The sequence below is a fragment of the Diadema setosum genome, chromosome 3 (assembly GCF_964275005.1).
Source record: "Diadema setosum chromosome 3, eeDiaSeto1, whole genome shotgun sequence".
In the NCBI taxonomy this organism is placed as follows: domain Eukaryota; kingdom Metazoa; phylum Echinodermata; class Echinoidea; order Diadematoida; family Diadematidae; genus Diadema; species Diadema setosum.
In genome coordinates this window covers 45,476,310-45,620,488 of record NC_092687.1, presented here as the reverse complement: position 1 = coordinate 45,620,488, position 144,179 = coordinate 45,476,310, and the positions used below count along the sequence as shown (strand labels likewise).

General features: G+C 39.6%; 9 protein-coding genes and 2 non-coding genes across 11 annotated transcripts in view; 3 read left to right on the top strand and 8 right to left on the bottom strand.

The window, feature by feature from the left end:
* LOC140246929 (di-N-acetylchitobiase-like) overlaps positions 1-4,416 on the top strand; it is a 10,127-nt gene extending 5,711 nt beyond the window's left edge. The window contains exons 6-8 of the mRNA XM_072326249.1: positions 1,118-1,215; positions 1,642-1,803; positions 4,135-4,416. Coding sequence (XP_072182350.1) covers positions 1,118-1,215; positions 1,642-1,803; positions 4,135-4,350 — 476 coding nt within the window. The 3' untranslated portion in view covers positions 4,351-4,416. The remainder of the gene's footprint in view (positions 1-1,117; positions 1,216-1,641; positions 1,804-4,134) is intronic.
* A 10,622-nt stretch (positions 4,417-15,038) lies between these two features.
* On the bottom strand, positions 15,039-19,434 carry LOC140226423 (microtubule-associated protein 1 light chain 3 beta-like). The gene is made up of 4 exons (XM_072306897.1): positions 18,970-19,434; positions 18,126-18,181; positions 17,474-17,580; positions 15,039-16,551 (listed from the first exon to the last, which is right to left on the bottom strand). The coding sequence occupies exons 1-4, from the start codon at positions 19,010-19,012 to the stop codon at positions 16,383-16,385; spliced, it is 375 nt and encodes a 124-aa protein (XP_072162998.1). The 5' UTR covers positions 19,013-19,434; the 3' UTR covers positions 15,039-16,382.
* A 9,535-nt stretch (positions 19,435-28,969) lies between these two features.
* Positions 28,970-33,505, bottom strand: LOC140226421 (proline-rich transmembrane protein 1-like). The gene is made up of 4 exons (XM_072306896.1): positions 33,429-33,505; positions 31,422-31,507; positions 30,001-30,141; positions 28,970-29,538 (listed from the first exon to the last, which is right to left on the bottom strand). Exons 1-4 carry the CDS (start codon positions 33,436-33,438, stop codon positions 29,308-29,310), a joined length of 468 nt encoding a protein of 155 aa, XP_072162997.1. The 5' UTR covers positions 33,439-33,505; the 3' UTR covers positions 28,970-29,307.
* Positions 33,506-34,043: 538 nt separating this feature from the next.
* LOC140226420 (methenyltetrahydrofolate synthase domain-containing protein-like) lies at positions 34,044-39,284 on the top strand. Its single transcript, XM_072306895.1, has 6 exons — positions 34,044-34,158; positions 35,162-35,294; positions 36,398-36,511; positions 37,295-37,408; positions 37,891-37,981; positions 38,317-39,284. Exons 2-6 carry the CDS (start codon positions 35,184-35,186, stop codon positions 39,078-39,080), a joined length of 1,194 nt encoding a protein of 397 aa, XP_072162996.1. The 5' UTR covers positions 34,044-34,158; positions 35,162-35,183; the 3' UTR covers positions 39,081-39,284.
* A 6,112-nt stretch (positions 39,285-45,396) lies between these two features.
* Positions 45,397-86,479, top strand: LOC140246928 (uncharacterized). The gene is made up of 17 exons (XM_072326248.1): positions 45,397-45,473; positions 48,353-48,522; positions 54,265-54,374; positions 55,181-55,385; positions 59,514-59,682; positions 61,003-61,055; positions 62,869-63,092; positions 64,059-64,219; positions 65,567-65,675; positions 66,382-66,519; positions 68,228-68,407; positions 69,865-70,263; positions 71,665-73,284; positions 75,586-75,759; positions 76,323-76,391; positions 76,422-78,287; positions 84,611-86,479. The coding sequence occupies exons 2-17, from the start codon at positions 48,360-48,362 to the stop codon at positions 85,595-85,597; spliced, it is 6,627 nt and encodes a 2,208-aa protein (XP_072182349.1). The 5' UTR covers positions 45,397-45,473; positions 48,353-48,359; the 3' UTR covers positions 85,598-86,479.
* Positions 86,480-96,290: 9,811 nt separating this feature from the next.
* On the bottom strand, positions 96,291-101,186 carry LOC140226419 (small ribosomal subunit protein uS17-like). Its single transcript, XM_072306894.1, has 4 exons — positions 101,148-101,186; positions 98,836-98,958; positions 97,444-97,649; positions 96,291-96,481 (listed from the first exon to the last, which is right to left on the bottom strand). The coding sequence occupies exons 1-4, from the start codon at positions 101,157-101,159 to the stop codon at positions 96,355-96,357; spliced, it is 468 nt and encodes a 155-aa protein (XP_072162995.1). The 5' UTR covers positions 101,160-101,186; the 3' UTR covers positions 96,291-96,354.
* Positions 97,980-98,067, bottom strand: LOC140226720 (small nucleolar RNA SNORD35). Its single transcript, XR_011900996.1, has one exon. It is a non-coding gene; the product is annotated as a small nucleolar RNA SNORD35 (small nucleolar RNA).
* On the bottom strand, positions 99,133-99,224 carry LOC140226719 (small nucleolar RNA SNORD35). Its single transcript, XR_011900995.1, has one exon. It is a non-coding gene; the product is annotated as a small nucleolar RNA SNORD35 (small nucleolar RNA).
* A 1,703-nt stretch (positions 101,187-102,889) lies between the features above and the next one.
* Positions 102,890-110,809, bottom strand: LOC140246927 (uncharacterized). Its single transcript, XM_072326247.1, has 4 exons — positions 109,918-110,809; positions 107,414-107,500; positions 106,256-106,770; positions 102,890-105,433 (listed from the first exon to the last, which is right to left on the bottom strand). Exons 1-4 carry the CDS (start codon positions 110,807-110,809, stop codon positions 104,891-104,893), a joined length of 2,037 nt encoding a protein of 678 aa, XP_072182348.1. The 3' UTR covers positions 102,890-104,890.
* Positions 110,810-113,739: 2,930 nt separating this feature from the next.
* LOC140246925 (uncharacterized) lies at positions 113,740-116,988 on the bottom strand. Its single transcript, XM_072326246.1, has one exon. The coding sequence runs from the start codon at positions 116,986-116,988 to the stop codon at positions 113,740-113,742; it is 3,249 nt and encodes a 1,082-aa protein (XP_072182347.1).
* A 531-nt stretch (positions 116,989-117,519) lies between these two features.
* Positions 117,520-119,196, bottom strand: LOC140246924 (uncharacterized). The gene has a single exon (XM_072326245.1). The coding sequence runs from the start codon at positions 119,194-119,196 to the stop codon at positions 117,520-117,522; it is 1,677 nt and encodes a 558-aa protein (XP_072182346.1).
* Between the last annotated feature and the right edge of the window lie 24,983 nt (positions 119,197-144,179).

The following is a 144,179-nucleotide window of genomic DNA, read 5'->3' as shown; positions in this document are numbered from 1 at the left end:
GGCAATTTGTCAATCAGTTGCAATGGAAACATCTCGACGGAAGAATTTCATGAATTTGAATAATTTTGCACTACCCGCTGCATGCTATCAGGATTAGAACCAACACTTGCTGTCGGGCGGAAGCGCGGTGGTCTAGTGGAGATGACGCCTGTCCAGAGATTAGGAAGTTGTAGGTTCTAATCCTGCTCAAGTATGTACGCCCATGATTTTTATCATTGCTACTACCAAAACACTGATCAATTCAGTGCTTGTTGACGTCGATGTAGGGCAATTTGTCAATCAGTTGCAAAGGTATTTTCTTGTTTCTTAATTTTACTAATGTTTACGCATTGTTCTTAAACGGTACCTCTTATGAAATGGCATAATTTACTCAGGAACAAGTTCCAAATAAAGATGAGAGCTAGTGTATGCTTGTGATTTACTTTGGGGGCCATAACGCAAAAGGTCAAAGGTTAAAGGCCAAATACCGGGATGTCATCCTGCAAGCAGTAGATTCATCCTGCAAGCAGTAGGTTGCGTTTTTCTTTCCTTTTCTTTTTCATGAAGGACAATCCAAACTTCCCTGTGGTACAGCATAAAAACACAAAACACTGCCATCTTTAGTGGTAGTTTTTTTTTTTCTTTTGTTTAGTCATGAAAGTTAACAATAAACAACTGAAATATGATGCAAGAATCATGCAGCAAATTTTATCAAACTCAGTAGAATGATATCATTATGACAGAGTAATTGACTAGTATGAAATATGTACATGCCAACAGGATATCAAATCAAATTTCGAATCTTCGCTACTTAGCCCTTTGCTTGATTTGAGTGCTGATTTTCAGAGAAAACCTCATAGCACTGTACACACTGTTCAAAGTTCTTGGTACAAAATGGGTTAAGTCCTGGTTGATACATTGACTGCTGGATTTCTGCCAAATTTTGTACAGAAAGAAACAATTACAAATCATAATTGCCCTCTGCTTCAGAGAATTCCACACAATTTTCATTCTCTATGGAAAGTACACATTCCATCGACTTGTTACTGACACATATTAGGGTAATATTATTCCCCCTTCTTTCTGAAACATTCATTAATATTCATTTCCCCTCATGCATATTCATACCTGATTCCAGGAATCCAGGCGTATCTAAACCTTGAAATTCCTGCTGAGAAGGTGGTCCTAGGTGTGCCTTGGTACGGCTACAACTATCCCTGTCTCAACCTTTCTGATGTACGTATGGCGCTTGTGATCATTTATGACATGTACTCAAACTCTTCGCAAATTCCTAATGTATCAAAATTTCATATGCATATTCAGAGTATATGCATATAATTGATATCCTTATTTGGAAGTGAATGCATATTGATGCTCTGAAATCTGAGCATCATCATTTACTTTCTTGAAATACTTAAAGATATAAGCTTTGGTATGAATATGTAAATCTAAAGTACATTATATAATATGTATGTTGACCTGATGAAGCGTATTCACAAGAGGTTCAAGTCAATAATAGTTATCACTAACTTTAGGAATGTTGTCCAGTTCTGCACAAAATTTCCTCAGTGTGTTTCCATTGATTAACTGCTTTCATTCATAGTGTTCCAACCTAGACATTAAACTTTGACTCAGCTTTCCCACGTTCAATCTTCACTCCAGACTGATGTTTGTTCAATTAAGAGAGTTCCGTTCCGTGGAGTGAACTGTAGCGATGCGGCGGGGACGCAAAAGGACTACTCAATGATCACCAAACTCTTGGCAGACAATTCGACGGGAAGAAAGTGGAGTAAAGACTATCAAGCTCCTTACTTTGATTACAAGGTGGGTTTGAAAAGTTTATGTCAAAGAAGGTTTACTCAGTGCCTATAGAGGTTGTACTATGTAAAATGTCTGTTCTCACATGCTGATGTACTTTTATAGTATCAATGACAGATTTTGCTCTGCACACACTTGTACACCGTTTATACAATGTAGTGCTAGCAGGTTTCAGAGCCTCCTCAAGGAGGTTCGAAAGCCCTCTCTGAAAAAGCAGCCTCTTGTCTGTTTATACTGCTGGCTAAAAGCACACCCTAGCAGGCCCTACTGGCTCCTTCGCTCTGATACATTGGGCGGGCTTTTGAGTGAAAGTGTGCAAGTTGAAAGGCTTTCTTCAGCGGGGATTGGTCAAGACGGCTGGGTTGTTTATGTATTAAAACAGGCGATGACCTTCAGCAATTACCTCCGGGTCGGCTAAAAAGCAGCTTCTCGAACACCCTAGAGTTTATACTGCAGCAAAGGCTGCTATAGCAGCTTCTGAAACCAGCCCCTGTAGTTGGTTTCAGAACCTGACCTGATCGGATCTCCTTCTCTGAATTCTGTCTGTTTATACTGAGCTGAAAGGCTGCTTGAGGCTGCTATAGGAGGCTTCAGAACCTCCTTTTTTGCTTTGTGTAAACAGGGTGTTTTACAGAATATGTTGTGCAGGGCATACTGCAAGTAAGCACTCTAGTACCTATAAATCTTTTATGCTGTAAAACCAGAGATATACATGGCATAAAATTTTCACTTTCGGCAGCATGTTTGTTTTGTTTTGTCTCACAAAATTTGCAAAAGTTTCATACACATAAAAATTGCTGGTTTTACAGTAACCTCTTTGTGTGATGTGTACTTATAGAAATGACAGCACTTTATTCATAGCACTGTCCTTTAACGAGGGTGTGGTGCTGATTTTTTTTTTTTTTTTTTTTTTTTTTTTTGAGCATGCCTGAATCTGTATACTAACAGCATGGCACAAGCAACTATGTCTTCAGATCACATTTATTAACCCGCTGAGGATGAGTTGATTTTGCTATATCACATGTTTCCCATAGACACCTGCCCGAGTATTCGTGGGACTAGTCTTCAACGGGTTTAATGCATAGTGCTTTATCCTATTTCAAGGCTCTACACTGGTTGTGAGCAGCACAAGACCCTGTCTAAAATCTACTGCCGCACTGGTTCGAAACTTGCAGTAACAGAACTACAGAACTCGTAGGACAGGTGCTATTGTGAATAATAATTGCCCTTCTTTACCCCCGCATTGCAATGTCCACAAGAAAAGGGACGGGTTCGGAATAGACACAAATAAAAGTGGCTGAAAGGGAGCAGAATTCTCTTGAGGAAAATAAATTGCCAAAGCTTTCTGTGACCAACACCATTCTAGTTATGTGTGTCTGCATGTTTTAATAGGGAATAAACCAAGAGTGTGTGTACCTTCATTGGTGTGTATAGTTCTACATGTACTTCACACACAGGACACAGGAGTAGTTGCTGTTAGCTTGCCAGAAAATCACAAGTTTTTTTTTCAAAATATGAAGGTACGGCTTATCCAAATAGAATACAATACAGATATTCAAGCATATAGCACAGTGAGTGAATGAATTACGTACTTGAAGGTTTGAATGGATAGATAGATGGATACATTGATAGATAGATGCAAATGAACTCTTCATGTGCCATGGTGGAAACCCCCTTTGTGCCACATTATTCTGAGACACTAACGGTTTCATGCTTTGAGAAAACATTCTGTTTTTCAAGTTTATGTAGCTTCTTTAGATTTCTGTTGAGCTGGGGTGAATAGTGAGTAAAGATGTAGAGAAAATGCCAAGCTTTGCTTTGATGTATTATTGTATGACAAATCTATGATTGTTTTTCTTTCACATGACCAGTAGCTATATTACTGCAAAGGCATGACTTTTGCACACAAAACAGTGACAGAAACTTAGAAATTACTCTCAAATCCAGTAGAGAACACCTCTTGATAGTCAATCACTACATGAAATGCAAGCTATGTGAGAGGAACGGAAGCGAGAGAAACGCTTTCATTGTACCGCAGCATTTGGCGATTTATCGATCGGAGTAGGCGGATTAGTGCGTTTGAGCAGAATATGCGGAGTTGGCACGCCGTCCACTGAGTCGGACATGCGAAAGTGGCAGATAAAGAGTTAAAGTCAACCTGACTTAAAGTTGACCTCACTGTATTGAGAAATAAAAAAATTGTTAAGTTGGAGAAATAGATATATGGGTTTATTAGTTTAGAAGCAGAAAATAAACACAAAGTCTAAAATCAAAATGATTGATGATATCAATAGAATCTGTTTATCGCTATCCTCCAATCTTTTTTATCAAACACAGAACTCCCAAACAGGTCTCATGACACAGGTGTGGTACGACGATCCCGAAAGCCTTCAGCTACGCTACAACTACGCCAAGAAGTTGGGTCTTCTGGGTGTTGGCCCATGGCACGGCGATGCCCTGGACTACAGAGACAACCCGGTGGCCAAAAACTTGACCCAGGCCATGTGGGCAGCTATGGCCAGCTTCGTGGGTCCAAAGCAACAGTGGCTTTGAAGTGCGTCCTCTCTCGCTCATATCTTGACAAGATCCTTAAAGGGATGATACAGTGTTGGTGAAGATGAGAATTGGGCTTTTAACTTTTTGAGAGATACCAAGAAAACACTTATGACATAGTACAGAACACACTATTCTAAGAGGAATTCAAAGTTTATTTGATGAAAATCGGGTTTGGTATGACGGAAACATCCAAAAACAAAGTAAAACAAAGCGATCGTAAAAAAGTGTGGGTCCCACACTTTATTAGAATTGCTCTACCTTGGATATATCAGCCATTTCAAAACCAATTTTCATCAAATAAACATTGAATTCCTCATGGAATACATGTACTTTTATATTTCATAAGAGGTTTCTCATTATCTCACCGAAAAAATGTTAGAAACCTGAAATTAGGTCTCAACCAAAACTATACCGTCCCTTTAAATCCTGTCTGACTGAGGCAGAACAATTAGAGTTTGAATGCAAAATGGGCTAAGCGCCATCATCTGACATTTTAAAGCAAATCCATCATCAGATAGAGCAAAATAAAACTGTGCAGTGATACTTCACCTTTAACGTTACCAGGAATATTCTTGGAAGTTATTATTGTCCCCGCCGAACGAGTTCGAGCAGGGGACTATGAAACGGGCTCCGTACGTGTGTGTGTCTGTGCGTCCGTGCGTCCGTCCGTCCGTCCGTCCGTGCGTCCGTCCGTGTGTGCGTCCGTGTGTGATCAAAATGTTCAATTTGCTACTTCTCTGTCATTTATGAGCCAATTTTGATTCTGTTTGCTTTATATGATAGCACTACATGGGAGCTTTAAAACTTCTACACAGAATTTCAGTTGTGACCTTTGACCTTGACCTTTGACCTATATTGTACATTTGCTACAAAATGCTACTCCTTCGCCATTTCTAACCCGATTTCGATTCCGTTTGCTTTATGTGATGGCATTAGGTGAGGGCTTCAAAACTTCTACACAGAATTTTGACCTTTGACTTCTTTGACCTTTGACCTTGATTTTTGACCTATATTGTACATTTTGCTACAAAATGCTACTCCTTCGCCATTTCTAACCTGATTTCGATTCCGTTTGCTTTATGTGATGGCACTAGGTGAGGGCTTCAAAACTTCTACACAGAATTTTGACCTTTGACTTCTTTGACCTTTGACCTTGATTTTTGACCTATATTGTACATTGGCTACAAAATGCTACTCCTTCGCCATTTCTAACCCAATTTCGATTCCATTTGCTTTATGTGATGGCACTAGGTGAGGGCTTCAAAACTTCTACACAGAATTTTGACCTTTGACTTCTTTGACCTTTGACCTTGATTTTTTACCTATGTTGCACATTTTGTTACAAAATGCTACTTCCGGCGGGGACATATATTACGCACCGCGTAATTTCTACTTTTCCTTGTTGAAAATTTGCCATAAATTTTCTTAATATTTTCTTTGTTTTGTGGGGTTTTTATGAGCTACTTTAATCGCAATTATCTCCACTCAACAAGAATGGAGTTAAGTCATTTTGGGATCAAACTCTTCATTTGGTCACTAGAATTCTTTTCCCTCATAAAATTCTGATCTGTGCTCGGTGATTTAATAAATGTAATCATATTGAAGCACAACTGACATGGACTATTTGTGAACCAGTTGATAAAAGATTTAGACACACTGCCTCCTTGATTGCTGGGATTGGTAGGTTAAAAAATTCAACTTAAGAAAATTGACAAGCCAAATTCAGCTGTATTTTATGAAATAGCTGAATTATTGCTCTCTATTTGTATTGTTTTGAGAACCTGCTATATTATGTGCAATGCATTCATGGAATTGAATGTAAATGTGTTGATTTTTCATCAAATGAAATGTTTGCGCTCTTTCTGAAATTCCCATTTCTCTGTATATTATGATAAAAGGAAAAAAAAAATAGACAGACTGTGCTATTTAACACCTTAAGGTGGCAATAATCATGACGAATTTCACCAGTTCAGTTTTGATACCAACTCTTTTGATTGCCAGTTGTGCTAATTGCTCATTCACTTTGGCCGTCAATTATTATACTGGCCAACTTTGGTTTAAGTATCTTTACAGAGTGTGCAAAGCTATTTAGCTTTGTGATGTCACAGTAGCTAAAATTGAATATGTATGAAGGGGAGGAGACAACACAGTGTTACTATGGATACAAAATTGGAGACAAAAACAGGCAAACATTTGTTTAACTCATTTACCTCAACATTCTGAAATAACCTTAAACTTTTCACAAGATGGACCAAGTTTCTGGTGGCCATGTATTAATACACAGTAATTCTAATGCATTATGACAATACCTTTGTGTCCCTCATAGTTACGTCCGCCAAGGGAGGAGGTTATTTTTTGCATTACCGTTTGTTTGTTTGTCCGTGCGCAAAATAACTCAAAAAGTTCTAAACGGATTGGAATGAAACTTGCAGGAAAGGTTGAAAATGACAAAGGAAACAGATGATTAAATTTTGGTAGTGATCCTGAAATTTGTATGGATTTTATGAAGGATTTTTGATATTTTGGCAGGTAGGGTCAATGAACGTGGGAGTTCAAGCTGCATATTCTTTAGGTTTTCATATGAGCACTAAAGTGCGTGCTCTAGTTTCTGCTAGGGCGAGGCACGCCGCGCAGCTGAGGGTTTATGATGTAACAAAGGCTTCTATATTGGGAAATCAGGCGAATTTCAGCATGCTTGTGTATTTTATGGATGGAAATCACTGATCTCAATGGAAGAGCAAGATCATTGATGGAAATTAGCTGCTTGGTGGAGGTCTGCGCTCTCAGAGTACTCTCTAGTTATGCTTCTAATATCCAGAGGTCCGGTCATGTCATAAACCCACAATATTGATGTGTATTCTATGGAACGGGTGGGGAAAATTCTGCAGTCTCAGTGGTTGAGGGCTTTGCACTGATTTTTGTTAGCTGCATGTTTGATATAAAAAAATTATTGCATTATCAACCTGTTTGCGACTGAAGATTCTGTACATAATACCCTATGGTTCCCTGGAAGATACAGCAATGTTGCTCTCATTTTGATGTTCTAAATGATATGAAATGGCTCACTGCATGTTTATTTTTGTCTATTATAAGTTATGCTTATTTGAAAGCCTATTAAGACTTCACCAAATAGACTGGTTTGTCACACAGGTAATTCTGACATGTACTTTTGTTGACCTGTGACCTTTTTCAAATTACATACCCTACATACCCTATATTAAAAATAAATAAATAAAAAAAAAGAATGGTAAAGCATGAAACTATAAAAAAACGGACGGTGGTTTCGGGCGTTTCACTGACTAATGGGTTAACCCGTTAATGATGAACTAATTTTCCTATAACAGGCATTTTTTATAGACACCTGCACGAGTATACTCATGATTAGTCTTCAACAGGTTTAGTCTTAGTCACTGTAAACGTGCTACCACCACACACGTGAACGAAGAGTTTGTGCATTTAGCAAGAGACACCTTTTGGCTAGCTGACCATGCATCCAGTAAACTTTCATACTGTGCACATCCAGTGATTATTGGATGCATGGCTGGAAGTACTGGATGCATGGTATGGCCATTTATGCGTCCAGGCAGGCAATAAAATAAAACTTGAGTTCAGTAAATTTGTTATGCACCAGTCAGTATTGAATACATTTGAAAAAATCAAATGGATTTCTGGCAAAAAATTTGTCCACCGTTTTATAAAATGGGTGATGCAATAGTGCTTGTCTTTTCATATGTCAGTAGGAATAGTGTGCATGTGTTTGGAATCCAGGCTAAACCCACTCAGCTGCACCTCCTGGACTGAACAATTCCATATCGTCGTATGCACACTATTTCTACTGGTGCACTCAGTCCTGTGCACCATTTTTTTTTTTGTAATGTATGTGGTTATAAAGCAGGTTTCGCCTGTCAAACATACTGAAGCACTCATTAGTGCAAACCAAATTGTGCATATTTTGTAAAATGGCGAGTTGGGCTAAGTTTCTGTTGTGAGTTTTTCGTGTGTCTGTTCATGTAGATTATATATACTATTTGTGTGTATTTTTGTATGCATGTGTGAGTAGTTGCCATATAATGGCAAGGCACGCGTATTCTTTGTCATATATTTGTACGTTTTATTCAAATCTTTTACAATATATCTTTGTGTCTGCTCAATCATGCACCTTATGCTATTTTTTTTCAAATGCGGGGAAAAAAACAACAACTTAAAACAAGGATGTGTCTACTACCTAAACAGGCCAAATAACCCAGTTCATAATTCCACTTTCTGCATGAGCAAAAAAAGGTCGTTTGCACCGATAGGCATTTGGGTTTGTAAATTCACTGAGATAAGCATCTGTCGTGTGATGATTATTCATGTGACGCTTGAAAATAGTGCTTTCCAGCACATCCACCAGACAGTAAGCCTGGTATTTGGCAGTATTAATAGAAAATAATATAATTAGATCTTCGTAATACATTCAGGGGAAAAAATTGAAATATTTCTCCAGGTGTTAACAGACAGCTCTTTCTGACCACCTGCTCTGCCCAAGTTTATTCTTTGTTTGTACATGAATTCCATCCATTGTTATGTTGGGCAATCTCATGCACTATGCTGCTTTCAGAACAAGTGAAGTGCATATTGAACTGAGAAAAAAGAAAGGTCATTTGTACGAATGTACACATGAGCTAATAAGCCAGTTCGGGGTTAGCTCATGGGCACATGGGTACAAATGACCTACGCTTCTTTCTCAGTTGATTAGGCACTCCGCTAGTTTCAAGCGACAGAAGGCATAAACTTGCCCAACATAACAATTTATGGAATTCATCAGTCATGTTCAAACAAAGGATGAACTTTCATAGACCAGGTGACCAGAATGATCCTTCCATTGGCATTTTGGAAAGCATCCATTTCATTATTTTGCATTGAATGTATTAACAAACTCTTTCTATTGATATTGTCAGACACCGCTTTTGCTGTCAGGTGGATGTGCTGGCAAGCACCACTTACAGGGATCACTTGAATAATCATTACATCACAGATGCTTATCTCAGTGAATTTAAAAACCACCATGCTCTGCTGGTACAGATGACCTTTTTCTGCTCATGCTCAAAGTGGAACCCCGAACTGGCTTATTACGAACTGGCGCATCTATCGAAGCTTCAGGTCATATTGACAAGAAGTCATGTGATTATGTTTTAAATTGTTACCAATGACCTCATTATTCCCAAGATTTTTCTCCCAACTCTGTCTTATATTTTTTCATGCAATTTTACACTGTAAAAAATAATTGTGTCCATGTGATATCTGTAACCCATGAGTTTACTGTATTTCATTTTAGTGCTTTACAATTGGTGAATATGTACAAATTTTGTACCTTTTTGGAATTGATTTGAAATGCACAATAAACTACTAACGAAATAAAATGAATAATACTAGTAATAATGAATGAGGAAATATTAAACACATACAAAGAATTCACATAGATGACTTTACTTTTCCAGAATGAAGTAACATCACAACCAAGATAACTTGATAGCTTTGGTAGTTTAGCTTATTACAGTTTGCTAGATGAGAAAGTGATTAACATACTGTACTTACACCACCTCAGTTCTGTACAAAGGTGTCATTTTTTTAATAGCATGTACTGTTTCAATCAGTCTTAAATTAATACCTCCGCATTTACTTTTTGAATGTCGCACAAATTTTGATGGACTTTTGAACATGACTTGTGCAGGCCAAAACTGCAAGATTTTCATGAGTTCAGAGACAGTGTTTGTTTGTTTGTTTGTTTGTTTGTTTGTATGTTTGTCTGTCTGTCTGTCTGTCTGTCTGTCTACGCATGGCAGGCAGCTTTTCAAGAAAAAGTTGTTACATTGTGTCCGGTTGGTATGTGTGGATGGAATATGGCAGTCGCTAACAGGCTCTGTATAAACATGGCAATAAATGATGTGCACAGAACATCAACTCTTTAAAGGTTTTGCTTCATTAAGGAAGTGTATGTGTGTGATTGTAAGCGTGTGGGTGTGGGTTTTTGTGTGTGTGTGTGTGTGTGTGTGCTGCTGGTTTTTACCATCAGTATATAGATATTGGCCTGCCCTGAGACATACTATAGTGGAACTCTTTTATATCATACATTGTATTACCGTAATCTGTGTTATTCATTTTACTAATTCATAACATGTGAAAGAGATTTATGCAAGGTCCTTTTTGTTCATTTTAACCCGTTGAGGACGAGTCCCGAGTATACTCGGGCAGGTGTCTATGGGAATTGCGTGTTGTAGCAAAATCAAACCACCCTCAACGGGTTAATACTGATAATAAACATTGTTTTAGTAGCACATTTTCAAAAACATTGTAACTACATTTAAATTGCCAATTTGATAGTGTACAATACACTCTGCAGTGATTCTCTCTGGACAATATTGGTTTAAAATATTGAATAACATGACATTGTGGTGATTATTATGAGATAACTGCTGTAAAATTCCAGTAATTATTAAATTCAGTGGAGGCGACTCCTATTCTAACAGTCCTTGGGACCGACAATTTTCTTTCATTTAATTGGAATTTTGTTGCGGCAGATTATATGTAAAATATGTAAAGATTTGTGGATAATAATTTTGGGACCAAAATTTGTACTTTGATGTTTACAACAAATTTCCCTATGTGTCGGGCAGTACACTGTATGCAAACAGCTCAAAAGCTTCACACTAGATTATGGCAATGTAGGTTAGAAGGGAAAATGCATTGCAAACAGATTACTTGCATAAGAAATAGATATATTCATTTTATTAGAGAGCATTCATCTGTGCTTCCAATTGTATCCTGAAATATATATCATGATTCTCTAAACGTGTATGTGCTATCATACAGAAAATTGGACACAACTTCCATAGCAAAAAAGAAGAAAAAAAAAAGATACATACTGAATAGTTGTATTGCATTAAATAAAGCACAAAGCGGTACATCACATGAAAACCAAGTCATGTCAAAATCAAGAGCATGTATTACTTTGTGAAAAAAAATGATAATATTGAAGCTTCTAGGGGCCTTTGTATACACCCAGTGCATGGCATGGCCCGATGAAGTGGGAAAAGTAAAAACACATCTTTTCACCTTATTATCCTCAAATAATTCAGAACCATCAGGGAAATTTTTGATATAATCAAGTAACTCCAAGCAATTCTATAACATATAGACTGGCATTCAGAGTCTTTGCTCTTTGTAACTGCAGTTCATGTACTAAAAAAATACCACATAAAAACCTATGTTGTGTTACAATGCCCAGCTATAGGCCTACTTAGGTACTTGCAACACAGTTCATGACTAGCTCTGGTCTTACCAACAAATTTTGTACAACAGCAAAGATAGTATGCAAACAGTAACTTTCACACAACATTCACAGCTGCCTTGTTATAACAAGTCTTGAAATACTGTGGAATAACTGCTGTAATAACATAATCCTACTGGTATGTACACAGTAAAAATAGGTAGAATAATGCTTGATTTTAAAGGACAAGTTCACCTTCATAAACATAAGGATTGAGAGAATGTAGCAATATTAGTAGAACACATCATTGAAAGTTTGAGGAAAATAGGACAATCCGTTCAAAAGTTATGAATTTTTGAAGTTTTTGTGCAGTAACCGCTGGATGAGAAGATTACTGCAGTGTGTGAATAACTTAGATGTCACATGCGTACAACAATATAAGGAAAATATAAAGAGAATTTCACAAAATTTCATCTTTTGAAAAAAGTACACATTCCATCGAATCGTTACCGACAAATTTTATGGGTAATATTATTCCACCTGCCTTTAGAAAGAGGCAAGTCAAGTGCTCTTTTATTATGCAAAAAAAAAGTGAAAATATGTTGAATTTTCTTTACATTTTCTTTATACTGTTGTACGCATATGACTCATAAGCTGTAGTAGTCTCCTCATCCAGCGGTTCCAACACAAAAATTTTAACAATTCATAACTTTTGCATCGATTGTCCAATTTTCCTCAAACTTTCACTGATGTGTTCCACTAATATTGTTGCATTCTCTCAATCCTTATGTTTATGAAGGTGAACTTGTCCTTTAAACTGGTGTAGACTAACTGTAACAATTAAAGACTGTGTAATCCTTGTTGTCAACAAAACTAAAGACCCTGCTGCTCTGCAAATCCATCATTAACCCACTGAAGACTAATCCCAAGAATACTCAGGCAGGTGTCTATAGGAAACACATGTCATGGCAAAATCAGCACATCATCAATGAGTTAATAAGAGCTACTAAATCTTTGTACATCAACATGCAGCTCAAAGAAGCTGGTTTCCTTTACAATAAAGGAATTTCTGCTATTTTCTGTTATTGTGGAAATTGTTGCTCTTTTCTGTAATTGTGGAAATTGTTGAAAATAAAAGAAGGCACATCGACACATCACAAAGTGGAGAGTATTAGAACAAGGAACAAATGCTTGAAAACAACCAACAAAAAAATGTATTATAATACTAGGACTTCAGGGTATTGACAATTTTTTACACTTTTGGGTTGTTCTATTCTGAAGTGTCATATTACATACACTGTATGACTTCAATATACACCTCTGATCAGACATAAATGAATGAAATAAGATGTACATATGGTAAAGAAGATACGTAACTTATCTGGTCAGCTTTACTTCCGGCAGGTAGAGCACGCCAGAGCTAGATAAAAGATCTACATTTGACTCACTGGACAAGTGTCCTTTTAATGGTTCCGCAGAGCCACGATGACCATGAGTATGTACATGTATAGTCTAATTATTCATTCAATTCATGAAGTGGGCATTTGGTTGTAATCCTATGACTCAGTCTTATAAAAAAAAAAATGATAATAAAAATAATATATTAAATAAATGATAATGACAGTGTTTTATCCAATCTTTTAGATGAATATGAACATTTGCAAATATTACATTATTACACTGACATAATTTATGATCATTAATGAACAATGTGAAATCAAAATACATGGTGCTATACACAATCTTTATATAATTCATGACTGTTACTCTTAATATTCACATAACTAGGCACTTTTATCATCATAGTAGTAAAAATGCTACCACCATATGACAGAAAAAAGCAATAGTACATTTAGAAGTCAAGTAGCAGTAGTAGTAGTAGTAGTAGTAGTAGTAGTAGTAGTAGTAGTAGTAGTAGAAGAGGAGAAGTACAAAAGTGGAAGTGATAGTAGTAGTAGTAGTAGTAGTAGTAGTAGTAGTAGTAGTAGTAGTAGTAGTAGTAGTAGTAGTAGTTGTTGTTGTAGTAGTAGTAGTAGTAGCAGGAGTAGTTACTAGTAGAAGGATTTAGAAGTACCAGAAGGAGCAGAAACAGAGGAAGACAACAATTAAGCAAGCTGCTCACAATGATTTCATTTCACACTGATTTCAATATTCATTTCTACTAAAAACTAAGGACATTTGCCAATCAGTAATGCATCTGCTTGGTTGTGATCAACTGAACACAGGCCACTGATTTCATACACATAATGTCTATTAACTTTGTGTGATTTTGACTTGATATTCTTGCTCATTTTGCATAACAACATGAATATTTATGACAATTAGGCAGCTTTATAAAACCCCTCAACCCTTAGTGGGGTGATTGCTGATGGTACAGTGTACATGTAGTTCCTTTACTGTCAAAAATACAGTGAGCTTTACCTCTAAACTTCAATGGAGCACAATGCTCATAACTTTATCTCCATTATAATCATCTTCGGACCACTAGACTGCAGATACTGTACCATTCATGGCTCGACATTAGCGGTGGCCCAACAAGGCCACAAAGAATTATTGTAGGACCACTGAACTTCAAAAGAGATTCTTCTGGTGGCCAATTGGGCAACTACGATTAAAAATGGATTGCTATGTTTTACATTTATTTCCGGGCACCACATATCTTTTTCAGGCCACCAGAATCTAAAATTGAAAGATTTTAGTGGCCCAAATGGGTCACCAGTGAGGAGAACAACTAGTGCAGAGCCCTGACTATTAGCAGTATGTGCAGTAAAGGTGCCAGTGGTATGGACAAATTTAATAATCATTCATTCATTACCTATTTGTATAACAAAAAAGACTCGCAAGCACCTGCCCTACCAAATAACTTGGCCCCTCAGAAACCTCAACGGACCCGTTCATGAATATACACCTGTCAATCATCATGTAGTACTTTCAGATTTTACGTGGAAATGTACGTACAAGACCTGTAGCTATTTATACTGTACCTTGCCAAGGCTACGTTATTAGCATTCACCTTGATCGGCCCGAAAACTTGACTGAAATGTCTGTGGAACAAACTCTCTTCAGGTTTGACACTGTCACAGTCTGACACAAAGGCAACCATGCCACAACTGTATACAGTGTATTGGGATTTGAAGAATAACAACAGTAATAATAGCACCGGCTACTTGTACAGTATAGCGCACCGGTCCATCTTTCGGTAGTCATGATGAATGATCTACTGTACGAGCTGAAATTTTCGCGATGGTTTTATTTTCGCGAATTTCGCGAATCGCCTTTGAACCGCGAAAATAACAACACGCGAAAATAACAACGTGCGAATAGATAAGTACAGTTAGACCTCGCAACCGCGAAATTAACAACACGTGAAAATGTCCTCCTAGTAGCAATTCGCGAAAATATCTGTACGCGAAAATTTCAGCTCGTACAGTAGTTCCTGTTCACTGACAGTCAATGCAACATACCATGAGCAGGGCTACCACCATTAGTGCATCAAAATCAGGAAAATCCTAAAAAGCAATCATGGAGACACTTGTGCATTGGAAAATACACCTGTTTTGGAGGGCAAATGTAGTTCCTACATCAGAGGGATTTTTGTTATATTTGCTCTTATCTACCCATGAGATATGGAAGTTTTTAGAAAGCCTTCTGCAGAATAAGGGAGACTTGTTAGGTGTGCTATTAATGCCAACCCTCCACGATGGCATTACAAAGGTGTATGCTGTAAGACAGGTGATGCAGACCAAGGATTATTATGGCCAACACACTGTGATTCCAGACACTCATCAATTAACTCATCTCCTCTCACTTTTACGGCATATAATTTTGTGAATGTCTCACTTCTGAATGGATATTAAAAGGCAGATGATAAAACTCTACATAGTCAAGCGCGAGTATAACGACCACTTGAGAGATACATTAAAGTTGACCTTTGTACATGTAGATTGGTGGCCACTACAAACAGACATAAACAGACAGGGCTTCATGTAATTGTAATATCTGTGGCTGCTTTACACACTAAAATACAAAAGATTACCGGCGTACCCCAAGGAGAGGAATACTCAAATAGATGTTATAACAATTATTTCACTATTGAACTTTGGCTAGCATTAAAGAATATCAAAAAACATTAACAATTAAAAGGTAGCATTGTAGGCATAATATATTGTATATCAACATGTACAATAGCCAACAGATACCATCACTGTATGACTTTCTGAAAATAACTATGTAAAATCATGATTTTCAAACTGCACCAAAATTTTCTTGATTGAAAATGAATCGCTATCAAGAGACGTGCTTCATCAGTGACCAGAGGCACCAAGTGCACTCCAGGCTAGTAGTGATTTGGGATATTCACCCGAAAGAAGGCTCGCAGGGCTGCGAGAGTCATCCCTGTTGCCAGGCAACCCAGGCATGGATGCTGCCTAGTTCAACAGCCCGATGATATAATCTACAAATATCAGTGTCATGCGACGAAAGGAGAAACTTGGTGTGGTTCCGAACATCCTTAAAAATTGACTCCACTTTTGAGGAGAGGACCACGATCCATGGCAGGGCAACTAAGGGTTGATGAGGATGCTGCAATCCTTGTCAGTTTCTAAGAAGAGATGGAGATAACGTGAACTTCTCTAGAAAGGTTGAGAGTGGACTGAATAGTATCCCCATATCATCACCTTGAAGGTATTCAAAGTACATTTGGATATTAAAGGATTTACTGTCTCCATTGGAGTTCACGATACTATAGTGCCCGTGAGAAACGGGTCAGAAGGTCGCTCCTTTAATAGTCCGAGCCAAACGTCTCCTGCGCGGCGTAGACGAGGTACAGAAACCCATCTGCATCCTTCTCCGTGTGGTAGACCTCGGCGATCGGCGTGGAAACGCTGACGAGAGACTTTTGGTTGACGAGAAGAAAGAATGCCTGGTTGGGGCTCAGCTGGAGTCGCCTCCTGCAATCATGACATCAAGAACATCCTGGAAGGATTACACTCTGTGGAACATCACAGAGAGAGTTCACTTTAACCCAATCTGTGGGTACTGCAAACTTTGGACAGTGTGTACAATGTTGTGGAGTGTGGAGTTTCCTGCACCAATTGGAACCCAAAGCACACACAGGATTAACCACTACACACAGTCTCACATAAGACAACGCTGAACTCTGACACTGGTCCGATGGTCCCAGACCAGTAAAAATCAATGTTGGACCAGTGACTTTTCAGGAATAGCTTAATTTACTGGTACGACATGACAGATAAAATAAACAAAAATAACACCGACAGTCATTGCCGAGGCCAGTTGAAAAAAAAAAAAAAAAAATACAGGACCAGTAAACTTGAGGTTCAGACCAGTAGGAAAAATGGGTTAGTGTGCAGCCCTGCATATAACTTGTCATAAACTAGCAGGATATGTCAGAAAGTGAGGAAAACATTATAGCAATACAGACTCTCTCATCTGCAGATGAGAGCCCTGTAATACAGAGGGGTTCTTGATATGGTTTCTCTTTTGTTTTCTTATTCTTGTCTAGTAATTTTAGAATTTAGGTTTAGCACCTGGCACATAAAGGGTTACAGCCAAAACATAGTTCTTGTATCTGCAGACGAACTGTCAATTTTTGCTCCAAAATATACATTTACACGCATAAGAAATGTATGGAATAACGATGTTTTAACACGATTAAACTTTAGTAATGACAAAAATACATGTACCGTACAAAATATTCCCCACAGACAGTAGTAAGAATAATGTTGGAACCTGAACTTTTACTACTGTTGAAGTCTGTTGAAGTCTAATGCTGCTGAACTTTTACTACTGTTGAAGTCTAATGTTCGTTGAAATGGTAGGACCCTGCAGAAGTTTTCTTGCCATTCCTACCTGACAATCTTGACAAGCTCGCCCATGGTCACATGATCAGGAACGAGGAACTTGGACTTGTCCAGCAGTGGCAGAGTCTTTTCGCTCTCAAACCTTTCGATGATGACCTGTGGATAAAGGAAGTCAAAGGAAACAAAATCATGAGATGGGTTAGTCCGAGGAATCAGTGATTGGACAAATATAATCATCATTTACGGAGGGACCACTTGAAATATTCTACTGTGGAGAACATCTCGTGTAAACAAATGGTGATCACAGAAAGCAGCGTACAGTGCGTTCCCTTCATAACCAACGAGGTCATAGTGAATTTTTTCTTACAACAAAGTAAAAATTCAGGTCCCAAATTACTATCTGCATCATCCTTAACATTAACAATAAACTTCATTTGTTTGGCTTTAACAAAATTTAGATATAACATTCATACACTATAAACCTGAGGACGAGCTAACTCTACTACAACACGCATTTCCCATAGACTCTTTCCCGATTATAATCGGGACTCGTCCTCAACAGGTTAACAAAGAATGGCAGATTGCAGCAAGAAAAATACAACTTTATATGGGGGGGGGGGAATCATTATTTGAAAGGAACTCTTTCTCAATCAATAAATTTTGCAATGGTTGAGTAGACCGCTACAGCGACTGATACTTACCGGAATCTTGGAGGGATGCTTGATGCGGATGTCCTCCACATCTTTCCTTCTTTGCTCTACATAAAAATATTAAAAGCAATGAAGAGAAGAAGTAAAATGAAAGTTTTCCTGCTGATACACCTCCACAGTTATCTTAACGGAAATCCCCTTTCACAAGAAATGTAATGTAAACTTTGTAGGGGGAGCAGGCTGACACATCATGACATTTCTAGACCACCGATGTTCAATGAAAGTGGTGGCATGAAGGCTGATGAATCCAGGCATTTAATTATTTTCCATCCTTCTTTTTACGGGAGCCAAAAGTGTGTGGACTGTGTGTGTGTGTGTGTGTGTGCACGTGTCAGTGTCGGCAAGCAAGCAAAACTACACCAAAATAAACATTTTTTTTTTTTTTCAATGTACAAATGTACAATAATTTAGAATTTAAATCTAACAGTGTTCTTGTGTTTGCATTAGGGGAAACTTCTATGTATGTGTACGTTACTGTTCTGGTCAGTAATTTGATCATCATAGATTGTCATAGTAGACTAACAGGCTACTTGTACTATGACATTGACAATCTATGATGATCAAATTACTGACCAGAATCGGTACTACATTGTAGAAACTACTGATTATTTATAGCCAAACTGGCATTTTGCCTTTTTGGACAGCATTGATTGGATGGATGCACACAGCAGCACAGAAATGATTGCCCAACTTCCTTCCCCTGGGCATTCCATTGACTACGGTTAGCAGTCTGCCGAGTCATGCTACGAATGATAGACCCTATTATGTCACAAGAAACAAACCTTTAAAATGACGGTGAACAAAGAGAAAATGGAAAGGCAAACCGTGTGCTCACCGAAACTCCTCCTCTGTTTGAACGTCTTCATTTCTTCAGTCATTCACAATTATATGGGTCACAATCTCACTGCGCATCTGTCGTGCCAGTGCAGTGCAGTATTGTAGAAACTCTGACGTTACGTCCACTAGCTACACGCTCTTTACCCAAAAGGTTGGGACTTGTTACTCAGTATTTGACGTGTATTTCGATCGTTTCGATCGAGTAGACGTGGAACGAGGGTAATCCTGTTCGGTAGTTTTACGTACAACTTAGAACAGTAGGCGAAAGTAGGCAGCCATTAGCGCAACGTCATGCTAAAAATAAAAGCCTACCGCTAATCGTTGGCTGTTGTAATCAAAGAGAATACAATGTAATGTTTACTGTGTGTGTATGTGATGTATCGCGTCTCTCGCGGACCAACACGATCTGTGTACGAGCGAGCGGAGTTTGGGAAATTTCCCCGCTGTTCGTGGCGGCCGTGGCCGTACGTGCAGCGTAAAAATAATACACACACAGGGCCTAGCCTAGGGTGTTGCGGTAGCGGAGGCGCAACACGTACGATACGGTACATAAACCAAACAAAACATGCAAGAGCGTCGAGGCGAGGCGTCAGGCGAGCCCACTGTTTATGGACGAGCTACGAGCTCAATGTTTACAGCATGGTCCAAAATTAACCATGATGACGTCATAATAAGCAGTCTTAGCACAATACGTACAAGCTTTGGTCTGCTATACTTTGTGGAGTTGTCAATATCACAGGGATAACGAAATAAAATGTTGTACACGTGTATTAATTATAGATTGGGTCTGTGTGTGTGTAAGTGGCGTGTGTTATTATTTCCATTGTGTGTACCAGCATGCAAGGGTGAGTTGTGGATCGCCAAATGCAGATAACATGAGACAAACCATTATGATGATGGTGGTGGTGGTGACCGATGATGGTGATGGTGGTGGTGGTGATGGTGATGGTGGTGGTGGTGATGGTGATGGTGGTGGTGGTGGTGGTGGTGATGGTGGTGGTGGTGGTGGAAGTGCAGGGCTGCCAACTCTCACTCATTGAGAGTGAGACTCGCTCATTTTGGTCCTTTCTCGATCACTCTAAAACTTTATTTCATTTGCATGCATTTCTATTGATCTCACTCATTTTGACTCCTAAATTATAGCATTGGCCTATCGAGCTAGTCTCACTCTCAACTAGTTTCCAATGTTGGCAGTGCTGGAAGTGATCATGATGATAGTGATGATGATAGTGCTGTATGATGACGATGGTGGTGGTGGTGATGGTGATGATGATGATGATGACAGTGATTATAACAATAGGCATAGTGATGTAATAAATTCAAGCAGCATCTACGCTAAGTGTAACCCCTCTTTTCCATGTAGCAAACATTGAGCCTGACTCAATAGCTTACCCTTTATTCAGAGCAAAAGACCTTTGATCCCCTTTGGAGATCGATCTAGAAAAGAATGGATATTATATGTTTATTTCTATTCATTTGTAATGCGTATCAAACTCATAAGATACTCCACTATAGGTCTACTTTCCAGAGACGTATAGCTGACATTATAGTCATCTTTAATATTGGATATTGTATTCAGCTAACATTATAGTTATTGCGTATGCAGTAGCAGAAGGGGGCACACCAGGCGTGCGTTCCCTCTTTATTTTTTGTTAAAACAAAAGAAATAAATGTCTTCTCTGCACATATATCTCACAGTCTCTAGTAATGCCAGGGTGCGTGCACATGTGCTTCTTATAATGACATCACAAAAGAAGTTTGCTAACGCTGTCATTCCCCTCAGTCGAATCATGAGCCGAACTGTGATCCGACCACTGACTACAGTGGATCGGACTCCTTCGGACTCAGGGAAGTGGGCCACAGCATAAGCGCCAAAGAGGAGTTGATAACATAGGTCTCTATAGGAAACTTGCGCCGTGCGCCCGCGTACGCATTTGACTAAAACACCAGGACCATGTACCTGTAAAATCTGCGTTACATTGAAAACCTCTTGGACTCAGCACAAACATGACTACACCTACAGTCATGAAAAAAAAAATTAAAAAAAAATTGCATATCCAATTTACTTTTTATTACCTCTATCATGACCAGAACATTAGCTCTTTCACACCACACAGTAAGAACAAATACAAGTAAAAGTACAGTGTATGTGGCAAGCCTTCTGCTAAACATTTAATTGCAAACACATGGCAATAAATATGAAAATACATCTCTTACTCTAGAAACCACAAAATTCACAATACCTGCTTGAATACTAAATATACATACAACAGGCTTTTTCAAGGTTCTCACTATATGCATTTACTATACTTAGAAATAATAGCAAAAAGACAAAGCAACAAATGATCACGCACAGTGATAATTAATGTACACAAACAACCATTAAACATAATTAATATCAACAAAAAAGCATAAATGACAATTTCTATGCACCAATGATTACATCTACATCAAGAGAAATCATTCAAAATAGTTTTGCGCTGGATCGGCTGAAGATACGAGAAGGAATTTGTGGGAAGAAAGGAGCAAACCTGAAGAGATCATCCGCATAGAGTACCACAGGGATGACGTCATAGTCTTTTGTTATAGGTTGGGTTGGATCCAGCTGTGTGCATAAACACTCGGACCAGGTGAGGTTGTTAAGAACCTGTTTCCATGGCAATGAATAGCTATGACATCACACTTTGGTGCTCTATGCTGTACACTCACTCACATGGTTTGACATCGTAAAGACTGTTTCTCAGTATATATCTCTACAGTTGACATACACATTGTCAGACTTTTGAAGAAATCACATGGAAATGAATACAGTATACCAGAAATGAGAATGCAATCAGTGTGGAAGAAAAAAAAAAGTGAAATCCAGTCCATGTTTCCTTGATAAAGAGAGTGACATTATTCATATTTATAATACAATGAATGTCAAAATAAATTAACATGAGACAAGTTCAAGACTACAACTGAATACCCGGATCAAAATTGGATTCCTAAAGTACTGATACCTGCCACAGGTACATGAATACAGTATGTCCCAAAAAAATTACAATCGGATATTTGCATTGATAACACCCAATATGATTAAACCGTCTAAATGCTACTTCAGGGTCTTAAAATATAACGTCTTAGGTCTATTTTGCAGAAAACCCCATTTAATTTGTAATAAGTGGTCACAGAGAAATGTGGATTGTTGTAAAGCATGTCCTGAGTCTGATTCTTCCAAGTTTAGCACTTGGATGCTCTTGTGTGTGAACACAATAGACAGAACTTGGAGGGAAGGGATTTCTTACATGCTCTACAAAAATCCTAATTTCTCTTTGACCACTGAAGCAAATTGAATGGGGTTTTCTGTAAGATGTGGGCAATGAGTTATAGTTTCATACCCCAAAACTGTCTTTGGATTGATTCACTATTTTAAAAGTTATCGCTGCGGAGGGTAGGCCTACCGTTGTAATTTTCTTGGGGACATACAGTATAGTGCAAACAAGCTGAAATGAAAGTGACACGGCCTCACAAATTCCCCGCTTCCTCACACACAAATCTCAACTATTGATAATCTTCTTGACATGGATTCAAGGAGATATTTCCTGAACATCAAATTGTTCGAGACGCTCAATAATTTAGAAAGAACTTCATAGAAACAGAGATTTTATATGATGCCTCCTTAATGAAGTGAATAATTTTACGAACAATTTCAGGCACCAACCAATGAGAGAGCTGTGAGGCAATGACATCACTGCCCTGCCTAATTTGCATACATGAATGTAACCAATGCCAATGTGTCCTTTACACCAAAGTAAACATACTTATCTTCAATATCACATTACATTTTCACATTTTGTTTGATAAGTTTTCATTATATTTCTATAGTTCTTTCACATCACAGGTTGACTTAAACACGGAGAGATTTCACTTCAAATAAAACAACAGCATTGGGTGAAAATAAAAAGGAATAGAAGGGAAGGTAGAAGGAAGACATTTCTTCAAGAGACAGCAGACTGAATTTGAGAAGAAAAGAGCATATTTCAGATATCTTCTACTTTGGTAACAACTATTTTCAATCACAATGAATTAATTGCCAAAACTAGATCGTCCAGCAGGGCAGAAACTGTCCCCTGCACAATTTGTCATTCCTATTATAGTACACGAAACCAGTTCAATCAAATATAAAGTGTTTAATGTACATGCAGTATCTCATCATCTACTTGTTCTTGTCTATTCAGTTCTCTCATAATTTCATCAAATGAAGACAAATTGCAAATGGTATGAGAAGAGAAAATCCTCATTCAAATATGATAGTAGTCATCCTACTGTTGGCGATTTCAACTAACAATTACACACACAGCGTACACAAAGAATTACAGGTTTATCAATTTTGATTCTTGCGCCTTTAGTGCTTCATGGTGTAGATGCAGTGTAAATGTGGTGTAGCCATGGTGTAGATACAGTACATATACCCTCAGTAATGATTGCATTTCATCTACGAATACACGGTGCTGAGAATCAAGAACTTTATACACTAATGGCAGTGGCTAAAGTGTGAAGACTATCTGTAAAGCACTCAATCTACTATTTCAAATATTTACATACATAGTCTGTGCCCAGCATTATAACACCTTGCCTGACACTGAATATCAAATACATCTCTTTATATCAAAATATGGATGACTCCTGTTACAGTCAGTTTTCTTTCCTTATTTTTAAATTTCATTACAGCCTTAATATACACGCAATAATCTTGGGACCTGAATTCTTACTTCATTTTAACATTATGTAACGTAAGCGTGTCTGTTGCAATAGGAGCGCCCTAGTACGACATAATAATAGATGATATCTGAGATAATAGAGTCACTACAGCCTATCACATTCAATTGTATCCGAAGTAGCCAGATTCATTTTCCATCAATCACTGCAAGTTGCATGCTGATTTTTCCTATATTAAGCTGTTCAATTACAGCACATTAGCTTCTGATATTCAAATAGTGTTAACATCTACCATTGAAGTTGAAAGCCACCTAATTTCTTTTACCAAAATAAATGTGCCGATATGCCTTCAGTCATTTTTTGCAGGACATAACATCATCCCCCCTTTGATTTTTCTTTAAACAAAGGAAATAAAAAGAAAAAAAATGATGGGGCGTTTGCGACCCTCCCCCCCCCCCCCTTTTTTTTTTTGGCTTGTCAGCTAATCAAACTCGGAAGTGTCATCAGAAATATCTTTTGTGCCTCCCCCCCCCCCCCCCCCCCCCCCCCCCACTTCACTGAATGCCAGGATTCGCCCCTGAGTACTGAGTAGAATTTTATCATAATAAGGTCAAGTGTAGCGAGATAGCTGGTATAACAAGGTAATTTTTCAAGTCCCCTCTCTTTCACATTCTTTTGTTTCTATCCTTGATACAAGAAGATTCCTGATATAACAAGGAAATTTTAGTTGCCTAAAGCAGCTTGTTATAAGAAGATGTCTTCTGTACAGTTTGTTGATCAATGCCACAGAAAGGTTTAAATGCCATGGTAAGTGTTGTGTTTACAGATATTCAGATTTACAGTACGCATATTCATAAAGTGTCTAGACACCCTGACATTCATTATGTAACCTCATTAATAGCACAGTTATATTAATATTATATATTATCATATTAATAACACATTAATAGCACAGTTTCAAGGAAGAAATCTTGGAATCCCATAGATAACATCCTATTAAACACAAGAAAGAGATTGCAGGCAAGAAAATATTTTACAATGTGTCCTAAATCAATAAATACATAAAAACACACAAGAACCGAAATGCTTGCCATTAAACAGCACATCTTCACTTTTACTACAATCCATCATTTCCCTTCTTCATTTTTTTTTCCCCTGGGGTGGGGGGGGGGGGGTAAATGCAGGAAGAAAGTTGGTGTGATTAAATTTGATCGAATCATTCAATCAAATTGATCGAATGAAAGTAACATACCGGTAACAACTTTAGCTAGAGGGACTGCAAACATAATATCATATCAAAGACATTACTGCCTAGTTGGCATACAATGTATGACAGCTATTATCAACATCAGTTCATATTAGCTTCCACCGATATCGGCCACAGTAATGACAACACTTCAGAACTCTTAACATGTGTGCACTTGAAAAGACTGGAAGGCAATTATTCTGTCACTTGCATGTCTGGGAAGAATGGGTGATATAAAGCGAACTCTCTGCACAAGAACACTGATAAAACAAGATCTTGTTACAAAAAATAAAAGGTCCTTGAATAAAATTTCAAGGTTGGTTGGTTGTTGTTGTTTTTTTTGTTTTTTTTTTTGCATCTTATGGTTTTTACATACTGTTTATCAAATCTGGACAAAACAGGCCTCTTTAGGACAATGAATGTGTTTAAAACAAGCAGGCTGGATATGGTATGGCCATACAGCTAGGCGAGGAGACAAGACAAATGGAAAGTGATGTCTCGTCTACATATTGCAATTTGTGAGTGTAGCAGTGTTTTTCAATGTTCATTAACCTTTCGACCTTTGACCTTGTCAGACTGCACCAATATTCGAACTAGACCAGCACTTTAAAATTATTTACCTTCGGTGTGAGTTTGGTGGTCAAACCTCAAAACTGGAAAGTTAATGAAAGAACACCAAATTGTTGACAATGCATCGGCATTGTCAACGATGACAGACAAGAGATGCCTATGTCTCACTTCTGCTATGCAGGCGAGACAAAAACAACTGGCTCCACAAAGCGATCAATTTGATAGCAGCCAGCAAAAAATCTAATGGAAACCCTACAAAACATGGGAGAAGACTGTTGATGGAGACATTAAAACACCTGGCGTCATCAACAAAGATCCAACTGACAGGAAGATTCGGAGAATGGCCATCAGGGTAATGAACTGCCTAAATCTATTATGTGTAAAAATTAACTTTAAATGTAGGCAGTGACGATGACAAAGTTCCGATATTCTTTAAAAGTGATTTCCCTTTGTTAAGACTCCACTGTGCAAAGATGTCCTTCCCACATCTTAGATATCGTCATTGAGACACCTCATCTTTCTAGATCATGTGTCATCATAGTGACACGGCAAAACAAGTGTCGCACAAACAGCAGCGCAATCACATGATCCACAAACCTCTGTGTCCCATGTTCACCTGATCAAGATATTTTCCTGAGAACTTCAAAATTCCTCTCAAATTTTCACTAAGCAATAACCTTCACTTACACAATATTCAAAAATTAAAGTTTCTCCTTTGAAATTCAGTCCCTATAATTCTTTCAGGTTCATGTCTACTTGCTTTGAAAAATCTCATATTGATCAAGCTGACACAAAATACTTACAAACACATATGTGTGTTGTTGGTGTTTTTTTAGCTTAAAAAAACAAATAGAAATACAGTTCGACCTCGATTATCCGGCCTCCTTTTATCCGGAAATCTCTATTATCCGGACGCGTTCAGGCAGTGAAGGACTTCTTTTTTTTTTTCATCCAAAAATTGAGAAAAAACAGTGACTTTAAACTCAATAAAACTTCTAAAAAACTCAGACGATTTACCTACAATATTCCCGACAGAACTAACATGAATTCACACCACATTATCATCGCAAAAGTAAGAGACTACAATTTTGCATAGGCTAGCATAAATTACACCACCGTTGCGGGGGTGTACGCTACCTGCCTAGCTGCCAGTGCACTGGGACGGCAGCTTGGACGGCAGCTATATACATTAACATTGTGTCTCCCACATCCGGCCAATTCGCTTATCCGGATAAGCGCCGGTCCCGACATGGCCGGATAATCGAGGTCGAACTGTAACACAGAATCACCTATTACTACTGGATATCATCCTCCTATCCCGGTCAACATACTCAAACAGTGTGACACTTCAATCAATTTATCATGAACAATAAACATAGCACCTGGAGGCAATATCACTGGAAACATTTCATAAAGATTTTTAGTCACGACTGTCTTCTTGTCCATCCAGAGGAACATTTCATCAAGTGTTTGGTCAGGGACTTTCACTGACAAATTGGCTCTCAGCCAATCAAATGCAAGAATTTCAGTAGCTTGCAACATTTGCCAGTGACTGACAAGTTTCATGAAACACCACCCAGGAACTGATCTTTTCTTCAAAATATTCAGCTGCACCTGCACCTAAAAGCTCTTGCTCCTCGTCCACCGAGTTGTAATTCACATGGCTAAAATCATGACTTCATTAATACTGCTACATGTACATATGATAACAACAATCAAAATCAAAACAATAACAAATCATTAATATCAGATGTAAATCTTATGAACACTTTTATGGCAAGAACTACACCGAATGAGATATTTCTCACAGGGGAAGTTTCAACTTGCCATCCAGGATGCAAGGGTTGAGAAAAGGAATTGTACTCCATGTTTTTTCTTGATAACCTTACAAGATCAGTGACTGAATGACAAAATATGGAAAGTAGAAAGAATATGAAAGAAGACATTCAATAATATAAAGTCATTAACTAAGCAAACCAAATACAAAGGAGCCATAACAAAAACAAAATAAGTGCTGGAATGTCTCATAATGCAGCCGAGATATCACAAGCGAAGTTGAGTTTGTACTACTATGACGGGAAGAAACTGAGCAAATCTATCATTTGTAAATACTACTGTCTGAGGATTTCTTTCTTTTTTTTTTTTTAAGAATGATTTTGTCCATTTTCTTACGGTGGAAAAGAAAAGCACTTTCTAAACAAACACAATAAAGATGCATTACAGGAACCTAAGACAAAGGAGTTGTGCCCCCATCCCCTGTATGCAAGTACTATTTCTGTAAAGTGGTGATTATCATAAACATTCTTAAACACTTGATTGACTTCTTTCCATTTTCCTTCAAGCGATATCTGATGTATCTTCTCAAATCTTCCAAATTATATCATGCCCTCATAAATCTCCCATCGAGTTTGTTCATGAAAAAAAAAAAAAGCAAACATGAAATTATTTCTTACTTCATCAAAGATTTCTCTAGTCTTAACAACCTTTACCATATACAGTTAACAATAAATTGTATGAAGTGAGGGCTTGAATTTCTCCTTCTGAGATCGTTTTGAGCACAGAACGTACAACAAAGTCTGCATATTTTCTTCTTGTCAATCCAATGTTCATGGTATTATTCTTTTTTTGGTACGATCTATCATTAATTAGAGCAAAATGAACCTTTGATGGGAGAACATCAAAAAGGAACACCTAAACAGTACCACACTGAAATAACATCTTCAATTAATTCACCGACATGATTTTAAAAATGTCTAAATTTCTTAAAATAGCCAACACAGTGGTCATGTGTTAAGCCATTGAAATTACATTTAACCATTAGCTCATCAGCTAACCCAGAATATCTACAATCTCCGAGCTTCACTTGGTATTTCATATTGTACCTTGAGTCCCCCTACTCTTTATGAAAACACTGTGGTCAACTACAAAATGAAAAGAACTCCATGTTCATTCCAGATGTTGAGTAGCAGAATATTGCTTTACCTCAAATCTACAAAACTTGGTCAATTTACCACAGTATATTGCAAAGATCGTGAAAGGGAGATATCTCCCTTTCACAATTGCTAGACTAACATATTTCACCTCAATCCTCTGAATATGTTTACTTACTTACACTTTTACACTTTAAATGTATTTTTACTCCAATCTGACCAAAGTGACCATTGAACCAAAGATCAAAAGTGACTTCCAAAGCTTTGTATCACTACTGTGAATACCTCATATCATAATCTCTACTACTTGAAAGAGGCTGCTTTAATAGCAAAGGTCTGATAGGCCCTATGGAAGATTTCTGTAGGCCAAAGGGACACATAACCCAGAGGTTGCACAGAGATCACTTTACTGACGGGGTTGGGTTGAACTGCAGAGGGAATAGCTCTGCAAAGGTCAAAAGATGTCTAAACTGATTTAAAACTGAAATGACCTTTGACCCTGAGGTCACAGGTTCCTACCCAAAGCATGAATCACCAAGCTGTGTAAAACAGTGGCTTAGATGGAGATCAGCCTGGCTGTTTGGGAAATATTCTTGCGTCTTTATAACTGACATGACCTTTGACCCAAAGGTCAACATTAATTTCCCACTTAAATACTGACACTGAAGATCTTATAGTGGAACTGCTATAGAGGTGACTTGCAAACGATGGTTGAAGGTCTGGAAGAATTGATTGATCTGAAATGACCTTTGACATAAAAGGTCACGGTTAACTTCTCCAGCTGAGTCGTGACAGAGAAGGTCTCGCAGTGGGGCTGCTGGAGAGACAGCCTGGTGAAGATCTTTTATTTTCTACAACTTGAAGCGACCTTTGACACAGAGGTAAAAGGTTACTTTCCCAACTGAATCATGGCGGTGAAGGTCTCGTAGTAGATCTGCTGGGCTGGCGGTGGGTCAGCGAAGGTCAAGTTGGTGGTCTGAGAGAAGATGATCATGGCGGTGGTGAGGAAGGCCAGCCAGAGAAAGAAGCCCACGGCGAGACCAACGTAGCAGAGACGACGGGCCGTACCCGATGCCCGCTGGGCTCCAATGATGTCACCGACAGATGCTCGGTCACGAACCTAAGTGAAGAAACATGGGAGACATTCCAAGTCAGGACAAGCCACACAAAAAAAAAAAAAACCCTCAACTCCAAGTTGTCAAATATGCACTTCTTATATCTAAATTTACATTGTTGTTTTACAGTCAAACCTGACTTAGCAGCCACCTGTCTGTAGCGGCCCCCTGCTGTATACAACTACTGAAAACAATTCCCTCTTACGTGAAAAGAGAAAAAGCATGTGAAAGACCCTGCCTGTCTATAGCAGCCACCTGTCTACAACAACCACTGTTTTCAACTCCCTTGGGTAGCCGCTCTAGACAGGTTTGACTGTAGTTTGTTACTCATTGGGATAAACAAAGTGCATGTAATATTGATACTATTACAAATTATCTTAATTTGGTCTGCAAGCTGCCATGGTAATTGTTTTTTTAAATGAAAATAAATAAACAAATATTTGAATAAATAAATGAATCCCACATACCTGTCTGGACTTGAGGATGGCAAAGAGACCGATTGGAGGAAAGAAGACCAATAAGAAGACCGAGAGACCGAGGTAGTCCCTACAGGGAGGACCGTTGTACTGGACGCCAATCACTGAGATGTTGGACACAACTGGTCTGACCTGCAAAGCAATAACAGAGTCAGTCACAATAATCATACATTTACCTGTACAGAATGATCCTGTTGCAACTTCATCTAACACAGTTCAGTTCAAGGAATACTTTTCCTGGTATCGCATCGCAATTTGCTATGCATTTTTACACCACTGCTACACAAACTAATTTTTGTATAGCAGTTTTCTTCCATAGAAGTGTACAGGATACCATTAGAAATATTGTTCATCAGCTGAAATTGCTAATCAAATTTGAGTTGGAAAATTATTCCCTGCAGTTACAAATGTAATTTCAACAAAGTAAAATTCAGATGCCAAAATCATATTATCATTACTAACAGAGTCCCGTTATTCTTGTGTACAGACATTTTCGCAAACGAGGTCACAGACATTTTTGCGAGATGTTATTTTTCACAATTTGACACTAGTTTTTCCTGAAGTTTGCAAAAATTAAATCGTTGCAAAGTATACCAGCTATTTTTCAGTATCAAAAAGTCTATGATGCAAATTCCCTTCAGTAATAACAAAAATGTCATATAATGAGAAATAAAAACTGCCAGTCCCAAGGACTTTGTTATGATAGGAGTCGCCAGTACTCTGATAAAACTGTCTGCCTTCCAATGTCAGCCGATCACTTCAGAAACTTTCAGAAAATTTAACTCTTCACATAAATTATATGCCATATGGTGTAGAGCCCTTGTGTGCCATATTATTGTGAGATGGCAATGCAATGCTTGGGAAAATGTTTTCTTTTTCAAATCTATGCAACTTTTATAGAATGTTGTAACCCTGGACATGTTAAACAAGCAAAGTTGTAGAGAAAATGTCAAGCTGTGCTCTGATGTAAATTGTACGACAAATCTAGGATTGCCTTTCTATCAAATGACCAGGAGATTGTCAAGGTATCATTTTTGTACACAAAAGAGAGGAAGAAACTCAAAATTTACTCGCAAATCCAGAAGAAAACCAATTGATAGTCAATCACCACATAAAATGCAAGCAACCGTACATGTGACAGGAATGGACTCACGAGAAACGCTATGGATACTTCGGTATTTGACGATTCGTCGATCGTTTTTGGCAGGTTTGCGTGTCTGAGCAGAATATATGCGAAGTTGGCACTCCATCGACTGAGTCGGGCGTGTGAACGAGGCACAAAAAGAGTTAAAGCAAATTCTGTCAGGAAATGTCTATAACAGAAGAATTCAGAGTCAAATTTGACTCTGCTTTTCAACAGTTCGCTCAGGGGAGACTTGAACATACTACAGGGATTCAACGTTTATACTCACAGCCTGTGTGTAGACCCCTGGGTAAGTGGCATACGGAGATCTCTGCATCCCATGCTGGAAATTAGTATCCTGAAGTCTCGTGTAAGCTGCAAAGTTTGAGACAGGAGATATTAAGTACAGTTGAACCTCTCTTATCCGGCCTCCCTTTATCCGGATCTCTCTATTATACGGACGCAATCTCGCTGTGATTTTTATTTTTTTTTTTAATAATTACGGGAGGAAAGGGGGATTCCCAACTCCTTGAGAACTCCTACACAAACACACATGAATTACATATTACTTCCAACATTAACATACACCTCTATTTTGGGGTCTGTTACTGAGTATAACAATGAAAAGGTTGCAGTATACACATTACTACATGTGGGACTACAATGGGCTACATCAGTACATGTGTATGTATATGTACATGTATAAAGCATCGAGTCTCCCGTATCCGGCCAAATCCCTTATCCGGATGAGCCCCGGTCCCGACTTGTCCGGATATGAGAGGTTCAACTGTAAATCAGAACAGTGTCACTGAACAATTGTTTTGTAACCCTTTTCAATAGTGCACTATAGTCACCAAGTAGCATGCATGCTGGAGTGTTTTCTCAGCGAATTGGCTCAGATGTCCAGAAATCAACTGTCAGTGCAGTGATTAGGGATCTAATCTTCTTAATTCCCTTTTGTGTTACCATTGCCTCCATGTTGCACATTTCTACACCTGAGTGGGGTTGCTAAAGTTTACAACATTTAAGATAAGTTTGGATCTAGATTTATATGAATTCTGATCCAAAAAAAAAAAAAAGAGGTTAGTTTAGCTAAGTACATGACACAAGTTTAATAAAGTCACAAGCCTGGCACTCCAAAATCATTATCATCATTAGATTTAAAATCATCATTTCTAGCACAGCATCATTATTAATCAATATTATTTTGGTCATGCATACAGTCATAAAAAAAGTGCAACATTTCGAACATATTTGACAAAACTGAGAAAAATGATTTGACACATGCATGGCCAGGTTGGGGAAACTTGTATCTGACATCCAATTCCAAAAGCTGACATCAAAGCTCTAGAATACTTAGTACCCCCTTGATTTTACTGTAATATAGTGTACTGTAGCCCACCACACACTGTAAGTGTGAACAGCCCGAATGCATTGGAGCGCGTCGTAATGAGGCGCACCCCGGGGTTAATCACACCCATTAAGGCGCTATGACCCATAATAAATTATGTTCTACTTCAAAGAAATCAACAAAGCCAAACTTTTTGACTAAATTATATTCTAAATCCATTATACTTTCAACGTCTCGCACCTTTCGACCATTCATTAATAAAAATTAAACACAAACGCACACTTTCTTTCAATCTCAACAGTCAACTCTCCACCAGAAATTGCCCTGCCATGAATTAACAGCATTCATACACAGTGACTGCAGATGGCATTCCTTTGCCTGGACCAGTCCAAATTAGTGTTTATTTTGTACCGAATCTCTTGTGTAAGTTGTAATGACTGCTGCGACTACCGACGGTTGGGAAGCTCCCGTAACATTTGAAACGTGGCATCGACATCAGCATACAGTGTACTATTATACTAATTACTATTAGGGCATTTTTTAGGCTATATATCTTCGATATTGTCAAAGACAATCTAAAAATTTTAGAAGGGCGTGAACATATAATCATAAACAAAACAAGGTGATGCCCTGTGCAGTGCCAGTGGACCGTGAGCTGTGCAGCAGCGCTGTGAAATGGTTGTACAATGCAATGTACTCAGTGAAATCCAATCCAACAGTAACAGTACGCTACAGAAGTACTGCCTGGATGACATGCGTAGCGATGATGCGGCATCGCTGTGAGATGCCCAATCACTGTAATGAGCTTTGAGAGAAGCTAGTGAACAACAAACATATCATGACTGACATAGATTCGTACAGTAGCCAAATACTGTTTTATTGTCAGATCACTGATAAACTCCGACACTGTCCAACTTAAAATGGTGAATAATAATCAATACTTACGTGCAGACATTTTGAGCAGGTTTTCGTGATAATTTCAGCAAGATGGATGCAGCTCCACAAGATCCATTGGTTTGTTTCCGGCAGAAATAAATAATATCGGGATCGTTCATTACGATAAGGGGGGAACTCCACCATTAATCTATTCCAATTTCAATCTGTTATGATAATTCTTCGAATAGAATCACCAATTGGAAACTTACTCTGTCTAGTCTAAGGTTTTTAATCGTAGAAATGATTTTTGATTGTTTTTGCTTCAATATGATGGAGTATTGAATCAAGAACGATTATTATGTCCCCTTTGTGGAATAGACGCTACTACAGATGATGTCATTTCTCTCTCCTCGATCCGATCATCCTCCCGAGCTAGCTGAACCTCGCGCGCGCGCGGTGGACGCAACATCCATCCGGAGTAGATTGGATTCAGCAGATGGATGGATGGATGTGGGGAAAGCTCCCATCAACTACAACCCTATGTACGCCGAATATGCTCAGTGTGTGTGTGTGTGTGTCGTGTACATCTGTACTCAATACGCGTACTGTGCGTGTGTATCGTTCATGTGTACATGTGTGTACGAGTACAACATTGTAAGTGCGAGTCATTACGTAATGGCTACCCTTGATACTCCCCTTGGTGTTTGTTGTGTGAATATTGCAGTCGTGGACTTGGAGAATCGAAATTTGCTCAGGTTTTTAGTGTACAGACTCAATAACAGTTGTCGAAGGATTGAGGGTGAGTCTATAGTAATCTGGTGTCGTCGGGTATTCAGGGTCTACCGCGTTGTTCACAAAATACCGGACTCTGTCGAGGGATCGAGTTCTAGTTCCACAACTTTAGTTACTTAGTCCCATGTGTATAAAATCACGTTTTGTTTGTAAATGATTTTTAGATTCTCCGTGACATTTAAAACATCGAAAGAACACTGCCACTAATCGAGGGCCGAGTTTCGAAAATCATCATTGTGTTCATATCCTTCTGGTTTTGCTGTATAGGGATCTTAAATGTCTTGAAACTTCAAATCTTAGTAATATTTACCAGACATCATTGGGCATTGTCATTGGAGTAGAAAAGGGTCATCATGGTCATTATTGACATTGCCTAAAATTTGATTTATTTTTAGTATTTTAGAAATTAAGCATGTAGCAAGTAGCATTGAGCAATCACAGCATTGCTTGCCGTGACTAGACATTTCTAGACAACTATAGATTATCTTAACTTAAATTCAAGGTTCAAACGTGAAGTATAGCCTTCTTCAAACATGTTGTTACTAATACTAGAGTTCTAAATGTGAGTTAGAATTCATAAAAATGGTGAATTGACTGACTCGAGTGAGGAGAGAAAAGGGCGAAGTGGAGAGTTTTCACTAGACCCCTGTAATTTCCAGCTTCCCGGGTAGACCTCCATTCTACCAGGTAAAAGCTTGCTGTTTGCTCTCTTCTTTGATACGCAGGTTTTCCATTTCTTCAGCCACAGCCATAGGTCTAGTTCTTCATCTTACTAAACAACTGGACACCTTTAGAAATGTTTGATCATACAATTTTTAACTTACAGATTAAATTGAACAAAATGGAAGAAGTTTAATATATTTTATTAGTAGGCCTAAATGTACATTTAAAGGATCCCCACACTAACAGGGAAGCTAGAATACAGTAAGTAATACAGCGTACTGTACTGTTTGCTTGTTCATCATTGTTTTTTGCTGATATTTCTCTCTTTTTTTCCCTTTAAATGCCAGAGACAAGATTATAAGACGCAGTATGGACTTCAACAGCAAGGAAAGTATACGACAGAAAATATGGAACTATCTTGAAGAAAATGACATCGCTGCTTTCCCACGGCCAGTTCACCATCGCATACCAAACTTCAAGGTGGGAATCTTGTATCTAAACCTCTTCCAGGGGTTACTATATATTCCCAGATGTCAAGTGTCCAACGAAGATAGCTCTAGGATCTTTGCCGTATTTTTTTTTTTTTTCCAAAGGGGGGTGAGGACGGATAGTGCATTATGTTATAATTAGAGATATTCTTGACTGTGAAACAGAGGTCCAGAGGTTGAATCCTGCTGAGTGCTTACGTCCTTGGACAAGATGTTTTACCCATCATATGTCCCTCTTGCTTCGGGTGTAAGAATAGGAGCCCGGCATTGATTGGTTGGGTAATGAAATGGCATGGTGCTGTGGAAGAACGGTTATTACTAAAGAGGCTTCCTTTTGTAAAAATAAGACCATTATTGAGTTATCATAATTATGATTCTATAAGATATGAAGTTTCTACTCTACATTACAGCTTCAAAGGTAGCAAACATGCATCTCACTTTTTAGCTTCACCCATACTGTACTCTCTACCATACTTTGCAAGTGCTCATATTGTAGAGTCAATGAAAATAATAAGGCTGCATTGGGCCTATGATATATGGAGAATGCAGATGTAACAACACATGTGAATCGAAAATATGTTTGTTTGATATTTTTGGATTCTTTCCCTTAGAAGATGAATTCTGTTGTGCTCTGAGTAAATGAAAAACAAGTGAGAAGTATAATGGAGGTCTCCAACTTAGAGACCTTACAAGCTCTAATGAGAGAGAAGGATTGAGTTTTATGTTACATCTGACGTATTCTACAATGATTGCACTTATTCTAGAAAGTCAGGAGAGAGAGACTATGTATCATGATACTTTTATCCAGGTAAAAAGTTGAATGCACCATAGATAAGGAAATGCTGTTGGATTTTAATGAGTTTCATGAAAAGAGCTAGTTGGAGAGGTCAACAGAGTGTTAGCTACCATGGAAGATATAACAGTCTTTATATAAAATATTGATTAGGAAACCTACTGAATTGAGAAGGTAAATAAACACAGAATCTATGTAAGTCTATGCTAAGCCAGGTAAATTTTATTCATATATATTCCTTCCCCCTTCAATTCCCGTCCCATCCCCCCCCCCCTCCCCCCACCACTGCCTTCCCTACCCAGGGGGCAGCAGCTGCCTGCGATCGTCTCCAGTCCATGGAAATCTTCCGTAAGGCGAGAACTGTCAAGGTGAATCCAGACAAGCCCCAACAACAAGCTCGCTTTATGGCGCTCGAGGTGAGACCATGAATTCTAGCATTTCTTTTTACCTGTACAGTAAAGAGGCAAGACTTCCTTTTGATTTTTCAGGCACCATCTCTTTTATATTCTTTGATTTTGTACCATGACATAGCAAGAAACCTATAATGCCAATGGTAATTGTCACGGTTAAAAGGTTGTTGTTAGAGTGAGGTTTCCCCATAGATACATGTATCATGTGTATCCTCAATTGTTGTGTTTTTATATTGGAGTGTCAATGTTTCATATGCTTGTACATGTGTGAATATTGACGTAAAAAAAAAAAAAAAAACATTAACAGAGACCTGTGCATTTTCAAAGAATGACAGCTTGCTTACACATTTCTTTTGTTTTTATTTCATCTGTAGATTTGGATATTATTTTATTTGTTACTTTATTTTGCCACTTTTCTGTGTCTTTTTCTTTCTCTTACCAGTGCTCAAATTCCAACCTCTCTATTATTTCAGCCTATTTTTCTGATGTATAGCAGTAGTTGTGACATTAGACAAGGAAAGCGATGGCTATGATTGTTACAAATGACAAGAGCACAGCTTTGATAACCTGGATGATGAAACAAATTGTTAAAATGAAAAACTACTTCATGTTCAGTGATAATTCAACTATTCTTTCAACTGATAGTCACATCAGATATCATTAGCCAGATACACAGACACAAAGAATGAACAAAATGTGATTTACCGGGTATTAAAGGTAGATGAATTTCAAACTTGTTACAGCAAATAACTTTTTCTAGCTTTCTGAAATCTTATGACATATTCACAGGCCAGGAAAACGCTCCTGGTCCCGACCCCTCGCCTCAAATCGGGTCTCTTCAACAGGATTGATCCACCTCCTGGAGCTAACAAGAACATGCTCAGAACATGCTCCTCCTCTCAGGTAACTAATATTTCTGGTGCCACTTCCTGGTTTCGTTTCATTTTTTTCTTTTTCTTTTTTCTTTTTAACGATAAATAAGAGGGGGGCATGTGCCTCTTGCGCCCCCCACCCCCCCCCCCCCCTGGATCCGCCACTGTATTGTCTACACTATACACATTGAATGTTTAATAGAGGCAACTTGTGGAAATGTCATGCCATGAAAGAGGCCGTCGGCTCCAATTCGCGAAGATTTCATACTGCAAAAATATTGTGTTTTACAGTCATCACTTTGTTACTTTCTTCCATCTGCAATGTACATCCATACCTACTTTTGTTTTCAAGAGCACTATTGTAAACATTCCCTGTAGTTATTTTCGCTATCTTAATTGTCAGTGTACTTGCTGTAAGTGTCCTTCATTATTATGATCATTGTTACTTCTTCATCTGCTGTTGCCATCTTATAATCATCTTTCTTTTGATACTGAACAATTTATTCCCTGCAGGGTGTCAGGCAGTACAGTACACCCATTGGTCTCAAGGCAGAGGTCAAAGTTGACGTGGTCATCATTGGGTCAGTCGCTGTCTCTCCAACAGGTCAGTCTGGGTGTCAAGAGGTTAAAGTCTTTGAGTGCTTTCGTGCTGATTGATACAGAAAATCTCATTGCATTGTACACACTGTCCAAAGACCCTGGCACAGAAAGGGTTACCAAATGCAAAATTTTCACCTTTACCAAAAGATGAATAATGCGCCTCATGGCAGATAACTATATACAGAATAAGATCATGTAATGTATCAGTCAACCAAAGATTCTGATGTGATATTTGAGGAGTTTTGCATAACTTTCCCTGCAAAAAGATTTCCAGATGCAGCTCTGTTGTTGTTTATGCACATGACCTTTAACCCTTCCATACTATTTCCTGTTCTCTAGGCCTTCGAATCGGTAAAGGTGAAGGTTATGCCGACATGGAGTTTGCCATGATGTCTTCCATGGGAGCTGTGACCCAGGAAACGGTTGTCGTGACGACGGTACACGACTGCCAAGTGTTGGACGACATGCCTGAACACCTGTTTGGTGAGCATGACCTCAGCGTGGACTATATTCTGACCCCAACGCAGACCATTCAGTGTGACAACCAGCGGGTCAAGCCAAAGGGCATAGCCTGGCATCTCCTGTCAAAGGAGAAATTCTCTGAGATACCGATCCTCCGAATCTTGAGAAAGGAAGAGGCCGAACGGGGTGTGGATGTCAGGCTGAAGGAAGAAGTGCAACATGTTCAAAAAGGAGGGGCTGTAGACTCTAGCCAAGCATTTTGTGCAGATAACCCACATGACCTGTCCACTACCAAGGAGAAAACTTCCTCACGAACAGCTGGAAGAGAGTCTAGTGAACCAAGGGATCGGTCTGAAAGATTTAAAAGTTCCCATCAACAGTACAGTCTTGAATCCAGACAGGAAGAGAAGCAAAGGGGGCTGAAATCATATCACAGCAGTGACCGTGTCACTGACCATGATGATTCAGGAAGAAGTGTCCGCAATGGGGATGGTGAAGACCGAGGAGGTCATAATAGTATAGACTGGTCAGGTCAAAAGTCAAAGGGCTCAAAGCCTGCCAGTGGACGGAGACGTGACTTGGGTGGGATGTTTGCATGGAATCAGCCAGGAGGGGACAGCCAGGGAGGGGGATGGAGATGAGGATGGCATCCTCAAAAAGAGATTATGTTATCTACACCAAAGGGGGATGAGTTTATCCTCTCAAAGGGAGGTGAGGTTGCCTTCTTCAAACAAATGGAGATAAATTTATCCTCTTCAAAAAGAGATGAGTTTCCCTTTCAAAGGGAAATGAGGTTGGGCCCCTTAACCCGTTGAGGACGTTGATTTTGCTACAACACGCATTTCCCATAGACGCTTGCCCGAGTATACTCGGGACTCGTCCTCGACGGGTTAATATAAGTTAACCTTTGTCAGATGAAGCTGACTTTTTCTCCCCAATGGATACAAGTTGCCTCCGTCAAAGGGAGATGACTTTATCCTTCTCAAAGGGAGGAGAGGTTGACTTCTTCAAACAAAAGGAGATAAGTTTACCCTCCTCAAAAAGCAATGAATTACCCTTTCAAAGGGAAATGAGGTTGGCCCACTGAAAGGGAGATGAGTTTTAATACCCTCCTCAAATGAAGCTGAATTTTTCCTCCTCAAATGAGTTTACCTTAATTAAAGGGAGCTGAGGTTGGCCCTTTCAAAGGGAGAGTAACAGTAGTTTACCCACCTCACTGCTAAATTATCCATGGAAGTCAGGTACCTTGGTAGTTTAACCCTAACCCTAACAAAGCCTGTCTATGTATGTAGGTTATAGCCACCCACCCCCTTCCAGATCACGATTAAAAGTCGGTACACCCATTGCCTGCAGCACAAACTACAAAAATTTGTTGTTGACACTGTTTTGAGCATCAAAATATATTACCAATATATTTGATAAATAAAAATTCAAATAAGCATGCTTTTATCAAATTTGATATAAAACACAACTTGCATAATTGCAATTGTGCATGAATTCACATTTCTGAGCAATTTGGGGTTCACCAGGCACGCCTCCTCTTTATTTTTGGTTAAAACAAAAGAAAGAAAAGGAAAAAATGGGGTGCGTGCACCCCCCCCCTTTAATTTTGCAAAGCGCCTCCCTTTACGAGTTCCAGGATCCACCCCTGATAATGGGCATGTGGGCAATTTGGTACAACATGCTGCTAAACATTGAGTATATCGAGCAGTTCCAGCCTTTTTGCAGGCCTTCTTACTTTATATGAGACTACCACTGTAGGGTACTAACATGGCAGAGAGCGCATTGGTGTGCACCGGAGTCCAAATCTATCACTGTGTCAACCCTTTTCTCACTGTTAGTCTTGAATAAAATGTGAAAGTGCAATATAAACCCATGTGGCCTTTTCTTCAAGGCTAGTCAGTTCTTGGTTATTTTATCAGTATGACAATCCTCACAGTGTTAACACAATCAGTTTGAACACACTCGGGTCATAGTTTGCCTGCAGAAGGAGACAGGTCATATAATTTACTCCAAGTGTTTATTTGATTCAAATAATTGAAAAGCTTGTTTCAAGAACTTGCGACGTTGTAACAAAGAAAAGTTTATAGATTAGTCATTAAAATTCATTGGCAGAAATACAAAAGTTGACCACGATAATTTTGTGTTTGTGCGTGTTTCTTTTGGATGTGCATGAATGTTCATCTATGGGAATTTGATGCATGTGAGAGGTGGTAATATTGAACATGAATTCACTAAGTAAAAGCTAGGGATACTGTTAGGGAGGCACACTTGCACCAATAATTAATTTTATCAAGAGGGTCATACAGTATATCGACTGAAAGAAAAATGATTGTTAAAAATCTTTATCACCGACCAAGAAGAGTGCCAAAGAGAGGAAATTGCACTTTATCCAATTAACTTTAAATGTGATTGCGTGAAAATGAGACACATAGTTCACCCGATTGACATATATACCATGATATATAAGAGGAGTTTCTTCACAAAAACCGATAAGTCCCTTTTTGAAGATTTTGAAGTACGGTCTCTGTCATAAAGTACAAATAGTACCTTTTAAATGGTATGTTGGTCACTACATATAAAGGTACATTTTTGAAGTTATGGTCAAAAGAAGCAAAAATTTCTTATTATTCTCTTTATTTTTCTTGGCCTTTAATCTGCAAATATTTCCATGTGGCAAATATGGACTTACCGGTTTTGCGAACATATGAAGAGTTTGTTTGCAAAAACCGATAAGTCCATATTTGCCAAATAGAAAATAATGAGAATGATAAGAAAATTTGTGCTTCTTTTGACCATAACTTCAAAAATGTACCTTTATATGTAGTGACAAATATATCATTTAAAAGGTATTATTTTGTACTTTATGACAGAGACCGTACTTCAAAATCTTCAAAAATGGACTTATCGGTTTTTGCAAACAAACTCTTCATATATATATATATATTTTTTTTTTGGGGGGGGGGGGGGGGAGGGTGTAGGAGTGATAGATTATGCCAAATAAATTCAAGCAACAACATAGCAACAATCATCATGTCATACACTGTATCTGTTTTGAAAACAACAAATTTCATTGTCTTCAACTTGTCTTGCTCTGACTTTATCATATAATAATGATAATAATAATAATAATAATAATGGAAATAATGTATCCAGTTACCAGGGTAATAATAGTCTGTAAAGCACATTGAGAAAATTAACAAGTGTGAAACACGCTGTATAAAAACCAGCTTTTAACTTTATTATTACTGTTATTATTATAGTAATATCAATATTATTTTATCATTATTGTTATAACTTTTATTATTATTGTTGTTATAATTATTATCATTATTATCATACAAGTCAGTCATGATATTAATAATAATGATAATAATAATAAGAAGAATTGCATTTGTATGGGGCTTGATACAGGTGTTTCTAAGTGCACTTGTAATATTTATACCAACAAAAAAAAAAGACCAAAAAAATAGATATAGGACAAACGGAAGTGGGATATATTTTTTTCCAATGTAAGAAAGCTAGGAGATCTGAAAATTGCATTTCGTAGTTCAGCTATTACAGATTATCATTATTGTACATGTATAATATCTCATGTATATGTAATACATAGTACAATAAAACATCTACCCTTTCTTTCTTTCTTCCTTCCTTTGTTTTTAAGTATAGCTATAATGCTGAATGAATGTCGAAGCAGTATCAATAATTTAAGGGTCAGCTTGCTGCCTCAAAAAGTGTTTGCAGACATTGTATTTTAAAGGGACGATACAGTATTGGTGGAGATGAAAATTGGGCTTTTAACTTTTTGCGAGATACCAAGAAAACACTTATGATATACTCTACAGAGCATACCATTTTAAGAGGAATTCAAAGTTTATTTGATGAAAATCGGGTTTGGAATGACTGAAACATCAAAAAACAAAGCAAAACAAAGCGATCGTACTAAAGTGTGGGTCCCACACTTTATTAGAATCGCTCTTTTTTGGATATCTCAGCCATTTCAAAACCAATTTTCATCAAATGAATGTTGAATTCCTCATAGAATTACATGCTCTTTCATATTTCGTAAAAGATTTCTCATTATCTCTGAGTCACTAAAAAAAATGTTAGAAACCTGAAATTAGGTCTCAACCAATACTGTACGATCCCTTTAATAAGTTTTGAAATGGCTCTTTATAGTGAGATTGTAGGTTGAGAGAAACCAAAGCTGATACGGGAAGAGAAGAGAAATCCCATTCAAAACAAAAAGGAAAAACAGAAGAAACCGCTTGATAAAAGCAATATGGGTGTGTATGGTACTACGGTGTGATTTTTTTTTTCTTCTTAATTTGAAGTATTTTTGTTCATTAATTTGTATAATATATTCCTTTCTGGCTCTATTTTTCTCTTCTCCTTTCAATCCCCCGATATCTGTTCCTTCGTTTATACCGACGACGACAATTTGAACCAGTACTGTGCGCGGACAAAGGACACACAATCTCAGGCCAGGGCAGATTGTTTAAAGAAACTATTCAAACCTGAAAGTAACGAAATAATGCAATACATCGACAATCGACACCGAATTAAACAGTAGTAATAGCCATGATTTCAGAAATCATGGGTATAGGCCTATACAGTCATATTGAGGGTTCATCTGGGATTCGAACCTGATGCGGGGGTTGGGGTTGCCCATTATGAACCCCCTATAAATCTGCCCTCAATATATAGATGATCTATCAATCATTCAATATCCTAGTCCATTAGAACAAACCAAGGAGGTTTAAGAGATGGAGTTCCAACTGGCTGTAATAATTATTCAAACAGTTGTCACTTTTCTATTGATGTACAAAAGAATTCCATAGGTGCATCTGTGCCTTTCGTGGCGGGGTTTGATGCCGCCGTCTTGCTGAGAAATCTGAAGATTCATTTTGAACGTTAACTTAATGTTGGCTATATTTTGCTTGTTTATCTATTAAATGAAACGAAATCTCACTTAATGATAAAGCTCATTAAACAAAGGTCAATCCCTTCAAGAAATATGTGCAAAAGTATAAATCAGAGCTGTATCATGTGAAAGTGTTTAAAACTGTACCCTCCTGGAAAGCCGGTTTTATCGCTTTTCCACTTGATTCCTCCAAATGAAACTGATATGGAATAATCTTCGAGTATAATTATATATTAATAGATATATCAGATTAGTGGCCGGGCACGGCCAGTCGAGTAATTTTCATTTTCATTTCATCATTTTTTGCGCAATTTCTATTCGCGCATCCCTGTGTCTTTACCATTATATACCATCTATCTTTTATAAGTAGGGATGGCGAAAAGTAATTACCATCACAAAGACATATTTTCGTTAGAAAGTGGCTGATGATTATGCAATGAGACATGAGTCAATTGTCTTCCTATCTGCGCGGCAGATCCAGTATGCCACATGCTTCAAATACTTTCGAGTGGCGGCATCAAACGTGACTTCAAAGGAAATACGACAGTTGTGACTCCATTCTCTTGAACCTCCTTGAGCAAACACTTTTTTAGAAAGTAACCACGAAAAAACAAACCCGTATAACAGTCCACTCGACTAATTGCTGATTGTAGGCCCCAGTATCAGACTCAGCTGGCGCCGCTTGTGACATCAAGTTCCTGTTTTGTTTTGTTTTTGTTTTTTCAGATATTTTAAACTAATTTTATCCATATATTCTATACTATTTTTTTCTTCTATTTTATACTATTTTTTCTTCTATTTTATACTATTTTTTTTCTTTTATCTTTCTTCCGATTACTTGGATACGCCCACAAAAAAAAAACAACTTTCCAAACCAATATTCCTGTTGTGACCTCATTGTATTCTGTCAATCATTGCTAAAGTACTGACATGTTTAGCAAAGGACATTTTAATGCACCTTCCCTTCGATTCGGCACAATACTTGCATGTTTCTGTGATATTAATGTGACTAACAAAAGTTATGCTGAGTCGAGGGTAAGGTGCATTCCAATGTATTTTGTTAAACATATCAGCACTTAAGTAATGATTGACAGATGAGGTCACAACAGGAATATTGGTTTGGAAAGATTTTTTTTTTCTTTTTTTTTTAATCTGAGTAAAAAAGACAAGACAAACTAATTGAAAATAATATGGAATGTTTCTAGATAGTCGTTTCACCACAAACATGATGTTGAGGGCATCATAAACCAAAACAAATCAACATGCATTTGTATATCGGAGAACCTTTAAAATGACTTCACCGGTGATTATACGTTTTACAGAAACACAACATGAAAGAAAAAAAAAACAACAACTAAATAATGATAAGTAACTAAATGAGAGAAAATGCACATTTAACTAAATATTGTGCGTCTGCATTCTCTTCGTTCCTAAAATTCCTCCTTTTTTCGTACAGCTTTTAGTCGAGTACTTTTTTTCTCCCCTTTTCATCTCTTCTTTTTCTTTATTTTTTGCCTCCCTTTTCTTTTCTTCTTCTTCTTCTTCTTCTTCCTCTTACTTTCCTTCTCTCTTTGTCCCCTTTTTATTTTCTTCTTCTCTATATTCTTCTTCTCCGTGTATGCTTTCTTCTTGATCATTCTCACCATAGTCACGGTATCATCAGTCTCCTCACTTATTCCTCCAACCTCCGTTTATCGACTCCTCAGTCCTCTTGACATCCTGCTGCAAAGCAAAGTTTGAGGGCAGCATTTATGAAATTAATCCCAATAATATACCACAGTAGTGGTGCGCTACTATCTCCTATGCACAGCGATCCCTCACCACGCACCGACTACAGAAGACACGCGCGCTCTGTGTGCGTATGTACAGTAATACGTTTGTAAAACGCTCCCTACTTACAGCTAGCAGCTGCAGTCATCATCGAATCGAGTCGACTCGCACTTAGTACAGTAAATGCGTATGAGGTACAATTTACGCACGTGTACGAATCATGTACGCACGGACGTAAAATCGGAGATTTAGTCGGTGGCTGGTCGGTGATCGTCGAAGTCGAGACCTGAGGTTGTCTTGTGGCCAGCTTTTTCTCTGCTATCGGTATATTGAGAGTAAGGTAAATATTTTTCATGACAAGTGTTATCATCATGAAGAATGGTGAAAATTTTCTGCAATCTACATCAACTGCCTTCTTCGTTATTTCAACAAAAAGGAATCGAAATTTTGCCGGTATTGCGCCGAATGTGTGTATGTGCGCGCGTGTCTTTTCATTGAAAACTTGGATGTGATGTGTATTGTCTATGGCGGGTTAGAAAGTTGAGTGGAAAGAGCTCAGAGCTGAGGAGGTTGTTGCTCTCTTGATTTCGGCCGGGTGTAGCGGGCTAATCATCCTTTGCACCGGTCATGTCAAAAGTGTGAGTCCCAAAGTTAGTGACCGCGCGATTTTCGAAGAGCACCATCTAGTCTGTAGCTTCTTATATGCTTCTTAACGTTTCTCGCTAGAGACTCTTCTGCCATTCACTAGACAAGAAAACTTCTTGTGCATCTGTGCATGTATGGCGATTTCTATGCGGTTTAGTTTTAGGAAGTTTTGGCTGTCTACCCTATTAAACGTTAACTGTTTAAAAACTGTTTACAAGCATGCCATGATTAAAGTATTGTTTGGGGTAGTCCACTAGTTACTTAGAAGGTTTACAACGACATCACAGCTGACCCAGCTGAAATTGACAACTGAATCATTTGAATGTTGTGGAAAACTGAGCTTTTTGTAAATTTTGTGGCTACATTCAAATCTAGTCCAGCGAGTAGCAGTACGGCAGTAGCTCTGTTAGCCCGACCAGACGCTGTTACGCTATGCGAAAACAGCGTCTGACGAGCGCGGCATGCAGCCTCAAAGTGAGGAACCTCAACACAACTAGCACTACAAAACTTAGGAAAATGTTAGCCCGACCAGACGCTGTTAATACGCTACGCGAATACAGCGTCTGACCAGCGAGCGGGCACCTTCAAAGTGGGGAACCACAACACAACTACAAAACTTATGAAAATTTATACGTTCTTTATAAACAGTGTACACGTTACCAAACGTTACTCACCTCAAGTGCATGTTTGTATTAGAGAAGGTTCGTAAGTCCATTGAGAGCCCTCGTGATAAGTCCGTGGAACCAAAAAATGATACTTTCTGGCGGATTCCCTAACACCGTCGGGGTTCATCGTTGCAGAATTCAAAATGGCGCCTTGATCTCTGCGGAAATCTTTTGCGTGCGTGCGATGCGCTGCTTGAGTGTTGGTGTAGCAGCACCGTCGACAGCGCGACCTTTTGAAAGGGCATTCAGATCATGTGACCTCCCGGATATTGGAAATGGCCTGGCGTGAAAGACGATGTACCGTTCGTGAACCGTTCACACATGCTGCATATAACCATCATTTTAGGTAAGTTATTAAATCTAAATTTCAATATTCATAGCATAGATATGAAGTCTCATTATCACTTTGTTCGTCGGATGAGTTTGAAGTGACAAAAAAATGATCTAAAGTATCAAAATTCAATCCGATCGCATGCAATCGTTGGACCCTCTTCGTGTTTGGAGCTTCGTTGGTACAGCCCTGTCGCGCTACGTATGTACAGCGGCGACTGGGCTGTGTATAGTTAGGAAAATGTATACTTTTCTCCTTTAAACAGAATACTTTACTCACGTTAAATGCATGTTTCTATTACAGAAGAATAGTTCGCCACACTGGGTCCATGGAGACCACTTGCGATAAGTCCGTGGAACAAATAAATGACACTTTCTGGCGCAATTCCTGACCGTCGGTACGTCGCGACGTACCATGTACAGCGACTGGGCTGTGTATAGTTAGGCCTGGCGTGAAAGATTGTGTACCGTGTGGACATGCTGGATATGATGATCAATTTCGGTAAGTTTCATTGCGTACATTTGAATACTGATAGCATCAGATGTAGAGTAAATATTGAAAAGTATACTCGTTGAGTTTGAGGTGACAAAAATGATGTTAAGTATCAAAATTCAAAGCTATCGTAATACGATTACGTCGCTCTCCTAGTGGTTGGTGGTCGCGCGCGTACAGCCCTGACGCGACGTACCATGTACAGCGACTGGGCTGTGTATAGTTATAGCTCTGTATGATTAACAGGGTATAGAAAATCTGCCTGGAAAAGTATGGGTTTTAGATAAGGGAGGCGGTCTATCTGTTTCCATATTAATTCTTAAACGTTAGACTTTAGTAATTTAGGCCGTAATTTATACAACTACGCTGTGTGTAGCTACTACATGCGTAATGTTACAGCAGCATGATGCAGGATCATTTTCGTGAAACATTATCAAACTCGATACTGGTAGTCTCTATTGGTAGAATTATGGGGCATGGTGTTTGTCAAATTTATAGAACCTAGACACTACCACTACTCAGAGCACAGTTTTAGTTGTCCTGCAATACTTGTGACATTAGATGCTTAAAGAAAAAAAAGAAAAAAAAAGATTAAAATTGGTTTGGACAAGCTTTGGAGGAGTGAACTCATCAAGTTTGATGCCATTCCACTCCAGGTGACAATGGGGCCATGACGAGAACCCAGCCAACTTAGAGTTGAATTACGGCCAGATGTTGGCATGATAATAGTGATATCTTCTTTGATACACAGTATGTCTTTTCGCTTCTTTTCTTGCAAGGATAGTTCCTTTTTCATTGTTTTTTCCCCCGGTGACAGCAAAACTCCAAATTTCAGCGCAGTTTGCATCTCCAATTTTGTGGGTTGATGCTAAGAGAGCTGCCAACATACTCTATGTTGTGTCTTGTCAACAAATGACTTGATGTTTATGAGAATTCAGAATTAGAGACTTCCATTGCTTGGCATCGGTGATGCTGGCATATTTAAATGCTCAGAAATTACAGGTAGCTGTTTTTTGTTTTTTTTGTTTTGTTTTTTTTTGTCATTTTGTCATTCATTTGCTGTTGTTTTTTTCCATCAACTGTTAGGACTACAATGGACCAGTCTGACCAGGCTATGGACTCGACGAGTGAAGCTGATGAGATGGAGTCAGATTCTGTTTCCATGGAGACCGACGAGGATGATGATGAGGATGACAGTTCCTCCATGGATCAGGATCAGCCTGAGCAATCTGAGAGTACAGCCCAAAAATCAGGTGGTAGGTAGAGCATGGAGACCTGTAGGCAGATGCCATGGTAGAATATCGGAAAATACTTCCTTATGTCCCCCTCCCCCCCCCCCTCCTAATATCAAATACAGATTTTGCCACACCACTCTACACTACCCTAACCTTCCTAGCTTAAAGGGATGGTATAGTATTGGTGGAGATAAGGATTGGGCTTATAACTTTTTGTAAGATACCAAGAAACCACTTATGAAAAATACAGAACATACCATTCTATTAACCCTATTTTAACTGGGGGGGGGTCAAATTGACCTCCCCTCGACATTTCACGCCACGATTCCGCAACGCGCAAAGATTTTGCCACGTCGTTTCATGACTTTTTTTCATTGAAGTCTCCCGCATATTTTGAGACCAAATTTGCGACGTCCGGGCACACCGTTCTGAAGTTACTACGCAATGTTTTGCATATATGCATCTCAAACCCAAAAACAGCTCAAATTCATGATATCGTGTGCAAATCCAATGCAAATTGTGTTTTTTGGTTTAATTGATATAAATTAGATTATTTCAACTTTTAACCATTGAAATTAATCAATTCTAATGGAGATAAGCTTGAAAAAGTGCCTGCAACAAATTTTGGAAAAAAAAACAATAGAACACAAAAGGTCGAAAAAAACAATAAAATACATAAGAAATTAACAAAACAATAAAAAACAAAAGAAATTGATTTTGATTGTGCTGTTTTTTACAACAAAGTTGTTTGATGTGTCGTGAGGAACTCGGACACAAAAATTTAGCAATCCTTCCGTCTTTTTAATGGAGTTATAGGTGAAAAATATGATTCCATGCATAAATTTGCATAATTAATTTATTAAAAATAGAAAGCCAATATTTTTATATCGTATGACCATGTACAGCTGTAATCTTGTAGTTGACATCCGGCTCTATCTTCAGGCAAAATTTTGCAGCGATCACGCGATCGGCGGCCGAGATCTGAAGGGGGGGGGGGTCTAAATTGACCCCCCCCCCCCCCCCCCAGTAAAAACTTGGTCTCAAATAGCCCAGTTAAAATAGGGTTAAAGTGGAATTCAAAGTTTATTCTCTATGAAAACTGGTTTTGGAGTGACTGAGATATAAAAAAAAAAACAAAAACAAAGTAAAACAAAGCTTTCCTAATAAAAGGTGGGTCCCACCTTTTATCCTGATTGCTCTACATGTATTTTGGATATATCTTGTCCATTTCAAAACCAATTGTCATCAAATAAAAGTTAAATCCCTCTTGGAGTTACATGCATTGCTCTTTCATAATTCAAAAGAGGTTTGTCATTATCTCACCAAAACATGTTAGAAATCTGAAGTTAGGTCAAACCAAAAACTAAACGATCCCTACCACAAATGTTGTGGATCTCTGGATCTGGATTGATTAAACAAAAATTCTAGAGTCAGCACTGTGGTGTGATGTGCAGCTAATTACAAGGGAGGTGACACTAGAACACATCTTTGAGTAAGAATTAGAATTTTGAACCTGCAGGGATGCAGACACATTAAATTGGTAAGTGGTGGCAATATTGTGCACCTGTGCATAAAGTAGCAAGGGTAGGGTAGTGAAGTGTTATGGCAAAATTAGTGGGAGGAGCATAAGGAAGTATTTCCAAATTTTGTGTGGAGACTGTAGTAACCTTCTGTCAATCACCGAAGACAAACCTCTCCAATTTCTATTAGTCTATATATGAATTCTGGAATTGCTGATAGTGATAGAGAACCTTTGTTTACAATTCATGACAGAACGTTGAGACAGTATGGCAAGAGAGGACTCGGGGTCTCAAAATACCGAGTGTGACAGTCCAGTTTTGGGGTCTGCAAAAACCGATTTTTTATGCCTCCGCCACGAAGTGGTGCCGGAGGCATTATGTTTTCGGGTTGTCCGTCCGTCCGTCCGTCCGTCCGTCCGTCCTTCCTTCCGTCCGTCCGTCCATCCATCCTTCCGTCCGTCCGTAATGAATTTTGTGGACAAGGTAACTATTGAAACCTGTTGAGGTATCCTAATGAAACTTGGCATGTATGTGTATTAGGGGGTGAAGTTGTGCCTATCAACTTTTGGGGGCACATGCTCAAGGTCAAAGGTCAAAAGGTCAAGGTCAAATACATAAAATTTCCCTATTTCCACCATATCTATTGAATGCCTGAAGATATTTTCTTGAAACTTAGTGTATACATGTATTACCCAATTAAGATTCTCTGGTGAAAGTTTGGGTCATGAGGTCAAAGGTCAAAGGTCAAAAGGTCAGGGTCAAATACATAAAATTTCACTATTTCCACCATATCTATTGAATGCCTAAAGAGATTTTCTTGAAACTTAGTGTATACATGTATTACCCAATTAAGATTCTCTGGTGAAAGTTTGGGTCATGAGGTCAAAGGTCAAAGGTCAAATGGTCAGGGTCAAATACATAAAATTTCACTATTTCCACCATATCTATTGAATGCCTGAAGATATTTTCTTGAAACGTAGTGTATACATGTATTACCCAATTAAGATTCTCTGGTGAAAGTTTGGGTCATGAGGTCAAAGGTCAAAGGTCAAAGGTCAAAAGGTCAAGTAAAAATATTAAAACTTCTTTTTTTTCTCTGTACAGATAGTGTACCTTGGAAAATTGTTCAAGGTATCTTCATGGAACATAGTATGTACATCTGCCCCCCCACGGAAAAACGCAGTAACTGACATTTTTATGGATGTTTACTTTTTTGCAAAAATGAATAGTTTACCCAATGCTCTCCAATGTTAACAGGTCAGTTTTGCACAAAAAAAAATGAAAGTGACCAAAAATGCAATTTTTCACTTTTGCAAAAAGCAGTAACTGCATCCAGTTGATTCAACTTTGCAAGTTTCCCCACGGAAGAAAGCAGTAACTAACAAAGCCCACGGAAGAAAGCAGTAACTAACAATTTAGTCTAATCATTCAGACTCTGTATAGTCCTTCCTGTAGATTTTTTTCCCTAATACCATTTATTTTTTCTACTAATTTTTTTTTTAACAATGTAAACAGCAGTTTCTTCCATAATTTAGGGGAGTAGATATAAAAAAGAGTGTTTCACCAGTAACTTGACTCTGCCCGCAGGGAATCATATGACAAGTTGTAGAAAAAGCTTCTTTCTGGAGACTAGCAAACCTGGCAGACTCAGCGCGCTCAGAGTGTAGAATACGCGTGCAGCTAGCTTCATGCGCGTAAATTCTGCAGCATACTGCACAGTAACTAGCTAAACACTGCATCACATCACAGTCATCACTTGCACAGTATTGCAGGTCTGGTACAGTCTGAGTGATCTTGCCAGTGCTAACCATGCTGTCACACAGTTTCTGCGGTCCAGGCATGCCTGTAAATCTATCATGAATTGCAGAGGAAAAGTCATGGTAGCCATGGCTTTGGCCAGAACAAGAAAATCTAGGTGAGCTGAAAATATATTGAAGGGAGATGAGCACTAGTATTAATACACTAACGTTAGATGTAGGCCCTATAGGTCTACCGCGTACCAGATCTAACGTTACAGAGTAGATCTATTGTTAACTGTTTAGTGTTAGACAAAATGTCAGTAGGCCTAATCTAACGTAATAGATCTAACGTTGTTAGGTCTAGCACTAACATTGGGCATAGATCTGTAGTCTAGCTTAAGTGTAATGTCAGAGTTCGACTAGGATCTAAGACGAAGAGACTTGATATTTTATTGTCTAGTCCAGGGTCATGTGTCAGGGGCAAGCTAGCCGGGCACTTCAAAGTTCAATTAGGGTAGGCCTACATGTACCTTATTTTTACACAGAATGCCATTCAATTGACAAGACCTAGTCTAGGTCTAGCGTTAGGTCCTAGATCTTATAGATCTAGACTAACCAGAAAGTAGAAGAACTTTATAACCTGGTGGTGGTAACAATTCTCCTCCTATGGTCATGTGACATGTGCAGTTACTGCTTTTTTCCATGGGGAAAACAGCAGACTCCTGGCCGTCTGCAGTTACTGCTTTTTTCCGTGGGGAAACTACCCAGAATCAAGGGTGAGCCACCGCAGTAACTGCATTTTCCTAAATAACATTTAAAAAATAATGGAAACATATTTTTTTCCTAGGTATTGTTAGACAACTAGGTATGGTGCATAATCATACCACAAAATTATTTTTGAATGTTTCTGTGTTTTTAAAGAATCTGCAAAAAACACAAAATCGCATTTATCTCAGCTCAGCAGTTATGCAGTTACTGCTTTCTTCCGTGGGGGGGCAGACATGTACTGACTGGAAGTGATTATCTAGAGAATGTCGGGTTCATGGGGTCAAAGGTCAGGAGTCAAAGGTCAAGTGCAAGACTTCAAAATTTTACTATTACCCTGATATTTATGCAATGCCAGCAGGGTTATTTTTTTACACTTGGTGTATGCGTGTGTAACCTAATAGAAATTCTCTGGAAAGTTTTTTTTTTTTCTCTTTTTGCCTCAAAGGTCAAAAGGTCAAAGATCAAGTGAAAGTGCTGGACTAACTTTTTCCTCCATATCTCGGAAGTGGCTCAAGTTACCTTGAAACTTAGTACATATTATGCATGTTCTACCTGAAAGTAATTATCTTATGAATTTTAGGGTCAAGGGTCAGATGAAAATGGTAACAATTTACTATTCAATTCAGAAATTGCACTTTTTCTCCACACCTGTACCTTGAAAATTACTCAATGCCTAAATGTATGAATGGGTCAAAGTCAAGTTAAAGTCCTTAAATCCCTAGATACATGCTCTCCTATTCATCCAATTAAACCTACGTCAAGGAAGGTGAACATTCAACACATTTGTGACAAACTTGTCATTCCAATATTTTGCCAATTTTGTGAAAATGTAATCACACAGTGTCCACATGTACTATCTAGACCTATTGGGAAAATCATGCATTATGGCGGAGGCATACCAGTCGCCAAAGTGACATTTCTCGTTAGTATTGGCAATCTCCTAGCCTGAAGTTGTTGTTTCTTTTGAACAGGTTTTTTTTCCTCTGTTTTGTTTTTGTTTGATTGTTCACCTCATCATTCTCTTTTTTTTTTCTCTCCCCGTCGAACTTATTCATTATTATAATTGTAACTATTATTATTATTATTATTATTATTATTATTACTGTTATTATTATCATTATTATTATTATTATTAGTATTATTATTATTATTATCATTATCATCATCATTATTATTATTATTATTATTATTATTATTATTATTATTATTATTATTATTATTATTAATTATTTACTTATTTTTCAAGGAGAGGTCCTGTGGCATAGCGGATAGACAAACTTTTGAATGAGAGATCTTTGCCTGAAAGGTACATCTTTCTACAATATGTTTTATCCACACTGCTCCTCTTTGTCCATGTATTGAAATAAGACCTTGCTATGTTTTTGTATAAAAAAAAAGAAAAGAAAAGAAAAAAACAAACTAATGAACTAACCAACTAACAAATCAACAGGCAAAGAGTAATCGTCATGATAAGAATGGTAATGATAGAAGGACCCTTAGGGAAAGCAGTATTGAAAAAGTAGATGTTGCCTTTGACAATGCTGCACACTGGCACTGGTCTGACGGTCCCTGACCAGTATTTTTGTCGGGAAAGGACCAGTAAAATAATGGAAAAACTGGGTACCTATTGGTCCGACAGACGGGTCGGACCAGTAGAAAAAAAAAAAGGGTTAGTGTGCAGCCCTGCCTTTGATACATTTTATGAGACCAAGTTATCCTCAATTTGTGTTCCACAGGTGCCCAGTTCCATCAGAAGCCCGTACATTTGAAAATCACATACCACAATGATGAAGAGGACAGCTGTAGCAGCTCGCAGACTACGGAAACGGAGAAACCACAGAAAAAGGTAAGTACTACTGTAATTGCTTGCTACTTGCCATGTACTTGTAGCAAAAGATAAGACTGTTTTCTCCAGTACAGTGGACCCCTGTTACAACCGACGAAGTCCTTGGGATTGACAATTCTCTTTCGATGTATTAAAATTTTGTTAGATCCGAACAAATAAACAAAAAAACGTAAAAAAGCACAGAGTGGATAACATTGCGGCCCGAATTTGTACTTCGTTGTAACCGCAATTTCATTATAACCGTGTTCATCATAATGGGAGTACACTGTACCAGTATTGTTTTGAGATATTGCTAGTAAAAGTGTTAATGTGTCTGATGCACTGTTCTTCATTTATTTGATATGAATATGAAAACATAGTTTTCATCATAAAGGGATTGTGTGAACCCATGTAGACCTAGCAAAGGGCAAGCAGCGTGCCGGTGGGGCAGGTTGAAATGTACATTTGTAGGGCAATTGCCTATTTGTGTGGAAAGCAGGCAAACCCTTTCTTTCATGTTGATTTCATTCATACACTGTAAGGGTTCAGAAAGTATTTATTGTCCCTTTTTTCTGCTCGTTTTGCTTTTTGTTTATATGAAATGTACCTATAGTCACTCCTGTTGCATTTTGGAATGTTTAATGTCATGTTAGCACGAAGACACATCACATCCAGTTGACAAAAAAGAAAATTAAGCATAAAGTGAGTACAAAGGGAAGGAAGTTTATGTACAAATATGGGAAAGTAGCAAAAATCTAAGAAGAAGTTTTGCTTCAGTTGAAGATAGCTACATGTATGGATGATCTATTTCAAATATTGTGTTACAGCGGACATCGGGGGATGACCCCACAGCTCTGGCCATCCTTCGTCGTCAGCCGCTGGATCTGCAGCACGGTTACCGCATCCTGCTTGACCTAATGAGTGACCGCTGCTACTCGTTTGCCTGGCCGTTCATCGAGGCGGTTGACCCGGTCAAGCTCAACCTCCCAGACTACCACGATAGGATCAAGAAGCCAATGTGGCTGGGAAAGAGTGAGTTTTATCAATGATCTCATCTTCCTCAGTACATCGGTAGTCTAGTGGATATGATGCCTGTCTAGTAATCAGGAGGTCGTGGGTTTGAATCCCACAAAGAATGTACCTGTATGTTGTTGATTTTATCATGGTTATTGTTATTCTCAAACACTAATTGGTCGGTGTTTATCATTGATGGAGAGCAATTTGTCGATCACTTGCAATATTAACTAGACTTGGAATTTGTCAACACTATTTGGAAATCAACGATTCAAATCCTGATCCCAATAGGCATGGCCATAAATGTTTCATCTGCGTTTAGGGGATATTTGCCGTGTGATGTTTGGATTCTCATTTAGAAAAGGGAGTCAGATCGATTTGAGTCGGATCGATTTGAAACTTGGTAGAAATATTCCTTGACATTTCAGAAATCCGATCTGTGTGAAAAAACGGGAAATTTCTATTGCATATGAGCTGTGCGTGCGTATATGTGCGTGCGCGTACGCGTCCGTCCGATTTTTTCAATTTTTCAAAAAATGCTCTAAATGGTCTGAAACGTGTGCAAAAATATTTTGAGCTCGATTGGAGCATACAAATACTTCAACGCGCGCGTACGCGCACGGTTTAAGGGTACAGATGAATTTTGAGAAGATGAGTAGAATCAGCTTGATTTGAACTATACGTGACTTAAATTTCATTGAAAAATTCCATTCCATTAATTAGATATTAGTGAGAATGTGTTTTCATATAATGACGTCATAGTGACGTCATGGTCGACTGATCACTATGATTTTATTAGATTTGTCGTCTTTGGGACATGATACATATATGGTATAAATTTGGCATTGATAGGATGAGGACTTTCTGAGCTAACCTCTACACAACATTTGAGGAGAAAGAATTTTTTGTGACAACGGGAAGTTTAACACTAGACTCGGAATTTGTCAAGACTGACAAATTAGGTGATCCGATTTTTTTTTTTTTCATCAATGATTCGAGTCCTGATCGCAATAGGCATGACCATATAGGTTTCATCTGTGTTTAGAGAGTTTGGCCGTGTGATATTTGGATTCTCATTAAGAAAAGAGAGTCAGGTCTACCATCTTTGGTACCAAATTCGGTATACACTATAACGAAGATACAGAATGGAGTATATATGACAATTGACCCAACTTTGCACAGCCAAGATGGCATCTGAGCAAAAAGTAGTTATTTTGTAAAATGATTCTTGTAACATGGTCTTTGCGTGTGCAAAATATTGGAAAGATAGGACATGTATTCGCCAAGATACAGGTTGAAACATTTATGACCTTTGACCCTAATTTACATACCCAAGATGGTGTCTGATCAAGTAGTTGTTATCTTATGAAATAATGTACGTGACATGAACTAAACATGTGCAAAATATGGGGATGATAGGGGCTGTTTTTCTTGAGTTATTGCAGAGAACGTTGCAGATAGAAAGAAATATCTCAATACATCGAAGATAAGTTTGATTTCAACCAAGTTTTTTGATGTGATCTCGGCGTTATATGAAAAAAAATAAAGAAACTGACGACAGCTCAAAGTCTCAGCTACAATATATTAAAATCTGGGAGAAATTCACAGAAGAGTAAGTGAGCTAGTGCTCGATAAAGACCGTCATGTCAATTTTCATTTCCAGAAAAATTCCCTCCCATAGAGATAACACGTAAACTGCTTAAATTTGACAAGATTACATAATATCCATTTTCACGAGGTGAAGACATCATCCGATTAAAACTTTGATTAACAAAATTTAAAGAGTATTAAATTGGCTACAACATACTAAAATCTGGAAGAAATTCACCCAAGGGTAAGTGAGCTAAACGTCGATAAAGACAATCATGTCAATTTTCACATCTAGAAGAATTTCCTCCCATAGAGATAACACGTCATAACGAAGATACAGGAAGAAGTACATATGACTTTTGACCCCATTTTGCACAGACAAGATGGCATCTGAGCAAAAAGTGGTTATTTTGTGAAATGATCCTTGTAACATGGTCTTTACGTGTGCAAAATATGGTAAAGATAAGACATGTATTCACCAAGATACAGGATAAAACATTTATGACCTTTGACCCTAATTTACATACCCAAGATGGTGTCTGATCAAGTAGTTGTTATTTTGTGAAATAATGTACGTGACATGAACTAAACACGTGCAAAATATGGTGGTGATAGGATATGTTTTTCTTGAGTTATTGCAAAGAAAGTTGCAGAAAGGAAGAAATATTTCAATACATCGAAGATAAGCTTTAATTTCAACCAAGTTTTTGGATGTGATGCCGACTCCGTATGAAAAAACGAAGGGCACACTTACGATAGCCCAAAGTCTCAGCTACAACATACTAAAATATGGGAGAAATTCACCGAAGCATAAGTGAGCTAGTGCTCGATAAAGATAGTCATGTCAGTTTTCATTTCCAGAAAAACTGCACTCCCATAGAGATAACACGTAAACTGGTCAAATTTGACAATGTTACTTTTAATCCATTTTTACGAGGTGATGCCGTCATCCAATCAAAATGTTGTTATTATATGACTGAAAGACCATTTAATAAGCTACAACATATTGAAATTTGGACGAAAATCAACAAAATAATAAGTGAGATACGCTTGAGTGAACTTAAAATTTGATAACGTCATTTTGAAAATTTGCTTTTTTTACTTTATTAAGAAATTTGATATCTTTTCATCATTTTTCCAGCATCGCCAACCCATGAAATGATATGTACAACTCATCAGCTTTCAGAATATGTAAAGAAAATGGGGGGTCACCGTCCATCCTGACGAGTAAAATCGGATTTAAAATTGGCAGTTTTTTGGCATTGTTGCACTGTATATCGCCATTGACGCGCGCGCGGAATTTCAACTTTGACGGGCCCGTATGACGTCATATTGAGTCGGATTGACTTGAAACTTGGTAGACATATTCCCTGACATTTCAGGCAGGCGATAAATGTGAAAAAACGGGAAATTTCCATTGCATATGAGCTGTGCGTGCGTATATGCGCGCGCGCGTACGCGTCCGTAAATTTTTTTCAATTTTTCGAAAAATGCTTCAAATGGTCTGAAACGTGTGCAAAAAAAATTTGAGCTCGATTTGAGCATACAAATATTTCAACACGCGCGTACGCGCACGTTTTAAGGTATAGATGAATTTTGAGAATATGAGTAGAATGCGCTTGACTTGAAATATATGTGACGTAAATTTCATTGAAAAATTCAATTCCATTAATGAGATATGATTGAGAATGTGTTTTCATATAATGACGTCATAGTGACGTCACGGTCGACTGATCACTTTGATTTTAGTTCGATTGCCGTCTTTCGGAGACGATACATATATGGTATAAGTTTGAAATTGATAGGAAGAGGACTTTCGGAGCTAATCGATGCACAACTTTTGGGGAGAAATAAGAAGAAAAAGAAGAAGAAGAAGAAGAAGAAGAAAGAATCCGTACTAAAACAGAAGGTGATCCGAGAGGATACTCGGATCACCTAACTAGAAAAGTACTCACGAGATCACAGACCTCCGCCATGCCAACAACTCATTTCCACCCAATGGGCATCAAATTTACCAACATAAAAGCCTGTTGTTACGCCATCAGCATCCAGCTTTGTAGTGCCTTTGCCAGAGCAGAGCAAACGTTTCTGGTGGAGGTAACAACTCAGTGCAAAAATCATTACTTTGAATGCAGTAGCTGCTGCTATAAAGGAATCAGAACCACCTTTTGCTATCCATTAGAAGCTTCGTGTTCGAGTGGACATGATCCCTGTCTAGCTATCAGGAGGTCATGGGTTTAAATCTCATCAGTGTGTGTGCCCATGATTTTCATCATAGCTACCGCTCAAACACAAAATAATCGGTGTTTATTTACATTGATGAAGGGTAATTTGTCCATCAGTTCTAATCTTTTTTGTTCAACACAATCAAACTTACTAGAACACAACATACACCATGTACTTTGCAAGGACACACTAGCCTCACCCTTAGCTTGAACACAGTGCTCAGATGATGAACTTTCCGATGATGTCATAATAGCTTGCATTGGTAGAGGAATGTGGTAGAAGTCTTTATATTCAATTTTTTCTTTTCCGTCCTTTTGACCTCGTTCTCAGTTGAGGAAAAGTTTGAGGAGTGCGCCTACCCCTCTATCGCCGAGTTCGTGGCTGACGTGCGTCTGATCCTTGAGAATTGCTACCGCTACAACGGCCTCAGTCACCCGGTCTCCCGGCAGGCTGAGACGCTGGAGGCACATTTTGAGCGCAAGCTGGGTCTTCTCTCAAGGTAGCGCTCACTCGTCGCCGCAAGGGCCTCATTCATTTGATTGTGATGCAATATTCTATAGTCAACATAGAAGCCAGTGTATACTGTAAAAGAGAAATTTTTTACTGCGTAGAAATTTTTTACACAATAAGAAACTGGTGCAAGAATAAAAACATGCGAACTTGTAGACGTGTTATAATGTTACTTATGTTACATTGTATGTTTTGATCGTGCGGAATTAAAAACACGCAATATTCATTTTACCAGACTGAGCGTGAAAATCTATGCTTTTACACTTATTTTGAGCAAGTTATCCACAGTTAGTCTGTAATAATTGCCTTCAAACAGACTTGGTAGTAGACTGCTTCTGTAATGTATTTAAATTCTATTCATGCTTTCTTCACAAACGATTAACAACCACATAGCTTGCCCAACCTAGCTAGCAACTAATGGTGAACACTTAAAGGGAACATAAACCCAAAGAGCAATTTGGGTTGAGTGAAAGCAGTAACATTAGTAAAACACATCAGTGAAAGTTTGAGGAAAATCGGGCAATCAATGCAAAAGTTACGAATTTTTAAAGTTTTGGTGTTGGAACTGCTGGGTAAGGAGACTACTAGAGGTTATGACGTATGAGTGGACTATAATATAAAGAAAATATAAGGGAATTTAATAAAAATTCATTTTTCATGAAAATTACACATTCCATCAACTTGATACTGACATATGTTAGGGGTATAGCAATTATTCTCCCTGCTTTCTGGAAGCGGTTTGTCAAGTACTCTTTCATTTTGCTAGAAAAGTAAATTTTTGTGGAATTCCTTTTATATTTTCTTTATATTGTTGTCCACTCATACGTCATAGCCTCTAGTAGTCTCCTCATCCAGCGGTTCCAACACCAAAATTTGAAAAATTCATAACTTTTGCATCGATCGTCCGATTTTCCTCGAACTTTCACTGATGTGTTCTACTAATTTTAATGCTTTTACTCAATCCACATTACTCTTTGGGTTTGCGTTCCCTTTAAGTGAATTCTTGCTGAAGAAACTAAATAGGAGGGAACAGGTGAATAAAGAGGTTCGTTTCTGGACTTCAGTCGCTTCAAGCAACAAACTTTGATGCTTACCACCAAGTATGTACATTATTTAACACTGCCCGATTAGCAGTATGTGTGGTGGAGTGTTTGCATTTTGAACTGTTGCTGTTGATAATTTTATCCATTCTTTCTTTGTATTTAACACTGCCCGATTAGCAGTAAGTGTGGTGGAGTGTTTGCATTTTGAACTGTTGCTGTGGATAATTTTATCCATTCTTTCTTTGTTTTCTTTTCTTTTGATGCAGGCACATCAGAGAGAAAACTTACATGTTTTCATCATCCGACTCCTCTTCGTCAGGTAGGTCCCAAGGTAGTTTATGCTATGATTTGTGACTGTGCATCACAAAACCAACAAAAAGTTGCATGCATTGATTTTGTGTGGGGACTGAAAATTCGTAAAATGGGTCAACCTAGCCAATCTTGAGTTTTTCATATTTTCTGAAAGAGCAAGTTTTCTTCTACATTATGCTAAAGTTTGGGATCATGAAACGAACAAGAAATTGTATTTTTAGCAGTTTTCCTCAAACACTTTTTTTTTGTAGAATAAGGTGATTAGGTACATCTTTATTGAGTCCCCTATCCATTTCTTAAAAACCCTGTAAACACTCTTCAATTTTAACTCTAGCAACTTTAGAAGAGATGATGCTTCTGCTTTGAAAGTTGGCATTTATAATGACAGAATGTGTTAATAATGCTTGTTTAATTTCAGCTTAATCTGATAATCCCTTCATTGTTGTTGCTTCAGTGGTTTACATCCTGTGTTTTGTCCTTTTCATCGCACAGGTAGCATGGCTTGGTATAGATTAAACGCCTGAATAGACCCTGTACTTCAGAGCCTCTTTTCTCAGTTCACACTTTTCCAGAGTGTGTGCTTTCTTTCCAGTATTTAGGTAGGTTAGGGGAGTCCATTTGAAATGAGTTAAACATCATTTCAAAGCCGACAGTCTGCTCTTTCAGAATCTGCTCTTAACTGAATATCCATGTCTGGCGACTTTTTGTTGGTTTTTATGATGCAGGATCACATTTGTTTTACCAGTGTACTCAGTGTCCTGATAGAGTCTTCCAGACGACTGTAAACCTATTCATATTGCTAAAAAATTCGAAATGTAACTTTGGTGCAAACCTTGAAAATTTTATATTTTAACAAAATTCTGTCTGAACTTAAAAAATCGGAGAAAAGAAGAGGAAAATCAGGCAATTTTTGTACATTTTTGAAAAATTTTGACAAAACTCCTTGAACTTGAGGGGTAGTTTTCTATTAAAACTGAACATTGATTCTAAATTTCAAATTGATACAATCATTTTGATAGCAACACTTCTCTTTTAAAAGGAGCATGGAGTCGATTTCAATAAATGTAAGCAAGAAGAGGACCTGAGATGTTTTCAGATAGTAACTATTTAACGCATTGAATACCAGTCCTGAGTATACTTCGGCAGGTGTCTATGGAAAATGTGTCCTAAAACAAAACCAGCTTGTTGTTAATGGGTTAGCCTCTTTTTCTCATCCTCTCTGACTCTTGCTTCGTCAGGGAGGAGGCGTTTCAGTCAGAGGATTTTAGACAGCAACGCCGCATGAGATGTTTTCAAACTATATAACGCATTGAATACTAGTCCTGAGTATACATCGAGAGGTGTCTACGGGAAATGTGTACTATAGCAAAATCAGTTTGTCCTCAATGGGTTAGCCTCTTTTTCTCATCCTCTGTGACTCTTGCTTCGTCAGGGAGGAGGCGTTTCAGCCAGAGGATTTTAGACAGCCACGCCGCATGCGATGTTTTCAAACTATATAACGCATTGAATACTAGTCCTGAGTATACATCGAGAGGTGTCTACGGGAAATGTGTACTATAGCAAAATCAGTTTGTCCTCAATGGGTTAGCCTCTATTTCTCATCCTCTGTGACTCTTGCTTCGTCAGGGAGGAGGCGTTTCAGCCAGAGGATTTTAGACGGCAACGCTGCATGAGATGTTTTCAAACTAAATAACGCATTGAATACTAGTCCTGAGTATACATCGAGAGGTGTCTACAGGAAATGTGTACTATAGCAAAATCAGTTTGTCCTCAATGGGTTAGCCTCTATTTCTCATCCTCTGTGGCTGTTGCTCTGACAGGGAGGAGGCGTTTTAGCCAGAGGATTTTAGACAGCAACGCCGCGTCGACGCCCGTCGCCAACATGGTGCGTCGGGACCTGGAGGACGAAGAGGAGAGGCTGCGCAAGCAGAAGATCATCGAGAAAAGGGAGGAGCTGGAGCGACTGAACAAGAGAACGGAGGAGTGGGAGAAGGAGGAGCTCCTCAAGGAACCCTACAGGACCCAGCTGAGGGCCATGTGGGAGGTGAGGTGGGGGGCGGGGTCACATGAAATTGGATGTACATTGTAGATACGTCGTTTTGCCATCTCAAGGCCGATAAGAGGTTTCAGGGGCTGGCCTTGTAAATAGGCATTCAGACCTTGGGAGATGAATGTTCAACAGCCATCATCCTACAGGACCCAGCTGAGGGCCATGTGGGAGGTGAGGCGGGGGGGCGGGGTCACATGAATATATATGTAGACTTTGGTTGATGAATATTCAGCAGCAAACAGCGGGAGATTTAAAATATTGTAGTCAGGATGGGGCGAACCTCATGAACATGTATTCAGACCTTGGTTGATGAATTTCAGGAGCAGTCAGCGAGGGGTTTAAAGAAATTATTATCAATCAGGGGCAGGCCTCGTGAATATGCATTCAGACCTTGGTTCATGAATATTCAACAGGAATAGATGGGAGGACACTCGTGTGACTGTGGGCCTTGTAAATTTGCATTCAGACCTGGGTTGATGAATATTCAACAGTAATCGATGGGAAGTTAGTCAGGGGGAGGGGGGGGGGGAGGCTTGTAAATATGCATTCACACCTTGGGAGATGAATGTTCAGCAGCCATCAGTGGCCGTGCAGTTAGGGGAGGGCTTCATGAATTATGTATTCAGACCAAATCAACATGCAGTTTTTGTTCATGTCCATTTTTGTAGCATCGTGATGAAATAGCCCTTCTTCCAAAATTTTCCCTCTTATCTCTTTTGGAAAAGAAAGAAGGAAATCATTCTTTCAAAACTGAAGTTCACTACACATGCTTGTGCATACCCTTACATGGTTTGTTTAACAGATTTAATCTTTCACATTCATTGAACTCAACTTCATTACACACCACATTGACTATCCATGAACCTACTATTTACTATTCTACTTCACCTTTCTCTCTTGTTGTTGTTTTTGCATCTGTCCACTCATGTTTGTTGTTGTTGTTGTCATGTCTTTATCTAGATCCCAGCCATAGGCCAGTTCCTCAAGCTCTGTGGACCAACGCTGCTGCTGCCAGAGTTCTCTCTCTGTGAACTAGAGAGGGCATTCTTCCTCCCACAATCCAGCCAGCTGCTTGCTTACATCTTCACCCACATGCTGACAACCAGATTTTACAGGCCTAGGTGAGCAGTCTCGTATGGTGATCCCAGTTTGATTGACGTTCGCAGTATTGCGTTACATTTATCATGCAATATTAAACAAATATTGAATGGTCGAGAGCAAGGGCGGATCCAGGAATTCTGTAAGGGGGTGGGGGACTAATATTTCTGATGCCACCTCCGTGTTTCATTTCATTTTCATCTTTTTATTATACCCCCGCCAAACGAAGTTTGAAGGGGGTATATAGGAATCAGCGGGCGGTCGGGCGGCCGGGTGGGCGGTCGGGCGGTCGGTCCGTTGCAAATCTTGCGTCGCGAACTACTTCCTCAGTTTTCAACCGATTCCCATAAAACTTGGCACAGATGTGTTCCTTGGGTTGTAGATGTGCAAGACGTATTTTTTGACAGTACCCAAAAGTACGTTGCCATGGTAACGGCAGATTATGGGCAAAAATGGGTACAAATCTTGCGTCGCGAACTCCTCCCACAGTTTTTGATCAATTTTTATGAAATTAGGTACAGATGTTCATCTGAATATGTTAATGTGCAAGACACATATTTCTGCAGTGGCAAAAAGTGCGTTGCCATGGTAACGGCATGTTATTGGTAAAATATAGGGCAAAATGGTTCATGGCAAAACTGCTTCATCAGTGTTCTTCCAATTCTCATGGAATTCATATTGAATGTTTGTCTTAGGATATAGGTCAGCATGACACATTTCTTGACAGTGACAAAAAGTATGTTGCCATGGTAACAGCTCACATATTATGAGCCAAAAAGATCTTGGGGATTTAACTACTTCCTCAGTTTTTTGACCAAAGCTTATGAAATGTTGTTTTGACCAAAGCTTATGAAATGTTGTTTGGCGGGGGTATAACCAGTCGCTGTAGCAACATTTCTAGTTTCTTTTGTTTTAAAACAAAAATAAAAGGGGGGGGGGGACGTGCGCCGGTTGCGCCCCCCTCTGGATCCTCCACTGAAGAGTGTGATATTTCGTTTTGTTTTGTTCTTTGTTCAGATGTAACAAATGAAAACTTCTATCCTTTGCACCAAATTGTTCTTCTAAATCAGCTAAACATGTTGCCCAGTTGGGAGAAGAGTTTGCATTTGATGGTTCATCTTCCAAAATCAAAATGTTTATCTATCTAATATCGTTGCATACACACCCGCAGGATGTGATGACATCTGATCGCCCGAGTTATGTGTGTAGTTCCAGTCAAATTGGTAGAATTATATTTATATTTAGGCCAATTTTTAATGAAATTTCTGCAATTCTGCTTGTGTGAATTTACTTTCTTTGTCAAATTCCAAGTGAACACAGAGTTGAATTGCATTTGAAGTTTGAACTTTTAGCGACTTTTGTTCCAACAGGATTGCTGGCAAGCAGCCGATGCCGTACCCACTCTGGCAGGAGAGACTCAGGAAAAAGTTTGATGTCTGGTTTGCCCATTTCAAGGAAGAGGGCGCCACAACACAGACGGTAAGCTGCTTACTCACATTCTTCAATACTGCATTGATTGTGCACCTGTCTTTGGTTTAATTGCACGGAAACAAGCCACCAAATTTAGGAAAACTTTCAAACATACCAAAATATTTGCTTTTGTACCATAGATGCAACGAGTATTGTTTCGAAGACTGGAGATCTTTGGATTTTATTGTTTCACAGAAATACATGTACTTTTTCCCTTTCCACTGGTATCATTCATGATCGCAGTTTAACCATTTGTTAGAATGTGAAAAATGAGGTAAAATCTTCAGTCCCGGTGATGTGGTTATAGCAGGGTTGCCCAGTATTACTGTATGACCCTTTCCATTTCTGTACCTAAGCACTGAACTGTACCCATGTAAACACCCATTACTCACAAGGGCCATATTCCGTCAAATGTTATGAGACCCACACCCTCATTCAGGAATTAATCCTCTGAGTGTTTTGAAAGCCAATTGGCACAGAAAACCCCATAGCATTGTGCACACTGTCCAAAGTCCATGGTACAAAAAGGGTTATGAGCTCTATCCACTTTAGCACAATACTCCCATTGATGAGCCAGGTCCAACATGCTTGTTCTTTATTAGATTAATAATTATCACGTTATTTGATTTTTGTAAAAAAGACCAAAAGAAGTTACTCTAGATTGCTCATTTTGTGTTTGTTGTCCTACGCTCTGCTTCTCTCATCACACCAACAGGTTGCCCGGCAAATCTACATTCCAGTGCGGTTCTTTGAGGTGCTGGGCGAGACCAACCCCCTGGTCGGCCGTGAGTTCCACGACCTGTCGGTCTACGAGAGAGTCTGGGTGACCAAAGGCCTCTGTGACCACTTCTTTGTGAGTTTGCCTTTGCCAAATCTTAGCTCAGCAAAGCAGGAATGTTTTAGGTAGTCTTATTTAAATTCATGATTCTTTCACGGAGTCCCATGTGAGTCTGTATGTCCAAGGGTTTTTTATCATTGCTGTTTCTCAAACACGGAGTACTGTAAAGCAAGATATATGTGACCCTGCATCACAAAACCAACAAAATGTCGCCAGACATGGATTTTTAGTTAAGAACAGATTCTGAAAGAGCAGACTCTAAGCTTTAAAATGATGAATAACTCATTCAAATGGACTCTCCTAGCCTATCTAAATATTGGAAAGAAAGGCCACACTCTGGAAAGTGTGAACTGAGAAAACAGGCTCTGAAGCACATGGTGTATTCAAGCACTTGATCTTTACCAAGCCATGCTAGCTGTGGGATGAATGGAACAAAAAACAGGATGTTGACTACCAGAGCAACAACAAATTAAGGGATTATCAGATTAAATTGAAATTGGGCTTCATTAACACATTCTGTAGATGATTAATGCCAAATTTCAGTGTAGTAGCGTTATTCTTTCCAAAGTTATAAGAGTTGAAAGTGAAGAGTGTGGACAGGGTTTTTAAGAAATGAGAAGATGGTTCTATGAGAAACACCTAGTCACACTATTCTACCAAAAAGTGTTCGAGAAAAAACTTCTGAAAACACAAGTTTCTGTTTGATTTATGATCCCAAATTTTGATATAATATAGAAAAAGACCTGCTCTTTCAGAAAATACGAAAAACTCAAGATTGGTTTGGTTGACCCATCTCACCTATTTTCAGTCCTCACACGAAATCACTGCATGCGACTTTTTGTTCGTTTTGTGATGCACGGTCACATATTGGCGGCATGAACCTTCGCGACTTGCCAATGGTATTCAAAGTATATCGTGTAGACAAGAGCTTTTGCTTGCATTTTAATTCAACAAATCTTGACTCTTGCGAAATTCGCAAAATTGAAATGCCCGTGAATATTCCTCTTTTTACACAACCAGTAATCAGTGATTATTGATGTTGGTGAAGGAAAATTTATCAATAGTTGCATTAAAATAAACATGACACAGGAATCATTAATTAGAAATCATATGTACAGTACCCACTGCCAATATAAATAAGAATCATCACTGGTTATCAGTTAATGGTTTTAACTTCAGTGGCAATCGAACCATCCCTAACTGCGAAGTGGTGTATATTTAGGGAATCTGTGAAGGTTGTGCATGGTTTGGTGCAGATGATAATATCTGCATGGAAAATGAGGATGGGGAGAGCTTTTTTTACCAGGTTTACTGGAAAATACTGTAAAACGAGGAATGTTCGCGCGCATTTTAATTTTGCGAATTTCACGCTCGGCAACATAGCGAAATCAAAATGCACGCGAACGTTCTTGCCCACACAGTATGCATTGGACGCCAGTGGAAGGTCGCGAAAATTTCATGCTGCGAGAAAGACCATCAGCTCCAATTCGCAAAATTTTCATGCCATGAATATATCGTGTTTTACAGTATAGACATCGTGCCTGAATTTGAATAAAGAAGTCAACCGACCCAATCTGGTGCATGTTGAGATTTCAGAATGCCATGGAAGACACGTTGCTTTGAATCCATTCGTTACCTGCCCTTTTTTTTCATTACCTTTTTTTTCATTACCTTTTTTTCCTCATTTTATTTATTTATTATTTTTTTTTTTGCTGCTCTCCAGGAGACAGACCTAGATGCATACTCCGGCATAGTTGAAGAGACATTCCCAGAGGACCAGCGTCCCAAGGTGCTAGGACAGGACGCAGATAAGTGGACGTTCCTTTGTTTCCCCCACTTCATGGATACGGACCTGAGGATCTACAGACAGGCTCGCTTCAAGGAGGACAAACATAAAGACAAGGTAAGGGTGTGGGAAGAGGTCACTGAGGTCATAGGTCTTCACAATCAGAGGTCATTTTGAAGCAATCACTGTCACTCTTTTGTAGTATTATCAAAGATCCTACACTCCATGAGATGATCAACTCTCCCAATTTTACTCGGCCGCTGGTGAAACGGAAGTGGCTGCCGTCCGCTAGCGTTGAGCGGGTATAGATCAAACAAGCGTTAGCCTTTAGCTATGGCAGCTTGCAATAATTTGTGGACGTGCACAGTCACAGTGAGTGTAGCGACCTGCGAGCGGAGATGAGCGAGCTGAGTGCGAGTCTACCACTCGCTGTGACCAGGGAGATGAGACGAAAACTTACTGTGCACAGTCTTTTGGAAATTGAAATAATGATAAACCCGCCCATGGGTTGGTGTAGCTATTGATGCAGTTTAATGCAATGCACCAATTCTTGGGTTTACTCATGATTCTTTACAGAAAATTCCTTCTTCTTTGTCTTCCTTGTCTTGGTCCTACACAAAGATATCGAGAAATGGAAACTTCACCCACTCAACGCTAGTTAGCGCACTTCTTAAAAATCCCACAAATCCACTGAGAGTTGACCATCTTAGTGTAGGAACTTTGGCATTGTCAGCATTACCAGTATTATAATGATTGTTTCAGTATTGGTATCATTATTCTTATCATTGTCAGTATCATTATCATTACAGTTATCATTATCATTATCAGAGTCATGGACATAATTGGTAGGCAGGGGCTACTAAAACTTGATGTCTGGCCACCAATTTTGTGAACAGTTTATCTTTTGTTAGCCCAATCAGCCAACTAAGATTCAAAGTGGACTGTTAAATGTTTCTTTTTATTTCAGGCTAATACATTACCCTTCGTGCTAGTAATATTTCAAACGTAAATATTTTCATTGGTAACTTGAAAGGGCCACCAGAGAGAGAGAGAGAGAGAGAGAGAAAAAAAAGCATACAAAACTCAGTAGCAAACACAATGGCAGGATTATTGGATAAAGCTGCAATTTTTTCACTCATTTAAAACATTCTATTCATGACAACTTCAAAATTTAGATGCAATGGCATTGTCCTTTCTTAAATTACGTAGAGTTGAAGATGAAGAGTGTTGACAGGATTTTAAGAAAAAAAAAATGGACTTCCAAGTATAATAACACTTTTCAAGAAAAAGATGTTCCAGAAAATCGGCAAAAAATTACAATTTCCCATTTGTTTTGTGATCCCAAACTTATGGAATGTGTAGAGGATAAATTACTCTTTCAAAAAGAAAATCAAAAAAGTAAAATTATCTAGGTTGACCCTTTTCAAATATTTTGAGTCCTCACATAAATATGGGTTTTGCGATTTTGTGATTTGCGGTCACATATGTCTTGCATTTCTCTGACACTTGTGATGTGCTAAGCATCAGTTGTCAGGACTGTACAATGTCATGGCCTTGTGTTTGTCTTGATGCAGAAGGCAAAAGATAAGAAGAAACCGAAAGAGGAAGAGCAGGATGCAAAACCTTCTCCCGCCAAGAGAGGGCGCAAGCCAAAGGCGGCTACTCCACAGACTGGTCCCACAGCAGAAGGTACTCCTGGTCCAAGACCAAGGGGTAGGCCACGTAAAGATGGCTCCACTCCATTGCAGGCCGTCACTCCAAAACCTGGTGACACATCTCAGGGAACTCCAGGTCCTAGACCAAGGGGTAGGCCCCGAAAAGATGGTTCCACTCCATTGCAAGCAGCCACTCCAAAACCTGGTCCCGCATCTCAGGGGGCTAGTGGTCCTACATCTCAGGGGACTACTGGGCCCAGACCAAGGGGCAGGCCAAGGAAAGATGGTTCCACTCCATTGCAAGCAGCCTGGAAGAAGGTATGACGTGTAAATCTCTTTAGGCGCGGTCAGACTGGCAAAAAATCGGGAAGATTAAGTTCGCGATCTTTAACCTGTGGAGGACGTGTCCCGAATATACTCGGGCAGGTGTCTATGGGAAATGTGTGCAAAATCAGTCCGTCCTCAACGGGTAAAGACCTCGAAGTTTTGCCAGTGTGACAGCAAACTTCATGCAAAACTTCTCGCAAAACTTCCCACTCCAACTAGGGCTATTTCCCTCACCCGCGCCAAACTTCTTGATCTATTTGTGAGCGGTGTCTCTAATGAGCACTGCTGTTGTCATGTGCAGATGTGCATTTTTATGTCAATCACTGTCAATTGGATCAGACGGAGTGCTCTTTCTTCTTTCTTGCTCGCGCGCACCAATGACCCGAACTTCTGGATCAAGAAGTTTGGCTGCCAGCGTGACCGCATGACAAAAAATTGGGAAGACTTTGTGATCAGTTGTTCCTGCTGCATCGTTCTTGTGTATACCAGTTTGAATAACATGCCTTGGGCCAAGAGTTTTTTTGCAATCTGCCCATTAACGAGATGAGCACACACTCGCCCAAATCATATGACGACCTCTTCATCCTGTGTATTAGCCTACGTATATCTCATACTATAGCTTACATAGGAGCACTGTATTCTTTCAAATTATTTTTCTAATGCATTGAGTGTTTAAAGGGATATTCCAGACGATTTTCATAATTTCACATCATGTAGTACATAAATCTACAACTCCATGTATAGATTTGTGGAATTTACTGTGGTTCTTGAGCAGAGAAACAATACTTTGAAAAACCTTAAACAAATTACACTGAACAAGGATGATGACATAGGAGGTTCACATATTTCAGAAATGTAGCAGTGTAATTCCATTACAACACTGCTTGCTTGCGAGTTCACCTGTGTATAATCTATGCATGCCTTCTTCTTTTGTTCTGCTTCCTTTAGCCCCAACTCATGCATTCTTATGGTGACTCTGCCATGTCATCATCCTTGTTCATTGCAATTTGTTCTAAATTTTGAAACTATTCTCATTTTTCATCCCAATCATCACAAATTCTGAAACTCTGTCCTCTGTATAACTAATTTATAGTTGTTCAAATGTAAAAATCTGAAAATTATCGGGAGGTCTCCTTTAATGGGGAGGCACTGGCTTCAATAAAATCTCACAACTTAGTTCCCCTTTACTGCAAGAGTTCCCCTGTATGCATTATTGTTCAATTAAAGATATCAGCAAGAACATTGATAGCACACTTAACTACATGCATTGTCTACCTCTATCTCTTAGCAGCTTGTGGAGGATATTTTCATCCAATCTATGCAGGGTACTATATTATCACTGATACAACCATGCTGATTACCATAGATTCGCTCTTTCTCGTTTAAACCCAGGCTACAGCCAAGCCCACTGCCATCGTCACACCAGTGCGGCGTTCCAGCCGTATGGCAGCGAGAGCAGAGAGGGCCCAGAGTGAGGCTGAGGAAACAAAGATGGACTGCACTCCACCAGGCGATGAGGAGAGCATGGATGTGGGCAAGGAGGAGGGGGACAGTTGTTCAGGACAGACAGAATCAGAGGATGCAAGTGCTGACAAGGGTGTATGTGAGACAGATGAGGGCAGGGTGGAAAATGAAGGGGGAGCACAATCTCATCAAACAATAGCAGATGCTAGTTGTGACAGTGGTAAGACACTGAAAGATGCAGACTCGGAAGTAGTTGCAGACGACAGTATACATAGTCGAGGGGAATCCCTCAAAGCAGCTGGAGGGGAATCCCCAAAAACAGCTGTTGGGGAATCCCCAAAACCAGCCATTGAGGAGTCCCCCAAAGCAGCCATTGAGCAGTCCCCCAAAGCAGGCATTGAGGAGTCCCCCAAAGCAGGCATTGAGGAGGCTCCCAAAGCAGACATTGAGGAGTCCCCCAAAGCAGCCATTGAGGAGTCCCCCAAAGCAGACATTGAGGAGTCCCCCAAAGCAGACATTGAGGAGGCTCCCAAAGCAGACATTGAGGAGTCCCCCAAAGCAGCCATTGAGGAGTCCCCCAAAGCAGACATTGAGGAGTCTCCCAAAACAGCCATTGAGGAGTCCCCCAAAGCAGACATTGAGGAGTCTCCCAAAACAGCCATTGAGGAGTCCCCCAAAGCAGACATTGAGGAGTCCCCCAAAGCAGCTACTGGGGAGTCCCCCAAAGCAGCTGTTGGGGAATTCCCAGAAGGAACTCCGGGAGAATCCCTTTCTGAACCTAACCCATTGTGTAATGGTGTCATGGAAGACCCAAAGAAAACTGATACACATTCCAGGATGGAGATTGATTTGCAGAAAAATCATGATGTTTCAGATGAACCTAGAGATGATAAGCCACAAGAAATGGACCATGATAGTAGAGAAACAAATGGACTAAAGGAGGGAGAATCGATTCTTGATAAGACAGAGGCAAATATGAATGGCTCGTTGGAATGTCCTAACAAGAATCAGTCAAACAACGTGGAGAATCCAGGGTTTGAAGTTGAAAAGTCGCGTGTGCTAAACGGGAAAGCAGAAGAAGGCGGGAAAGCAAAAGAGGCTGTGAATGGCTCCTGGGATGAGAGTAAACCAGTGCAGCCCCCTCCTTTAGATGGAGAAGCGACGAGAGATGGTGTGTCGAAGGAAGAAGGATCACCGTGCAAGAAATCTGATGGCACTGAGGAAACCACACACCAGATTCTTCCCAAGGAAGCCGTCCCCGAAGGATTGGATGCGGAGGACAATGACAATGTCTCCAATGAGTCAGACGCCACCACGCGGTATGGAGACCCACAACAACTGGGGGACTCCGGCAGCACCGGCAAGGATTCGGGGTCAGACAAACCAATCCCAAAGGAACTGCTTCCACCCCCTCCCCCACCACCCACCCCTGGGCTGTCCCCTCCCCTGGATGAGTTTGAGTTAGTCTGTGACAGTGTGGAGTCCCTCAGGGCACTGGTGGAGAAGTTCAACCAAACTGAGGAAACGATCACCAAGGGCAGGAAAACGGTGAGATAACAGGAATGGTACATTGTGTTGTATGAGCCTTATATGTCTGGTGTTTAGAAGCACCAAGAATGGTGCACTGTAAGGTATGAACCATGTGTTTGCAGTGTTCAGAAGCATCCAAAATAATCCATAGTTTTTAAACTTTTCTTTCATGGCATTAGTCACCTTTAACCCTAACTAGGCCGCGCGATGTATTGTAATCGCGAAAAGCAATCGCCGCAACGTTTCATGACTTTTTTCTTCTGAGTTTCCCCGCATCTTTTGACACCAAATTTGCGATGCCCGGCCGCGCGGGTCTGAAGTTGCGCATAAATATGTACGTGCAGGTCAGACCAAAAATTGCTCAAAAACATGAATTCGTGTACAATTTCAATGCAAACTGTGTTTACAGGCAAATTTCATGAAAGCATGTTTATTTTGGATTTTTATGCCTCCGCCAACGAAGTGGCATTATGTTTTCGGGTCGTCCGTCTGTCCGTCCGTCCGTACGTCCCGTTTTGTTTTTGTCGATATCTCAAGAACCGTGAGGTGGTTTTGCATCAAACTTGGTATGAGGGTATACCCTGGAGGGATAATACTTTGTTTGGATTTTAGGGTCACGGGGTCAAAGGTCAAAGGTCACAGGTTATTTTGTGAAAAAAAAGTTGAAATTTCATGTTTTTCTCCATATCTCGCAAATGGTTCAAGGTATCTTCATGGAACTTAGTATATATGCATGTACCGATGGGCAGTGATTATCTAGGGAAGTTGGGGGTCATGGGTCAAAGGTCAAGGTCAACTCCTCAAAATATCACTACTTTCCTTATATTTATGCAGTGCCTGAAGGATTTTTTTTTCAACTTGATGTATGCATGTATAACCCAATATATATTCTGTAGGAAGTTTCTTTCCAAAAGGTCAAAGGTCAAGTGTAAGTGCTAAATTTCACTTCTTCCTCCATATCTCAAAATTAACTCAAGGTATTATCATGAAATTTACACATTTATGCATGTTCTACCTAACAGTGATTCTCTTTGGAACTGTGGAGTCAAAGGTCAAAGGCCAGGTTTAGATAATACTATTTTACCATTTGATACTGAAATTATACTTTTTCTCAATACCTTGAAAATTACTCAATGCATAAACTTATAGAAGGGTCAAAAGTCAAGTAAAAGTCATCAGTTCCCCCAAATACCTGCACTCTGACATTTTAGTCATTCATCCAATTGAACCTAGTTCTAGGAAAGTGAACATTCAGCACATTTGTGGCAAACCTGTCATTTCAATATTTTGCCAATTGTGTGAAACTGTCATCACACATTGTCAAGACATTGTACTATAGACCTATTAGGAGAACCATGCATTATGGCGGAGGCATACTCCAGTCGCCGTAGCGACATTTCTAGTTATTGATTCAAATTAATTCATCACATTGTTTCTTATTCGAAACAATGTTGCAGACAAATTTCAGCAAAAAAACAATGAAAAACATAAAGGTGATAAAACAGAAATACATAAGAAATTTAGAAAACAATAAGATACTTATGATTTTTTTTTTGATTGCACAATTTTTTTCTCTTACATTTGCTAAGGACACTAAAAAGAATATTTACCCAAAAAATGTGCCTGTTTTGAGCTTTATTTAGTGATTTATACCAAATTGTCTGTTTTCATGCATCATTATGCAATAAATTGGCATAATTTAGCAAAAATTATAATTTTCCAAAAAATTAATTTCATGGTGTGTGTGCCAAATTTCATCGCAATTGCGCGGTCCACGGCCGAGATCTGGGGGGGGGGAGCCTGGGAGCCCCCCCCCCCCCCCCCCAGCTTACCCCAGTCTCTTTCTTCAATACATGCAAGAGACTGCAGCAGAAAGTTAAATATGCAAAGCTCATCTGGTGATGTCATGCCAGGATGGATTTTACAGTTTGCTTGTGTAATGTCTGATAAAATGCTGCCTAGAAGACTGTATTTTGAAATTAATGTGTTCACATGCAGCATGACTTTATATAATGACAACCATTCTGTTGTGCATGCTGATCATTCTTCTTAGGCCTTTTTCCTGTAAAGCGTGTCCTGTACAAACTTTATCCAGTGTGGATCTTCATCCTGACACCTGTAAAGAAAGAAACTTTTTTTTTTTTTTTGCACATTAAACTTTGCCTTGGCAAGCCATTATTACCCTCCCCTCCCCCCCAAAAAAAGAAATTGGCCAGTTCACTATTCAAAATCAGAATGTCACTATGTTTCCATTTTATTTTTCAATTTTATTGTTGCACATGTATTAAACTTCATGCACACTGTGTCCCCTCTGCGTAGATTGTCCAACCCATCAAGAGGTCATGGAGAGTGGTGGAGCTAGGCAAGGCTTTGGCCTCTGTCCTGGAGGACGTTGAGCCCGAGGAGAAGCGTCTGGTGAGGGTTGTCCACAAGGCCAGGGAGAAGCTCTATCAGGAGATGGAGGCCTTCAAGAAAGACCCCAGCATCAGCCTGGTGAGTCAGATGTAACCATTTATTCACACTTCTTGCGTACAGGATCACCAAAGTTTTTTAACATGCAAACTTCTTCGGAGCAGTATCAAGGGACAACACCTTCCATGAAGAGATCTTTCTCAGATATATGCTGATTTTATCAGGTTCAGAGTTACGATGTTAAAGGCTTTCAAAAGTTCACAAGATACAGATTCAATGAATTTAGAGAGTTTGTCTTATCTGTATAATACAGGGCTGCACACAAACACATTTTTTCTACTGGGCCTACCTGTCTGTTGGACCAGTAGGGTACCAAATTTTTCATGTTTTACTGGTCCACTTCTGAAAAAGTTACTTGTCCGACAGTGACTTTTACTGGTCCTGGACTGTGTACCAGTGTCAGTGTGCAACCTCGACTATACACATTGAAAATCTAGTGTGGCAGATTAATAATTGAGAAAAAAGAAATATCTGTTGCAGAGTTTCCTTAGGATTTGACAGCATGAAGTATTACCATTATCCTGTTCCCGGTCACAAGATTCAACATAATTATGCTTGTATTTGTATACTTTCTCCACATCTAGGAGGCCATCAGGTTTTGGTACCGCACCCAGAAGTTCATGAAGGTTGACCCCACTCTTGGGGATGGCATCGACTTAGAGGAGGAGGAGGAAGAGGAGGAGGAGGATGAGGATGAGGATGATGAGGATAGTGATGAGGAGGAGGAGGAAGATGAGAGTAGCTTCAGCGAGGAATCAGAGAGTGAGCTCGACTCTGAGGAGGAAGCTCCGTGTGTAGTCGCAAAGGGTGACAAGGAGAAGGCTTGTGAACCTCCAGAAGTAGACAAAGGAGACGAGAAGAAGGTGAACCTCTACACTGGTGTGGAGATTGCAGGGAGAACGATGAGGTCATCGAAGCGGCGACGCGCCCAGGCCAGAGACGTGGTCAGGGAGCAGAAGAAGGCAAAGAGGTCGAAGATCCAGATTGTGAAGGTGGCATCACATTCTCAAGTTCCCAAGAAGAAGGAGGAAGATGAGGAGGGGGAGAAGGAACCAAAAGTATCCAGTCAACAACTGCATGAAGAACTGAAGGCCTCCATTGTGGCAAGTACTGTGCGTCATCAGACTCAGAAAGGACAGATATCCAGCAAAGTCAACCCACAACCAAGCAACAGGAAGCAAGGAGTCCAGATGAACATTTCTACTCTTCCTCAACGGGACCACAGTGGCAGATTCATAAGGCTGTTGAAGCACACCACGGGGAAAGGCAAACCTGGAAGCTCCTCTCAGAGCCCTAGGCAACAAAGAAGTGCGCCCCTTGAACCCACCCTGAAAGTCCCATTCCTCCCAGGCAAACCCGGGATTTCCTCTCAGAGCCCTAGGCAACAGAGAAGTGCGCCCCTTGAACCCACCCTGAAAGTCCCATTCCTGCAGAAGAATCAGCAGCAGTTGGAGGAAACAGACAAAAAGATGAAGACAGAGACTTTCTCCTTTACCATTGATGCTAAGCTCTGGGAGTCCCTGAAGGACAGACCAGATGAACGACAGCGCCTGATCATGGAGCATGTCCAGAAGATGCGAAATAGCAGCGACTCGAAGAAGGAGCCACCCCAGAAGACTCCGAATTCAAGGCATTCTCCATGGTTCTCACGGAATACAAGTCCTACCTCTCAGGTCGGGTCAAGAACAGTGGAAAAAGCTGGTCAGGAAGTGCCCAATTCCCACAACAGTGCTTCATCTCCTGTATCAAGTACATCAAACACCCAATCACCAGAAGCCATTGCTGCACCGGTCTTGCTGCATAAACCTGTAACATCAACCATAACCCAACCTCCAGGACCTCCTATATTGACAGCAGCATTGTCAACACCCATTCAGCAGCAAGAGACCTCCTTTGACACATCAGACCATGGAGGCAATCAGATTCTGGACCAGGACATGCCTGTACTAACCCCAGCCCTTTCCTCCAATATACCTCAAGTTGTGGCACCCAATGTAGCAGGCGTGGTTCCCAATCAACTACATTCTTCAGCAACCCAGGGTCAGAAACCAGTAGCACTTCTAACCACGAATCCCAAAGTTGCAGTGTCTACCTCAGGAAACAATGTAAGTACCCCTATAGCTCCAGAAAAGAGCTATGTCTTGTTGCCGAATGGGCTGTTGACAAGAGTTGATGGCACTTTAGTGAAAACCAGACACAGTGTTGGGACCAAGCAGGCAATATCGGTTCTGGCAGACCACCCCGTGTCGATGGTGCCCACGCCACTGGCACCGTCGCCAGTCACCAGCCATCAGGTACTGTCAAGGTGCTTGTTTCTCCCTGACCAAAATGCTGGGCTACAGGTACATCTGGGTGCAACATCCCTACCAGCGGTGCAGGGGGTAGGGGGCACTGGTGTTGGGCAAACACTGCAGTCCGTCTCCACTGCCGGTGGGGCGGTGCTCACACTCGGCACCATGGTTGTACAACCCAACGCCGCCAGCCAAATTGCCAATGGTGGTGCAGAGAAGGTGCCTGTACTGCACTGTCTCAGGCAGCAAGTCACACCGGTAAATTCCAGAGTTAACCTCCTACAACCCTATCTCTTATCAGAGCAATCCGAGCATGCGCTTGAAAGGTGGCGCCCTCTTTTGCACAACTTGGGAATGAGGTTGAGAAAGGGGAAAGGTTGTCATACACATAATTTGTCTCTTTCAGAAAATTTATTTCATAAACTCACCACTTTTATTCTCTTTGACATGATCATAATGTCATGCTTCAATTGAGATTTCCAAAATATACAAAGTCTCTCTTTGAGAAGACTATCTTATATGTGATTCCATTGTTGGAGTGGAACAATGTCGTCTAAAATTTGATCCACAAATTTAATGAATTTCTCTGTGTCACAGAGATAACATACAAACTTTTGTAATGTAATGGTATGCAGAAGAGGACAACTGCCTGTATCCAGTAATACCATACTAACATCCCTTAGCATTCAACCATTCACTCAGAGCACCGGCCACTCTGCTGACTTTCACCTTCAAAATTTACTCTTCCTCTCCACCAATGCTATACCATCACTTTAACTTTGAAGACAACAATTACAAGTTGCGCTTTTTCCAACTTTGGGCATTATGATGAAAGAACATTGGGTGTATCATTGAAATGAATGACACCTGTCAATTAAAGTGGTCAATGAACAGGCCAGCCTACACTAATGCAGTTTTGTGTTTAGGGTTTCCATCTTGCCTTTTATGGTCCACAACCTTCAACATGGCCTCCTGTTGGATAACCTGGTAACTCCCACAAGGGCCAACCCACACAATCCATTTTCTCTTTTCATTTTCAAGACATAGTACATGGTTGCAAGCTGTGTTTTGAGATTGACCAAAAAGAAAAAAAAAGGGGGGGGGGGGAAAAAGGTGGACTGTGCAGGGGTGGCATTTAACTTTTTTTTTTGACTAGCCAGGCGGACTACTTAGAATCAATTTTGACAATGAAGCAATATTTTGGCTAGCCAGACGGACTAGTTACTTCAGAATTTTATGATTTTTAGCTAGTCCGACGTGATTTTGGGTGGCCAATGGCCAGCGAACCATTGCCAATTTCGAACCCTGCTGTGTGGGACGGCCTTTGTCAGCTTTTAAACTGATTATTATAAATTTTGACCACTCTGTGAATTTAACTCTTTTCTGTGAGAGTCAATGTGAAGTTGGGGTGGATTTTTACTTTAATATAACAGTTAAAGGGGAAGGCTAGTAACTGATCAGTGGGAATCAGTGGAAATGCTGGGAGATGAATGTTCCAATCCTTATGGGATTCATTCAAGAGTTCATTGTATATCTATTGTTGTGTGAAAATGATTTGCTTCAGAACGGTCTCATATTCAAGTAATGTGCAGATTAATGCTCCGTCACTGACCAGGGACGCTAACCTGGAAGCATTAAACTGCACATTACCTGAATATGAGACCATTCTGAAGCAAATCATTTTCACACAACAATAGATATACAATGAACTCTCGAATGAATCCCATAAGGATTGGAACAATCGTCTCCCAGCATTTCCACTGATTCCCACTGATCAGTTACTAGCCTTCCCCTTTAAAGAACATCTCTTTCTTCCTCCTTTCTTCTGACTCGGACTTAAATCTCCCATTTGAATAAAACAAGCAAAGAAGGCATGTACTTACATTTTTCAAGGAAAAGGTTTATAGGAAAGACGACTTACCCACCCACAAAATAATGGCATTGAATTGTTTTGGACAGTGAAACGAGTTGTGGTCCCCTCAAGTCAGGTGTATTTCTTTTGAGTCCGACTCTTTTAATAAAAGATTCAAAGTTCTTTTGATAAGTTTCAGTACATGTTGATTTGTAAAGGCAATCTATAGAATTGATAAAATAAGAAATCTCTGTAACAAGAATTGAGTATCTGAATATAAGAACGACCCAAGTCCATGGAAGACCATTTCGAGTAAACTTAAAAAAACTTCATATCTTTTTTATTTGTCCAATGATATTTTATTTAACTGTGATGGGAAGGCAACTGACAAATCAGAGCATATATTATTATGACAATTAACATCTACATTAATTGTGGAGAGGCCATTTTGTGTGATGGACTTGGGTCGTTCTTTGAATCATATACATGATATTCTGCCATAGAGATGAGAGAAGGATGAGAGAGGGCGCTATAATATGAATGTAGGAATGACCCAAGTCCTTCACTTTTGCATTCATATAAGAACTAATTCATTCATTTCAGGCACTTCTGGGGGTAATTAGGATTTTATTATTTATACACAAGATGAGTCCATGCATAAGCTACAATTTCCCATGTCAAGCTGAAATTGGCCAAAAATTGGACTTGGGTCGTTCTTATATTCAGGTCTTCAATTATAAGTTATGTGCAGAAAGTAGTAAATGAGGATTGCTTCTAAAACTTTTCCTCAATGAGAAACTGAAGGGTACCTCATTCACATTGCATCTCTGTTTGGTATTTTAAACCCATTTCATTTCATATGCAACATTAACTAACCAGCATTGCTCTCGAGTATTAGGTACCACCACATTTTTTTTTTTTTAACTAACCAAAGTTAACTGAGTTAAAGGGGAAGGCTAGTATCTGATCAGTGGGAATGCTGGGAGATGATTGTTCCAATCCTTATGGGATTCATTCAAGAGTACATTATACATCTATTGTTGTGTGAAAATTATTTGCTTCAGAATGGTCTCATATTCAAGTAATGTGCAGTTTAATGTTTCCAGGTTAGCATGCCTGGTCAGTGACGGAGCATTAAGCTGCACATTACTTGAATATGAGACCGTTGTGAAGCAAATGATTTTCACACAACGATAGATATATAATGTACTCTTAAATGAATCCCACAAGAATTGGAACAATCATCCCCCAGCATTCGCACTGATTCCCACTGATCAGTTACTAGCCTTCCCCTTTCATTGAAGTTAATTGTTAATTGAAGGAAAAATGTTCTCCTTGTTTCAGCTAATTAGGTGGTGCGTCATTACGTTACCCATATAAAGTCAGAAAGATCATAAAAGGAAGGAAAGAGCTCATAAAGGCAACTTTGGCAATATAACTATAACAGTTTTCTAATTTTTCAATTCTTTTTTTTTTTATCATGAAATATATTGTAATGAAGTACGGCAAATTGTATATGAATTCAAAGCTTAGCATCTGACAAATTCATTATGCCAGAAACCAAAAAAATATTTTCCCGACATTATAAGTATGGCTTTCGTGATAACGCATCACAAAACAGAGTAAATTGTAATAGAAGCAGTACAAGTTTCAGTGACATCGAAGAAAAATCATAAAAGTTCTGGAATATCCTCATTCAACATTGATCTGTGAAAGTTTTGATGGTTGCAATCAGTAATTATGCAAGCAAATAGGGGCTTTGCAAAGAAAGAAACCATTGTAATTCACAAGGCTGTATTGGTTCTTCTACATCCTTGTGTAAACCAGTTTGCTGCCAAGAGATTGGGGGGGGGGGGGGGGTGGTGAGGGGAAAAATATGTGGCTTTAGATATTCCTTTTGCTTGCCAGTATAGGCGTACAGGGCATGTACCCAATAATGATACGTAGTTTTCAATAGACAGTGCGGAAGTTTGAATTTTCAGTATCATGTGCTATTTTCAGGTTATTACGAGCTTCACGTCCTGCTTCCACTCAAACCTACAACGTTAGACGGCCAAAATAGCGCTCTCCTAGGTCCTGACGCAGCTGAATGTCAGATACCATTTACGATGTCATGCGCATACCCTGCACCTGCGAAAGTTGCATCTAGGCTGAGCTGTCGGTCGCGCATTTGCTAATTGCGCTTATAAGCACAATGAGCCTAAGGACGCAGTACCTTTAAGGGTGGGTACTTTTTGCATCGCGCAGCTCACTGTGTCATCTAGTGAAAACTCTCTTTTCATAGGCCAGTGGCGGTTGATGTTACTTGACAAGTAACGGGCGTTACTAGCCCTTGGGTAAGTGGGCAAGTGCGTTGATACAGCAATCTGAGTAGACTCCTTGGAAGTAAGCTGGTCAACTACTCATGCCATTCATTTATCACTGATTAATATTGTGCCATACACTAGAGTACTACAAAGGAGAATGGCTTGAGGCTTTATGAAGGAGTATACTGCTAAATTCATCTGTCTTATAGCAGATACATGTTTCTGTCGAAAATCTGTAGATGTACAGTGCACTCCCGTTATAACGAAATGCTCGGGACCGGCCGTTTTCTTTCGTTATAACGAAATTTCGTTATAACTGAACAAATACAATATATAACAAAAACAAGGAAACCACGCATATATCATATTCTGTTTGTTGAATACTCATCATACACTGGAAAGCTATATGAAATGGGATGGTACTTTTTTTTTTTTTTTGGATATTACAATCAAAAGAGAGCATAAAGTTATTTGTTGTCACACAGTAAGTCGTATAGAAAATGATGGTTTAGGATTCCGTTACAGTTCGCTATTCCAGAGATTCGTTTTTCACTAAAGTTCGTTACTCCAAAAGACTCTTTGTTCTGAAGTTTTGCCATTCCCGGGAATCCGAAGGTTTGTTCGTTATTTTGAAGCTTCGCTCTTCCGACGATTCGTTATTCCGAAAGTTCGTGATTTAGATATAAATATATTGTTCGTTTTCCGATGGCTCGTTTATCGGAAAATGAAATGAGTTTCGTCATACCGAAGGTTTGTAAATGAAAAAAATGAGAAAGGTTCACTGTTCCGAAGGTTTTTTAATCTCACAATGAAATAAGGTTTGTTATTCCTCTGAAGGTTTGTAAATAAAAAAAAAGGAGAAAAGTTAGTTACTTCGATGCTTCGGTTATCTGAAGACGATTATGAGGTTTGCAATTCCCACGTTTTGTTAGTGGACACACCTTTATCACCTTTGGATTAAGAAACTTTTTTTTAATGTTCCGATTAACGAACGTTTAGAATTCCTGTCATTTTCTGACTAACGAACCGTCGTAATAAGAACCATATCTCATTGTCGGTTTAACGAACTTTAGTAATAATGAACTGTTTGAATAACGCCAAAATGTTCGTAATAACAAACTCTTATTTCATTCCGAACCAACGGACATTTAGGTGTATAAGAATCTGTGTGTTTTGTGATAAAGTACCTTCGGAACAATAAAACGAACCTTGTGTAATTTCAGATTATTGTACAATGTATTACAATAATGCAAGTTCCCCTCGGAAACTGTGCAGGACACAAGGAGCGAACACGTACACAGTGATGTGAAGCGTTCGCCCACGCATAGACGCTATAAATGCTTGTTCCGCTACATATTTTTGGGAGCGATCCGCTACATATTTTTGGGAGCGATCCGCATTTCGTTATAACGGAGCACATTTCTTTTGTTTTTCTTTGTCAGTGGTGCTCAGAAAAAACTTCGTTATAACGAGAATTTCGCTATAACCGTGTTCGTTATAAGCGAATTTTGTACCATAGACTTCAGTGGCGATAATTTTGGGTCCAGAAGTTTTACTTCATTATAACCGTGTTCGTTATAACGGGAGTACACTGCATAGCAATCTTCCATTGGGTCCCAAATAGCAAGTTTCGGTGGGTTGGTGTTGAATCTTTTTATAGCAAGTGTGTTCCGTGAGATTTGATTCTACATGGCCACTGTGTGCAGATTTCTCTCTTTTGAAGCAGTTTGTTTTCATTGTTTTATTTTGTTTGTTTTATTTGTTTCTTAAATAGTGGATCACAATGCTTATCCACACAAGTTGTTACTCTGTTATCATAATTACTGAGTCATTTGTAGTAGGCATCTGGATTTTGCTCTTTGCTTTATAGTGGTTCAGCTTCATTTTTTTCATTTATTCTTTTGTCTTTACGGTGTTTGTTTGTTTTTATTAAGTTAAGTTTTTATTTGGTGATGCATCAAAGAGTTTCCTTATTACCTGGAGACCTCTAAAGTTAATTAAATTGTTCAAGTTTCGTCCGTGAGTAGTCTCAATGATTATCGTTCTATGGCAAAAAGCTGCCAGTGTTTTTGACAGCACACACAGTTAGTGAGTTATGGAGAATTTTACTAACCGTTAATTGCTTTTCTAATAGCATGTTGCACCAGCTTATATTCATTTCATTAATGCATGATGGTTGTAAGTGTACATGTATACACAAATGCAACATTTATCATTGCCCAAAGCTTTGAATTTGCTATCTATAATCATACATTGAAATCAATTAATTTGCAGTAAGTTACATTTTGCTGTATTTCTCAAATTCTATGTTTTGTTGGGTTTTTGTTTTTTGGTTATTCTGTGCTCATGCTTTCAGATGTCATATGTTTCTTATGAATTGGAATACATTGTCATATGTATGTGGTTTTGTTATTTTTTGGCAGGTGCAAACTGTTTCATCAGTAGCAGTGACATTGCCATCATCCATGACAAATGATGTTGCATCAGCCACCAGCAGTATCTTGCCTGGTGGTGTGACTGTTGTACCGAGTAAGGCCGTTCCTCAGGTATCAGTACAGACCTCTTCATCCACTCAACAAGGTGTAGTCCTCGGTGCCAAGCGTGTAAATGACCCGTTAGGGCAAAGTGCAGTGACAGGTGGTATTGTCGGTAGTGTTACTGGCGGTACCACCAGTGGTGTTACTGGCGGTGCCACTGCTAATGCAACCTCAACCAAGATGCTGGTTCTGCCGACCAACCTCAAGGTGAACAGTAACAACAAACAGTGGAAATTGGTGTATGTGCAGAAGCCCGGCACCGGCCGGCCAGAGCTCCATCTCCAGCAGTGCTCCACAGACGGTTCTCCTCAGGTGCTAATACCAGTCGCCGGCACCAACCAAGCCACGGGTGCGGCGGCACCAGTTGTGACAGCCCAGAAGGCGAATCCTGGTGCAAGCATGCAGCTGCAAATGGTGCCACAGAGTCCCAACAAAGTGACTGTCAAGGCTGTCCATTCTGTAGATGCGCCACAAGCACCGACTTCAACAATGCACATGGTTTCAGGAACCCCTGTGATGAATAGACATATGAGTAGTATGGGAGCATCAGCACCGGCAACGATCTTGGTTTCCTCTCTAAAGCCGTCAACTCCGTCAAGGCCACAAGTTCAAGGAACTTCGCCCAGCAGAACGAACATGGTTCTACTCCAACAAAACTCAGTGCCTAGCCCTAATCTTGGGACAAACAGCACCACTTCCCCGACTGGAGAGCCTCCGGCTGGTGGTGATCCTCCTAATGTGGCAGTAAGCCCCCAAAATCCACTGGTGATGCAGACTCTCACACCCCCTGGCCTGGTGCTCCCAGCCCCGGAACCATCCATGCATCAGATTGTGGTGAAACGATCACAGAAGGATGTTAACATTAACCTCTGACAAAATGACATGGTCCTAACCTCTCCCTCACATTTCTTGTTCCTTTCTCATACTGAGACTTCATGACATACATCCTCCCTGAAGTACTACCAAGCTGTAGTGTGTGATGGCTTGCTGTTGCTCAGACCCAAAACAGCCCATTCAGCCGGCCTTGCAAATCACAAACACACAACATGTACCTCAACCCATGTCTAGTACCAAGCCTTCATTTTATTGCCTACGACTAGTGTTGATGCACTTTTTTTCCTTGTCGTTTTCAATTGACAGTCTTGGATGTGTGATATCTTTGATATCAAATACAGCCGCTATATTTAAATAGACCAGTATCATGAACTCTAGGAGTATTCACGTCCACTTTACGGAGATATTTTGCCAAAAGTTGTAATTTATTCTGGCTGAGAAATTGAAAGAAGCCTTTAATTACAGGCAACTAATAACTAGAGTAGGCAAGAGTTCAGGAACTCCAGCTGGCAGATTGTAGTTACTTAAAGTGATTTTCCAAGGATAGCTGCAAAAGCTGTTCATTCCACAAAGATATAATGCCGCAAATATTTGAACAGGCTTCTGATTTCTCACCCGAGAAGGAACATTGTCGTCATAGACCGCTTGGGAAACCGTCTTGCATCAAGGTCTTCATTTTCTCCCACAGAGGAGAAGAGAGGAATGCAGTCATAGTGTTTAGGAAAATTATACTTTTACCTATTCAGCTTGACAGAGAAAGGGAGTTTTAAGGACATGGTCATCATCCTGTATATTCACCTGGTTGTTTCAAAGTACAGTTAGACCTCAATTATCCTGGCATCAATTATCTGGAATCGCTGTTATCCGAAACATTGACTAACTGGTTTTTTTTTAATGGTCAGTGACAAATCTCACCCCCCCCCCCAAAAAAAAAAAAAAAAAAAAAAAAAAAAAAACTTTTTTAACCATTATCATTGCGAATACCCGATGGGGCATATTCCAATCGTCCCAGCAGACTGTAACTTTTAAGTCAGTTCGTAAGACGATGTCAATGACTGGTGGCTGTGCTTATCACTGACACTTAGTGCACAGTAGTGGTTGAAGTACAATGTAGCCGCAGCATTCGACAAGTCGTGACATCAATCAGAGCAGACCCTATGTGGCCAGATAATCGAGGTCCTACTGTACTCAAAAGATGCCATGCTGTGAGTTTTAGCATGGTAAGCCATGCCAGGAGTTGATTCATAACAATCAAATGATAGGTCCTTCATCTTTTGCCCCTATGTGGCTGCCCTTATTACCAAGCAATTTCTGTGTTGAGTCAAGTTCGCCTATGAGGGTTATCTGTTGCAATGTAACATACTGTCCTCTCAAAGGCCGTGATAATGACACACCGTTTGGTCTACGACACATTTTCAGAAATGCAAAAATGTGCTTTCACATTTCAGGGTTTTCTATGCATGTACATTTGTGTGTGTGTGTGTGTGTGTGTGTCTTGTCTCTCTGTCTGTCTGTCTGTCTGTCTGTCTGTATTTATGTGTTCAGAATCAGGTTAACATTAATTGCAAGATCAAGGAGAGTAGACTGATGCCACCTGTATTCTACAAAGAATAATAGTGGCATTGACTTCCATGATGGTAAATGTCTGTGAGGTATAAGCAAAGAACTCCAGTGAGGAAGCCTGCAACACTTGGAAATCGTGTATGGCTTGGTTATCATTGATTAAATGACATGCAGATCATGATAAGAGGGGAAAAATATGTTTGGGTGGTAGAAAGCTGAACAGTGCACCACATATTCTTTCATGGGTATGCTACGTGTATGTTGCCCTGAATAAGGCCTTACCACTCCTGATCTATCTGCAGGCATGAAACAAATGAGCAATTCCAAAACCAGACTGACTGGGTTGTAGAGGAACATAAGAGCTGCTTGAGTTTAGCATTGAAACATCACTTGAAACTAAAACATTGTGCAACGATGATTACTGGGCAGTTTGGACCATTTTTTGAAGAGTTTTGTATCCTTGATGTATGATTAATCTACTGTAAAACATGACACATTCTCAGCATGAATTTCTCGTGAATTGGAGCCGACGGCCTTCTTTACGGCATGAAATTTTCGCAAACTGCCACTTGCATTCAGTGCATATAGTGCAGACAAGAACGTTCGCGTGCATTTTAATTTCGTGAATCTTGGCTCTCGCGAAATTAAAATGTATGCAAACATTCCTCGTTTTACAGTAATCTGTATGTATCATAATACCGGCTACTTGATTCTTTTCATTCATAGCATTTTGAGTCTCAGATAATGTATAACTTGCTGTGGTGTGTTTCAATGTTATTGATTAGGAATGGTCTATTTTCTCCATAGGAATGTCATATAGAAATGCCATACCGGGGTGGTAATGATGGCCTGACGTCTTCAGGTTTACTGTCATAGCATTTTGTGTGGTTACTCTCTCTCATGCAAGTTTTTCCTTCCCTACCAAATTTCAGGTGTCGAGTGTCACCCATTGAATAAAAGGATAAAATCCCTCCTCTACCAGTACTAATAAGTGTCTGTAAGTTTTCTATTGATTTTAAGTAAAATGCAAAAATATACTGTAAAAGCTGTTATTATTGTGGCATACAGATATTTTCGCGAATGAGGAGGTCACAAACATATTCACGAGAAGTTTTCGCGATTTGACTCTGAGGCTATCGTAGGTATGCTAATGCCTGTTCAAATATAATGCATTCAATATCAGGTGTGATTTCTTTTTTTTGCATATTGCAAATTTGCAGCTGAGAAGTGATGCGTGCATATTTAATTCCTCACGAAAATAGCAGCTTTTACATTACTTCAGACACCTGTGACAACCTACAGTGAAGACTCTCGTGTAAGAGAGAAAAGGGGAAGGAATGAGCCTAGTGTCTCATTTAGCAGTGGGAGAGGTTTACTCATGGATAGCAATTCTAGATCACATTCATCGTTTTTGTTCCGAGTATTCTGGACAGTGTGTCAGTGTGTACAGAAGGTAAATTAATGGTTTTCAGTGCCAGCCTGCATTTAAAGTACAATGAACACAAAAGGTTTAAGACCCTGCTAGTTATTAGACAGGTGAGTTCCAAAATCTGATGTCATGTGTCCAGGCTCAGAGAAGTCAAAGAAAGAGTTAGTGCTGTGGGAGAGTTTTAACTTGAGGCTGCTCGTTACACAGAAACATATCTGTGAGGAGGTTGTTTATTTTTTATTTTTTTGTTTTTATTTTTTATGTATACCGCTGGCGGGGTGACAAGACCTTGTATCTGCAATTTTGGTGAAAATGACTTTTTTCAATTAATGGTCAAATAATGGGTTAAGTGATGTCCTGTCCAAATCCCAACTGTCCTACTCCAAAAATGAAGCCATCACGGCATGTCAAAGGAAAGGCTTTCCCATTTGCCACAGTGCTTTGGCCGCCATGTTTTTTGGCTCTCTTGAACATTTGACATTTTGTTGATACGAGGTCTTGTCGCCCCAGCGAGGAATGGAGGTGATATTGACAGTAATTCACTTGATATTGCACACAAAATGTACAGTCGATGGGCTAAGTCGACCTAGCCTTCATTGACCCCGCCTACATTGAAAATTTGGTTGTAGGGAAATTCTACCCATATGACCGTGTTAATTTTATATGTAAGTTGAAATTCACGTAAGTGGAGGGATAATTTTCTAGGCCCTTTGGAGTCGACTTGGATGAGGTTTACTGTATCACTTAGCGATGAGTGTATGTAAATTTTGTTCTTATAGAACTTTTGTTGATGCAGGCTGCAGACATATTAATTCAAGGCAAGGGAATGGTGGCGGAAGGAATCGAGGGGCATGGCTTAATTCCAGAAAGCCCATTACCCCTTTCTGTACCAGGGTCTCTGGACAGTGTGTACAATGCTATGAGGTTTTCTGTGCCAATCAGCACTCAAGTACACAAAGGGTTAACTGCTCTGGGTCCATACAGTATGTATTATTGTACCATATGTGTGTATCCTGTATATGTTACAGAGAGAGCTCTCTCCTAGCCATGTTATGTTTCTTACATAAGGGCTGCAAAATAATATGGTACCTCTAACTTTATTACATGTACATTGTCCTAGGAAAAAGCAATATTGAGATATCTCGGAAGTACATGTAATTCACCATTGTGCTATGTAATGATGTGTTTCTGCACACTTGAGATGTTTGTACCATCAATGCTGTATTGAATGAAAGTTCCACTTAATCAAATCTTCATCAATCCCGAGATAATTATGATGGAAGAGAATAAGAAGCAGAGAAATTTGCTACTGTTACAAACTGTGGAACGGGTGAAATGTTGATGCAGATTACCCACAGGTGGGTAAATAGCTTCAATTCAGCAGTATAAATTGCCTTTTTGTACAATTTTTGGTCAGTGTGGAGAAATTGCATCTCTATGGATGGATGTATTTATGCATTATATTTCCTAAATTAAGGGGTTTTATGTTCTTCTGCAAAAGTGCCATATTGTGTAAGAAAACAAGCAAACAAATTAAAATGAAATTCAGAGATCCTTCACCATACAAACATGAAATTCTAGTAGGCTTGCTTTCTATCTTTTTTTTCAGTGGTACGTGTGAAGAGTTTGTTTGCAAAAACCGATAAGTCCATATTTGCCAAATGGAGATATTTGCGATAAAAGGTCAAGAAAAATAAAGAGAATAATAACATATTTGCTTCTTTGACCATAACTTCAAAAATGTACCTTTATATGTAGTGTCCAATATATCATTTTAAAGGTATTATTTTGTACTTTATGACAGGAACCATACTTCAAAATCTTCAAAAATGGACTTATTTGTTTTTTGCAAACAAACTCTTCATGTATTTTTGTGTTTTCCTGCACGATCACCTTGTTCATGAACTTTATGATGTGAATTCTCTTATGATGTTGTGCTTTGCTTTTTTTAGGCAGCCCAAAGCAGCCTTCAACCATTTCTGAATTTGAGGGAAAGAGAGCCTCCAATCTTGATGTATTACAATTTTATGCAAGTTTGAAGCCAACAATCTGCTCTCTTAGAATTTAACTCTTTATGTGCCATGGTGGAAACCCCCTGTGTGCCACATTATTCTGAGACACCAACGCAGTCATGCTTTGAAAAATCATTCTGTTTTTCAAATCGCTGTAACTTCTAATATAGATTTCTGTTAGGCTGGACATGAAGTGAGCAAAGTTGTAAGGAAAATGCCAAGCTTTGCTTTAATTAAAATTGTATGGCAAATCGATGATGGTTTTTCGTTCAAATGACCGGTGGCTAAATTACAGTAAAGGCATGACTTTTGCACACAAAACTGTGACAGAAACTTAGAATTGACATGCAAATCAATGAGGGAACACCGCTTGACAGTCATTCACCACAAAATACATGTATGCAGGCTATAAGTGAGACGCACGAAAGCGCAAGAAAAGCTTTCATTGTACTGTGGCATTTGGCGATTTATCGATCGGTTGGGGCGGGTTTAGTGGATTTGCGCAGAATATGCGAAGTTGGCACGCCATCGACTGAGTCAGACGTGCGAACGTGGCACGTAAAGAGTTAATATGGTTTCTTTTGTGGGTTTGTGATGCAAGGTCGTATATATACACATACTGTCACCAGCATGGTCAAGTTTTGTTGTTGTTGTCGTTTTTTTGTTTTTGTTTTTTCATTTTTTTTACATTTTTTTTTTTTTTTTTTTTTTTTGCGGAGGGGGGGGGGGTACTTTCTGTGTACAATGTCTTCTCTTTTTATCTATAATGTAAAAAAAAAAAAAAAAAAACCTGATGATTGCACTCCCATTAGAGTTGAGACCAAGGCCGATGGCACACGTATGAATAATGTCCTTGATGTTAATGTGTGTGTTGTAGGAATTGTAAAAGTGTAAATATTCATTGAATTGTAATTTCCAAGGACAGTGTGGATGTCTCTAGATCGTCATCTGGCAACTGATGTTGGTAAACAGTGTGCCAAGCACTGAACGCTGTATATTTTCGACTTTGTTATAAAATTAAAACCAAGAGGTATTCAGGACGAAAATTAGCTGTGTTTTTGTCTTTCTTGTCATGACTGTACTGTGCAGCTTTAATGCTAGTCTTGTGCCAGACACACCAATGTATCAAATCAGTCACAGCCACTGGTGTGTAGTTATGTTGCAGAACTTTACAGTTGCAACATACAGTAAAAGGACAGGTTCAATTACATTTTGTGTGTTTGTGGCTCTTCAAATCACCAGTGTCCTGTTGCCTAATGGGCCCACACTTTAAAGGGATAGTACAGTTTCAGTTGAGATGGGACTTGAGGTTTCCAGCTTGTTTTGATGCTGATTTTTTTTCTTATTAAATATGAAAGAGCATATAATCCTAAGAGAGATTCAAAGTTTATTTGATCAAAAGGGGTTTTGAAATGGCTGAGATATACGAAACAAAGCAATTCTCATAAAAAGTGGAACCCTTCTTGTACAGTGAAACCCCGTTATAACGAGGTCCGTGGGACCGGCGATATTACCTCGTTATAACCGGTACCTCGTTATATCCGTACGCATCAAAAACAAAGAAAAACATAGGCACGACATCATATACATGTACCCATCAATGAAATTGAAGAACATCCTTTGCGTTGTTGTTACACAATTATGGATCATTATTATTGAGAGAATAAAGGGAAATTATTTGTGAATTAGACGAAAAATTAGGGGCTGAAATGAGTTAAATCTTTATTGTAATAACCTTGCTTGTGAAGTTTTTCTAAGCACCAGCGCAAATAGAGTAACATACAGGCCTTGTTTACCGTAACTTGGGAGATATTTTTACGCTGTTGGTGCCCAGCGGGAATGCGATGATTTCATGAATCATTTCGGCTGTAATCTTATACGTACAATGTATGATCGCTGCGCCCGAAGGGATTAAAAATGCGTTCTTTATTTTCTTCCGAAAATCTCTTCACGTTTTGTACATCCGTTCTTGAAAAATACGCGACAGGACTAAATGTGGAAGGTTGTGATCCTTTTTACGCAAATTCTGTACCTGGTAAACCATTCTGAAAAAAAGAAAAATCTTCATTGTGAAATGCAGTGGTAAAATTGTGATAATTAACAAACCCAGACCTATTCAAACTAATAAATGCGTTTGTTTCTTTTTCTGATTTTAACATGCGTCATTCAACTTTTTTTACGCTACTGTCACTTGGCGAGATTGCGATGATTTCAGAGTAATGTACATGCGTTGTTTACCGTTAACTTGCGAGGTATTTTACGCTGTTGGTGCCCAGCAGGAATTCGATAATTTCATGAATCATTTCGGCTGCAATTTTATACAATTTATGATCGTTGCGCCCGAAGGGGTTTATAATGCGTTCTCTATGTTCTTCCGAAAATCTCTTCGTGTTTTGTACATAGATTCCGTTCTTGAACTGTTAAATGCGTTTGTTTCTTTTTCCGAACACCGATTAAGTAGGTTAACATGCGTCATTCAACTATCTTTTACGCTATACTGTCACCCGGCGATATCGCGATGGTTTCACTGATTATTTCGGCTTCAATCATACACACTCATATTTAAATTATCATTTGTTAAATGATAATGAACAAATCCAGATCTGTTCAAACTAATAAATGCGTTTGTTTCTTTTTCTAAACACCGATTAAGTAGGTTAACATGCGTTGTTCAACTATTTTTACGCTACCGTCACCCGGCGGGATCGCGATAATTTCAATAATTATTTCGGCTTTAATCATGCACATTCATATTCAAATTATCATTTGTTAAATGATAATGAACAAATTCAGATCTTTTCAAACTAATAAATGCGTTTGCTTCTTTTTCTGAACACCGATTAAGTAGGTTAACATGCGTTATTCAACAATTTTTACGCCACTGTCACCCGGCGGGATCGCGATGATTTCATTAATTATTTCGGCGTTAATCATCCGCACTCATATTTGCTAACCAGCAAAAGAACTGGAAGTCGGAACTAAAAATGGAAAGGATATAATGATGAGATAAACACGCATTTCAATTGTCCATTTTTGGCTACAAGTACATGTCGCTACATGAAAAGTTTTGGGATGAGTTATCCTTTTTTTTTTCCTCGTTGCGCTGTAGTCTGACCTAACATCACGCACGCGTATCTCGCGAAAAAGAAAATCGAATGATTATCTTCAATAATTCAGTAGGAACATCGGCAGGCATTCCTGTGTCTTATTGCGTGGTTTAGAAGGAAATATGGAAGGAACTGTTCTCTGCAAAACGGGGAAAAGACGTAGATAGCGTGAATTTGGTTTTCAATGTTTCGTTTGTTGCGTGTTTGAAAGCGACAATTTAGTCGAGAAATGGAACCTCGTTATATCCGATCAAATTGCTTATGTTTTTCTTTGTCATGGTGCACCGAAATTGTCCTCGTTATAACCGGAATCTCGTTATAACCGAACTCGTTATAACCGATTCGTTCTGCCATAGGTTTACACGCAAAGGAAAACGGGACCGACGCGATCACCTCGTTATAAGCGGTTCCTCGTTATAACCGAACTCGTTATAACGGGGTTTCACTGTAATAGCATTGCCTTGTTTCGCTTCTTTTTTAATATCTCGGCCATTTCAAAACCGATTTTCATCAAGTAAACATTGAATTCTTTTTAGAATCGTATGCATTTTAGCATTTCATAAAGTGGTTTCTAAGTACACTGTATCTCACAAAAAGATAAAAGTATCTGGCTAAAAGTTAAAGGTGAATTCTCACTTCAACCAATGCTATACATCCCTGTAAAGTGATGGTACAGTTATGCTTGACATGGAGCTGCAGTTTTCCAAGTTTTTATGTGTTTGTGTTTGTAAGATAATGAGAAACCTCTTGTGAAACACGTGCACTACATGAATGAACATTAAGTTTTAGAGGAATTCAAAGTTTATTTGATGAAAATTGGTTCTGAAATGACCCAGATATCCACCCTAAGCAGTCCTAATAAAATGTGACAGTTCACAACTTTTATTTAATACGGATTGATTTGTTTTTGCCTTGTTTTTGGATATCTCGGTCATTCTATTATGGATTTTTATAAATCAAGTTTCAATTCTTGGTAGAATTTAATGCCCTTTAACCTTTCATAGAGTGGTTTCTGAATAAAAATGTTATCTCGCAAAATGTTAAAACCGGAATCCCCACCGCAACCAATACTATACCATCCTTTTAAAGCTCGACACTTAGTTTGTATTATTGTCGTGACACACAAGAATCAGTCTGGCTTTCTGTCTACCACGTCGGTGCGTCTCTATTTTTAGGATGTGCAAAGAAGAGTTGAATATGTTGATAGCAAACTGGTCGGCTACAGTTACCATGACAACAACTACACATCAGCCAATCAGCACTTTGTATGAACAGTCACTGCTTTGATCCACACACAAGCACACACACATACAGGTACTGTACACACACCTCACACCTGTACAAAGGGATTGGGGGAAGTAATGGGAATACATTTACAGTATGTACTTGAAATACAGTGCACTCCCGTTTTGAAGAACATGGTTGTAACAAAAGTGGTAACAACGAAGTAAAAATTCAGGCCGCGACATTATCCACTCTATCTTTTATTGTTAATTTGCTTGGTTATATCGAAATTTTGATATAACAAAAGACAATTACAATGTAGGATTTATCCATGTTTATGTTAACCCGTTCCTTACGGGAACCTGAACAAGGTCTGTGCATTTAAGCAAAATATGCAAACTTGGCAAGCCCTTGACCAAGTCGGGCATACAAACATGGCACATACAATGTAGTTCATAGGCAAGATTGACTGTACAAGCATTTGTGTTCGGTATTTGTGACCTTTGTAGAGTTCACAATACAAGCATTCTGATTTTATCGTCTTGATCTTAAGAATGTTTCACTACGTGTATTATCTCTCCTGTTCTGTTCCATGGTGGTACTCGACTTTCCACTGTCAGTGTAAAAAGAGAAGACCATAGCTCTTTTAGTCGCCCTCCTCTCTCCCAGTCACACAAACACACAAACAAACGTATGTGCACAAACACGCACACACATACAATAAGCAAGAAAGATTTGGCAGAGCACACGCATACACACACAGAGCACTGAATTCCTTCTCCTTCACTCCATATCAACACATCCCTCCTGGTAAAATGTTTCAAACCATGTGGGAATGCTTAACGAACGTCTGATTCCCCCTTTTCGCTCCCCAATATTTAATGGTGAGAGCTCTACTAGTGCATTAAATTAGCTGCATCACCCCTACTTGTATGTAAGTCTATAATAACTCTCAATGACTGCAAGTTTGTTTTATTAGCCGTCTTTTGAGATGTTTTTCTATTGATTTGTTTCTAAACTGCAATAAGAAATAACCCCCAACTCACATCACTGCCCTCTGTTATTCAGTCACACAAATAAGATCAAATACTGTAAAAGTGGAAGTTTTCGGGCGAGTACATTTTCAGGCTCGGTTGTGCACGATAAATTTCTCTGTTCTATTAAAATTCAACAGAAGTAAAACATCAATATACAATTATATATAACAGTAAAAAATGCATGCTCTACTTTTGCACGAGTATCTCGTCACGGGGAGCAGGTTGAAAATTTCCACACTGCACAAATTTCCACTTTCACAGATAATCCAGTTTCAATCTTGCTTTACAAAGAGAGCATAGTAGAACCTTGTTTGCCACAAAGACGCAGTAAAAGAAAAGACACAAGCAGACAATTTGGAATGCGAGATGCTATGACCCACGTCTTTATTTTACATTGCCCCCTTCAACGATTGATTCAACCTCCTCAGAACTTCTGGAACTGTTTCTTGGCGGAGCCGGGGGCCTGCGTGACCTTCAGGACGTTGAACCTGACTGTTTTGCTGAGAGGACGGCACTCTCCGACAGTCACGATATCACCGATCTTGGCATCCCTGTGTAGGGGGAGAAATATGCAAAGAAGGATTGTAATGGAATCAAGTTTAATATACACATTGTTAAAAGTTTGCAATGCAGAGCCCCTGTATCAAAACTAATAACACCAAAGTTTGCATGAAGACAATTTGCTTGACATATAGCTACTGTATATGAAATATGAATGTGTATACTGCAGATTCATTGCCCGGCCACGAATGGGGCACCGAGAGGCTAATGGGCAAACTACTAAAGGCATGACGGCTTTACGTCTCCTCTGGAGGACGAAGCAATGAGGAGGACATGCCTTGCCTCGGGGCACTATTGCTGCTGTCGGGGGACTTGAACCAGGAGCCCCATGATTGAGAGTCTAAGATCTCATCCACTAAGACACACACTGGCTCCTTGACAGCTTTAGCTTGAAGAGTTTGTAGATCATACTGAGACAGTGTAAGTTGTGAGGTGTAACAGGTTCCTTGTTATAAGGAGGTTCCCCACATCCTGACTCTACCAGTAATACCTTCTTAGCAGCCAAAAACAAAACAAAACAAAACAAACAAACAAACAAACAACACAAAAACATTCATTTCATAAAAAGTGTTATAATAGTAACTCTTGCCGGAATGGCAACTTTCCATAGCATCAGCCAATCAGGAAGGGAAGCTGGATTCTAGTCGTATTACTATGACTTGCCATTCCAGCAAGAGTTGCTATCATAACAACTATTTATGAAATGGGGCAAAGATGAATCAAAATCTACTGTAAAACCAAAATTTCGTGTGCATGAAACTTTTGCAAATTTTGCAAGGAGCAAAGATATAAGAAAGTAAAAATGCATGCAGAAGGTTTCATCAACACAATGCATTGAATGCCAGTGTAAATTCGTAAAAATTTCATGCCGTGAAAAAGGTCCTCAGCTCCAATTTGGGAAAATTTCATGGAGAAGGTATTTCTGGTTTCACAGTAAATGTCGTGAGGTTACCTGAAGCAAGGGGAGAGATGGACCGACATAGTCTTGTGCCTCTTCTCAAATCGGTTGTACTTCTTGATGTAGTGCAGGTAGTCACGGCGGATCACGATCGTCCTCTGCATCTTCATCTTGGTGATGACCCCCGACAAAATTCGGCCACGGATGTGGACGTTGCCGGTGAAGGGACACTTCTTGTCGATGTAGTGACCATCCCGAGCCTTTGACATAAGCAGACAATTGACCTTTGACTTTAGAACACACTGAAATTTGATGGGACAGGTAAATTGCTACAATATTTCATTTCTAATTGTACATGAAAGCACCATACCTGAGCTATTAGTGCAAGTTCAATACAAACACTACACAAATATGCACACCAACACACTCTAGTTGCCTGAAGGTGTAAAAGTTTTGCTTCCCAAAGGGTCACACATTCTGAACAAAGAACACAGCACACACACACTACACAAACATGCATACATGTACTACTACGTTACCGATACTTGCACAATGCAAACAAATAGGACCACACTCTCAAAGTGCAAAAGTAGGCCGCATCAGTCTAATGCTTTGAAGCAGTGTCAACATCCCGTTGCCGGGTGATATGAAGACCATCGTGAGAAAACATCATCTGCAGCCACACCTTGGTTTCACTGTTGTTGGCAAACTTGTTGCCTTCTAGTGAAAAGTTTTGGTAACTTTCCTGTAAAGCACTGCATAACTGTGTATAACAGCTTCTTTTCTAAATCCATGCATTCATCAGAAGCAGACAAGCTCTGGAAGTTTTATGGAGTTATGGCACTGCAGTCCTAACAGGTAAATCTTGGTTGAAATCTCTTGAAGCCTAGGTTCCAAAACTTTCCTTGGTAAATATTCTTAGAAACTCTAGCCATGATTTCACCTGTACCTACCTTTTTAACAAAGGTTGTTCACAAAATGTAGACAGCTTTCCTGATACCTCCCCAACATAGCAACAAGTATGTAGCTGGATTCCACATATTGAAATCTAGTCAGTAGAGGCATACAACACCTATTTTATTAGTAGGTTTTCACAGCCATAACAGGATTTCACTGGTAACCCAGCTTACTCAGAGTCCAGAGTGATTTGAAGCTTTGTTCTCCTGTGATCATATCACAGCTAGCAATCTCTAAAAAATATTTGGCACAGGGTAGTTGATTGCAAAGCAGTTATCATCATTTTGTGTACAGGTCTCTTCTTTTTCGGGACTGAAGTTCCTATTTCAGTAACTCATTTCTGATTGGACTTCATATATTAACACTTTATCCAGGTCCCAGATGCAAAAATCGACTATTTTGCCTCATGAAATGTCAGCTAGTCACAGCTATGCTTCTTAGCCTGAAACAAATGACTCTCTGGTCTGAGAGGGGCAAGCCACTACTCACCTCAGCTGGGGTCTTGAACCCTAGACCAACATTGCGAACGAGGCGCTGAGCCTTCTTGTTTGAGGCCAGCAGTCGCTTGTTGTTCTGGAACACTGTTGGCTGCTTCTGATAAGCCCTCTCCGACTAGAAGTTAAGAGGGAGACAAAAAGAAGAATAGATATATAGAAAAACGCTTCTGAAAAACAGCAATGCTTAAGTTAAGAATCCAGATCAACAATTTAGAAGGGGGGGGGGGGGTGGCAAAATCTCACTTTGTAGTACTGTTAATCTGATCCACAGAAACTCTTGCAAAATCACAAGTTTGCATCAGTGGAGTGCTAAACAGCATTGTCAGCATCCATTCCTCAAGGAGGGAATATGAAGACCATCGTGAGAAAACATCACTTGCAAACTTGCAAATCTTAGGTCAGTTTTATTAGTTCATTTTGATTTATTGGGCAGCTCCTCATTTACATCAAACATTAATGTTAGTTCTTGTTTGTTGATGTCTTCCAATCAATATTATACAGCCACGATTCTCACATTCGCTATTTATAGTTGATGATGATAATGATGAAACAGCATTTATGTAGCATAATTGTGACCCTGCACGATAAAACAAACAAAAAGGCACCAGACATTGATTTTTAGTTAAGGAAAGATTCTAAAAGGGCAGACTCTGAGCTTTAAAATGATGTATAACTCAATTCAAATGGACACTCCTAACCTATCTAGATATTGGAAAGTAAGCACTCACTCCGAAAAAGCGCGAAATGAGAAAAGAGGCTCTGAAGTACAGGGTCTATCTGTCTTTTCAAGCGTTTAATCTTTATCAAATCATGCTAGATGTGCGATGAATGGGACAAAAAACAGGATGTTAACCACCGGAGGAGCAACTACAATGGGACTATTAGATTATATTGAATTTGAGCACACTCTAGCAACATATTTTGTCTATGATTGACGCCAACTTCCAAAGCAGTAGTGTTATCTTTTCAAAAGTTATCAGACTTGAAAGTGACGAGTTTGCATAGGGTTATCAAGAAATGAAAAGGGGCCTCTAAGACATACCTGATCTCACTACTCTACAAAAAAAAAGGGGTTGTAGAAAAACTACTGAAAATGCACTTTCCCATTCATTTTATGATCCCAAACTCAAGAATAATGTAGAAGAATAGCTCTTTCAGAAAATATGGAAAACTCAAAATTGATTTGGTTGACCCGTTTCACCTTTCCTGACTCATGTGAAATCAAGGGGTGCGACTTTTGTTCGTTTTGTGGTGCACGGTCACAATTTATCTGTAAAAACTTTCAAGGGTAGCTGGTTCCCAAAATGTGTCACACATCATTAAGTTGCAGGGCCACACAGGACTGCCAATGCCAACTCTCCACACAATCATCAGTGCCAGAGTAGCTCAGACTCGACATATTTCACCTGATTCCGACTGTCACAATCTGTGATAAACAAATTCTCACCCTGAATACCATATAAAATCATAAGATGGACACGTATGTAAAAAAAAAAAAGTCTCTGAAATACTAAGAATGTAAAATCCGTTGCATAAAAACACTGGTTGGGAGCTCCCAACCAGAATTTTGTGATTTCAACCGGAAAAGAATCCGGGCCGCAGATCAACTTGAAAATAACAATTGTCACAACTAAAATGGGGAACAATGCAATGGCAACAGCAATGAATGGCCAATGCCCCCTCCCCCTCCCTGCCCTCCTGGGCCCCCTCCCATTGACTAATGTGCACCACAGGCAGGGCACTCCGAGTCATACACACGGGCCACACCGTACTGTCCACCACACAGCACACTACACTCAGAGTCACACTCCACAGCCAACGTTACACTACAGTGAATAAATTACAGCTAACGTTACACTCGCAGTCACACGTACACGCACCAAGACACAGAGATTGCCGTAATCTGTATTGGTGTTCCGCAATACAAACTGCCTGAAATTAAATGAGCCTTTCAGATTAAAAAGAAAGTAAATGCGAGACCAATCAGGCGCATATCAATTAAACGAATTCCGCGTGCATCCGTCCGTAGGTTTCCGGACGGAAATACACATCTTTTTAATGCTCATAGCCTCTCGTGGAATTTAGCGACCGTACGGTCAGTCCCGCTGCTTTCCCGAGCGAACGGTGTCTCTTGTGAAAAAGGAGTGATATTTTACACAACGAATACCACACTTACAGGACAAAGAATCGCATCTAAATGTTGGCATAGTTATTGCATTATTTTGATCCATGACTATGTTTTCGATAGGGACAGAGGATTTGCAGAATTATTGAAATTTGTTCATGCAAACTCGCCAAACACACCTGATCGGCCATGTTGAAAGGTGAAAGAGAGTGTGCGAGTGTAAGAAGACCCACAATGCACTATATCGCTGTCCATTGAACACAACTTCCGGGAGGTTTGGACGTAGATGGCGCATAACCTCTTTGTCATTCAATCACATTTCCTCAACGATGGCTAAAACTGGACTAAGCTTGACCTCACTTTATGTCATACCCATGCAGATTGTAACTTCAAAGACATACTCGATTATTTTAGTTCTATTCAAAATTTAAGAAAATTAATTGTTTCTTTTGATAATATGCTATACACTTGTTTCACTGTAGCCCCACTTTAGTCCAAAAAATTGGCAAAGTTATCTTTTTTTTTCTCTTTCTTTCCTAATCATTTATTCTCAATCAGCATGCTAAAACTAAATACAATCTAGATAAATAAATAAGTAAATAAATACATAAATAGATGCCTAATATGCCTAATATGCCTAAGCATTACCATACATGTCATATTAAGTCTCATGCCTGACGGGTAGGGCCTACTACTAATGCTTACGTGCCTGTCAATTTTTATTCTTTTTAATTTTCATTTTTTTCACTAGCACCTCAAAGAAGTAAAGCCTCCCAAGGCACATGCACACACACACACACACACACACACACACACACAGCACACAAAATATGTGGATTTCCAATCACCAATAGTCACATTTTGAGACATAATGATGCGAATAACAGTCACATTGTATTATATATACCCAATATATGAATTATTTTCTTTTTCAGAATAAGTCAAAATATCACATCTCTTCCAGCTTGTGCACAATATGTTTTCACCCAAGAATGCATGAATCATAACTTCTTGTTGTGTTTAAAAGAAAGAAGAGAGAACAAAAATGGGGCCTTGTACAACAAATAATTTGCCCGATAATCATTACTTCAAAATGTTTAAAAGCTCCTTGGGGGGGGGGGGGGGGGGGGGGGAGATCCCCACTTCCAAGATCCCGGTACATGATGCCCTGGGAAGTGCCATGGTAACAAAAGAATCCAGCTTCCTGATTGACTGTTGCTATGCAGGGGCGGATCCAGGAATTCCGTAAAGAGATGGCGCGTTTACAAAATTAAAGGGGGGCGCACGCACCCCTCCCCCCATGTTTTTCTTTTATTTCTTTTGTTTCAACAAAAAATAAAGGGGGGGGGCGTGCGCCGGTTGCGGTCCTCCCTGGATCCGCCCCTGCTATGGGAAGTTGTCCTTCTGGCATATACTCTGTAGTACTAAAGTTCAGGTCCTTGAAAGTCTGTAGGCCTACCAAACAGCAAATGTGCCATGGTGGAAACCCCCTGTGCGCCACATTATTCTGAGACACAAATGTAGTCATGCTTTGGGAAAACATTCTGTTTTTCAAATCTATGTAATTTTTGTACATTTCTGCTAAGCTGGACACATAAGTAAAGTTGTAGAGAAAATGCCAAGTTTTGCTTTGATGAAAATTGTATGACAAATCTATGATTGTTTTTCTTTCAAATGACTATTATATACATTTGAACAAATACCCAAGATCCGAAATTCCACCATTGTTATGTTAAATAATCCAAGGCAGACGAGGGTTATTGAATTTCTTTGAAATGTAGAACAGCAGTTACAATCTTACAAAATACATTTGCCCAGAAGGAGACAATTGATAGAAATCATAGCACAAGACAATGTTTATTGTTATCATACAACATCTTACACGCACACACAATAAAGAACTACCAGTAAACTTTCACAATATCAGTCTGTAGCAATATGATTTAATCAAATGTAATTTCACAAAATGAAGATAACATGGACAATTTTTGTCCAAATTCCAACAACAACTTACAGGAACACCTTGGCTTACTGTCAGCATTATACATTGTACAGCTTTTTGAAAGAATTAAACGAAACTTAAGAAATTCATGCATTTGTACGTAGCAAGAATGAAGTCTGAGCACACATAAGAAAAAATGATCAATTTTCTTTTGCAAATTCCAACAGACTTGAAAGAAAATAATGCAGGCATAACAGTTTATTTATCTGTTTACAAGCTTAAAAACACTCTGAAAGAATCAAAATCAATGGTAGTAACTGGCAAGAATGATGCAATCTGTATGGATTTCAAACAAAATGAACCATTATCTGTAATTCCGACAAAGAACATATCAATGTCATGCTTCAGTACAATTATCAGAGTCATATCACTTTCAATTACATACAGATTTTAATAACAACAAAGTCAAAATGCTGAAACTGATAAGACATGACTCTTTATCATGAAATTCAATGGAAATGTCATGCAAACCTAACCGATTACTTACATTACATCGCCTGCATCAATTTCAGCATGAAGTCTTGTGGAATGAAATAATCTGGTACGGTAAATCAGATGTATGCTTGTGTACAAGAACTCTTCGGTTGAAATGTGAATATTCAGTGGATACAAAAGCTTAACTGAATAATACTAATGAAACAGTTCCCTTTGATGAGCCAGATATTAATTATGCAAACACCAATCTCTCTACAAACTGCTAAAGAATCTTGACATTGGCAACATCAACATAGAAATGACACTTTTCCTCATTCAAAATGACATTTGATTTCAGAAATGACAGCATGATTGTCAAGTTAGGAAGTAGCATGTGTGATATTAATCAAAAGGTGGAGAATTGAGAAATACGATCTTCATTTCTTTGCATTATTTGAAAATAACAGAATTCACCATGGTATGTAGACTTGAAATACAAATTCATTGGTCCTCGAGACTGGCAGTTTTCTTTCATCATATCAAAATTTTGTTATAACCAAACAAATAAACAATAAATACGTAGAGTAGATAATATTGCGGCCTGAATTTCTACTTCGTTGTAGGTGGAATTTCGTTTTAACAGTGGTCGCTATCACAGTGAGTGCACTGTAATAATGACAACGTAAGGCTCTAGGCTCTGAAGACGGGGTCTGCCATCTTCAAATATGTTTTAATACAAAAGTCCATCTGGTTGTTGGTCAAGATGATATGAGATGATTACCTGAATGGTGCGAGCCATACATTACCTCCCGCCAAGGAAGGTGGAGGTTAAGTGATCATAAGCATCAGTTTGTCCATTTGCAAAATAACTCAAAAAGTTGTGTACAGATTTGAATGAAACATACAGGAAAAGTTGAAGGGGTCGGTGCAATATAGTGCTAACCCACACAATAGTCATTTTGAGATAATCGCTGTTGAATTTTTGGAAAGTCCATACATTGTACATTAATAAAACATGAATGCATGCATTTTTTACCACCTTATTGGTTAAATTCCAATATGATATTTTCACGGAGGTTAGAGTGAAGGATAAGGATTATGAAAATGCATGTAACTCAATTTTGACAAAGTGTGGGTTAGCACTATATTGCACCGACCCCTTCAGTTGGTAATGACACAAGCAACAGGTGATTAAATTTTGGCAGTGATCCAAGAAATGCTATAGATTTTTAAAGGATTTATTATCTTTTGGCATATAAGGTCAACGCACATGGGAGTTCTAGCTGCACGTTCTGGAGGTTTACATACGCGCACTAAAGCACGCGCTCTGCTGATGACGTAAACAAAAGGCTTCTATTTTGGGAAATTGCAAAAGCGCTTTGTGGAAATGAGTTGCTCTCTGAGCGCTTTTCTAGTTGTTTAATTTTTACCCGTCAATTTTATGATTACAATTGACCCTGTCTCCCTTACTCATCTGTTCCACTTTTTTTTTCTTTGTTTAGGGGGTCAGGATTTCAAGTACACAACTTTGAACTTTCTGGGTCGTCCTGCAGGCTTCTTTCTCTTCACTGGTGGAGCTTCTGATTCATCGACTTCGTCTGAATCAGAAGGTTGATGATTGTCCGGGTTGGCATCAGCACCAGGGTAGTAAGCTCTGTATTCTGCTGGGATGTTCGGGAGCCTCTTTGCAATGGACTCCTCTTTGTACCCAGGGATGGGTTTTTCCTCCAACAGGGGCAGTCTGGGAGTCGTGCTGACGATATCTCCAAGTTCTGCTGTGGGTGGTAACCCTAGGAGCTCGGCCAGTATCGCCTCGCGAGTGGCGGCCACATCTGTGCAGAAGGTGTGCTTCAGTCCGCTCTCATCCGTCACCAATGACTTGTACACCACTGCTCCTCCAGCCACCTCAAAGCAGTAGTTCTCTGTGAATCCCGAAGGAAGCGGCTTCAGATGCTTAGCCAGGAAATGTTCCCAGTCACAGAAGACTTTATTCCCAGCGTTGAAGAACTCAGCGTGCATCCCAGGTACTGAATTAAAGGCATCAACCACCTGGGAAATATAGGTAAATTAGCAAAAAATTAAGAAGCATAGATATAAATGTGAAAGCAGGAAAAAGCCATAGCAACTACATTCTTAACCCTATTCCCACTAGCAAAAAAAAAAAAAAAAAAAAAAATTGCATAAAATTAGCACAGATTAACATAAAATACATAAATCAAAAATGGAAAAATCTAGTCTTGTAGATTACATTGGCCTCTACCTTAGTGCAAATTTTCACGAGGATTGCGCGATCCATGACCGAGATCTGAAGGGGGGCCAAAAAGCCCCCCCCCCCCCCCCCCCCCTTGGTCTCAAGTCAAAAAACCCGGTGGGATTAGGGTTAAACCACTTTGGTATATATACACTGTACATGTATTTCACCCATTGAGGACGGACTAATTTTGCTACAACACGCATTTCCCATAGACACCTGCCAGAGTATACTCGGAACTCTTTCTCAAAGGGTTAATAAATCTGGACCGCAACAGATGACAATGACTTTGGGTGTACTCTTTACATTTTCATTACTTAGTCCTTTGTCAGAATGGACATAAAAAATCAAATTATTCAATTTTCATAAAATTCCCAACAATGTACCACTGAAAATAAAGTTAAAACAAGGAAACTTTTTTTTTATAACAAGCTACCTCGGACCATTATAGTTTCCTTGATATAGCCATTTCTTGTTTGATGAGGGATTATTACAAAAGAATAATGAAGGTGTGAGAACTGCAAAATTGCCTCGTTATATCTCGTCAAATCCAACCTTGCCATATCGAGGCTCCACTGTCGAAAAGACTATTTTGTGAGATAATTTTCTGAAATAATCACCTGATCTGGGATGAAAACATTCTTCTTGTACAATGCCCGCCGGCAGGAATCCATGGCCTGGTCTGGCTTCATGTGGCTGAGTCCAGGGAGCAGATAGAAGGTTGATACCTGATCGTACAAGAGGAGGCTCAGGAGACAGTCGAACATCAACGTACACTGAGTCTTGTTGCGTCCAGCACAATTGTCCATAACTCTGATGACCATGGTTGGAGGGGGGACACCTGCATCCAGCAAGTTCCTCAGATATTGGCAGTGGTAGTACCAGCGCAGCGAACTCGTGGCATTGCCATCCTTCCCTGCCGTTCTCTCGTCATAGAGCAAGACGGCGTTCTTCTTCTGGGTGACATCGCAGATGTTGAACATGTGGAGGTGCAAGTCTGAGTTGAAGTAGTTCACATTGGGAGTTGTTAGCTTATAGGATGGCAAGGGTATGGCTTGTCCGTAGTCTTCACAGAGAATTACAATCTTTCTTGCTTTCTCCGCTGTTGCTGAGGTGAAGCATTTGTGCTGGATATCTGGAGATGGAAGTAGTAAAATAATTGACATTAGTGAAGCAATGGCATAATTTAATATGAAGTTCACTTGTACATTTATTTATTTATTTATTGTAAGCAAGACATAAAAAAAAAACAACAATAGCAAATTGAAGCCATAGTCCTAACATTTTCACCAAACATTGCAAAAACAGCAAGATTAAAAGAAAAATGCCTCCAAATTCATTATATCTTTATCAAGCATTGGGAAACAGCAAGATAAAAAGTAAACAAAAACCAAAAGAAAAAACTAAAAATAAGGCAACAACACATGCAGCATCGGTAATGTACCTCTAGCCTGTGTCAGAATGAACCTGTCGAAGACAAGCTGATTTTGCTTTAACACGCATTTCCCATAGACACATGCCCGAGTATACTCGGGACTCGTCTTCAAAGAGATAATGATAGTAATAAATATGAACAAGGAGCTTCAAACAGACAGCTCTTGATAAGACATAACTTAGAAAATGAACATCTTCATATAAATTACTCCCTTGTAGTAAAAAATGAATGCCCACTTAATTACCACATTCAACACTTACCATCATCTGTTTTTCATTCATGGCCTACCAAGTACGACTGTGATTTACTTAAATTACAAATTAGTCAATGGATCAACACTCACTGGTATTGGGAGATGGATGACCACAGTTTGCAGTAGAGCTGGCTTGATCGTCTTCTGTCCTGCCCTCGGCTTCAACGAGGATGAATCCTGCAGTTAGTTCATTTGAAATGGGACAAGAAGGTTATATGGCAAAAATAATGAGAATAGAGGTGGGCTATAGAGGGTGACATTTTCAGAACATGCTCATCACACCTTAGTTTGATGACTTTTTGCCTACTGACACCATTTTAAAAAAAAAGAACGAAAAAAATGCAAAATCCGGGGTGCCCCGGCCGAAATCGTAAAAAATCCAAGATGGCCGCCGTTTCGGCTTTAAAAAGACATTTTTAGCCATAACTCGGCTATTTTTTGGTCTATTGTGATGATTTTGGTGTCTAACCCCATGTTTTAGGGGTCAAGGAAATGGATTATCATGATAATTTTAGTGTAAAACCTAAGCTTTTACATGAAACTAACCTTTTCCCCATATTAAGGGTTAAATTTCCTTCTCCTTTACCCCTACCCCAACCGCCATTTTTTGCACTTTATTCCGTATTTTTTTCAAGTCATGTTAACTACCATACTCTTAATAACAAGTTCTAGCAATCTCTTTTTTTTTGTTTTGTTTTGTTTTTTTTTACTACCGACAATACAGCAAGAAATATACAAAATAACTTACGGTATACATGTATGTGTCATGCCAATACTGGTCATGTGGCTGGTGCATTCAAAATGCATGGTAACTGTGGAACCAGTATTGTACTGTATCTGCTTTATAGTGTCCATTAACATTTTGGTCCTATAGATATGATAATAAATATTCCTTCTCCTTTACCCCTACCCCAACCGCCATTTTTGGCACTTTTTTCCATATTTTTTTCAAGTCATGTTAACTACCATACTCTTAATAACAAGTTCTAGCTATCAACGTGGTGTTTTCTTGCAACAATACAGCAAGAACTATACAAATAACTTACATTATACGTGATTTACATATGTGTCATGCACTGCAGGTCTGAATACCAAATGTTTATCAGCACTATAAAGCAGATACAGTATAAGCACTGGCTTCTGTTACAATGTACCATACATCCTGAATGCACAAGCCACACTATACCGATATGTGCATGACACATATATGTAAACCATATATAATGTAAGTCATTTGTTATTATTTATTATTATATTTATTTATTTATATTGTTAAATGTCTTATGACCAAAATGTTAATGGACACTACAAAGCAGATACAGTATTTAATACTGGTTCCACAGTTACCGTGCATTCTGAATGCACCAGCCACATACCAGTATTGGCATGACACATACATGTATACCGTAAGTTATTTACATATTTCTTGCTGTATTGTCGGTAGTAAAAAAAACAAAAAAAAAAACAGATTGTTAGAACTTGTTATCAAAAGTATGGTAGTTAACATGACTTGAAAAAAATGCAGAAAAAAAGGCAAAAAAATGGCGGTTGGGGTAGGGGTAAAGGAGAAGGAAATTCAACCCTAAATGTGGGAAAAAGGTTAGTTTCATGTAGAAGCTTAGGTTTTCCACTAAAATTATCATGATAATCCATTTCCTTGACCCCTAAAACATGGGGTTAGACACCAAAACCATCACAATAGACCAAAAAATAGCCGAGTTATGGCCAAAAATGTCTTTTTAAAGCCAAAACGGCGGCCATCTTGGATTTTTTACGATTTCGGCCGGGGCACCCCGGATTTTGCATTTTTTTCGTTCTTTTTTTCAAAAATGGTGTCAGTAGGCAAAAAGTCATCAAACTAAGGTGTGATGAGCATGTTCTGAAAATATGACCTAAAATTGACCCTCTATAGCCCACCTCTAATGAGAATACAAAATGTATGGTCTATGCATTAAAATGGGAAAGCCTTCCACCTTAGCTCCCACCCCCACTTATTTTGCCATAAAATGGTACCACTCTGCATTATCCAACCCTTACAGCTTTATACATATGTGGTCGGGCATCACCGAGGCTACTGAGGGACAGTGCGCATCCATGAGTACAGCCAACAGTAACAAGAGCAGGGCGTCATACTGTGTATAGTGGCACTGGAAGGGTAGTACCTGGTCTGTTGTGGACAAGGGGACAATATTTGTTGGGGAGAGGACATACAAAGAAGCCTTTCATAATTCTGAAAATTGTCTACCACAGTATTAAAACTATTTACATAAACGTGACAATCAGATGGCTGTGATTGAATTTGCATTTTTGTTTTGGTGTTAAAGAGCAAACCAAGCGAAACTGCCTAGATGATCATCATCAATATCATCATTTTTATGATGCCGATTCATGATACCAACTCTAAATTTGTTTGCCAATAACCAAAAATGTTAATTTTGTTCAACTCATCCTTGTGTATCACAGCATTTACATGAAATCAATATCAATGTAGTTACTAGACAATGTTTATATTATTGTTAATATTTTTATGAAAAAACTGTGGTTAATTGTGATGCATCCTTAATTGCAGTAACTTGTTCTGACAGTAGGCCTACCTGTCAAGGGTGTATGTTCCTGGTCATCAGGATCTACCACAAGTGATATAGTCTCTTCAATTGCACCGTCATTTGGGGCCCACGCCTTCTGGTATTGAGCTATAGCCGTGTTCATGTCTCGCCGCTGACGAACAGCATCATCGAGCCATGTTTCCTTTTGAAGCCTCAGCTCAGCCCTCCGTTCATCGGACGTTGTGGGATCGTTCAGTTCGACATCAATCCTATAGCAGCAGCTACACAAACCTGTGGACGCTGTCTTCAACCTAAGCCTGGGTTTGAAGGCTCGTACATACTCCCTCCATCGAACTGGACTCAAAACTCTCTCCCCGCCGATGGACCTCTCCTCCTTATATTCTCGGTAAAGTTCCTGCCACTCCTCTGCTCCAATGTACTCCAGAGGTTGCCGATGACAGCACGGAAAACTCAGTTCAATATCCCAAGTCATTATTTGCCTCTTAATAGCGTCTCTATCTTCATCGCTAGCAGCATGCCAAGGAATTCTCGGCCCTTTCTCCACTTTTTCCGGGTCGAATTTGGCAAGGCGTGAAATCCTAGAGCCCCCTACGGGTAGGATTGATATGATTTCAATTTGCGACAGACCCTCAGCCAGTAGTTCCAGGATGATGCTGTCCGCTCTCGGCGGCGGCTTCTGCTTCTGATGCCAGCGGCAATGGCACTGCTCCAGCGCGTCGTCCGCTTCGCTGTCAGCGTCTCTTTCTTGTTGAGCCTCGAAGAAATCCTCGCGTATTTCACGTATCTTTTCCTCCCCTAACTTTCTCACAACTCGTTCAAAGGCATTTTTCAGTCTATCCTGCCTCGTTAGTTTCTTGTAATGTTTGTTGGGTTTAGATAGGCCCTTGCAGTAGACCCTGAAAGCTTGCACGGACGACATGATGAACGCTTCAACACCGACCGCCACACACGTACGTACGTTCGATCACACAATACGAGTTACTGTATGCAGTACATGTAGTAGCACGCAGCAAAGATTGTACAGATGAAGCGAAGATGGCCAAATTTACTCTCAGTCGAAAAGTGAAACGCTGGCGAGGAGTGCGCCAACTAGCGTTCAGCCGGAATAAAACTCGGCGGGTGAAGTTCGGTGTTGCCAGATGGTGATTTTGGTAACCAAAAAGGGTGAAATTTGGTGATTTTTGAAGTTGTTTTTTGACAAAATTTTAGCCTGGTAACCAAATCAAAATTTGGTGATTTTTGGTAATTTTTTGGTGATTTTGAGACCAAAGAAAAATAATCACACTAATTGAGAACGAAAATGCATTTTGCCCAAAGTTTTCCCCTTATTTCCTGTAGAAACATAACATGTGCCCCTTTTTGCCACTCACCACCTGTCCACTGACCACACACAAACACTCATATATCCATATTATATCTTACATATTTTGCATTTAGTGTGTGTGACTACGGCGCGCCGTAAATTGCACAGAGACGCGCGCAGAGTGTTTGATAAAGGTTTATTGACATCATTTTGTCTTGAAATTGAAGCATTACCTATGCTTTTCCAAATTTGATGATTTTTTTATGGCTTTTGGTGATTTTTCACATGCTTTTTGGTGATTTTGCTCTGTTGGGACCTGGCAACGCTGGTGAAGTTTCCATGCTTATTTTACTGTGCCTGAGCATGCCATATTTTCCGATAATAATGTTTGTGTGAGACCAAAGACAGGCTATCTGAAAGACAAGAAAGAAGGTATTTTCTGTAGATTTAAGGGCTTTTTACACTTGTGTTTCTTAACCCCGGACTTTCTCTGACCCAGGACTATCGTTAGTCCCGTACCAATTATTTTTTCAGCTTTTTACACTCGCCAATTAGTCCCGTACTATCTCTTGTCCGGGGCTAAGGAGAAAACTGACCTTTTTACACTCGTATTTCTTAGCCCCGGACTTTCCAAACCCCATGAATATTCATAATTACGCTGTGTACTGTACACGTACACGCACGCACCGGCAACACTTGATTACCTCGTTTCTGATTGGTCAGTGAGGATCGGACTTCATCTCCGTCGCTTAGCCCAGGATTATTTTTTCGTTCTGTTTACACTCACTTGCTTGGCACCGCAATTGCGGTCGCTTAACCCCTGCTATTTTGCAGGGCCAGATAGTACCGTACTATCGGTGGGGCTAGCCCACTTTGGCAAAAACGAGTGTAAACAGAAAGTGGGCTAAGGATAGTCCAGTACCAACGGTGGGGCTAAGGCCCCCCCCCCCCCTTAGCCCCACCGTTGGTCCGGGGCTAAGCAAAAATTTACAAGTGTAAAAAGCCCTCTAGAGAGTTATGAGTAATTATAGGAATTGGTTCACCAATAGCTACACCAAACCATCAACAGGTTCATCATTATTTCAATTTCCAAGTTTCCAAGTTGGGTTGAATGTAGATTAATATACTCTTATTATACAGTATACTATATAGGTAGTCTATATAATAGCACCAACGTATAGCCATCGGGAATTGAACCCTCTTCCAATCCCCCCACCCCCCCCCCCAAACACACACACACACAGTCACAGTGAGAACTTTTTGCACCAGACGTTGTAAACGGAGCAATTTGATGCATTTTTGCATGTTTTATCAACTTAAAACGGTCCCACTAGTTTAAGGTAGCAGTATTTTGATGTGAACAATCTGCCCTAAAAATTTTATCATTCAAATCAATTTCTTGGACGCTGTCTGTTCAGCAAACAGGAAGCATGAAAACGAGGGTGTAGGAGAGGGGATGATTTTGCCTTTTTAGGCCTGAAATACATGCAGCGATCTGGTGCAAAACCTTTGGTGAGATACTTAATAAAATGTTTTTGTTTTTTTATCAGCAAAGAAGAAATAAGCAATGGGAAGGTAGCAAGATACGTCTCCCATATTCGAGGGAGCTTTTTCATTTTTGGAACTGAAATTCTGTATACGATCATGGCACACACTTTTGCTGGAATATCTTGAATTGTCAATCAGAGAAGTGTATAGCAAGTAGGCCTATGTGGAAGGCAGATACAAATGAAGATGATGTGGGAAGGGAAAGGCCTTATCCCCCCTCCTGCCAACATGAGGGAGACTAATTGCAGTTAAACGTTCTGATGCACACATTTTGTTGCATATTTGGAAAACTCTCAATGTTCAAAGTGTGGCCATAGTCTACATGTATAATGCACCGGCGTAAATCCGTACCGAGGAGTGGGGGGGGGGGGGGGTGATTGATGATAGTCACCATTACATGCTAGTACTATAACGATTGCAAGCCCTAACCGGGCTGGCGCAACAGTTTGGGGGGGGGGGGGGGAGCTTGGGGATAGTGGGGAGCTTGGTCGGGGGCTGCCCCCTTTTCTTGCAGAAAACAAAAGGTTGAATGTTTGCATCCCCGACAATTTTTTATTTTTTTTTGCATGAAAATATAAGATGGAAGGGAAGTGGCAGCAAAAAATGTGAAGACTCTTTGTTCTTTTTTTTTACACAATATAAAGACATTTTTATTTTGCTGTTTCGTTTTTCTTTTATTTTCTTTTTTAACGAAGATTTTGTCACCCTCACTTTTAAATACATAGCCTCGACATGCATAGTGCAAAAATGAAATCAATATAAGAGAGATAATAAACGGAAAGATGTTAATTCCGCAAATGCCACGGGTCGTCAGCAGCACACCAGGGATCACCAGTGTTTCGGCCATTTAAGTGCTGTACACCTCCCCCTGGCTGGCCGGTGCTGCGTTGGGATCCCCTTGACAGCACCCCCATGGCATTTCAAAGAAAAGAAAAGGAAAAAAAAAAAAAAAAAAGGGATTGGCATCAATCACCTCTCCTCACTCTCAAACACTCTCTCTACACCCCCCTATTCCCACCACCCCCCCAAGCCTTCCCTACTATCCATGCAGATCCTGTCTCTGCTGCCCCACAAATTCTCCTGATCCACCTTTCCCCGTCCCTACCACCTATTCCCATCCCTCTGACCCACCTCCTTACCGATCGACCAGCATATCCCCTGCACCCCACCTCTACAGTATGCACCTCCGCTCTCCACCCCCTTTTCTCACACTCCTCCCTCAACTCAGCATACCTATCCAACTTTCTTTCCCTTGCCTCATCCATCCTTGTCTCCCATGGCACAGTCAGCTCCACCATTGCTAACCTGTGCACAGACCTAGCTACCAGCACCATATCCGGCCGAAGGGCAGTTACTACCACCTCCTCTGGCACTGTACGGTTTCCCTCATCCACCCGCACCTCCCAATCATCCCCCGCTGCTAATATTCCCCCACCATCATCCCTCTGACCCTTCTTTCTCACACTGCATCTCACACCCTCCTTCACAAACCGGATTCCCCTCACCCTAGGAGGCCCATTCTTCTTCCTTGCCTCCACTGCCACCCTCGCCACCTCCGCCATCTCCTTCAACACTTGGTTATGCCTCCATGTATAGGCCTGTAATAGACCTCCACATGCTGACAAAATGTGCTCTAGTGAGCCCTTCGCCCTGTTGCAGACCCTGCATCCACCATCCTCCACAATGCCCCATCTCTGAAGATTTACTGGAGACGGCAAAACATCAAAGGTGGAACTGATCATGAAGCGCACAGCTCCAGAGGACATTGACCAAAGGTCATTCCATGACACCTTCCTCTGCTCCACCCCTTCCCATCGGGTCCATGCTCCCTGCACTCCCTGCTGTACAGCCTTGGCAAAGCGGTACTCCTCCTCCTTCTCCTTAACCGCCTCCACCACCAACTCCCTCCTACCCTTCCTGCCTTGCTTGCTGTACCATCTAACACCCTGATGGAACCCGACCCCTTTCCGACCCACCTGAACCGCACCCTGCATCTCCTTCCACTTTGCCATTGCCACTGCCTCGTCCGCAGCCTCCTCCGCCCTCCACTTCCTCCCTGTGCGGATCGGTGGCCTAACTCCTGCTATTACCTGGTCCTTTGACTCCCTCATCATCATCACTAGCCTAACCTTGCCAGCTTTAAACTCCTCCACCACTGACGTCATAGGCAATTGCAACCTGCCTGATCTGCAAAAGAATGCCAGATCTGTAAGCATTCTTGGAACGCCTAACCACTTCCGGTAGTACGAGTTCATCTTCTGCTGCATCCTCTCAACCCTGGACACTGCCACCTCGTACACCTGCAGTTGCCACATGATCCGTGGTAGCAAGCCAAACTGGCAGCACCACACCTTCGCATTCCCAGGGATGAGTGTCCTGTCCACCCTCTTCAACCACTCCACCACTTTCTCATAGATCTGAACTCCTCGGTGCCTGTCATTCAACTTGCCCTCATACCACCGCCCAAGGCTCTTTACCCCCTGCTCAGTGACCTGAGGGATATCTTCTCCCCCAATCTGAAAACTCCTTGCGACCACCTTCCCCTTCCGCACTGACACTGAGCGGCTCTTCTTGGCCTTGAACTTCATCCGTGTCCAGGCCACCAACTCCTCTAACCTATGGAGGCCATCTTTGACCTGGGTCTCGTTGCCAGACACGATTGTGAGATCATCCATGAAAGCCCTAATCGATGGCACAACCACATCTGCAGCCAGCATCAACCCCTCAATTCTCGGGGCCACACACCGGGTTAACACTTCCATCCCAAGGACAAACAGCAGCGGCGAGACTGGACACCCCATGGGGATGCCAATTTCTAGCGCTTGCCATTCTGTTGTGTAAGTCTGGGTCGTGAATCTCATCCTGAACTGGCTGTAGTAACTCTGCACCATCTCCCGGATCACCCTAGGGACCCAGAAAAACTCAAGAGCAAAGCTGAGATACCTGTGAGGAACTGATCCATATGCATTTGCAAGATCCAACCAGATGACTTCCACATCCTCCTTCTCACGTTTGCACCTCTGGATTGACTCCCAAATCATCTGGACATGCTCCGTGCACCCAGGGAAACCTGGTATCCCTGCCTTCTGTATAGAGGTGTCCACAAACTTGTTCTTCATGACAAATGCTGACAACCGCCTCGCTAAGACACTAAAGAGGATCTTACCATCCACGTTGAGAAGCGAAATCGGTCTAAACTGGCCAATGCCTTTGGCATCCCTCTCCTTTGGGATATATACCCCTTCTGCCACACACCAGCTGACTGGAACAATCCGCTCCCGCCATAGCACCCTTAGGATCCGCCACAGCACCCTTCGGACACGAGGACAGTACTTGAACAGCTTGTAGGACAAGCCATTCTGCCCAGCTGCACTGCCAGCTCGGGCCTTTTTAACCACGGCTTCAACCTCCCACAACTTCAACTCACTCAAGTCAAAACTGACCTCTGGCTCCTGTGGCCTCAATAGCCCTGCCACCCCAGTAAAAGGCTCCTCTCTCCTCCCATCACAGTATGTGGCCTTCAGATGCCTCTCGAGCTCTTCCTTCGACACCTCCAAACTTCCTGAAACCCCTTCCTCAAACAACCTCTTTGTGAACCTGTGCGGATTCTTATAGAACTCCCTCCTCTCCCTCCTCCTCCTCCTCCGCTTCCTACACTGATATTCGGCCCTCCTAACATCCGCATACCTCTTCTTCAGGTCCTCATACAGACCCTTCAGACTAGCCCTTTCTCCGTCTGCCTGCCTCCACCTACGCCGCAAGCTCTTCTTCTCCGCCCTCAATTGGGCCATCAACCGCTGTCTCCTCGACCCTGATTTTCCAAAATCCCCCTCTACATTCCCCCCACCTCCACTACCCACAGGCTTTATCTCAAACTCTTCTGCACAAGCCCCATAACACAACCCCTCAAACATACGCATCTTCTTTTCAACACTCCCAGCCAATTCCACTTTCAAAACTCCCGCAAGCTTGATGTCAAAAAGCTCCCACTTATCACTTCTCGCCGGTGGCCAAGCAATCGGCTCCTTCCGCTCAAACACAGCATGTAGAGCATGCTGAGGGTCTCCGGCTCTGTGGTCTGAAACCTGACTGGGACCTCCCACTGTCTCACCCAGCTCAGTGCTGGTGCAGTCATGCCCTACTGCCACTCTTCCACAGCTCGTTCTTGCTCTGTGAACTGCCACACCTCTCTTCCCCTTGAACCTCCTCCCGCATCCCGCACACACACCCTCTTGATCTTTGTTCATTGTCGTGAGTCAAAGTACCCGCCCTTTCAGAATCCAGTATGGATTCTTATTCAGCACGACTCAATGCGAAAAAAGCGGATGAGGCGGGTGAGTAGCCTTTCAGTCAAGTGGGCACACACTCACCAATAGGGGTGAAAACCCCTCCCACTGCCACCCCTCAGCCCTGGCGCACAGCCCTACGCCGCAAATGGGCCACACTTAAAACCGGTAACTCTGAGGGGCCGGTTATTTGCTTGCCATAGCCATCAGGGTAGCCTTCCCTGATGCCCCACCTATCCGGGGTGTCACTGCTCTATTCGCAGTCGTCACCTGGCCTCTCCCAAGCGTCTCAAAAGCAAGATAATAAACGGAAAGATGTTAATTCCGCAAATGCCACGGGTCGTCAGCAGCACACCAGGGATCACCAGTGTTTCGGCCATTTAAGTGCAGCACCCCCATGGCATTTCAAAGAAAAGAAAAGAAAAGAAAAAAAAAAAAAAAAAAAAAAAGGGATTGGCATCAATCACCTCTCCTCACTCTCAAACACTCTCTCTACACCCCCCTATTCCCACCACCCCCCCAAGCCTTCCCTACTATCCATGCAGATCCTGTCTCTGCTGCCCCACAAATTCTCCTGATCCACCTTTCCCCGTCCCTACCACCTATTCCCATCCCTCTGACCCACCTCCTTACCGATCGACCAGCATATCCCCTGCACCCCACCTCTACAGTATGCACCTCCGCTCTCCACCCCCTTTTCTCACACTCCTCCCTCAACTCAGCATACCTATCCAACTTTCTTTCCCTTGCCTCATCCATCCTTGTCTCCCATGGCACAGTCAGCTCCACCATTGCTAACCTGTGCACAGACCTAGCTACCAGCACCATGTCCGGCCGAAGGGCAGTTACTACCACCTCCTCTGGCACTGTACGGTTTCCCTCATCCACCCGCACCTCCCAATCATCCCCCGCTGCTAATATTCCCCCACCATCATCCCTCTGACCCTTCTTTCTCACACTGCATCTCACACCCTCCTTCACAAACCGGATTCCCCTCACCCTAGGAGGCCCATTCTTCTTCCTTGCCTCCACTGCCACCCTCGCCACCTCCGCCATCTCCTTCAACACTTGGTTATGCCTCCATGTATAGGCCTGTAATAGACCTCCACATGCTGACAAAATGTGCTCTAGTGAGCCCTTCGCCCTGTTGCAGACCCTGCATCCACCATCCTCCACAATGCCCCATCTCTGAAGATTTACTGGAGACGGCAAAACATCAAAGGTGGAACTGATCATGAAGCGCACAGCTCCAGAGGACATTGACCAAAGGTCATTCCATGACACCTTCCTCTGCTCCACCCCTTCCCATCGGGTCCATGCTCCCTGCACTCCCTGCTGTACAGCCTTGGCAAAGCGGTACTCCTCCTCCTTCTCCTTAACCGCCTCCACCACCAACTCCCTCCTACCCTTCCTGCCTTGCTTGCTGTACCATCTAACACCCTGATGGAACCCGACCCCTTTCCGACCCACCTGAACCGCACCCTGCATCTCCTTCCACTTTGCCATTGCCACTGCCTCGTCCGCAGCCTCCTCCGCCCTCCACTTCCTCCCTGTGCGGATCGGTGGCCTAACTCCTGCTATTACCTGGTCCTTTGACTCCCTCATCATCATCACTAGCCTAACCTTGCCAGCTTTAAACTCCTCCACCACTGACGTCATAGGCAATTGCAACCTGCCTGATCTGCAAAAGAATGCCAGATCTGTAAGCATTCTTGGAACGCCTAACCACTTCCGGTAGTACGAGTTCATCTTCTGCTGCATCCTCTCAACCCTGGACACTGCCACCTCGTACACCTGCAGTTGCCACATGATCCGTGGTAGCAAGCCAAACTGGCAGCACCACACCTTCGCATTCCCAGGGATGAGTGTCCTGTCCACCCTCTTCAACCACTCCACCACTTTCTCATAGATCTGAACTCCTCGGTGCCTGTCATTCAACTTGCCCTCATACCACCGCCCAAGGCTCTTTACCCCCTGCTCAGTGACCTGAGGGATATCTTCTCCCCCAATCTGAAAACTCCTTGCGACCACCTTCCCCTTCCGCACTGACACTGAGCGGCTCTTCTTGGCCTTGAACTTCATCCGTGTCCAGGCCACCAACTCCTCTAACCTATGGAGGCCATCTTTGACCTGGGTCTCGTTGCCAGACACGATTGTGAGATCATCCATGAAAGCCCTAATCGATGGCACAACCACATCTCAAAAAATGAATATGGATATTCATTTTTTTCTGTATGTAATAATGTACTATAGATATTTCCTTACACCTACTGCCTTTCTAAATTTTCTTGACTTAAATCAATTAAGACAATCATCCCCAAGGGCATCGTTCAGTTTAATTGATGGGAGTGGACAAAAACATTTAAAAAAAAATCTGCGCGAGAGAGCGGAGTGACCGAGAAGGCGAAGGGAATGGAAGGGACATGGGCGTCGATCCGTTTTCACGATTGGGGGAGGGGAACTTGGAGTTGAAATATCTGTGCGAGGGTGTGGCAGGCTTTGCACTTTTAGACCTGAAATTCAGCGATCTGGAGTACACATTTGGTGAGATGTTGGATTTTTTTTTCTAGAAAAAAAAATAAGAAAAAGAAATATTCACAGATAATTGAATGGCTTAATTGTGATATCTCGTTCCGAGTGTGCGACATCACCGTGTAGGCGTACTAAAATTAATGATACGTGGAAGTTGTCAGGGGAATGGGTACGGTGTGAGAATTCAGAGGTGGCTCCTTCCCGAACGGAACGTTTGCATATTACGATTGACATAGAGTTTTGGAAAATAATTACCAAAGTGCTCACAGAGTCTAAATCAATAGATAGAACCGACAGCGACCGAAACGAGGATTAGGAAACTTTTACATTCAATAGAATTGAAGTCATGGATATGATGCAATCTTAAATAAAACATTTTGGAATCTGTCAATATAATGTGCCAGGAAAAGAGCCGAAGTGTGGCGAGGGAGGGTGTGGGAATGGGACGATGCCCCCTTACGAGGGAGAGATTTTGCTATTTTAGAATTGGAATTTGATCTGGTGCACACTTTGAGTGAAATATTGAAAAATTATAATTTTAATAAAATGCTGAAAGTGAGAGGCTTCATGCACATGCTTACTACAGTATACACGCAATTTTCCATCCCCCTGCCTTCCAGTCCTCGGTCCAATTCATTGTTTTGGTTTGTTTGTATGTTTTGTTTTTGTTTTTGTTTTTGTTTTTTTTTTGTGTTTTTTTTTTTTGGAAGGGGGGGGGGAGGGCAAGTGCCCCCATAGCGCCCCAAGGGGCCCCCACCCCACCTGTTGGCTACGCCAGTGCCTTATAAAATAGTAGTCAAATAATTCACTCTACTTGGCAAGTATTCAGTTGAATACAGAATCTTATGTGTAACTCTGCAGTTGTGTATTGCCATAATTTTATTGTGGTTGTTTCAATCATGAAAAGCCAAATAAGGAGAAGTTCAGTTTATGTCGAAGCCATCTTTGTTCTGTAAATGCAGTGTTTAATAATGTTCAGTCCCTGTAAGCATGTGTATAGCGTGAATGACACGGGAAAGTTGTGAAAGCTCTCTAGATTACTGATTGAATCGAATAAGCCGCTGAGTGAATTAAAAAAAAAAACTATTGTCATCTAACCCTATATTCCCAGGGGGGGGGGGGGGGGTGGGGAGGCGCCATTTTGCCCCCCCCCCCTCCCTCGACGTTTCGCGTTATTATTCCGCAACGAAAAAACAAAAAAACAACAACAAACAAACAAACAAACAAACAGTCTTCAGCACAAAAAGCAAAGCCTTTAATTACCACGCTCACTTCAGGGTCTCTATCTATTTCTTTGTAGTGCCACTTGTATATGCACTTTCTTTTCATTTCATTTCATCTAAAAAAAGAGAAAAAAATTGGGGGCCGAAAGTGGTGACACCTTATGTATTCCTTTGTATGGTGGAAAAAAAGTACGCCTACAGCCGCGGTTCCGCCAGCCATGAGTAATATGCCTTCCAAGGGGGCAGGTATACAGTCATCGTGTATTGTCAATAAAGTCCTAATCAGTTGAAGAATTAAAACAAAGATTTATAGGTGATAATAGGACAATAAAATGAAGTTGTGTTGAGTGGCTGAAACAATATTATAATAATTATAGAGTTCATGTCCCATCATTCTTTAGTGCAATAGGCCATAATAATTATCTATTTTCGCGGAAGAACCAAAGGTACAGTATTTGTTTGCAAAACCGATATGTCCATATTTGCTACATGGAGATATTTGCGATTAAAGGTCAAGAAAAATAAAGAGAATAACAAGAATGTTTTCTTCTTCTGACCATAACTTCCAAGATGTACCTTTATAATGATTGTTCTAGTGACCAATTTATTTATCATTTATTATCATTTAGAAGATATTATTTTGTACTTTATGACAGAGACCGTACTTCAAAATCTTCAAAAATGTACTTATCGGATTTTGCGAACAAACTCTTCAAGTGATTGATTAATGCATCAGGCGCATTTTTTCCCCCTTTTTTTTTTAAATAATGTACAATAGGCCATAGGCCCAGACATGTTCTCATGCTTTGTACTCAGTCTGGTCTTCAACAACAATTGCTTTTTGTTGTCGTAAGTTGTTGTTGTAAATTGTTGTTGTAAGTTGTTGTGGTTGTGGTTGTTTTTTGTTTGTTTGTTTGTTTGTTTGTATGTTTTTGCCGGGTACAACAGCTTTTTACTGCCCCATCCCACCTCCCCGGGCGTATCGATAAACATGGCTTTCAGTCCAAAGACGAAAATAGGGTTAAAACAATTGAAGAGTTTGTTCGCAAAAACCGATAAGTCCATTTTTGAAGATTTTAATGTACGGTCTCTGTCTTAAAGTACAAAATAATACCTTCTAAATGATATATTGGTCACTACATATAAAGGTACATTTTTGAAGTTATGGTCAAAAGAAGCAAAATTTTTCTTATTATTTTCTTTATTTTTCATGACCTTTAATCGCTAATATCTCCATTTGGCAAATATGGACTTATCTGTTTTTGCGAACAAACTCTTCAATTATAACTAGATATAATTATGCAAAGCAGCTGACTAATGATAACATTGTTGGGATAAGATAATAATCAATGTGATTTTGTAAAGCAACTAAAGCGGGGATGAATGGGCTTCAAATGGCGGTATTATCCGCCGATTGTGCCGAGGCGTAGACTTGGCAGATATAGCTGCTACAACTGTAATGGCGTCAGGAATTTGTTGGACCGTGCGCGTAAGTAACAAAAGATGGCGCTACACAACGTAAGTTGCGCTGTCCGATGAAGGAGATCGTTGGTTAGTTCGAATCCAAACCGATTAATGCCCATTTATCACGGCTAGAACACGGAATGATCGTTGTCTATTTACGTCGATGAAGGGCATTTCGTCCATACTTTACATTTTGTCCTATTTAAGCAAAATGAAATTTCCATTCTTAGATATATTAGGCGCATCGAATATAAACATTAGATTTGATTATGCATTTATGATAGATAGATTATTATATACTAGATAAAATAACACCAGTTGGTGTGGACTTGATTAAGCGTTATTAAAAACTAAAATTATAAATACAGCCGTTTCAATGTGATCACAGAGTATGTACAATCTTTGAATGTATTTTTGAACTTTTTCATTTCATTTTCCAGTTCATTCCATTTATTTTCATTTTCAGCAAAGAGTATCTGTGTACAAAACATACCATAAAAGGCAATATATGATTTATATTATACAAATATGATTTATATTATACATGATTATGATACATAGTACTTAATATCGTCACAACACTTAGAAGTAAATTGTATAGATAAGGGCTTAATTGGAGTGAAGTTATTAATGTTGTCTCCACGGTATTTCTGTTACAGGGACTCTCATAGACAATGTGTACAACGCTATTTGGGGTTTTTAACCTGTTGCATATACTGAATTCTGAAATCTCCATAGATTTAATGCACAGGCTACCAGGTTCCTGCATTAGAACTGGTTAATTCGCACTTGTACATCGCCACACTGCGGATTAAGTTACATGGAAGTCGCAGTATATAGCATACGAAGAGAGGAAATTTATGAAAGGGTTATGTAACGTTCATTTTGATATCGTTATTGCTATGGGAAAGGACTTCGTAGGGCTATAGGTTCTCAGAAACGATTAGACGAGTAATTGCAGACTTCATTGCACGTTGGATACATTTAAATATTTTTCAGCTGGTGTTTTCGTGACATTATGATTATCTTGTCATTGGCGTAACGACGACACAACCCACTTTCATCAGTGTAATGATGTTTGCGTTTCGCAAAAAAAAAAAAAAAAAAAATGAGTTGCAATAAGCACTGTTGCAATAAGGACAAGGCGCACATTTTGCATAGCAGTTAGGCCTATACATAGAGAGGCATTTCATTGATGTCAGATTTTTTTTTTTCTGACAAACTGTTATAAGCTACATTCTGTAATCTGACATCCTTGCATCTGATTGGCTAAGAGCAAATTTGTCACACACACAAAAAAAAAATGCTCCATGAAATACGCCCTCCCCCCCCCCCCCCGCCGTCTTCTAGTTATGACGTCATAAACGTATAGCAACCGTCAGTATAGGAGATGATTCTTGACCTACGGGTATTTTTCTGCGAATTCGATGCGAATATAAACATCACAAGCGTGTCATGAATGCAGCCAATTCATCTTTTATTGTGTAGCATGGAAAAGAAGAGAGAGAAAAAAATGAGAAGGAAAGAAATGAATGAAGAGTTTGTTCGCAAAAACCGATAAGTCCATATTTGCCAAATGGAGATATTTGCGATTAAAGGTCAAGAAAAATAAAGAGAATAATAAGAATGTTTTCTTCTTCTGACCATAACTTAAAAAATGTACGTTTATAATGATTGTATATAGTGACCAATTTATTTATCATTTATTATCATTTAGAAGATATTATTTTGTACTTTATGACAGAGACCGTACTTCAAAATCTTCAAAAATGTACTTATCGGATTTTGCGAACAAAATCTTCAAGTAATTGAATGATTAATGCATCAGGCGCATTTTTTTTCGCTTGTTTTTTAAAATAATGTACAATAGGCCATAGGCCCAGACATGTTCTCATGCTTTGTACTCAGTCTGGTCTTCAACAACAATTGTTTTTTGTTGTCGTAAGTTGTTGTTGTAAATTGTTGTTGTAAGTTGTTGTGGTTGTGGTTGTTTTTTGTTTTTTGTTTGTTTGTTTGTTTGTTTGTTTGTTTGTTTGTTTTTGCCGGGTATAACAACTTTTTACTGCCCCATCCCACCTCCCCGGGCGTATCGATAAACATGGCTTTCAGTCCAAAGACGAAAATAGGGTTAAAACAATTATTACTAGATTATGCAAAGCAGCTGACTAATGATAACATTGTTGGGATAAGATAATAATCAATGTGATTTTGTAAAGCAACCAAAGAGGGGATGAATGGGCTTCAAATGGCGGTATTATCCGCCGATTGTGCCGAGGCGTAGACTTGGCTGATAGCTGCTACAACTGTAATGGCGTCAGTGAATTTGTTGGACCGTGCGCGTAAGTAACACGAGATGGCGCTACACAATGTAAGTTGCACTGTCCGATGGAGGCGATCGTTGGTTAGTTCGAATCCAAACCGATTAATGCCCTTTTATCACGGCTACTGCTAGAACACGGAATGATCGGTGTATAAAACGTCGATGAAGGGCATTTCGTCCATACGTTACATTTTTTCCAATTTAAGCAAAATGAAATTTCCATTCTTAGATATATTAGGCGCATCGAATATAAACATTAGATTTGATTATGCATATTTTATGATAGATAGAATTATACACTAGATAAAATAACACCAGTTGGTGTGGACTTAATTAAGCGTTATTAAAAACTAAAATCATTTACATCCGTTTCAATGTGATCACAGAGTATGTACAATCTTTGAATGCATTTTTGAACTTTTTCATTTCATTTTCCAGTTCATTCCATTTATTTTCATTTTCAGCAAAGAGTATCTGTGTACAAAACATACCATACAAGGCCATGATTTATAATATACATGATTATGATACATACTTAATATCGTCACAACACTTAGAAGTTGTATAGATAAGGGCTTAATTGGAGTGAAGTTATTTGTTGTCTCCACAGTCTTTCTGTTACAGGGACTCTCATAGACAATGTGTACAACGCTATTTGGGGTTTTTAACCTGTTCCATATACTGAATTCTGAAATCTCCATAGACTTAATGCACAGGCTACCAGGTTCCTGCATTAGAACGGGTTAATTCGCACTTGTACATCGGCACACTGCGAATTAAGTTACATGGAAGTCGCGGTATATAGCAGACGAAGAGAGGGAATATTCATGAAAGGGTTATGTAACGTTCATTTTGATATCGTTATTGTTATGGGAAAGGACTTCGTAGGGCTATAGGTTCTCAGAAACGATTAGACGAGTAATTGCAGACTTCATTGCACGTTGGATACATTTAAATATTTTTCAGCTAGTATTTTCGTGACATTATGATTATCTTGTCATTGGCGTAACGACGACACAACCCACTTTCATCAGTGTAATGATGTTTGCGTTTCGCAAAAAAAAAAGAAAAGAAAAAGAAATGGGTTGCTATAAGCACTGTTGCTATAAGGACAACAAAGGCGCACATTTTGTTTAGCAGTTAGGCCTATACAGGAGAGGCATTTCATTGATGTTGTCAGATTTTTTTTCTGACAAACTGTTATAAGCTACATTCTGTAATCTGACATCCTTGCATCTGATTGGCTAAGAGCAATTTTGTCACACACACACACACACAAAAAAATGCTCCATGAAATACGCCCTCCCCCCCCCCCCCCCCCCGCCGTCTTCTAGTTATGACGTCATAAACGTATAGCAACCGTCAATATAGGAGATGATTCTTGACCTACGGGTATTTTTCTGCGAATTCGATGCGAATATAAACATCACAAGCGTGTCATGAATGCAGCCAATTCATCTTTTATTGTGTAGCATGGAGAAGAAGAGAGAGAAAAAAAAATGAGAAGAAAAGAAATGAATGAACAATTTGTTCGCAAAGACCGATAAGTCCATATTTGCCAAATGGAGATATTTGCGATTAAAGGTCAAGAAAAATAAAGAAAATAATGAGAACATTTTTGCTTCTTTTGACCATAACTTCAAAAATGTACTTTTATATGTAGTGACCGTATCCGGGCAATTACCCCCGGAGGGCAATTACCCCCCGGCCAAATACTGGTTAGTGGTAAGGTAAGAGTAAAGATTAGGGTTAGGGTTAGGGTTAGGTTCAGGATTAGGATTAGGATTAGGGCCAGGGGAAGGGTGCGGGGTAATTGCCCAGGGGGTAATTGCCCTAGACCCTGTAGTGACCAATATATGAAGAGTTTGTTTGCAAAAACCGACGAGTCCATATTTGCCAAATGGAGATATTTGCGATTAAAGGTCAAGAAAAATAAAGAGAATAATGAGAACATTTTTGCTTCTTTTGACCATGACTTCAAAAATGTACCTTTATATGTAGTGACCAATATATGAAGAGTTTGTTTGCAAAAACAGATAAGTCCATATTTTTCAAATGGAGATATTTGCGATTAAAGGTGAAGAAAAATAAAGAGAATAATGAAAACATGTTTGCCTCTTTTGACCATAACTTCAAAAATGTATCTTTATGTAGTGACCAATATATGAAGAGTTTGTTTGCAAAAACAGATAAGTCCATATTTGTCAAATGGAGATATTTGCGATTTAAGGTCAAGAAAAATAAAGAGAATAATGAGAACATTTTTGCCTCTTTTGACCATAACTTCAAAAATGTACCTTTATATGTAGTGACCAATATATGAAGAGTTTGTTTGCAAAAACCGATAAGTCCATATTTGCCAAATGGAGATATTTGCGATTAAAGGTCAAGAAAAATAAAGAGAATAATGAGAACATTTTGCTTCTTTTGACCATAACTTCAAAAATGTACCTTTATATGTGGTGACCAACATATGAAGAGTTTGTTTGCAAAAACCGATAAGTCCATATTTGCCAAATGGAGATATTTGCGATTAAAGTAAAAAAAAATAAAAAGAATAATAAGAAAATATTTGCTTCTTTTGACCATAACTTGAAAAATGTACCTTTAGTGACCAATATGTCATTTAAAAGGTATTATTTTGTACTTTATGACAGAGACCGTACTTCAAACTCTTCAAAAATGGACTTATCGGTTTTTGCGAACAAACTCTTCAAAATAGTTATAGGCGAGAGTATGATATGAGAACGGGTGTGCATGAATGCGTGTACCTGATATTGGTGTGTGTATGTAAAAGCTAAACGAAAAAAAAAAAATCGAAATCATCAATGTGTGCTACAGGACACTAACTTGTTCATCGTACTGTGAGCTGCTTGAATTTTATACAGCGAAATGTTGCGGAAACTATTTTCTGTTTTACATCATATAGGCCTAGTATATTATATTCCATATATATTCATATGAGTTGACAAGAACATAACTATGAAAAAGAAAACTCGAGATGAGTTATTGGTTGTTGCTCAGATACAAGCTTTTCAAGTTCATTAAAGGAGACCTCCATCGCAGACGATTTCAAGACTTTTACATTAATTTTGAACAATTATAAATTAGTTGTACTGAGTACAGAGTTTCAGAATTTATAGTGATTGGGATGAGGAATAAGAATATTTTCAAAATTTATAACAAATTTTCATGAACAAGGATGATGACATGGCAGAGTCACCATAAGAATGCATGAGTTGGGGCTCGAGGAAGCAGAACAAAAGAAGAAGGCATGCATAGATTATACACAGGTGAACTCGCAAGCAAGCGATATTGTAATGGAATTACACTGCTACATTTCTGAAATATATGTGAACCTCCTATGTCATCATCCTTGTTCAGTGTAATTTGTTTAAGGTTTTTCAAAGTATTGTTTCTCTGCTCAAGAACCACAATAGATTCCCCAAATCTATACATGCATGATGTGAAATTATGAAAATCGTCTGGAATGTCCCTTTAATTCTAATCTGAAAATATCATTACTGCGTATAGTCCTTATAATAATGAGTTCGTAAGTCACGCGTATCGTGATAGCAGTTGAATGTAATGTAGCGAGACTTCATATTTTTTAACAGTTTCTGTTCTATGGTGAGATTTTAACATTTTGTAAATAAAAACAAAAATATCTCAGAAGTCGGCGAAGGATGGAGACAAGATATAGGAGACGAAGACGGAGGGTAACAAGTATGAGGTTGGAGGCAGGAGATGTACTGGAGGGAGTAGAGGTGTGGAGGAAAAGGTAGATGAATATAACTGGAATTTATCGATATTCATGCATCCCTCCCGTCTCTCTCTCACACACGTACACAACACACACACACACACACACACACACACACACACACACTCTCTCTCTCTCTCTCTCTCTAGCGTTCATACGCGCTCCAATGTGTGTGGTATAGAAAAAAAAATACAACCCAGGTTTCAAAGAATCCCTCCTTGAAAAAAAGAAAGAAAACACACACACACGCACAATTTCTCACAGTGTGAAACACATGCATTGTGAACACAGTGTGAAATCTCTATACTCTGTTTAATTCTAGTGGTTTTTGGTTGAACAAATTGTTTAGTGAGCAAATTGTGAATGATCAATTCAAGTTTTGTGAAACAGAATATTACTATGTGAACACTCTGTGAAAGCCTTATCACAGTGTCTCATCTTCACACTGTTAAATTTGAGCGTTTTCACCAACATAGTCGACTATGTAAACACATTGTGAACACACTGCGAACTTTGCTCAGAAATAACTTTTTAAAATCGAGAAAAATCCAGAATATCGTCCGCTAAAGCTGATTGGAGGCGAAGATGTATAATCGCTCGATTTTACATGACATGAAGGATATCTTTTAAGTCTATTAATAGGATCGAATTACGATTTAGTGTTTTTCTTTCATAAACTATTAGTGGTCTACATCACAAGCCATTGACAGATAGGTCCTTATTGATTTTTTTTTTTCACCTGAATGGAAATAGTATCATGAATATGAACATTTGATAAAGGCAATGCGTAAAATATCAAACAGGTGAATAAAGTAACGAGGAATGCAGAAAGGAATGAACGAACGGATAAGTGAACGAATTATTACTGACGCAATGTAGCAATATTGACTTCTTCTTTCGATGCTTTCGTGGCTCCTTCGTCTGTTCCTGTCGTTGACTACACTAACTTTTGACGCCTCGAAGAAGGCGACAATAACGAAATTGACAATGGTAATAAACGCCCTTGATAATAAGTTCCCGCCTACTCTGTGAGCACAAGACAAGTACTAAGACAAGCAGACACACATCAGAGTGTAGGATCACATACTCATGCACTATTGTAATAGAATAACTATACACAAATATTATTATCTGATTACGTAGAACTCCCAAGTGCATACGAATATGAATATACGGTCACTTTACATCTCGGAATCCATATTCTGAAAGTTATTTCTTGTCATAAAGAAGCTGTTACTAAGTACCCTATAGACGTTTTCTGTAGGAGTGAAAAAACCCCCATCAATATATCATCAATATAGTCACTTATCGGTCGTGTTAGTGATAGGTATAGGGTCTACATAGAACTGAGTGAGTTTTTGAAGTTATTCAATATAACATAGCAAAAATGCATAAAAGTTTTTGGCGGCCATCTTATCATATTTCAGGAAGGATGAAACATCCTTGTTGGGGTACAAGTTCGCGTGTCATGCTTTTTAATCTCGCTCTTCTGCAGTCTGGGTATCGTCCTGATGTTGGTTTTGTTCGGGATTGTGGTGGTGGGCGATTGCTGGGTGTGGGTTGTCGAGATAGTGGTGGACAGGTGGTGCGTGTGTGTGTTGTTTCTGTTGGTGCTGGCGGCCGTGTGTGGTTGCTGGAGTTGTATTACTAGGTGGTGATGGTTGCGTTGGTGCATGAGTGCGCTTCTGCAGTCTGCCTATCGTCCTGATGTTGGTTTTGTACAGGATCGTGGTGGAGGGTGGTTGCTGGGAGTGGGTTCTCGGGATGGTGGTGATGGTGCGTGTTGTTCCTGTGGGCGGTGTGTGTGCGCGGGGGCTTGTGTGTGCGGGTGTGTGTCAGCTTGAGTGGAGAGCTTGTGCTGAATGTCCGCTCTCTGCGACCACCAGGGAGAATTCCGCCCGACCATCGTTGTTTTAGATTTGTTGGAACTATCTGCCGGGTGGGCAATTTGCTCCAAAAAATACAATTATTCAAATATACCTTTAAATTCAATTACAAAACCTATACTACTTCAAATTATTTACAAAAAAAAAAAACTAATCACATTTATTTTAATATTTACAAGTGATATATTTACAAAGGAAGGAAAAGGGGACAGGGTTCCGGAAATGATGTCATCTGCCTACTCCTGCATCGAGAGAGATGCGATGCAGGGTTACGGCGTTCCCGTCGGCAAAGCAGGTATAGGACCCGCCCGTCGACGCCGGTGATGTCTTGGCCTTTCCCGGGGGCAGGCGCCTCTAGTTGTCTTATCGGCCTAGGTGTTAAGTTATTATTAGCCTAGTAGGCAGAGACATCGTGGAAGAGAAGGGATGATAGAAGAATAGCGGAAAGGGTGAGGACAGAACAGAGAAAACAGACAGCTAGGGGGGTGGAGGGTGCTGAGCTCCTCTCTCTGACATAGGGTCATCCCGTTACCAAGGTTACAAGCATGGGATGTGAAGATGAGTCACAAATAAGAGGCGGTGCCATCGGTCACGAGCCATTGATGATCCTAACCTGACAAAAACAAACAAACAAACAAACAAACAAACAATAAAAAAAAGGTGCAGATTTAGAACTAAGGACGGAGTTGAGTATGACGGTGGTACCGGAAGAACATTAAAGACGACGTTGAGTATAACGATGGTAAATTGTGTATGAGTTCTCCCAGTAAGTGGGTGTTTAAATAAAAGCATTCAGTCGATTATAGACCTCTACGAACCGCAGCTAGGCCTATGTATATTATGTAGGTTGTGGAGTAGAGAAAGAGGGAAAAAGCATCTAATATTGAAATACTGGTTTGTGTCCTTTACATACTGAAGCAGGTAGTCCATGGACTGCTGGTTCGAGAAAAGATCAGACAGCTGCAGGGTAGATTTATGTAATCTGTGTGTTAATGCTGTACGTTGTTTTCTGAATCGTGTGCAGTGTAGCAGGTAGTGCCCTACCGTTTCCGGAGAGTTGCAGGTATAACAAAGGCCAGTGGGGTGTTTGTGAATTAAATGTAGGAAAGCAGAGAGTCGACCATCCGGGGGTTGCATCTCTTTTATTGACTTCTGAGTGTTCTGCATGAGTGATTCCCGAGAAGCATAGGGTTTTCTTACCAGCCGTTTTCTCTAAAATCTAGGGAGGATAGCTTCCAAAAAAGCCCCAGTAGCCTAGTCTTTTCTTGCCAGCCGGTTTCTCCGAAATCAAGAGCGGTCAGTGTCTAAACGACACAGCGACATTTGTGTACATTGAAAGAGACTTGAGTGTAAAGACTAAACCCTTTATTGTCCTGATGAAGTGCCCACGAAGTAGGGCCTAGCTACAAAATAAAAGAAATCCCCTCAAAGCCACAATTCCATAAGAGTCAGAATCCCAGACAGTTTTAATACCACTGCAGTACACCTTATACCCAGCGTTGAAAAGGAACTTGAGAAACTAATTGTTTTGTGGTCGAGGAGGAAAGTTCAAAATGCTGGGGAGGACAATGGATAAAGCAAGCCGGGTTTTCCTTATACTGATTGCGTAAGATTAGCGCGGTTTACTGTCGAGGCATTGTGCCCGTTTTAATCGGCGCAAAATGTACGAATACAGGGGTCACATCCAGTAAGTACATTAAAGTATTGTGAACAAGAAAAAAAATGTCGGTATTCATAAACAAAGTGATTTATATATTTCTGCAAAGCTTAAGTCTCTAGGAATATGAATAGTTAACTTTCAGAAGGTGAAAATGTCTTTAGAACGATTGAGAGATGGTGTTTTGAGGCCCTTTTTAGACCACCTGAACCCGATCTGATGGCGAAATTTTGGTGACCAAAATTATGACGTCATGACATGGACGAATCAGCCCTGCGCTCGCTGTGGATGTGATACGCTACCGCTAGCTAACTTTGCACCTAAGCTACGCTCTGTATCACGCCGCCGCGGGCGATGGCCCGAGTGCACCGAGGTATCTGTACATGTCTTGTTTACTCTATCAAGCAAAAGTGAGTTATAATTTCACTTATTGAATCCATCTTCCTTCGAATTACCATGAAGTATACCTTCTTAAATTTCTACTTGCGCGTTCGCGCCTCAGTCTCTACTCTTAAACGGCTTATAGTAACCGTTTAATAGGCCTAGTTAGTATAGTAAGGGTACTAGGTCTCGCGCAGGGACCTAATGATCGCGCGTAGCGTAACTGCGTATAGCAAGCGATATTACGCGTAGGACCAAGCGCAAAATTTGCCGATACGCCCATGGAACAAACATACCTGACTTACCGCTCAACATGAGAAGGAAGCAGGTAAGAAATTTTGATTTCCAACAAATTTTCCACTAAATTTCCAATTTTTTACCTTGTACAAACCTACCTTCCCTTAAAATCTGTTCTAAGGATGTTGTAGCCTAGACGTGTCGTCTCGCGCTCGCTATCGCTTGTCTCGTTCGTAGTCGATAGAATTCGTAATTTGTTCGATCGATCGTTTACCACGTGACGTCATCATACACAAGAACACTGTATGCTGCCAGCTACGCTGAAATACTGTTAATAAATGTTGTTTTAAGTCAAATTTTAACACAACGATTACAATATTACAAAGGAATAAATATTTCAGTCTATCGAAGTTGAAGTGTGATTTCAATTTGAATTTGCTGTGATTTCTTGCGCTAACTTGTGATATATTTGTGACAGGGGAGGGCCATGGATGATACTGAAGAAAACAAATTAGATGAGAGTGTGACAAATGGGTGACGAAAATGAGAGGGTGACGAATGGGTAAGCACACACACAAACACACACACACACACACACACAAAATATATGTTCATATTTTACTTTTTTCCATTTTATATTATGTGTATATTATTGGTTAAAGTGATTAGAAATATTGTAAGAAAACTTTATAAATGAAAATCATTAACGATTATGAAAATATCAATGATAAAAATAATGATAATAAGAATGATAAAATGATGATGGTGGTGGAAGTGATAATAATAATGATGAAAATGATAATGATGATGATCGATGATGGTGGTGGTGATGATAGTAATAATGATAATAATAATAATAACAATAATAATAATAATAATAATAATATTAATAATGATAATAATAATAATAATAACACATATAATAATAATAATAATATACACAAGTTAGGTAAAACTGCTGTTGCTCAACAGGGACAAATTTAATATCAAGTGAAAAAATATTCTACGAAAGCAGGAGCACGTTACAGCCGCAGAGGGCAGACACTTTCACGCATGAAACTACAGAGGGCAGCTGCGCGATCTTTACATACCCCGAGAAATTGAACGCATAAAAAAAAGTCCGACATACAAACGGCGACAGCGCACTACTCCGTCATCGTATCATCAGGAGATTCTGGGAGGTGATTTTTCTGTATTTTCGTGATATTCATTGAGAAATTCAGGTACGATTATGGAATAACTTCTTTTATAAGAGCATTTCAAATTTTCGTGCGCGATATCTAGACCCCTCAACCATACAGTAGTAGAGCCTAACGTTACGGTAGAACAAGAACTCTGACCTCTAGCTAACGTAAGGATCTACGTTGTGGAGTAGCCCCGGAGACCGCGCCGCTATGCGGCGGGGTCCTGGCGGCTACCCCGCAGTTTCGCTAAAGTGAGAACCACGAACAACTCCCTATTGCCACATACGGCGACTTCACGAGTAAATCACGGGTAAATTTCTATCATAAACACAGTGACAATAAAAAATGAAATACACATTACCCCATTGCCTTGGTTCTTTTCACGAATTTATCTGGAAACTGCAAAATTTTCCACATTTTTTTAGGAGTAAGCGGCCTTCCCTAGTGGGAGAGCCGTGCTACCATTTTGAACGTGTATATCCATTAGTAAGCATCTGCGCATGTAGCGAGTAATACGTAGCCTTTTGTCAAGGCCCTCTCGCTGCGTGGTGTAGAGAGCCCAGCCGAGTAAGGTAGCGCGACTCGCTTCGCTCGTCCGTTCGCTCGTCCGTTACAGCGAGAGGGCCTTGCCAAAGGCTAGCATGCAACGTTAGTGAGCATCGGCGAGCTGAAGACAATTCGCCTTATAAGACAACATTTTCTGCATCATAAGCAACGAAATGCATCAAAAAGTCGCCGATTTGAATCATTTAGGTTTAATCGACCCATGTAAGTATTCCTAGTAGTTTTTGTTGAAAAATTAAGGAAATATAGCGCCGCAACGGCACCCGTTTTGTACAACATTAAGATCTGAATGCGAAAACGGCGCAGCCCCAACGCTGCACGTTGGGGCTGGTCGCAGTTACGTTGTGGAGTAGCCTATGTAACGTTAGGGTTGGACCTACTGCTCATCGACCGCCTAATGTTTATTTGCTTGATAAGAATATCTAACACTGAAATTCACGTAAAAAACTCCAACTTGACCTACGTGATTGAGAAAATCCAGCTCTATCAAATGCCGTTGTTCCCTTTCCGATTCGAAGTTTCAGTGCAAAAATGTCGCCGACGAACGGAGCGTGGCCTCGTTTCAGCTCCCCGCGGTAAATCGCGTTATCAGGATCGACCGCTGTTTTTTGCATTGACAATGCACGCAAACCGAGTTGTATTGAACACCGTGTTGTAGAAAACGTCAACGAAGCTTTTTAGGAACTTCCATAGACATTGCATTGTGCTGTCATTACGATTCGGTGAAAGTATTCATTCGAAATTTTGTCCTTGATTAAAACCATCAATGAACAGTGAATTATCGCGTTTTCCCACACCATCCTCATCTACATTCAAAGCCAATCCATTTTTATGTGCTTTGCGCGCAGACGAAGTGCGTAGTAAGTGTTCAGTGCAGTGCGCGAATTATACGCGGTCGGATATGTAGTGGGTTGTTATGGGGCTACCATGCACACCAAACTAGCTCTCCGGCGGGGACTCGGCGGTTCGCTACTGACGTTGCTTCAGACTATATTATTAGTATTATTATGGCTATTATTTATTTATTTATTTATTTATTTATTCATTCATCTCTTCTTCTTTTTTAAAATAATGGTACATTTTACCCTGCTGTTTCTGCCGATAAAGCAGATGCGACTAAAGACAGGCAAGGTACAGTATTGTATTGCATCCGCTCACAAAGAACTACGTGCTTTATGAATGGCGGACTCGATGTAGAGCTAGCTAGCGCTGCGCTGCACACTCGATCGTAAAGGGTACGTTCGTCCATGTCATGACGTCATATTTTAGGGCCCCGAAAAGACGGCCGTTCTGGAGCGAAAATCGGTGAGGTAAATCAGTCAGTTTTAACTCGCGATTTTTCAGTGGTACGAATATATTTTAAGAAGTCACATAAAAAATCTGTTTTAACAGACATTTCCCTCTGCTTTGACACCTTCTTTTGTATGATTTTCTTGATTTTAATGTCTCGTTCACCATCCTTTAAGGAAGGCTCAAATTGACATTTGAGATCTATAATGCACACCTCACACATACACAGTTGACAAAATGAGCTCATATTTGCTCATTAAAATGCTTTTTATTTTCTTTTCCTGCTACTGCACAGGAATTCTACCAAAAGGCCTATCTCTTTGCACTTCATTTTCTCTCAAAATCACAAGACAAAAAAAGACAAAAATACAGATAACGTATGTACTTCCATGTTTCCATGTGTCAGAACCGTCTTTTCGAGAGAGGATGTTAATATGAACCTTTTCAATAATAATAATAATAATAATAATAATAATAATAATAATAATAATAATAATAAGAATAATAATAATTATAATAATAATAATAATCATAATCATAATCATAATAATCATAATAATCATGATAATAATAATAATTATAATAATAATAATAATCATAATCATAATCATAATCATAATAATCATAATAATCATGATAATAATAATGATAATGAATTACACTTATATATAGCGCTTGATACCGACGTTTTTACGCGCTTTAATACGGATAAAAGAGATCAAATCCAAATACAGCATATGCGTACATTGCGTGAAAACATTCTATGTGATATTGCGAAATTGTAAAATATACAGATTACTATTGTGGTGGCCATTTTGGATGCCATTTTGACAAATTTTACAAATTCGCTGAACTGAAATGTATGTAAACAAAATACAGAAAATACAGAAAAAGAAATATTGCTTTTCTCCCTGGGTTCAATCTCCCGATTCACTTTAGAACATATTTTTTTTTTTAACTAGATCAGAGTACGTAGGAAATGTCTGATTTTTTTTTTTTTTTTTCACAGAATCCTCACGGAGACACGAACTGAATCATCCAGATATGAATTCCCCATTCTGGAAGAAAAATAAAACCTTCATGTTGTTATTGTTGATGTTGTTGTTGCTGTGTTTCATCATTAATGGGGAAATAATCGATTATATCAGATTTCTGCGCCAATTTCGGCTGTCATTTTCGCGTCCATGAGCATCTCGGAAATCTCAAAACCCTCAAAGGAGCAAACGTTGCATCATCCAGAATTGGATTCAGCACCTTCGAAATAGAGTACAACCACAGGGGCGGATCCAGGAATTCCGTAAAGAAGAGGCGCGTTTACAAAATTGGAGGGGACCCACGCACAACTCCCCATTTTTTCTTTTTCTTTTTGAATAAAAAAAAAATAAAGGTGGGGAGGGGGGTGCGCCTGGTGTGGTCCTCCCTGGATCCGCCACTGCAAGCATCATCTTATTTTATTTTTTTTTTCGCCGTTCATAGGGAAATGTGTAGGACGTATCCGGGCAATATATTACCCCCAGACTGTGGCCAGAGGGCAATTACCCACGGGCTAAATACTGGTTAGTGGTAAGGTTAGAGTAAAGATTGGGGTTATGGTTATAGGTGTAGGGTTAGGAATTTGGGTTATGGTTAGGATTAGTTTCAGGATTAGGATTAGGATTAGGGCCAGAGGAAGGGTCCGGGGTAATTGCCCTAGACCCCTTTCTCTCTCTCCCCCCCCCCCCCCGGAAAAACAACAAGAAACATAACTACTCCATTTAGAAATCACACGATTTCATCAAGACTATGTTCAAGGAGCTTTTGAAATAAATGTGCTTTAAAATATCATGAATGTTGTTATTGTTGTTACTGTTATCAATAAACTAGCGACATTATTATCACGGTTGTTATTGAATGGGTGGATTCTCCAGTTTCCTTCCTACCTATAAATAGTTCATATTCTAGTAATGGTGGTAAACAACGCACTGGACTTGTGGAAACCGTCTTTCATTTCATCTACCTTACTTTCGTTATCCCTTTCTCGCTCTCGTTTCTTTTTTTCTTTTCTATTTGAGGGCTGACGCAAAAGATCCTTAAGCATCCAGTTGCGCTGGGACTATTGATAGCCGAGAGAATTACGACAACAGGACCTTATCAATGTTTCAGAAAGTGTGTAATTTATCTGCGTCAGTCCGGATGTGTTGACTACAAGCTGCATGGCTTACTGGTGTGGACGTCACTCTCTGAAGGTAACGCGTTCTGCATTTCAAATCTCTTTGTTTTTGTTTATGCTTTGGACGCAGAGCGGAACCAGGTTCCTCGTAAAGGAATCCTCGAAGATGTTCGTGATCAAAATATCATATCCGACCACAGCAGGCAAGAGAAGAATTTTATAGTTCGCACGATTTAGTGTGGGTGTTGACAGTGGAAATCCCTTTTCTTTTCTCTCCTTTTTTTGGGGGGGGGGGTGGGAGTATATCTTAAAGGGATTGTATAGTTTTGGATGAGACCGAATTTCAGGTTTCTAACATTTTTTGGTGAGATAATGAGAAACCTTTTATGAAATATGAAAGAGCATGTAATTCCATGAGGGATTCAACATTTACTTAATGAAAATTGGTTTTGAAATGGCTGAGATATCAAAAACAGAGCGATTCTTATAAGTGTGGGACCCACACTTTTTTACGATCGCTTTGTTTTACTTTGTTTTTGGATGTTTCAGTCATGCCAAACCCAATTTTCATCAAATAAACTTTGAATTCCTCTTAAAATGGTATGCTCTGTACTATATCATAAGTGTTTTCTTGATATCTCGCAATAAGTTAAAAGCCCAATTCTCATCTCTACCAATACTGTACCATCCTTTTAACACACAAAATAAAGATATTAATGATAACAACGAAGGAGGATATAGTGTCTCGGAATTTGGGGTTGTGTATCAAATGTTATTCTGTATAGGTTGAGTTGCAAAACAGTCGAGAAGTTCACAATCGAGCATGGATCGGGTTATTAAACTATAAAAATATAGGCAAGAGGTTTACAATAATAATAAGATGTTGAAAAATCTACGATGACAATGGTATTCAAATAGTTAAAGGACAAGTCCACCTTCATAGACATGTGGATAGAGTGAATGCAGCAATATTAGTTGAACACATCAGTGAGAGTTTGAGGAAAATCGGACGATCCGTTCAAAAGTTATGAATTTTTTAAGTTTCTGCTCAGTCACGACTGGATGAAAAGACTACTATACCTTGTGATGTCACATGCGTACAAAGATATAAAGAAAGAATAAAGAAAATTCAACATATTTCCATTTTTCTCGCTTAACAAAACACTCGACTTCTCTCTTTCAGAAGGCAGGGGGAATAATAACCCTTAACTCCATCAGTAACAAGTCGAAGAAATGTGCACATTATTCAAAAAGTAAAGTTTTGTGAAATTCTCTTTTTATTTTCCTTATATCGTTGTACGCATGTGACATCATACACTGTAGTAGTCTTCTCATCTAGCAGCGACTGCGCAGATACTTAAAAAAGTCATATCTTTTGAACGGTTTGTCCGATTGTCCTCAAACTTTCACTGATGTGTTCTACTAATACTGCTGCATTCTCTCAATCCTTATGTATATGAAGGTGTAGCTTACCATGGATGCACAGGTATAACTGTCAGGTGGAGAGACGAGTAGAAAGAACGATAGAAGTATTGGAGGAGATGACGAAATAATAATTGTTGTTGCTATACCTATTAACATCTAAACATCCCTTTGAAGGGATAGGAACAAACAAAACAGAAAAAAATCTTATTTTTATGTCGTTATTTTTTCAATCTCAACTTCAAGTTCAAGTTCAAGTTGATTTATTTAATTTCCAACAAACAAAAAAATTAGAAATACAATGAAACACTCGTATACACAGATGTCAGGAAATCAGTACCACAATGCGATGAACAGAATAACATTGTAAAAGAGATACAGGTAAATTATCAACAGAGATACAAATAACTGTTACGTCACTGTGGTAAAAGCAGAAACAAAATTGCTGGAAATGGAGGGGACTGCTAAAAAAGTAGAGCTTGTGGAATGCAGTCCCCTCATAGAGAAAAGATATAATTGCCCCCCCCCCCCAAAAAAAAAAATAAAAATAATAAAAATAAATAAATAAAGATAAAAATAAATAAATAAATAAAAATAAAAATAAAATTCCCTCTAAATGTATGTATCATTTATCTAATATGTCTGTCTTTCTATCCATCCCTTTGCTGTTCAATATTCATATAGAGCCGACAGAGAGGAGAAAAAGAAATAATTATTACTATACTATATTTACAGAATAAAAGAGATAGTTTCGGACGTATTTTGATGGATAGACAGAACACGAAATTGCAAACTTGAGATGTCCCAAGTAGCAGATGGAAGATAAAAAGAAAGATGTAGAAAAATATGTCATCAGATAGCCATGTATAGATATAGATAGATGGATAGATAGATAGATAGATAGATGGATAGATAGATAGATAGATAGATGGATAGACAAATAGATGAATAAATAAATAGATAGATAGATAGATAGATAGATGGTTAGATATATATATATATATATATATATATATATATATATATATATAATAAATAAATAGATAGCTAGATAGATAGAGAAAGAGAAAGATAAGTATATAGAGAAAAGGGGAGAGACCTGTGTTGCGGGAGTGATGGGGGAATCAAGATGAGGTATTAGATTTCCGCTTACTAATGAAATCCACAGATGCGAGTCGCGTTGCTGGAAACAGAGAGGATGTCACTCTGGGATTCGGCAGTCATCTCTCTCCTTCCCATCTCATGATGTCATCTTCTCAGAGAAAGAAAAGAACAAAAAAGAACCAAAAATGGACAAAAATATAAAAAAAAAAGAGATTCGTGAAAGATGATCACTTCATCCACTTGTGGTTTCTGTCACGCTTCGCTGAGCACGGCGGATACGAGTGGATGACTTGGGATTAGATACAATTAACACGCGATTCCCTTCATGCCCGCTGGGAAGGGGGAGGGCAATCCATACCCCCCCCCCCCCTCCCCTTCCCCCCCCCCCCCCCCACCCACACACACACTGACACTGCCAACCTCGATCATTTTCGCCGGAAGAAAGATGTTTCCTGATCAAGAAACAAGAAAAAAATAGAAGGAGGATAAGCAAGAGAGAAAGAAACAAATAAAGAAGACAAAAACTCAGAAATGCAGAACTTGTGAAAAGCCTGGCACTGGATTTATGTAACCCACGCAGAGTATCACCTTGCCAGGCTTATCGATAAATATTATTTCCAGTTGAAAAAACAAGATGATTTGACAAAGCTATTATTTTTCGTTATTCATTTATTTATTTATTCATTTTCGGGGGGGGGGGGTTCACTGTGTACAGCACTGAGTCAATTTGTGCGAGCAAAAGGGAAAAATTCATGTTAAGCCAAGACAGCGTATTCAACCTATCGAAAGTTATTTCATGATAACTATGTAAAGCCTAAAGCCCTTGAACACATCAATAGGAGCTCTATACACATTTTAGTAATTATCATATAATACGAATAACTCTTTTATTACATGTATTTTGTCTGATGATTACGCGAGTTCAAGTGTGTTCAAATTTTGTCGTTATAGGCTGTATATAAAGAATACCTATCTTATCTTGCATATTGAATTTCATGTGCTGGACTGTGAAAGAAAGAAAGAAAAACCAAAGACTTCAAAAGAGCTACAAGAAGAACCTAAAACTGACAGCAAAAAGGGTGTTTTATTATGTTCCTAACGTGGCCCTTAAAATCCACTCCCATCTACTCCGTTATACTCAACGCCCCAAAGGCGAGCTCCGTTGGAAACGTCTCGTTGAGTAATCATCACCATAAATGGCGCGTTTATTAACAGTGCTCAGATGAGATTCGTGTGCTTCAGTGCGCTCATGATTCGTTTTTCTTTTTATAATGTTTTGTTCTGTTTTATTCAGGTCCTTTGCGAGTTCCTACGGAGGCGTTGGGAGAACTGTGCAATAAAAGAACGATCCGTTTCTCCAGAGTGTTACAATTCTTGACGTACGTATACGGAAGTACAATATTTCACTGAGAAGGCGGACTTTCGACCCTGGGTGTCTATAGAAAATGTACCCCTGAGAGTTAGGTAATAGACCATTATTTACACAGAAATATCCAGTCAAGCAACTCTAGGGCAGTAACCTGTCATGACGGTAAACTCGATCACCCATCACACGAATATTGCACATGAATACTTTCGAAGGGGTCCCTTATCTCACTGAACGTTGTCCAGACTAATAATTATCCTACAATGGACATTTATTTTTTGACTGTAATGGAATAAGAGAAAGAATGAATAATGGTGTATATTAAACTCAGTTATTTCTTTTGAATGTTGTTAGAATAACAAGCGATCGAAAAAAGAGGAATTGAAGATTGTATTTATTTGTGACTTATGTCAGTTATATATGAAAACGGTAGTTTTATTCAATCCTAACATTTTATAACAATCACACAAAAAAACAGAAAAAAAGTCACAATATAGATATTATCATCTATCAAAGTTTATAGATGGCTCAAACTGTAGTGTCTCACTTTCGAAGAAGTGCCGATTGCATTTTCTTTGCCTTGCTAATTCATCTATCAGAATCAGATATACCATCTTTCATCACTTTTCCCGGAGCCGTCCTGGCGATTTTAAGCTATATTTTAGTACTTTTAAGGGCTTAAAAATTCATCTTTTACGTCAGCGAATGATATCATCTCTGGTGGCTACTATTAGGAAACTTTAACAACAGTCATCAGACCAGTAATAACTACGTATTGTACACCACACTTATAAATGAAACATAATAAAAAAGAATGTTGTATCATGCCATTGATTAATTATTTCTTGTGCATCATTTTACACGTACAACGTGGAAATTTGGGTCTGTTTCCCCTAGTTTGTATGGGTCTTACCCCTTCGACTACTAGCAGATTACGTTGTTACACAGGTTGAACGACACGATACTTTTTATACACAATAAGAGGGACAGAAAGTGATGGCGAACATTACAACATGGTTGTAATACGAAACGTACACGTTGCTTACCCAAATGTTGTTGGAGTTGTGGTATCGGCGGTGGTAGTGGTGGACTGGTGGTGATAGTTATGTGTGTGTGTGTGTGTGTGTGTGTGTGTGTGTGTGTCTTTTTTTTGAGGGGGGGGGGGGGCTTGTTGGAAGTGTTGAGAAATTGCGAAATGTAACGGGCTCATTATTGGAATTAGGACATTGTTATCAAATTAGTATTGTTCCCCCCCCCCCCGAAAAAAAAAGAAAGAACGCCAAAGAAGGCATAATCAGTGATAACCTGCCCTTGTCCTTCGAAAACGAATCCAGTGTTGCAGAAAAGTTTGACTGCATTTTGCCCGCGCGCAGTAAATAGTTGTCGGTCGTCCACGAACATGGCGCCAAAATTGCTCACTCCCCACATTGTGACGATTCGTAATACTTCACCTCTCTTTGCGCGCACCCTCTCTCTAATCGTACACTGATTGCAATACGCGTACGCCCTTCTGCGCTCTACATAACGCTTCATGGATGCATGATCCATCTCAAATAACAAGTGCGAATGAGTCTTTTAAAGAGCTTCACTACTATTAGCTAATTTTATTCTCAAGGAACTCTGGCAGACTACTGGGCGATTCACAGAAAGTGGCACACACCACTTACGACGGACGCTTAACTTACAATCCCGCAGCCGCAGCCATTGTATCTTGTCTTATTCCATACGAGGGAGAACTATTGACTCGTAAGTATCAACATGCATTTTCTATAAATCTTACTTTTCAATTTTGTCTTACCTGTACCTGTTCATCTACTTATTTTCTTCACAGTTTTGGAGTGTTCCGAGTGTCAAAGTCAAGTACAATCATCAAAATTAAGAATAAAAAATTTAAATGCCAGAAATGACAATTTTCGAGTTGAAAGGTAAATACATTGTAACAGAAGCAATAGTCTCATTATCAATTCAGTATTGGAATCTCCAAACCTCTTACGTTGTTTGCTCATTTTCTTTTATTTTTGTATTTCATCACAAAGGACTATCATGTCGTATCATATACATTTGAATTGTTATTAATCATTCTCGTCATTTTGAGTTATATTACGTCTTCTCATGCAGACGCCGCAATTAAAACAGAACAAACTTAATGCATTGATGGTTTCCATTTTGCAAAACCATGCATTACTGGTTACTATACCAGGGCCCTGCTTCATGAAGATTTATAATTATTGATTAGTTGATTTCTATCATATGTCTATGGCAGCCTGTGTGGTAAGGGAATTTACAATTATCTATATATTTTGATAAAACGGGGCCCAGGTCGATACGGAAAATATTATAATATATTTCTTTGTTTTCTCAATATATCAAAGACAATTGATTCATTTCAAACTTTCAGGTTCGTATTGTTCTTTATTTACAAATAAAATATCAGAAAGGCATCGATTTTTAACTAAGCGTTGTTTGCATTGGAACTGAACTTCCATACCATTGAATGAATTATGATGGGAAGAATTAAATAGTATTTACGAAAGAACATTTTTCTTATCCTGACTAAAATATATAATCATGCTTATCTCATTTAAAAGAACAAGATTGCAAAAAAAAAAA

Coding starts and splice junctions, on each gene's coding strand:
- LOC140226423 (XM_072306897.1), bottom strand. CDS start 19,012: ATGACTGAAGAAATGAAGACGTTCAAACAGAGGAGGAGTTTCG. Junction 18,182..18,969: donor CAAACAGAGGAGGAGTTTCG/GTGAGCACACGG, acceptor ATTTTTATGTAG/AGCAAAGAAGGAAAGATGTG. Junction 17,581..18,125: donor AGCATCCCTCCAAGATTCCG/GTAAGTATCAGT, acceptor CTTTATCCACAG/GTCATCATCGAAAGGTTTGA.
- LOC140226421 (XM_072306896.1), bottom strand. Junction 30,142..31,421: donor CAGGGGTCTACACACAGGCT/GTGAGTATAAAC, acceptor ATTGCTTTGCAG/GTCAGACCAGTTGTGTCCAA. Junction 29,539..30,000: donor CCATCCTCAAGTCCAGACAG/GTATGTGGGATT, acceptor TTCTTCACTTAG/GTTCGTGACCGAGCATCTGT.
- LOC140226420 (XM_072306895.1), top strand. CDS start 35,184: ATGGACTTCAACAGCAAGGAAAGTATACGACAGAAAATATGGAACTAT. Junction 36,512..37,294: donor CTCGCTTTATGGCGCTCGAG/GTGAGACCATGA, acceptor ACATATTCACAG/GCCAGGAAAACGCTCCTGGT. Junction 37,982..38,316: donor AGTCGCTGTCTCTCCAACAG/GTCAGTCTGGGT, acceptor CCTGTTCTCTAG/GCCTTCGAATCGGTAAAGGT.
- LOC140246928 (XM_072326248.1), top strand. CDS start 48,360: ATGGACCAGTCTGACCAGGCTATGGACTCGACGAGTGAAGCTGATGAG. Junction 48,523..54,264: donor TACAGCCCAAAAATCAGGTG/GTAGGTAGAGCA, acceptor TGTGTTCCACAG/GTGCCCAGTTCCATCAGAAG. Junction 59,683..61,002: donor AAGCTGGGTCTTCTCTCAAG/GTAGCGCTCACT, acceptor CTTTTGATGCAG/GCACATCAGAGAGAAAACTT.
- LOC140226419 (XM_072306894.1), bottom strand. Junction 97,650..98,835: donor GGTTCAAGACCCCAGCTGAG/GTGAGTAGTGGC, acceptor CTTATGTCAAAG/GCTCGGGATGGTCACTACAT. Junction 96,482..97,443: donor CATCTCTCCCCTTGCTTCAG/GTAACCTCACGA, acceptor CCCCCTACACAG/GGATGCCAAGATCGGTGATA.
- LOC140246927 (XM_072326247.1), bottom strand. CDS start 110,809: ATGTCGTCCGTGCAAGCTTTCAGGGTCTACTGCAAGGGCCTATCTAAA. Junction 106,771..107,413: donor TCATCCATCTCCCAATACCA/GTGAGTGTTGAT, acceptor TTCCATCTCCAG/ATATCCAGCACAAATGCTTC. Junction 105,434..106,255: donor ATGTTTTCATCCCAGATCAG/GTGATTATTTCA, acceptor TATATTTCCCAG/GTGGTTGATGCCTTTAATTC.
- LOC140246925 (XM_072326246.1), bottom strand. CDS start 116,988: ATGAACAAAGATCAAGAGGGTGTGTGTGCGGGATGCGGGAGGAGGTTC.
- LOC140246924 (XM_072326245.1), bottom strand. CDS start 119,196: ATGGATGATCTCACAATCGTGTCTGGCAACGAGACCCAGGTCAAAGAT.